Here is a 144,179-nt window from a genome sequence, read left to right as displayed (position 1 = left end):
CATGACCTTGTCCCTCTACCCCCAGCCACGGACCCTTAAAATACCACAACATCCCTAGGTGGGTCTAATAATGGATTTGATCACACTGTTCACATGCCAAAGGAATGATTCCATTTCATGTGGATATGTTTATAAACATGCTACTCCTCCCATTCTTTCTCCCCAATTCTACCAGATACTGTCTAACTTACTCCTCAGGGAAGGCTGGCCGCATGTCCTCCTACCATGCACAATGTCAGATTGGGGCTCTGAATTTGTGTCACAGCTCTGGGTGACCCTAGTTACCACTCTTATGGTTCAAGATTACCTAGCTTCCCAAATGGGGTACATAATCACACAATAGACCTTGACATCATTATTAAAACAGACTGTACACACACATATATAATACATATACATACATACATGTGTGCACATACACACACATATATGAACATACATACATACATACATGTGTGTGTGTGTGTGTGTGTGTGTAAAGAATGCCTATGATATGCAGTTGGATGAGGAGCTCATAGAGTTGACCAAACACTACAGATTTTTTAAAAAGCTGAGCCTAAGCTGCACAAGAGGAATAGGGTGGCCTAAATTTCCTTCAGCAAACTGTGCAGCATTTTTGATGACCCCAGCCCCATCCCTGAAATATTTTCCCATATTCTCAATACCCATATCCTTCTGGTGGTGTTAATGGCTATGAATCACAGAACATTACAATCTATGATACATTGAAGTGGTGGATCATCCAAAGGTCATCGGAGAAGCACATGGCAGATATAGACCATAACACTACACAAATAGGCAATCACTCAGAAGTGATATAAAGGCTGACAAAAGTATGATCATGAATTATTATCATTGTATTTGCTATTATTGTTTACATTTTATAGATGAATAAACAAGCTAAAAGTGGTTCAGAGACTTAACCAGTGTCAAACAGCTACAAAAAGATTCAAACTCAGACCTTCCTGACTTCCAAGTCCAGTGCTCTGTCTAGTGCTCCACCTAGCTGGTATATGCTGGACTAAATTACCTCTAAGTTGCTTTCCAACACTATCAGTCTATATGGTTCTGCCGTCTAAAGAAAGGACAAATTTTGGTCTCAGTATACCTAGGTTCTTGCTTTAGCTCCACCTCTCATTAGTTCTGCTCCAGATGGTGCTCCTGGCAAGACTCAAGGCCAACCTGGGCTGGAAAATTACTAGTGTGACTTTTTCTTGTATTCTATATCAGAACTCAGTCTGGTACATTTTGTAGAATTGTTTTGAGAAGTTTTTTTTGTTGGGGGTGGTGGTGGTGGTGGTGTTATTACGCTTCTTCCTGCTATTTGCCATCTTATGGAGCTTGTGATGACTTAGAGCATTCAATTTGAAATAGCCAAAGTTCAGTTGGAATTGCAAGAATTGGCCCCAGGAAAGAAACTGGACTGGATATACAGATTTGAAAATCATCTGCATGGAGATAATAAACAATAGTTAAATAAGTACAAAAGTATGTATGTAATATTTTTAATTTTGTAATACATTTTCTGCTGGGACAACCTAGATGAACTCAATAGTGCCACAATGTTATGTTGTTTATACATATACAGATGTTAATGTTCTGTTTGTATTGATGACATGTGAGCCTGATCCTTTCTCTGAGATCAATGGACCAACAGGCCCTGTTGTAGACATTCTTTTTTATGCAGCTAGGATGTGACACAAAAAGCTGGTGGGTGAATACATTTTCAATCAGTATAAATCTGCCTTCTCTCCATCCCCAACTCTTCTACAATTAAGAACAAAAGGAAAAGAAAAAGCCCTATTACAAACACGTATGGTCAAACAAAACAAAATTTTCACATTAGCTATTCCTATCCCCCCACCCCAAAATTGCATATCTCACTTTGCACTGAGTCTTTTACCTCTCTATCATGAGATGAGTAGGATGTTTCATCCCTTTTCCCCTCTCTTTCCAGTCTTCTTTTAAGATCATCGAGACATAAAAGGACTGCTGCCATACTGTGTCTAATTAGACTTTCTCTATGACTGCTGATGATAACAGGGTTCAGTGGCAAATAAATGTATCATTTTTCCATATTAGAACAGTTTATCCTTGTTTACTTGTTTTTCATTGTTCACGTTTACCTTTTTTATGTTTCTCTTAACTCCCGTGCTTGAACTTCAGTGTTTTTACACAACTGTTTTTTTTCCACTAGGAATGTTTGGAAGTGTTTTATTTCATTAAAGATCCATTTTCTTCCCTATAGGATTGTAATCAGTTTTTCCAGGTGAGTTGTTCTTGATTGTCAGCCTATATCATCTGCCATCCAAATGTCATAATCCAATCTCTCCATTCCTTCACGGTGGTGACTGCTAAGTCATGTGTGATCCTGGCTCCATCATGCTTTAATTTGTTTCCTTTTTGGCTGCTTGCTATATATACATATATGTGTATGTATGTGTATATATACATATATACACATACATATAGAAAATATATATGTTGTGTGTAGATGTACCATATATACACCATGTATTATATATGTATATACCATGCATATGTATTATATAAAATATACATATGTATATATAATGTGTGTGTGTGTGTGTGTGTGTGTGTGTGTGTGTGTGTGTGTACTCTGTGTGTGTGTATGCCAGAAGCTCTGGATTTAATTATAACATTCTTGGCAATTTTCACTTTGGGGTCTCCTTCAGTTAGTAACCAATGGATTCGATTTCTCCTTTGCTCTCTGGTTTTATGATATTTGGACAGTTTTATTTTAAGATTTCTTGAAATGTTATGTCTACACTCTTTTTTATCATGATTTCAGGTGGTTAAATTACTCTTAAATTATCTCTCATTATTGATGTTTTCTAGGTCAGTTTTTACTATGAGATACTTTACATTTTCTTTTATTTTTTCAGGCTTTTGATTTTGATTTAACATTTATTGTTCTCTCTTGAGCTTCTACTTGGGCCATTCTGATTTTCAGAGAGTCCATTGTTTTGGGAAAGGTTTAATACTTCTTATGCCAACCTGTTAATTTCCTTTCTGATTCTTTCTTCTATATAACTCTTTTCTTTTCCAATTATTTCTTTCTTGTGCTCTAACTTCAATGATAAAAAAGTTGAAAACTTTTGCTTCATCTCTTCCAGGAATTCTAGTTAAATTTTTCAAGCTGTCTTTTACCCCCAAAAGCATTACTCGTAGATGTTTTGGAATTATTCCCCTTTCTGAAATTATGTCTTGAGCATCACTATCACTGTAATAGCTTTTTGTGGTAGAATTCTTTTTTGTTCATTTGCCTACTCATTTTTTCCAGCCTGCTTCCTGACTTTAGACTTGATATTAGGATTTGACTTTGCACACTTCTGGAGGAAAGGTCTGAGCTCCTCATGTTGCTGCTTTTGAGAGATAATGAGTTGTTCCAAGAGCTCAGGGACAGCTGGGAACCTACCCAAGCATTGAGTTCTCCCAAACTGGTCTAATGCAGAGCAAAGTCTGATTGCTGTCCTTTTGATCTGAGCTCTATAAGTTCCTGACCTGGATTCAATAGACTGCTCCTGGACTCAGTCACTATAAGACAACTGATAATTTTGATGGGTCAGAGTGACAGAACAGCGAGCTGCCTTCTGGTCTGAGATTTCTGGCCTCGTTATTCTTTTGCCAACTTCAGACCAGGCTAGAAGCTAAAAGTGAGTCATTTCTCTGCTCCAGGGAACTGTGCCACATCACTGCTGCTTATTGTTGAACTGCTCCTATTTCAGATCCTGCCTAGGGCCTTCTTCAGGTATCTTTCTTAGCCCCAGAACTGTGAACTCTAACTGGTAGTGGGCAAAAAAAGCTGTTGTTTGACACCTGTTTCCATCGTGGGTCTGTGGTGGTGCCCTTTATTGGTCTGGGTCTGTGATCTCCTGTTGCCCTGGTGTTCTCCCTGTGCTAAAGTGCTCCTAACACTTTCCTAGCAAGATCCTGTCCTCAATGTCCGTACACCTCTCTGTCTGTCTCCCTAAGTTGAACCGAAATAGAAAAGTGACTCGCTGTGACTTTTTTCTTGGATTTCCTCATCAAGATCCAGTCGGTTGCACTTTCTAGATCTGTTTCGAGATTTTTTAAGGCAATGGAGCTCCCTCTATTTCTTTTGCCATCACAGATCCCCTTTCACTAGCCCTTTTGGAGGACATAAGGGGCCCATGACCCCTAGGAAAAATCTTAGTGAAAATAAATGAGAGTAAAAAAGTTCCATCCATTATGTTCTGTCTAAAGGATATCTTCATGCCAACTTAAATATTGCATAGATTTTCTATAATATTTATTTTGAGTCATCTTTTTTTAAATACTTGATGACTGGTTTAAATACAGACACAAGACAGGTACCTTTTAGGCTGTGGCATTCTGGAAGATGTTTAACAATCAGCTATCTAAAAATGTATGCAAAACATGCTCTTAAGTTTAACCTGCAAAATTTTCTCTGTCCCTTTTTTAAGTCTATACAAACAATAAAACAGTAAATAGATCCCTAATCTGTAGCATTTGCCAATTTCTGTGGTATAAATGCTCACACTGAAAATTTAACAATCAGCTTTCACAGGTTTGTCTAAGTTGGCTCTAACATACTCCTACTTACAGGTATTGCAATCTAATGTATTTAATTGGTTCCACCAAAACTTCATGTGAGACAATATTATAGAGGTAGAAATTGATAACATTGGTATGATAGATAATAAGAAGGGCTTCCAGTGTGTGCATTAGTGGTTACATAGTAACTGTCCTTTACAATGTGGAAAGAGAGCTTCATCAAAGTCAGAGAAGTTAATGCTGGGAAAGGGATCAGAGAGGCTGGGAAGTACATTGTCATAGGAGTTGCTACTGATACTCTTACCCATTGTATAATTACTGTGGTCTTCTTGTTATGCCTTGTGTTGGTGTGAAGTCCAATGAAACACAGAATTACAGAAACAGAACTAGAAAAGACCCTAGAGATCATAAAACCCAATCCCTTTGTTTTAAAGATGAGAAAAGTCAGGCCCAAAGTGTTTAAATGACTTGCCCAATTTCACACCAATAATAATATCAAAAGTATCATTTGAACATAAGTCTTGGTACTCCAGAGTTAGCATTTCTTCCACAGTACCAGGCTGCCTCCCTCTTGTATTAATATAGAGAACTACTTATGATGAAGTGAATTATATCAGATTCAGTCTATCATGGAGTATTTGAATTATCATAAAGTCATAGAGGATCATCTATTTAGAGCTGGAGAAAACCTTAGCCTCCACTGAATCCAACTGCCTCATTTTTCAGATGAGGAAAATGAGGCACAAAAAGATTAAGGGACTTGTCTAAGGGTCATACACCTAATCAGTGACTAAGGCAGCATTTGAACTCATGTTTTCCTGACTCCATCCAGTACCCTAAAAGTACACTTTGCTGCCTCTTCCATCTGAGTTTGCTCCCAGTCATCATCCCTGAACCAAAGTGCCAGGGCAACATAATTAAAGCAATTTAGTACCAGTTGCTATTCCTTCTATCTCTAGGATCTTCCATTCTACTCCTGACAATGACCAAGAGGAACATATAAGAACACATTCATAAGAACATAACTGAGTAACTCAGAAATTAGAGTGACTTACATAGATAGGAAGAGTCATATAATTCTAGGACTCAATGACATCATATTGAATAAAAGACTAATTATGATTTCAATTATAATGTAATAAGGGTGGTATTGGGGGAAATGACATTAGCCAAGAAAATATCATATGGAGTATACCTGTACCGCAAACACAGAAGAGTGAGAATTAAAATTAAAAATGTTTGCATGCCTGGTGGAAAAGTTTTATATTCCTCCCCATAAAAAAGATCTTTCCTGCCCTTTGAATAGGCCTCAGATGGGACCAACAAAAGGAGGCCTGATTAGAGACAGGCCCACACCCTTTCACTAACTAGATGTGAAGCCTCAGGCTAGTTAGCAAACTAGTTTGCTAGTTTGCTAGAGGTATGAAGCCCTCAGAGCCCTAAGGGGAGTTGCTGAGACTAGAGCCAATGGCATGTGCCCTGAGTTCTAGTCAATCAGATGATAGCTAGGACTCTGTAAAAAGAGAGCCCAGAACTGGGAGCAGCAGAACTGGGAGCAGTGGAGTGGAGAGTGGCAGGATTAAGAAGCAGAGAGCCACCATCAAGAGAAAGTGCAGAGTGGAGAGCGCTGAACAAGAGAGAGTTGCAGAGATAAAGGAACTTGGAGTCAGCAGAGCTGAAGGAGAGAGTGCTGAGTGGAGAGTTAGGATTCATGAGTGATCTTTTATAGGAAGGCCCTAGCAGCAGGAGGAGGCTACAGTATGTCTTGGTTCCTTGGTATAATATTTTGTTATAATTTCCTTGTTACTATAGGGAGGTGGGCTTACCGGTTTTTTAATATTATTGCTACCATATCAAATTGGGGGCATTGATCCTTGGATTTGATCCTCTGGAGTCTAAATAAATGTTATACTTCCTCTGTCTTCTACCTAGAGAATTCCTTATGCTTCACGATTCCAAACCACTCAGGCATGTCCATGGCCCTCTCTGAGGTCATGAATTTTCCCTTACTAGTGTACTCCTTCTTTTACAAATAAGAAAACATAGACAGTATGAGATTAAGGGTTTTGTCTCAAAGACTTAAAATTATCCTCATGTGTTAAATTTTTTTTCTATTTTTAATGTTTTAGAAAAGAAGTACATTTAAAAATGCATTTTATTGATGTCTTTTGTATTTATATCAGTCATTTCAACCTCAACTCTTCCTAGTGACAAAGAAAAATAATTCAACAAAAACAACAGAGCTGGTAAAAAATATCTAACAAAATCTAACAAAATATACACCCACCTTTCTATTTTATTCTATTCTATTATCTTTTGTCTAGCATCATCATGGTTTCTCAGTTGCTCAGAATTCGCCCTTCTTTGTTGATATTTTCATTTGAATTATTGTAGCTGTAAAAGAAGCATTTTAAGAAATACATCACATTAAGTAATACATTTTCATAGTCATATCAGAGCTCTATGACCTAAATGATGATAGTAATATATTGATATACTCCATGATATACTTCATGAATGAATCAATCAAGTATTTATTAAGAACTTCTTATGTCCAAGAATTTTTCCAGGTCCTGGGTATACAAAGACAAAAATTAAATAATCTTTCCCTTATATTCTATCAAGGGAAACAATATGTACATATATAAGTAAATATAAAATACATGTGAGGGTTTTTTTGGCAGGGAGGAGAAGGACTAGCAGTTGAGAGAAGTAGGAAAAACTCATCTAGGCTTTTAAACTGAACCTCAGGGAAAGTCAGGATTCTAAAAGGCAGATATGAAGAGAGAATTGAGTACAGGTATGGGGCACAGCTTGCGTATAAATAAATAAAGTTTTGTATTAAGAAGAGCAAGTGTGAATGACTGATTAAAAAAATGAATTATTAAGCACTCATGTGCAAAGCACTGGACTAGCAAAGTGCTGGTAGAAAAGCAAAATAGTCCCTGATGTCAACGAGCTCACATTCTTATAGAGGGAGGAACTATAGAGAGGTGGTTTCAGATAGAAAGGTCTTCTAGGTGTAGCAGCAGAGTAGATGATAATATACTTTCCTTTGTGTCAATTCCATTAATAAACTATTCTAGTTTCTGATACTGAACTATTTGATGGTGCCAAGGACTTTCGTAGCGATAATTTTCTTTACTGAGCTTACAGTAGCTATGGATGCTGAAGAGTCAAGGGCTGCAACATCTGTCAGACAATGACCAGGTCGCAACTCCATAAGAGTTGATTCTCCAGATGATGGCATGTTAAATGGGTCGAAAGTAGGCCAGTGCCCTATAAGGTACTGTTATTGCCAAGGGCTCTTGCACTTAACTAACCAGTTGTTTTATAACTAACCAGTTGTTTGAGATTCTAATGCTCAGTGAAAATGGTTCCTCAAGTTCGAATATTTCAAGATGTGACTAACAATTTTTTACTTTTATCTCAGTATACTTCATCAAAGCACTTCATCAACAAACAGCTCAGAACTCTAAAGAAAAAGATTGAAAAAAAATTTGGAAGTAATTCTCACTTTTAATACAGAAAAATGGAAACATAAAACAACTTCTGGTCATACAATGAATTATCAGTTCATAGTGGCTATAACAGAGGCCAGATCTACTTTTTAGCTTACGTTGTCCTTTCTTCTTCAACTAAATACATGGAATAAGAGGGGAAAGCAATCTTCGTACCAAATATCACTGATGATGGCTTGGTATCCAAAATACATGGACAACTAAGAGAAACATAAGATAAACACCCACTCCTCAGTATATAAGTGGTTAAAGGATGGGAAGAAACAGTGAAAAGAATTGCAAACTAATAACTACCTTACCAAAAATGATCCAGATTGCTAATAATAGGAAAAATATCTCAAAATTACTTGGAGGTTTCACCTCACATCTCAAATCATTGGCAAGGATGATAATAGGTGGAAATAGTCAATGTTGGAGAGGTTGCAGGAAGAAAGGCACACCAGTGCATTGCTGGTGGAGCTATAAATTGATTCAGTCATTTTGGAAAGCTAACTGAAATTATGCAAATAAAGTGATTAAAATATCCATACAGTTTGACCCAGATATTGTACTACTAGGCCTATACTACAAGGAAATCATCATTAATCAAATAATCAACTAGCATTTACGTGCTTAACAATAGTTATACAATGAAAGACAACACACCCCACCAAAAGTTCTTGCTTTCAAGAAGCTCATAATCTAACGAGACAACATACAAACAACTATGTACAAATAAGATAAATAAGAGTATATACACACATGTGTACGTGCATGTGTATATACATATATATGTATGTGTTTGTGTATAGTTTCAAATAGAAGGAACTAAGATTAAGGAAAACTGGTAAAGACTGCTTGAAGAAGTTAGCATTTTTGCTGAGACACGAAGGAAGTTAGGTGAGCTAGTACGTGGAGATAAAGAGAGACAGCATTCTGGGCATTTGCTAAAGTGCATTTCTATCTGTATTGGAGGGGGAGGAGGGAAAGCTCTAAATGACATGGTGATGGCCTGTTCTGCCTTACTTTGGAATAAAGAGGGGAACCCACAGCATGTATTCTGCCCATCACTTCTAAAACCAAGCCATAGTTTCACAGAATTAGAGTATAAAGTAACAGCCAATCCAGAAAAGTGAGGTGGAAAAAAAGGTGCAACCTAACCCAGATTCCACAAGTTGGGAGGAATAGAAAACATCCTTCAGGGGAAAGAAGCCTATACTCAGTCTGGCAGAGCAGAAGGAGGTGTGGGGGTATAGTAGTAAGGAAAAATTTATGACCTCAGAGAGGGCCATGGACATGCCTGAGTGGTTCAGAATCGTGAAGCATAAGGAATTCTCTAGGTAGAAGGCAGAGAAAGTATAACATTTATTTAGACTCCAGAGGATCAAATCCAAGGACCAATGCCCCCAATTCGATATGGTAGCAATAATATTAAAAAAAAACCTGGCAAGCCCGGCTCCCTGTGGTAACAAGGAAATTATAACAAAATATTATACCAAGGAACCAAGTCATACTGTAGCCTCCCCCTGCTGCTAGGGCCTTCCTATAAAAGATTACTCATGAATCCTAACTCTCCACTCAGCACTCTCCTTCAGCTCTGCTGACTCCAAGTTCCTTTATCTCTGCAACTCTCTCTTGTTCAGCACTCTCCACTCTGCTTCTGAATCCTGCCACTCTCCACTCCACTGCTCCCAGTTCTGCTGCTCCCAGTTCTGGGCTCTCTTTTTATACAGTCCTAGCTGTCATCTGATTAACTAGAACTCAGGGCACATGCCATTGGCTCTGGTCTCAGCAACTCCCCTCAGGGCACTGAGGGCTTCATACCTCTAGCAGCCTCAAATCTAGCTAGTGAAAGGGCGTGGTCCTGTCTCTAATCAGGCCTACCTTCATTATCCCTACCTGAGGCCTATTCAATGGAAAGATCTTTCACTTACTAATTGGCTTTACAGGGAGAAAAATAGAAAAATAGCCCCAGCCAGGATCTTTCTAGTCTTTCTTCATTGACATTCTCAGGTCTTCAGCCTTTGGTTGTCCAGATTGCTCCCTGCTGGAAACCTAGGCTGAGGCCATTTCTTCACTTCCAGGAAGTGAGTTTAGAGGAGATGCACTTAACTTGCAATAAACAATTTTAAGTCCTCAAAAAAAAAGATAGGGGGTGAACACACTCTCAGTTGGGAGATGGTGTGTTATATGCAAGGAACAGCAAGGAGGCTAGAATCACTAGACCATAGAGTTTGCAGAGTAAGAGAGTAAGGTGGAAGAAGACTAGTAAGGTAGGAAGGGAGTGGGATTGTGAAGGGCTTTAAAAGAGTAACAGAGGATTTTCTATTTGGTGCTGGACGTAATAAACCGAAATGTTTATAACAACAAAGAAATAGAAAAGGACTACGGAGAGGCTACCCAAATTTTGGTACGTGAAAGTAATGGACTATTATTGTGTGGTTAGAAGCAATGAACAGAACCACAGAAATACTTACATGAATTGATGTAACAAGAAGTAAGAAGTGCCAAGAAAACAACATATGCAACGAATGCAGCACTGTGAATGTAAAGAATAACAGCCACCAAACAGTCGAAATGAATTCTGCAAAATATAGAGAACAAACTTGGCCCAAAAATAGAAAGCCTTATGCTGATTCCTTACTGGAATGTGGATTGGAGTCCATGAGTGCAGAAGATGTCAAGACTTTTTTTCATTTTATTGATTGATTTTGCTGATTTTTTTAACTTTATCTTGACATAGTGTGAGATGTTAGTCTATGCCTAGTTTCTGCCAAACTGCTTTCCAAACTTCTGAGCAATTTTTGTCAAATAGTGAATTCTTACCCCAAAAGGTTGTGTCCTTGGGTTTATTAAACACTAGATTACTATGGTCATTTACTATTTTGTATTGGGTGCCTAATCTATTCCACTAATCCACTACTTTATTTGTTCACCAGTATCAGATTGTTTTGATGATTACCACTTTGTATTCCAGTCTGAGATGTGGTACTACCTTAACTACTTAAGTTCTATGCTGCCTTAAGTCACATTTTTTTTCACTGATTCCCTTGACCTTTTGTTCTTCCAGATGAATTTAGTTATTTTTTTCTAGCTCTGTTAAGTAATTTTAGGTAGTTTGGTATGGCACTAATGTAAGTAAATAAATTTAAGTAGAATGGTTATTTTTATTATATTGGCTTGACCTACCCATGAATAAATATTTTGTATCTAATTTCCAAAGACCAGCCTACATAAGCATGGAGAGATTGATTACTAATAGTGTTGTTACTTGTTCATGAGTTCTTTCAATGTGGAAAACCATTGAACACAAATTCGTCCTCAGTTCTATGTGATACTTCGTTCCCCTTATGATCCTTTTGTGATGGAGATCTGTGAAAGGGTAACAGGATGCTAAGAATCACAGTCTTTGGACTATCTATTTGGTACAATGCCTGGAGAATAATTAATGTGTGTTGACTGAAAAGATCAATGACACTCTTGATAATATAAATGTAATCCCCTTGTCCAATGATTAAGCAAACCTGTTGCCAAAGGACCTGAATTGTATCAATCAATATTTCTGTAATCAATTATGTGGAAGTCAGAAATAAGTTGTAATTAAATGAAAAGATAGCTAACAAGTACTCTTTGGAGAGAAAAATGAAAATGACAGTTTATTTTATCGTGCACCAAAAGGCAACAAGAAATATTATTTTATGGGGACTTCAGTGCTAATGATAATCATTTTCAAAAAAGGCTAACATGGAAATAAGTGTGGCTTACGTAGGAACATCTTTTGCAAAGGATGAAAAAGTAGAGAGATATTCTAAACTTGATAAGATCTTCAAATTAAATTCATACTATAAAACTTTATGATATCAATGTAAAGGAAAGAATAGTGGAAGACAGAATATTTTGGAAAAATATGGTTTAGGAGTATAGAGAAAGGACAAAGACTTTCAAAACATATGGAAGTTTTCCTGGTCTATACAGCATAAATATTTTCTTTAAAAAATCAGTAGGCACCAGCCGTGATAGCTGGATAAGCTTATGATAAATGAAATTGATTATATTTTTATATACAGGAAATGACTCATTGCTGATGTGGGAGTCATTCTTATATCAGCTATTTGTGTATAGTCTGATTACTGTCTTGTTAGATCAAAGATTAAAATTAATATGAATGAAAATGAGAAAGTATATGGTATATAATTAAACCAACTCCATCCTGACCTAGTTAAACAAGTTATTAATGCTGAATATTGGATAGTACAGGGTAGAAAAGATGTATATAGTGACTATAAATTTCCTATAGACACTTAACCAATGTACACCAATGGCCACAACATGGTAAGACCAAAAGATCCGTAAAATCTCTTTTAATAAATAAGTGCTTAACTAATTTGTCAAGCAGAGAGATATAGCATCCAAGTACAACATTGTCTTAGAATATAAATTCATTTATAAAACCTCATAGAAACATTTACTTCATCAAGCAATGAGAAAATACAGGGTAAAACCAATGTGTAGAAAGTTTAGCAAAAGATCCAACTAAGCAAAGTCACCCCAAAGGTAATTAACAAAACTGGAAAAGTGAGAATACAAAGATGATAGATGGAAAAGATCTGCAAAGAATTTTATTTTTAAAACCCTTTTTATCATCAAAGGCAATGAAGCTGCTACATTTGGACTCTAACATCCCAATTTGAGATGTTTCTAGAGATGTAAATGTCACTGAAGAGATAAAAAGGCAAAAATAAGTAGAATCGAACAAGTATACAGTAGGAACAAGTATACAGAAAGAAGTTTGAGGCCAGAGGCAACACAATTTTGACAGTGATTAGAGATAAATTCTCAAGGTTTCAGAAAGGAGAGATTCCAAAATTCTAAAAGAAACCTCAGACATCACAATTTAAAAAAGTAATTAAACAAAATCAATAACTACCAACCTATGTGGTCAGTTTCCTATCTGTACAAAAAATTGTTTGAATAATCTACATATGCATCAAGGGCATCCTTGATGAGAGGAATAAGCTTAGATTTCGTTGACAGTCATTATGATAATGGATATGTATATATTTCTAAACATACAGAGAAGCAACAGTTTTAGCAATCAGCAAGTTATTTAAGGTAAGAATGATGTTGCTATAGTATACCTTTATGCATTTACCATCTACAAAACTATAGTGACATGAGATTGCAAGCCCATGCCACTTGTTTACTAATCTAAAAGATTACATGTTGCTAGGGTTATTAATAAGAATAATTTTTAATAATTATCATCATTATTAAATAAAGCCTATTCCTAAGTTGTGGTATATCAGAAACATCACACAGACAATAAATATGTAGTGACAATATAATATATAATTGTATAAATATAGTATTATAAAATAGCATAATATAAAGCTGAACTTTCACATATATGTGCTATATTTCATTAAAATACTATTTATAGGATTCAGACACATTTCTCAGTAAGTATCTTGAATTTATGGAAAGTTAAAGCCATTATCACAGTAATGGAAGATGAGTTCATTTCTTCAGAGCTCTCATAATGTTCCTAGTGTTCTTAAGTGCTCCCTAAGCACAAATGAACTTGGGGGTTGCAGTAAGTCATGAAATTTCAAGCCTCAACACCAATTAGCATTGGATTTGATACATTTTAACATCAAGATAATTGTATCTTATAAACAATGCACATTAATTCAATTACTCCAAAAAATCACGTTAATCAGTAGTATTAATTTCTAAAAAACCGAAAGAATGAACTCATCGTAATAGAAGCAGAATGTTAAATAAATAAACTTACCCTTATATATGGATAGCTACTGCTCAACCAGAAATATATATATATGTATGTATATATACATACACACACATATATATAACATATATGTATATGTATATGTGTATGTGTGTGTGTGTGTGTATATATATATATATATGGTGGGAGGCACAGTGAGCTTATAAAAATTGTCTGGTGGTATGGTGGGGAGGGAAGTAGATTTTATATTAAGTAAGTATTCTTGGCCATTATCCCTTTATAATGTGAATGGGAGCATAAGGTAGTGTGCAATTTAGATGACAATGGATTGACAGTTTTTATATGAAGCTAATGAAATGTGATTGAGTCCTTCAAAAGATCCAAGAGCAGTTCAGTCACCTGGAATCACACAACTACATGAACAACTGCTCTGTGATAATAGAGATTGATCAGTGTCAGGTGCTGCCTATCACTTGCTGCCTATCTTTTCCCCACCTCCCATTGCTCAATCCCCAGATTATAGTTATGTACACCACTCCCTCGAGGGCACAAGTCATTCGTGTTTGGAGATGGTAGGAAAGCTTCCGGGATTGGGGCAGTAGTACTGGTTCAAAATAAAAGTTTTTGTTGCTACAGCAGCATGATACTTATTGCCCAGACCCTGGCAGAATTCTTGATACTTTCTGCCCATACTCTCTTCCTAGACTCCAGACTTATTGCACCTGCCTCTCCAATTGTTTAGGCTTTTTAATGGTACCAACTTCTCCCAGTCATCACCACTTGAAACTTTACAATCGTATTTGTAGTTTTCCTCTCCTGCATGTCCCAATATCCAAACAAATCACTGGATCCTGTTAATTCTTCCTTTAAAATGTTTCTCACATCCATCCTACCCCCTGCCCTTTTCCCATTCCCCCGGCTACTACTTTAGTTCAGGGACTCAATGTGTCATGTCAGAACTACTATTTGATCCTTCTAACTGGGATTCCACCATCTAGTATCTCTTTCTCCCAACTTAATCTGAAAACCAGAATTCTCCAGTACCCTCAAGGAAGTTTTGTAGGTGTCTCTACCACTGGCTTAAGCCCCCATTCATTATGTCCCCTCAGTATTAAGGGTCCTCTCTACCCAAGTTTCATTTAACCACTTAATAGTAGTATTGGGTTTTATAAGGGAAGATTTTCTTCAAAGACATACCAAAAATAAACATAAAAATATTCCCCTACTCCTTGAGGAGGTATAAGCTCTCCATTTCAGTCTTTGGGGAAGGCAGGGGACTAAGGGTCACAGCTTGACTTAGTTTCTATTTAGCATGGTCCCAGCGAGTTCAAAGTCCAAAGTACCCTTTGGCTCATGTCCTAGCACCTTGGCTTCTCAGGCTTCCTATATGGGCTGGCAACAATGTTTGGTTTAGAATGTCACCTCCAATGCCATAGAGGCTTGAGCTCGCCTGTCCAGGGACTCTACCACTCATGCCTGCAACTGAAGAGGACAAACAAAATAGATCAAACCCCCCAAGCCTGTTTCTTTTTTTTAAGCTTTTATAAAACATTTAATTATTGATAATATACTAAAGTTTCAGTATTCTAGTTGTTTCTGAGGGTAATGGTCTCCAGGTTACCCTGGCAAAGAAATGAATGAATAAAATGAAAAGAATTAGCAGTAAATGCATTGTCTTTTGTCCTATGAAGTTTTCTCTTAGTAGTATGGATGAATCTGTATTAGCTCACTGACATCCTAACCCAGTTCCTGTACCTTTTCCTTATAACTAATGACACGGTTTGCAAACCAGATAAAAAGTTATCTGGTCACTTTTAATTTTCATCCTTTCAACTATCTATTAAGTCAGGCTTTATATAAGGAAGAAAAATTATTATCAATTTGATTTGAACTAAGCTCTTGTTCTCCCTAATCATCCATTAATTTAGACTGACGTAACACCCTTTGTTAGTCTTTTTCTACCTGAGTGTCAGGTGGTCAGAAAAACATTTTGACAACTCGGAGACAAATAATGTACTACTTCTTGATCCTGAGAGCAGATTTCCAAGCCTGTTTCTTAAGGCCACAGTGACTAAAGAAGGGCAGAGGTGGCCCTTTCCCCAACTCATCTTATTTCATGGTGCCCATGCTGTTGGAGAACAGATCTTCACCCTTCCTGGGCACTGATGGAAGGAGAGAGTGACACTGTCCATATCTGATAGTTTAAAATATGCAGTCTATTCTGGCTATGCAGCCAATGGAAAGAGATGCCAACAGAAGATACCAAGGGGCATCTAGATGACACAGGGAGTAGAGCACCGGCCCTGGAGTCAGGAGGACTTGAGTTCAAATCTGGCCTCAGACACTTGGCACACTTACTAGCTGTGTGACCTTGGGTAAATCACTTAACCCCAATTGCCCTGCCTTCCCCCCTCCAAAAAAACCAACAACAAAACAAAACAAAAAGAAGACATCAAGGTGACAGATAGAAACATGGAACTGGAATTCTAGGAAGAGATTGGGGATAGAAATATTCATAATGTATCTGCATCAAAGTGATAATGAAACCAAAGGGAGTAGACAGTATAATTAATAAAAATGCAGAGAAAGAAGGTCAAGGGAAGAATACTGTAGCCTTTGAAGGAGGGGGATGGGAATGAGGAGCCAGCAAAAGAAATAAAGGAGTCATCAGATAAAAGCCATAATTGAAGTCAAAGTCAGAGAAGGTGTGAAGAGAGGGGTGATATCAAATGCCAAAAAGAGGAAAAGAAAAATGAGGACAGAAAAAGGCAATTGGTTTTGATGATAAGGAGGTTATTAGTAACATTGGAAATAAAGATAACACCTGCTTCACAGGGTTTTCCTCCTTAAGATAAATTAGATTGTATAGGTAACATGCTTTGCAAATCTTGAAATGCTACATAAATAATAAGCACAATGACAAGAGTTAGTATTTATATAGTGTTCTAAGGTTTGTAAAGGAAACCTTTACATGTATGGAAAACAAATACTCATAAAGTACATTTTTAAAGTGAACACTTTACGCAGATGTTTTCCTGTTTGCTCTCACAAAAAGCCCAAAAGGTAGGTGTCATTTTTATCCCATTGGGATAAGGAAATGGAAGATGAGATATATTGAGACTTGTGCAGGGTCACAAAATTAGTAAATCACTGAGGTGGGATTCCAAGGTCTTTCTGACTCTGAGTCTAGCACAATATGTGTTATAGCATTTATTACTATTATTATTGAGTAGTAGAAAAAGAAGCCAGATTATAAGATGCTAAGGAGTGAGCGGGTGACAAGGGAGGGGAGTCAGTGAATATAAACAAATATTTTTAGAAATTTGGCAGTGAAAAGAAGAGAGATGGGATACTAGCTTGAAGGGAATGGCAGGGTTCATGGAAAGTTTTCTTTTTAAGTTAGGGGAAACACGTGTATATTTGTAAGCTAAGCAGAAGGAAGCTGCATGTAGTGAACTTAGGGGGAAGACAGGAGAGGGCCAATTTAAAACTCGCAAGAAAATCAGTCTTCATATTTTACAGTCATACTTAAAAAAATCTGATTGACTCTCTACCTTTTTCTGTCAGATATGGCCTCTTTTGTGCACTTGTAACCACATCCATTTTTAAGATCAAAAATGAAGACCCTAATGCAATCTTGGTCTGCATTGTTAGTGAGATAATTTCTAAGAATAAAGAAGGGTTAGTCTCTCGGTGCTCTGCCCTAATCAGACTACATGTAGATTACTGTACTCAATTTTAAGTTCCATAATGTAAGATAGACAATGATAACCTGGAGAGTATCCAGAGTAGAGAACAAGTGAGGTAAAGGTCCTCCTGAGTCCATGTCATTATGGGAATAGGTTGAAAAAACTGGGGAAATTTATTTTGGAGAACAGAGAAGACTCAAGGACCAGACAATCAAAACACATTCCTTGAACGTTTGCTATTTGCCAGATACTATGATAAGTGCTGCAGGTACAAAAAAAAGGCAAAACAATCCCTGCCTTCAAGGACATTACATTCTAATTGGAGATGCAACGTATAAAGAAATAGGTACATTCAAGATGATAAATGTTTTCAAGTATTTGAAGAGTTGCCATATGGAAGAGGGACTAGACATTTTTGTGTCCCCAAAGAGTAGAATTGGGAATTATGAGCAGAAGTTGGAAAGAAGTCAACTGAAGCTTGATGTCAAGAAAGAATTCCTAGAAATTGGTAGCTGTCCAAAAGTGGAATGGGTTGCTTCTGGAACTTTGCCCTCATTGGAGGTCTTTAAGTGGATATAGGGTCATCACTTGCCTGGTATGCATGTATGGATTTCTTTCAGCTATGGCTTGGACTAGATGGCTGCTGAGGTCCCTTCCATCTCTAAATCAGTCTCTCTAATTTATAATGATACCTTCCATCATCAACAGCAATTCCATCTACCAGTTGGATACTTAAGCCAGCTAGGTGACCTAGTGGAAAATGTGCTAGACTTAGAGTCAGATATTTCTGAGCCTCGTATCCCTGGGCAAGTCACTGAACCTCTTTCAGCCTCAGTTTCCTAATTTGTAAAATGGAGATAATAATAACACCTATCTTGAAGGATTGTTGTGATCATCGTATAAAATGAGCTAAGATATGTAGAGTGCTTTGAAAACTTTATAGTACCATGTAAATGCTAACCATTATTACCATTTCCACTATGTAAACTGCAGACTGCAGGATTACAATCCATGCTAAAGTAGAATTACAAATTTAGATCATGTTGCATTAATCTATTTGGTTAGTATTTTTTTAAATGTAGCATATTAAATAAAAATTAAAAATAATTCAAATAATCATCAATGATCCCAAAACATAAAAAATTAGTGAGAGTTCTAAAAGTGGTTAAATATATTGCTGCTTTCTTCTAAATGGGGTGTGGGAAATGGGTCCAGTATAACATAACATATATGTATGGTGGGGGGGCATGAATTAGGTACTGCAATACTCCAAAGTAGCTGTGATGTGATGTGACTGGCACAAATCACCATCTTCCACAGAGCATCTCAATAGTGGAAGCCTTACTCTAGTTGTAGTATTTCACAGATACCATTGGAACTCTTGGATGATCCACCTGGTGTCCTACACTCCTACTACATAACTGGCCCCCTTTCTTTTTCAGGCCTATGTAACCTAGACAATGCTTTTTATGCCACTTTCTGACCACAAGTGAGAATCGATAATGTGCTACAGCTTAGTTACACCCACCACATATCTTTTCATTGCCTTATGGTCACTTTCAACTTTGATTTTTTCTAACATGACTCACAAAGTGTTACTACTTGAAAACTAGTGTCAATGAAAGGCAGCCTTTTGTAGCAAGGAAGAGTTTAGGCTCATTCAAAGCTCCGTACAATTTCCCAGATGTAACACAAGTAAACTGAATCCTCCATTTCATTCTGGACCCAGCTCATTATTCAGCTACAATGGGATTTTCTAACTACAATACTGGTAGGCAACTCTGCAGTTACTGAAAGTATCAAAGAGCTGCCTAGAGTTCTGGGAATTTAAGTAACTTTGCCCAGAGTCGCGTGTGGCTATTACTTGCTTCTAAATTTAATCCTTGCTTATTACATAGCCTAGGGCCCTCACTCTGGAATGTGGTCCCTACATTCAGGTTTCCTTCTCAGTCTAGCCGAGATCTATGACCAATAACTGGGTAGGGACCAATACAGCTAGCAGTTGACACCTGTTTCTACATTCTACACATCCCCTAATTGTTACTATTCTTTCCTCCCTCAAATTAGTCTATATTCAAATGTATGCAAATTGTTTATCATTACAATAGACTACTACTATTTACATAAATTGTGAATGAGGTAGACTGGTAGCCTAAAAGCTCTTATAGGGCAAGAATTGTTTTTATTTAGTCTTTGCATTCTCAGAACAAACACAGTGCATTGTGTACTTGAACAGAGTACTAACTTAATAAATGCAAGCCAAACTGAATTAGATTATAGAAAGGATTGATCTAAATGGACCTCTGTGGTGCTTCCCTACTCTTGAGTTCTGGTAATTCTGAGTTAACCTTCAGAGGGCAAATATTACAGTAATAGGCTGCATGCTAACTTTCACTATGATCTTAGAAAGTCTCAGCTCTTCAATTCACACTTCGTCCTGCCTGGACCCGATGAGACTTACTACTAAATGACTTCCTGCAGTCATTTTTAGAAATATTGTATGATTTCATCTAGCAGGTACTACACAAGAAAGAAGAATTGTTGGATAGGCACTGAAATAAACTAAATCTTATTTGTTTGTAGCACTAGGGGGAGACAAGACACATAATGGTGTGAAATACATGGTTGGAAAGAATTTGTTTATACTATGCCAAGAAGGTTTTTGAAAACAAATTATTTGAAAAAATATTGCTGAAACTTCTCCATTAAGTTGCCTACAATCCTATATTTTGCTCAAGGTAAACATTCTTGGATTCACCAGTTCCTAGGACAATGCAACAAGGTCAATGTGGTTTTCTTTGTGGTCAATTGTTCCTTTTAAAGCTTGCTTTTGGAAATCTTTATTGACCGATATGAAACAGTCAACAAGCTAGAAAGTAAAAGCACAAAGGCACAATTATTGCACATGTCTTCCAAATTTAATTTGGTGGGGCTGGGGGGAAGCTTATTCACTTGAAACACTATCAGAAGCTCTGAAGTCATGTAAATATATAAAAAGCCCCAGTAGGACAAAATTGTAATGCCAACAAAAGGATTTTGAAGATATGATGGATAAAGAAAGAATGTCATTGAATGTAAAGAAATAGACATTTGAGGAGTAGTAGTAGTAGTAGTAATAGTAGTAGTAGCAGTAGTAGTAGTAGTAGTAGCAGTAGTAGTAGCAGTAGTAGTTGCACTAGCAGTAGTAGTAGTAGTAGTAGTAGTAGTAGCAGTAGTAGTCGTAGTAGTAGTAGTAGCAGTAGTAGTAGTAGTAGTAGCAGTGGCAGTAGTAGCAGTAGTAGTAGCAGCAGTAGTAGTAGTAGTAGTAGTAGTAAATAATATTTATATAGCACTTTAAATTTGCAAGTTCTAAGTTGAAGGGTAAAATTTTAAAGTTATCTCATTTGAGCCTCAAACCCTATGAGGTAGGTGCTAGTATAATCTCCATTTTACAGGTGAGGAAAATGAGACTGAGAAAGGTCAAGAGAATTCTCCAAGTTAACACAGCTAGTAAGCAACTGAAGCAGGATCTAAACTAAGGTCTTCCTGACTCCAAGTCTAGCATATTATCAGCTACACCATCTTGTTACCTAAAATTCAACTGCTCAGTAAAATCAGAATTTTCTATTTTTTTTCTTCCAAGATGATTAATTCTGTATATTGGGGGTGAGAAGGGAGAGCAGTGTGAGACTATGAAAGAGCATTATACATTGAATAATTCAATCTTACTTGCTCCAAAGAAATCTTATTTGCTCCAATGAGAGAGATAAGTGGATAGGATATAATAGAGAGAGATGCAGAAGGGTCAGTAAAAGAGACAGAAATGTTTGAGACCCAAACCAAACAGCTAGTGGCACTATGAAACACCATGAGGACCATAAATAGTTCTACAATTAAATCATCATCATCATCATCATCATTATAGTACCATACATTTGCATAGCACTTTACAAATTTGAGAGCTTTTTTACATCAATTATCTTTTTTTGGACCGCTTAACAACGTTGTGTGGTACCTAGGCCCAAAATTAAATGAAAGAAAATAAAAAGAAAATCTGGCAAGGAAGTACTCAGAAAATAATGCCAATCAGGAAGAAGTCATCTTGACACATGGTTCTTGGCACTGAAAAATTTTTGTAGAGAATAAAGCTAACATTGACATTAGAGAAATGGAGGCAAGAACAGGAATAAGCTAAATCGGAGTAGTCAGAACTGGTGCATACCACAACGGAATGAAAAAGAAACAAAGGTTAGCAAGGTGAATTTGAGAATTCTGAGCAAGATACTGAGCAAGACTGAAAAAGGGCAATGACTTTTGGGAATAAACCTAGAATTAAAAAAGCTGGATTAGTAGGTGTTTTTGTTTAGTAATAAGAATAGCAACATATGGTGGCTATGATCCCTAAAGATGGACATTATTTTACTGAACTAATTAATCCAGGCAAAAAAAATCACCTAAAAATAAAGAGCCTCTGAGCCCTTTAGTGTGGAATTGTGAGGACAGATGCAACAGAACCAGAATAGTAACTTATCGTATATTCTCTAATACAATTAATATGTTTTTGGAATTCAATAAAAATAACTGTAAACCCAATATTACACTTGACTCACTGTGACCTTGGGTAGAGAACATAGCCCCTTTTACCTTGATTTTCTCATCTGCGAAGGAAAAATAATTATGTAATCCAAGCTTTCTAACAATTTATGAGTAATGCCATTATATTTTCAATGGTCTTATAAGTGCTAAGTTTTTTTTAAAAAGAGAGTGATAAAAAAAGTTACAATTCAGAGTGGCAAAGCAGTTTTCCTATCTTACTTTCAGGGCCTTTGGCTTTATATGGTTATTTCAGCCCTGATATTGTCAAGATTCTAAGACCTTGGCTTTCTAAATCCCCTCTAGTTTTCACATAGTTGCAATATTTAGTAAAGTCTTTCATTGTTTGAATTGGCAGTCCTGTTAGCGGCTGAAATCTGTAACTTTAACCACTAACAGGAAGACAGTAGTCCAGACTTGTTTCAGTGATTAAAATGAGTGGAGGGTTTTGAAACCACATTCTCTGCCTAAAGCTTCAGAAAAGTTTGTAGAAAACCCACTGAGAAAGATAGAGAACTGAACATTACAGTGTGCTGATTTATTTTCTGATTTATAGGCACATATGATACTTCGAACTTTAGTTATATTAACTCATCAAAGGGACGTCAGAGAAGCAGATCCAGCAAAGAATCTTGTGATTGAGTATTTGAAGATATGCAGATAGAATTTCAAATAATGATTTTATCCACATTTCCACATATTCATCCAACTGTGATGGAAGTCGGAACTCAATTTAAATGTTTATTTCATTTTAGTTTTTCAAATTTGGAAGATGAAAGGGAAATCTAATAGAAACTCGCTGCCTGAATGTTTGTCTAATCTTATTGGTCATCTTTTGCATATTTATTATCTTATTTCCATAAGAAATCAAGGGTATAGAGTATTTAGTTTACTTTGTACAGTAGTCTCAAAAACCAGTGAATAACAAAAATGCCAGTGGTACAACAGTTCAGTTTTATGAGCTTTTATCAGGCTTACATATACCATAATGTGGTTTCAAAAAAGAGTTTAAGAATATCTGTCATTTGGCCTCTGTTTAATCATATTCCATTGTAGATATCTGAAGGCTTTTGGATTTCATAGCTCCCAGGTTGGAGGTTGAGGTAATGGGCTATATGGCAAATTATGTGGTCAAATTTTTTGGACACTTTTGGGGTGATGGAAGAAGAATTATCATAAGCATCTCATTAAGCACTCATCTTTTCAATTAGTTTTTTTTGCCTCAATTTGTGTCATTGTTGCTAATTTTTTAAGGTAAAACTTTAAGTATTTTTGATCATTTACATCCATAGTGAATTGGCTTTCAAATCAATTAAGTTAAATGGACATTTACTAAGTACCTACTATGTGCAGGAAACTGGACCAGATATTGAGCATATAAAAATAAAGAATCTCTACTTTCATGGAGCAAACATTCTACTTTGAAATTTTGCTTTTTTAAGATAAGTTTTTTATTGGTATCTTTTATTTTTTATCACTATAATTTCCCCCACAGCAAGAGAGTCATCCCACATAATAAATAATATTTTTAAAGACAAAAAATAAGAATGAATGAGTGATCGAATAAAGCATTTATGAAGTGTTTACTATGTGTAAAGCTCTGGGTTTACAAAAGCAAAACTTTTTAATGGGGTCAGGGGAGGGCATTACATATATGGAAGGTCAGTCCTTAAAGTACAGTAGCAAAGAAGATGTTAATACATCTTTTTAATATCTTTTCCATTGATAAAATGATATTTCCTGATGTAAAACTGTTTAATAGTACAGACACCTTAGTGGCAAGAACTTTTCTTCTCTGGGTCTTCAATACTTGTGGCTGAAGCATCTGTAAGAGTAGCTGCCAGGCTGTATCTCCACCAGGGGTTACTTTCCAGGATGATGGCTGAGGCCACTGGGCTGGATGCTTTGTTATTCTCAAAGCTCTTGGGCTCAGAGTCCTGGGCTACCTCCAACAGGATCATAGGGCAGATGGTGGTCAAGGTGGTAGTGATGGTGGTGATCTGACTTGCCTGGCACATGCTGTCTCCTTTCTCTCCCTCATAGTGCCTTGCTACTTCAGCTAGGCTGGCTTGTCTGCTCTGTGCATGGCAGTTGATTGGTATTTGGATGGGATAGCTGGCCCTCCTCCACATAAAAAAAGAATTTTTAAAAAGTCAGCATGACTGATACATTGAAAAAGTCTGAAAATATATGCCATGTGCCAACTGATGGACCTCCTACCTTTTCATAATGAATTGTTTTCCAAAATGGTTATATGCAAAGTAATAGACTAATGACACAAAAATACACAAAATAATACACAAAACGTATATTTAAAATAATACACTAATGTGCCCATGTTCCCATAACCCCTACAACAGTACCTGTCCCTGTCTTTAGTGATCTTTGCCAATTTGTAGGGTTTGAGGCGAAACCTTAGAGATGTCTTGATTTTCATTCCTCTTATTATTAGTTACATGGAGCATTCTTTCTGGTAGTTGTTAGTAGTTTACAATTATTTTGAGAACTGTTTGTTCATATACTTCAAACACTTCTACTGAGAAATGACTTTTAGTTTTACATGCAAAGACATGCACATGCACAAGCACATATACATGTATGAATTAAACATATTATATCAGTAGTCATAGAGTTTTCCATTTGTGATTATTGCATTCTGAAGGAGCATGTATTCCTTCTCAACCCACAGTAATAAACTTAAGCATTTTGTAGAGATAATTGCTTAAAATGGAATAATTGCTATTTTAGCAAATCATCTACTTTATTAACTCAAAATTAAAAGCTTTATTAACTAAAAACTCTATGTAATGGTACAAAAATTAGGGATATGCTAGAAGTCAAATACAAGACCTGCACCATATCAGATACACTCCTCTGCAGAATGTATGTGTGTTGTGTGTATATGTGTATTTCGTGAATTGATTACTATTTTTGCTGCATCATAGGCAGGAAAGGATGTGTTTACTATTTCTGCCTTTTTACATTTGTTTGAAATATCTCTGTGCCCTAATACATGGTAAATTTTTGTAAAAGTTCAATGTAGTGTTGAAAAATATGTATATTCTTTGTCATCTAATTTCAAAGATACTATAGTATAGCATACTATAGTACAGTACTTATAAGTCCTTTAGCTCAAATTTCTTTAGCATTTTGTTTAATTCTGTTTTTCTCTTTTGATTATTTTTTGTTAGATTTGTCCAGAACTAAGAAAGGGACATTGAAATCTCCTATCACTATTTATTTTGGTTATGTGTTCTTATAATTCAGTTGACTTTTCTTTTGTATATTGAAATGTCAAAGCATTTGGAGTATATACATTTAAAATTATATGTCTGCATTCCTCCCCCCAATAATGTGAGTTTAAGGGAAATAATTTTAAGGTTCAAGCTATGCTTCTAGTCACTCTCTCATAAAGGGGAAAAAGTGTCCCAAACTATATATAGCCTCAAAGCTTGACTCTTTTCTGACCAAATGCCAGTTATACAAAGACCATACATGGTGAATAGAAAATAAGCTGACAGCAAACAGAAGTCAAGAAATTAAACAGAAGAGAATATATCACCATCTGTTCTATTTGGCTTTTTCTTTTGCCTTTGTTTAATTGTGTTCATTTAGAAAGAAATCTCTTTCTCTTATTTTCATCTTTGTCCTTGGCTGATGTATTTGTGTTTCTGTTGTCTAGGGAGTTTGAAAAGCATGTAATTTGTTCACAGCTGGTTTTCTTTCTAGAAATGCTTTAATCATTTCTTTTCTTTAATTATTGTACATTTTTTTCATTAGTGGTTACCCTCAAGTTTCCAGCAATTTCACCTTGGGTTGCATTTTGAGCTCATATTGTCTTTGGAAATTATTTCATTGTTCCATTCTCTCCTGTGGTTTCTAGTAAGCGAAGAACAATCTTGTGTTGTTTGAATTTTATTTCCTTTATTTGGAGCTGTTTCTCCTGATTGCTTGCAGACTTTGTTGTTTGCCATTGGAATTATTAAATTAACCACTGAGTATCTTGAAGTTTGTAGCTTTCCTTTTTTTTTTTAGAAAAATCTATGAATTATTTTGAGTGACACTTGTTTTATGCGTTCAGAAGTTCTGGACAGTTTTCTTGTAATATTTCTTGAATTATCATGTGTATAATATCTGTCTGCCTAGTTATCTAACTATCTACTATCTATTTATCTACTTCTTATTCTATTCTGGAAGACCTTTAATCCTTAAATTGTCTCTATGCATTCTGTCTTTGAGATACAGACATAATGGTGATATTGCTAGGTCAAAGAGTATGCATGGTTTTATACCCCCTTGAGTATATTTCCAAATTGCTTTACAGAATGATTGAATCAGTTCAGAGCTCCAGCAATAATGCATTAATATCTCATGTTCCCCACAACCCCTCAATCATCTGTCATTTTCCTTTTCTGTCCCATTAGCCAATCTAATGGGTATAAAGTATTACCTCAGAATTGTTTTAATTTGCATTTCTCCAATCAATATTGAGGTAAAGAATTTTTTAATATGGCTATAGATAACTTTAATTACTTCATCTGAAAACTGTTCATATCTTTTGCTCATTTATCAGTTGGGGAATGGCTCTTATTTTTATAAATTTGACTCAGTTCTCTATATGTTTGAGAAATGAGGCCTTTATCAGAGAAACTTGCTTCAAAATTTTTCCATAGTTACTATTGGGAACTGTATTTCCCTCCACTCTCTCTACCCTCTCTCGTTTATTCTGTTCTCTCTCTCCTTTTATCCTATCCGTACTCAAAAGTGTTTTGCTTCTGACTACCACTACCTACATCTGACCTCCCTTCTACCACCACTTCCCTTCTCTTTTTCCCCTTCCCCTCCTACCTTCTTGTAGGGCAAGATAGATTTCTATATCTAATTGAGTGTGTATGTTATTTCCTCTTTGAGCCAATTCTGCTGACAGTAAAATTCACCCACTCCTCCTCACCTCTACCCTCTTAAACCATTGTAAAGCTTTTTCTTGCTTTTATGTGAGATAATTTACTCCATTCTACCTCTCCCTTTTCCTTTCTCCCAGTACATTCCTCTCTCACCTCTTAATTTTATTTTTTAGATATTATCCTTTCATATTCAAGTTATATCTGTGCCCTTCATCTATATACATACACACACACACACATATATGTCTTTATATATATTCCTATCTGCCCAAATTATGAGAAAATTTCTATGAGTTACAAGTATAATAGGAATACAAACAGTTTAACTTTATTAAGTCCCTTATGATTTCCCTTTCTTGTTTACCTTTATGCTTCTCTTGAGTCTTGTATAGTATAGTCTAGTATAGTATAGTCAAATTTTCTAGTCAGCTCTGGTCTTTTCATCAAGAATGATTGAAAGTCTTCTATTTCATTGAATGTTCTTTTTCCCCCCTGAAGGATTATACTCACTCTTTCCGGGTAAGTGATTCTTGGTTGTAATCCAAGTTCTTTTGCCCTCCAGAATATCATATTCCAAATCCTCCAATCCTTTAATGTAGAAGTGGCTAAATCTTGTGTTATCCTGGCTCCATGATACTTGAATTGTTTCTTTCTGGTTGCTTGCAATATTTTCTCCTTGACCTAGGAGCTCTGGAATTTGGCTATAATATTCTTGTTAGTTTTCATTTTGGGATCTTTTCCAACAGATAATTGGTGAATTCTTCAATTTCTATTTTACCCTTTAATTCTACAATATCAGGGCAGTTTTCCCTGATAATTTCTTGAAAGATGATGTCTAGGCTCTTTTTTTGATCATGACTTTCAGGTAGTCCAATATTTTTAAAATTATCTCTCCTGGATCTATTTTCCAGGTAATCTATTTTTCCAATGAGATATTTCACACTGTCTTCTATTTTTTCATTCTTTTGGTTTTGTTTTATTGTTTCTTGATTTCTCATAATGTCATTAGCTTCCATTTGCTCTATTTTAATTTTTAAGGAATTATTTTTTCTATGAACTTTTGTACTTCCTTTTCCATTTGTCCAATTCTGCTTTTTAAGACATTCTTCTTATTGGCCTTTTGTACCTCTTTTACCATTTGGCCTAGTGTATTTTTAGGTGTTATGTTCTTTAGTATTTTTTGTGTCTATTTATCAAGTTGTTGACTCATTTTTTTCATTATTTTTTGAATCACCCTCATTTCTCTTTCCAAATTTTCCTCTACCTCTCTTACTTGATTTTCAAAATCTCTTTTTTAGCTGTTCCGTGGCCTGACACCAATTCATATTTTTCTTGGAGGCTTTGGATGTAGGGGCTTTGACTTTGTTATCTTCTTCTGAGTATGTGTTTTGATCTTCCTTGTCACCATAGTAACTTTCTATGGTTAGAATTTCTTTCTATTGTTTGCTCATTTTCCTAGCCTACTGCCTGATTTTAACTCTTTGTTAAAGTCGGGCTCTACTTCCAGGGCGGAGGGAGCACTCTCCCAGTTTCAGATGCTTTCTGCAGCTGTTTTCAGAGGTACTTCTAGGGACCTATAAGTTTTCAGTTCTTCCAAGGTGGTATGATCTAAGGAGAGCTGATACAACTCTCCTGGCCTGTGTTCTGGTTTGTGAGTGACCATAAGCACTCTTTTCTGTCCTGGAACTCCAAGGAGGGACCCAATCTATTGTGGCCACAAGCTCTGATGTGCTAGTGTTTCTCTTTGCCCTGGGACTGTTACCCAGGACTGCGAGCCAGACCCAAGTATGGACAAAGCAATAGATTCCTGCCTCAGTGCTACCAAAGGGACCTCTGTAATCTCCTTCTGACCAGTTGTTCAACCTCCTCACTGCCTGTGGGCTGAGAGCTCTGCAAGCAGCCACTGCTGCTGATTCAGTGGCTCCCAAGGCTTGCTCCTGGTTTGCTGGGGCCTGGGCTATGCTGCTGCAGCCTGTACTGGACTGTATTCCATTCTCAACCAGGTGAAACAGACCTTTCCTACAAAAACTTGAAGTTATCTTAGGCTGGAAAATTGTTTCACCCCATCTTTTTGTGGGTTCTGCTGCTCAAGAATTTGTTTAGAGTCACTATTGAAAGGTATTCAGAGGGGATTGGAGAAGAACTCAGGAGAGTCCCTTCCTTTACTCTGCCATCTTGGCTCCACTTCCTGTAACTCCTATTTCAGAGGGGTCTAAGGGGTTATGAGGAACAAAGAAAGTATCTAGTCCTCTATCTTGTTGGCCACGTGCTCTGGAACCGAAAATTTAATGTTAAATAGTATAGTAATTAGATGAAATTATAGAAAGTATAGACTGCAAGAATTGAAAAGCTCTCATGGCCAAAATTATTACATTACATTTTTACTAGCATCTTGAAAAACAAATTTTACTGTGACAGCAAGAGTGGAATAAAGTTTTCATTCCCATTTTTTTCTTTTTAAAATATCTTATTTTTTCAATCAGCAAAAGGCTGTATTTTCATGTTCCCATTTCAACTCCTCCCTATAATTGAGAATGACACACAGACATAGAGACACAGACACAGACACAGACACAGACACACACACAGACACCTATACAAACATGGTAAATCATACAAAGCAAATTTCTATATTGCCTCGCAGTAAAAAAAAAAAAAGTCTCACCCTGCACTCTGAGTCCTCCACGTTTCTGTCAGGAAATGTGTAGCATATTTTATCATTTTTTCTTAGAATTGCCATTGATCATTACAAAGATTGGAGCTCCTGATTCTTTCAAAGTGGTTTTTTTTTTTACCATATTATTGTTATTGTTTAAATTATTCTCTTGGATTTATTCATTTCACTCTGCATAAGTTCATACAAGTCTTCCCAGGTTTCTCTGAAACCATCCCCTTAATCATTTCTTATAGCGCAATAGTATTCCAGCATATTTATATTACCATAACTGGTTCTGCCATTTCCCAATTTAAAAGGACCTCCTTAGATTCCCATTCTTTGCCTTCTCAAGAAGAGACATAAACATTTTCTACATCCTTAGTTTGTTTTGCTTAAGACTAATCCCCCCTTTCATCTACCCTCCATCTAATTCTCTTTTCTTCCCTTTCTCTCCTATTTAGTTGTTGAATGAAATATATTTCTGAATCCAATGAGTGTTTGTGTGTGTGTATTCTTCCCTCCTTTGACCATTTCAGAGGAGAGTAGAATTCAAGTGTCAGTCACTGTACCTACCTACTCCCTCCTCCTTGTTTGTATAAACCTCTAATCGCTATATGAGATAATTTCCCCTAATTTTCCTTTCTCTTCTTGTTTTAGTAAGATTATCAAGGCATATCAGAACCATTCCTTTTGTTGTTCAGTCATTAAGTCTTGTCCAACTCATTGTGGCCCCACTTGAGGTTTTCTTGGCAATGATACTAAAGTAGTTTGTCATTTCCTTCTCTAGCAAATAGGGTTAAGTGACTTTACCAGGGCCATGTGGCTACTAAGTGTCTGAACCCAGATTTGAATATAGGTCTTCCTGACTCCCGACCCAGTACTGAATCTAATGTGCCATCTAGCTGTCCCAAGAACCACTCCTAGGCCTTGTCTAATTAAACTCCCTCTATGATACTGATATGATAGAGTTCAGAAGTGGCATATATGTCATCTCCCCATACTTAAGTTCAGGTAGTTTATCTTTGTTTAAGCCCTTGTGGCTATTCACTTGTGCTTACTTTTTTTCATGGTTATCCTGTGTTTAAACAGCAAAGTTTCTATGCAACTATTGTCTTCATCAGAAATACTTGGAAGTCTATTTTATTAAAGGTCTAATTTTCACATGTATAGTTATACTCAGTTTTTCTTCTGTGGGGCATGTAAGATATTTTTGACTATAAGCCTTTGCTTTCTGGAATACTGTATTCCAAGCTCTCCACTCCTTCATTGTTGTGGCTGCTAAATTATGTGTGATTGTGACTTTGGCTCCTTAGTACTTGAATTCTTTCTTTCCAGCTGCTTGCAGCATTTTTTCTTTGAACTGGGATCTCTTTATTTTGCCTATGATGTTCCTGGGAGTTTTCTTTTTGAAGTTTCTTTCAGGAGGTGACTGATGGATTCTTTCTATTTCCACTTTGCCCTAAGGTTCTAAGACATTTGAACAATATTCTTTTAAGAATTCTCAAAATAAAATAACTATAGATTATGTTTTGGTCATAACTTGCAAGTAGTTCAATTATTCTTATATTATCTCTCATTAATGTATTTCCAGGTCAATTGTCTTTGCTTTCATTTCTATAATCCTCTCATTTCTCTCTTTTTCTATATGACAGTGGCTAGTTTTTAATGGGCACACTAAGGTAGGGAGAGCCCAAGAGTCAATTTGTCACTCAATAAATATTAATTAGACACCTAGTATGTGCTAAGTAATAGGGATACAAAAAAGAGGCAAAAGAAAGACCCTGATTTTAAGGAGCTTACAACCTAATAATATATACAGGATAAATAGGAAGTAATTAAAAGAGGGAAGGGGTTGAGAAAGGTTTCTGAAGAAAATGGGATTTATTTGGGACTTAAAGGAAATCAGAGAAGTCAGTAAGCAGAGGAGGGAGAACATTCCAGGCCTGGGGGATAGCCAGAGAAAATGCCTGGAGAGAAGAGATGGAGCTTCTTCATGGAACAGCAAGGAGGCCAATGTCACAGAATCAGAGTATGTGGCAGGGAGTAAGGTATAAGACTGGAAAAATGGGACAAGACTATGTTATGAACAGCTTTGAACAACAAATAGAGAATTTTGCATTTGATTTTGGAGGCCATAGGGAGTCACTAGAGTTTATTGAGCAAGCAGGTAACAGGGTCAGACTTATGCTTCAGGTGGCTGAATGGAAGTTTGGATTGATATGGGAAGAAGCTTGAGGCAAACAGACCCACCACCAGGATACTACAATAGTCTGGGCATGTGGTGACAACTCTCATCAGAGTGGTGGTACTATCAGAGGAGGAAAAAAGGACATATTTGAGATATTTTGCAAAGGTGAAGTCAACTGGTCTTGGATTGGATATGAGAGCAGTGGTGAGGGAAAGGAGAAAAGGATGACATCTAGTTTCAGTCCTGAGGGACTGGGACGATGGTTTTGCCCCTCACCAATAATAGGGAAGGTAGGAGGTAGGGAAAATTTAGGGGGAAAGATAATGAGTTTTATGTTGGACATATTGAGTTGTCTACTGGACAGCCAGTTTAAGATGTTTGAAAGGCATTTGGAGATGTGAAATTGGAGGTTGTCGAGAGGGTGGGGAAGGATAGGTAGATCTGGGCTTCATCAGCATGGAGATGGTAATTAAATCCATGGGAGTTGTTGAGATCACCAAGTATAGTGTAGAGGGAAAAGAGAAGAGAGTCTAGGACAGAATGCTGTGGTATACCCATGGTTAGAAGATGTGATCTGGATGTGAATACTGCAAAGGAGACTGATAAGGAGTAGTTAGATAGGTAGGAGGAGAATGAGGAAAAAGTAGTGTCTCAAAAATGTAGATAGAAGAGGGTGATCAACAGTATCAAGAGGTTGAGGAGAATGAGGATTGAGGAAAAGGTCAATGGATGTAGCAATTAAGATCTCTTTGGTAACTTTGGAAAGAGCAGTTTTGTTGGAATGAGGAGGTTAGAATCTGGATTGGAAGGCGTAAGAAGAGAGTAAGAAGAAATAAAGCGGCAACATTATTGTAGATGGTCTTTTCAGGGAGTGTAAACACAAGGGGCCAACAAGACATAGGATAATAGTGGGGATGGAAGGATCAAATGAGGGTTTTTCATTTTTTGTTTTAGGATAGGCAGTAGGCAGTAGGAAATAAGCCAATAGACAGGTGGAAATTAAAAATAAATCATAGAGTGGGGATGACAGAGGGGGCAATCTGTTGAAGATGGGATGGAATGGGATCATTTGAAAAAAATAGAACAGTTAGCCTTGGTAAGCATGAAAGTATGACATGAGATTCTAGATCATAAGACCTGGATTTGAGTCCCAGTTCTGGTACCTGTGGAGAAACTTTGGACAAGCTGACAATTCTGTGGGACTCACTTTGCTCATCAATGAAGTAGATATTTACAATATTTACCATGCCTATATGAATCAACATTTATTAAGCACCTTCTATGTATCACAGGGTTGTTGTGAGTAAAGCGTTTTGTAAACATGAAAGCACTATTTGCGCCACCACAATTATTCCTATGAGACAGAGATTGGACCTGCAATTTCATTGCTATAGAGAACTCTAATGTGAGGAAACAATCTATCAATGAATGAAGGTTGGCACCTTTGCTGAAGCTTACAGTCTTAGAGAGATACCTAAAGTACTGAAAGGTTAGGTGCCTTAGGTAAGGTTACCTGTGCATCAGATGTACGTCTTCCACCCCCATGCTCACTGAAAGGAGCTGCATCATGGTGCACAGTCAATGACAGCCTGAATAGACCTACTACTGAGGACTGGGGCTTGTGCCAGCTGCCATTCCTGAGCTACAGAATTCAATCTTGGCACATTCCTGGGAGTGAAATATTGTGATGCCAGTGCCCTCATTCTTCCCCTGGTTCTGACCAGCAGACTACAAGCCATGGCATCAGCCAAGCGTGGCTGATGTAGTATCTACTCAGTAGGGCTAGGCCTGGAACTTGGTGGGCTAGCATTTGGAGCCAATCTAACTCAAAGCTCTACTGCCTGGTGATATGGCACAGAGGTAGGTGCCCTTGAGCTGGCTGCAGATCCCCACCAGCTCAGAATCAAGCCAATAGAGCAAATCTTGAATTTGTATATGCTCTGGTTATCTAGAGTTGCAGCTCACTGGGATCCTTCTGGATTTCACATGAAAGTCTGAGTTTTTGGTTTAATATCATCTTGTCAAAGCAAGATGAACCTCCATCAGATACGTGCAGGTGTTAGGTCCCTTCTGAAGTGAAAGGAGAGGTCATGCTGCTTGAGACTGTCTTCCCCCTTTCTTAGGAAAAGCCTTACAGGGCTGGATAGCCTATACCCAGGTACTCCCTTTGTGCTACTGTTGCACATGGGATATAAACCTGTGGGTTACCTAACCTCTTTAAGACCTCAGATACAGGACTGAATGGGTGCTCTTGAAACATATTTTTACTTTGTATAACAGATGAGTGTTTCTGAAACAATTCTTGAATATTAACCTGCATTTTAGTGTCCACCCAGGCTTATTGATCATATGTACATCAGTGTACATCACATGGAGATCATAGGCAAAACACACACGGGTTACATGAGTATCACATCCTGATCACTTGCACCTGTCAACGGGTGTATATCACATCTGATCAGTGTATACCATATGTTGCTCATGTGTCAATCACTGTTACTCACTATTGATCGATTATATACTATGCGAAGATATGTATGCCACATGCATACACAAGAGCAGAACATGTGTTCATCCCATATTGGTCCCTTACGGGACACAGCACATCCCATGTTGATTATTTGTCCATCATTATCTGAATAAGAGGACTAGTCTAGCCTCCTTCCTTGGGCGTGGGAGTGTCTAGGGTTGGGAGAGGACAATACTGTAAAAGGCTAGAAACTCTAGTAACCCGATCACTGTCACTGTCACATAAATCCTAGTCAGTGGGTTCAGCGGAGGACAGGAGGTCCTTTTCCATTGAAGTACAGGGAGAAAGGGCAAACAGGGGATTAACTGTCTCGGAGAGGGGCGGTTCTTGGACAAAAAGTGATCTGCCATGCACTCAGTCCTGTGATTAGTAACCTTCTCAGGCTCGGGATGCACTTTGGGGCTGAAATGCTCCGGGCTCGGTGATCTAGCGAGGTGAGTTGATCCGCCCTGGCTCTGAAACGCGATCTACTCGGAGACAATTATCCTACAACGCTCTTGTTCTAGAGGCGTTTATTTCCTCATTGCCTTCAGCCCCCAAAATACAAAGCAAATAAAAAAAAAACATTAAGCACCCCGGGGAGATTAACACCTGTTTCCCCCAGCCCTGGTTTACTCCAGAGCTCTCCACTAGTCTCCTAAACTTTCCTGAAAACTTATCTCGCTCCCAGCTTCCTCCTCCCACCCTCCCCGGCTCCCCGGTCACGTGATGAGGGCGCTCCAATGAGGGGAGGCGCTTGGAGGGGCCCCCGGTGGCCCTAGAGGCGGCCGCTGCCGAGGCTGGGAAGTGAGTTCGGAGACAGGCCGGAGTGGACCATGGTGGTGACAGCGCCCGCGCCGGCGGCCGCTGCTGCTGCGGTGGAGGCGGCGGCGGCGGCGGCAGGGGCGACAGAGGAAGAGCTGGGGGCCCGCGCCGCTTGGGCCCGCTGCCCCCAGGGCGCGCTGTGAGCCCCCCCCCCCATCCCACTGCCTGCAGCTCCCCAGCCGTCTCATCCCCTCCACGCCTCCTGCCTCCCTAGTCCCCCCTCAGCTCGCCGCAGGGCTCCCCCGCAGCCGCAGCGGCGGCTGCTGTAGCCAGCTCTCCCAGCAGGGCGGCGGGAAGGCCGAGCAAGAGAGACCGGGGGGACGATGCGCCTGCCGGGCGGCTGAGCCCGGTGCTCCTGCTCTCTCCTCTCGCCGTCCTCCTAGTCGTCCTAGTCCTCTCTTTCCCTTCACCCCCACCATGGCCTTCCCGGGTGCCGAGGGAGCGGCCGAGGGGCCTGCCGGCCCTGCCCGGGAGGCGCCTGCGGCGGGCGCGGGCGGCTCGTCCTCCTCTTCCTCCGCCTCCTCCTGCTGCTCGTCCTCGTCCTGGGTGGCCGGGGGCGGCCGGCTCTGGGCCGCCCTGTACGACTACGAGGCGAGCGGCGAGGACGAGCTGAGCCTGCGGCGGGGCCAGCTGGTGGAGGTGCTGTCGCAGGACGCCGCCGTGTCCGGCGACGAGGGCTGGTGGACCGGCCAGGTGCAGCGGCGCCTCGGCATCTTCCCCGCCAACTACGTGGCTCCCTGTTACCCGCCGCGGCCGCCCGAGGCCGCCCGCCCGCGGCCCCGCCAGCCCCCGCCTCCCCCGCCGCCGCCCGTGCCCCCGCCGCCGCAGCCTTCCCCTCCCGACGCCCCGCGGCCCGGCTCCCCGATGCAGATCGAGTTCGAGTGGCTGGAGCTGAAGGAGCTGATCGGCGCCGGCGGCTTCGGGCAGGTGTACCGGGCCACCTGGGGCGGCCAAGAGGTGGCGGTGAAGGCGGCGCGGCGGGACCCCGAGCAGGACCCCGCGGCTGCTGCCGAGAGCGTGCTCCGGGAGGCGAAGCTCTTCTCCATGCTGCGGCACCCCAACATCATCCAGCTGCTCGGCGTCTGCCTGCAGCAGCCCAACCTCTGCCTCGTCCTCGAGTTCGCCCGCGGAGGGGCTCTCAACCGGGCCTTGGCCGCCGCCGCTGCCGCAGCAGCCACCGGCGCTGCCGCCCCCTCCTCCTCCACCCCGCCCCCGGCGGCCGCCGCGGGGACCCCCGAGCCTTCGGCCCCCGCGCCCGGCCCGCGCCCAGCCCGCCGCATCCCCCCGCACATCCTGGTCAATTGGGCCGTGCAGATCGCTCGCGGGATGCTCTACCTGCACGAGGAGGCCATCGTGCCCATCCTGCACCGGGACCTCAAGTCCAGCAATAGTAAGTGGGGGTGGGGCGGGGGGCTGGGGTGGTCATGGCTCGGCTAGGGCGGGGAGGTCACTGGAGACATCTCAGGGTCAACCGGCCTGGGAGTTGTTATTCTTGGAATTGAGGGGTCTGCTTAACTTAGGATCTTAAGCCTGGGAATTAAGGAGTCTGTTTACCTAAGTTGCTTTGGGTCCACACAGCCTGGGAATTACTACTCCTGAAATCGAGGTCCCTGCTTACCTGAAAACACCTCGAATCCTTCCAGCCTCTTGTATTTCTTGGGTCCCTAGTAACCAGATTTGGAACATATAATACACTTCCTTTGACTTAGCTCGATGGCCCTGGGGTCCTAGGGGTACTCAGCCACTACATAGAATCCAAGGTGGGGAAGGAGGGTTGGGGGGTTGGGGTGGGGTGTTACAGTGGGGCTGGAGATCCTTTTCCATTCAAGCACAGGGAGAAAGAGCAACCAAGAGAAAAGTGGTTTTGTTGGGATGGGTCCTTGACATTCAAGGCCCTCTCCAAATATTAGTGAATCATGAAACTTGCGTGAAGATGGGGATTGACCTTGTCACTTCCCCTCCACCCATTAGTCCCCTTTACCAGTTTTGGTTGTGCTTCTTGACAGTTATCTTTTTCTTCACTTTTTGAAGATGATTTCTCGAAAGTTTCCTCTGCCTTTCCCCCCCTATTCTGTAAAGGCACCCTTCATCAAAAGGATAGTAAGTGGAGGCATCATTAGTTCTCTAGCTTAGGAGTGTACTTTGTACTAGTAGAGAAATTTTTTTTTGAGAGCTCATTCTGTGCATGGTGCACTCTTCATCAAAAGGATAACAACTGGTGGCATTATTAGTGCTTTAACTCAGGAATGTTCTTGGTATAAAGAACTTTTTTTGAGAGTTATTTCTGTGCATGGGCATTTCAGTGTCCTAAAGATTTGATCTGCATCATGAAGTTTAGTTGTTATAAATTATGATATATTTTCCAGGCCTGTCAGTAAAGTATGGAGAAAAAACCTAAATACAAATCTTATTAGCTATCATTGGCTAGGAAAAACAAATGCTACTCTAAGTTATTTTTTAATGGTTAAAAGTTTCATCTTTATTTTAAGAATTTCAAATTAAGCAATCTCGTTAAAGATTTATCAGGACTTAACACTAGCACTAGCCTACCTCAGCTTCATGCCTCTCAACATCGGACCACCTGCTAGAACAAGTGCTAACTCAAACTGGAACTTGTCCTTTTGTAAGTTTGTTAGAAGACTAGTGACAGGGCCATGTGTATATCTATATACATACATACATACATACATATACACATTTACATATATACATGCTTCTTTTTGGTTTAAAATTTTATATTGAAAACTATGCATTGTTAGGATTTTTTTAGAATAATTGGCTCAGTCATCATTGGAGCCAGATTTGACCTTTGAAAGCGTTTATTTAAACTTGAATAGTTTTATTACAAGAAGTTAATACTGAGTTTATTAACTTTATTTCAAGAGATAATTCCTTACTAAAAAATTAGCTGCTAATTCCTTTTGTCCAGTCTCTCATGCAGACATCCTGAAATCACAGAATCAGCGCGTCATAGCTAGAAGGGACCTAAGAGGCTGTGTAATTCAGTTCCGTTCTTCCTAATGAGTTAGCAGAGGTTCAGAAAGGTTAAGGGATTTGTCCTTAGTCACTGTCTGAGGCAGAATCTGAACCCAAGTCTTCTGAACCAAATCTAGCACTTGAAGCATAATCCCTACTAACTTTCCTCAAGCTGTGGTAGTATTATGAATTTGGGTTCTTGATTAAGTACTACATAAGGACACTAGTATTATTTACTCATGAAACGTGTGTGTGTGAAAAATACACTTATGCATATGTACCTATATGTATATGTATATACATACATATATATGTATATGTGTAGGTATGTGTATATATATATAGTAAAAAAATCAGCAGTACAAATTTTACCATTCTTTTTTGGAAGGAGAACCATTCAATCAGCTAGCAACTATTAAGTGCCTACTATGTGACAGATACTTTGTGAAGCACTGATGGGAAGGCATTGACATTAAGGCCTGGGAAAAGCTTCTTGCATAACGTGCAACTTTAATTGAAACTTGAAGGCAGCCAGGGAAGCTAGAAGATAAAGAGAGAAGGCTCTCCAGGCATAGGAAACACTCAGCCAATGAAAATGCTCATCATTGGGAGATGGAGTGTCTAGCAAGGAGGCCCTTGTGATTGTACTGCTGAAGTTATGGAAGGGAGTAAGGTGTAAGAACACTGGAAAGGAAGGAAGGGGCTAGGATAAGAAAGGCTTTGAAAACCAGAGGATTTTATATTTGATTCTGGAGGTACTGGGGAGCCCTTGGAGATTATTAACTGGCGGTGTGATATCATCATACCTGAATTTTAGGAAGGTCAGTTTGAAAGCTAAGTGGAAGATAGATTGGAGTGAGGAAAGACTTGGGGTAGGGTGACCTACCAGAACGCTATTTCAGTAGTACAGGGATGAGGTGATGAGCACCTGTACCAGGGTTGTGGCAGCGTCAGAGGAGAGAAGAAGGTGTATAGGAGAGATGTTACGAAGATAAAATTTACATACCTTGGCAACGGATTAGATGTAGGGAGTGAGCAAGAGAGGAGTTGAGGATGGCAACCAGGTTGTGAGCCTGGGTGACTGGGAAGATTGTAGTATCCTTGAGGAAGTTACAAAGAGTGGAAAGTTTCAGTAAAAGGAAACAAGTTCATTTTTTGTTTTTAGAAGTCTACGGAACATACAGTTTGAGCTATCTAATAGGCAGTTGGAGATGCAAGAGCTGAGGTCAGGGAATGAATGAATAGATCTGAGAGTCATGTGCATAAAAATGATGATTGAAACCATAGGTACGTGAGAACACTAAGTAAAATAGGATGGCAGAAAAAGAAAAGAAAAGAGACCCAGGAGTGAGCAGCAGGGAGGACTCCCAGTGTTTAAGGAAGTGATGTGGATGAAAATCCATTAAACAGAACTGAGAAGGAGCTGTCCTGTAGCTAGGAGGAAAGACAGGAAGTAGCATTGTCTTAAAAACCTAAAGAGAAGAGAGTGTGAAGGAGAAGAGGATAACTGTCAATGTCAGAGGCTACACAAGAAAGGTGAGGTTTGAGAAATGGCTATTGGATCATTGGTAATTTTGGAGTGAGCTGTTTGGGTTTAATGATGAAGTCAGAAACCAGATTGCAGAGAGTTAAGAGAGTGAGAGGAACAGAAGTGAAGGACCTTCTCAAGTGGTTTACCCATAAAAGAGAGGAAAGTTATAGATAGGATGATAGCAAGTGGGGATGGGCACTTCAAGTGAGTTTTTTGAGGATTAGGGAGACATGGGCATATTTGAAGGCACTGGGGAAGAGATAACAGACTGGGAGCAATTGAAGATTAGTGAGAGTGGGGATGACATAGGCGCAATCTGCTGGAGAAGACAGAATTGAATGGGATTACTTGTGCACATAGCAGGGTTTGTCTTTAAGAAGAAGGGCCACCTCTGTATGTGAAATGGGAACAGGAAATAGTGGTACAAAGCATCTGAGTGATATGAGATGAGGAACAGGGGAGAAGAGGGAACTCTCAGCAAATGTCTTCAGTTTTTTCAGTGAAACATGAGGCAAGGTTCCCAGCTAGGAGAGAGAACCGCTTGAGATTTGAGAAGGTGAATTGGGTTGGGGAAGGAAATATTTCCACCACCTGCAGTATGGGTTAGACTTGTGCTTTAGGAAAATTACTTTGGTGGTTGTGTGGTTGGAAGGGGGAGAAACATGAAGCTGGGAGACCTTATCAGCAGGTTATTTCCTGTACCAAAGCGGTGGCAGTGTCAGAGGAGACAAGGGGACATAGTTGAGAGATTTTGCAAAGATGAAATGGACAGACCTTAGCAAAAGATCTGATGTCAGGGAGATAGTGAGGAGTTGAGGATGACACATAGGTTTCAGGTCTAAAAGATGGGAGGGTGGTGCTGCCCTTTACAGTAATAGGGAAGTTAAGTGTTTAGGGTGAATGATCACTTCAGGTAAGGATTTAACAGAATCTGGATAAAGTCAGTAGAATTATATAATCTTGTGCTGGAAGGCACTTTAGAGGACATCTAATCCAACTCATAAATGAATAAAAGTGTCCATCAGCCACATATTCAACACTTAGAACAGTGCTTTGCACATTGTGAATACTCAAGAAATATTTTTTGATTCATTCCTTTATTCATCCAAAAGTGGTCATCTAGTGATTACTTGAAAACCTATAGTGAATGGGAAATCACTATGTGCTAATGTAGACCATTTCATTCTTTTTATAGTTTTCTTTGTTAGGAACTTTTCGTTCCATCAAGTCTCAATATGCCATTCTACAACTTTGGTCCCTTTTCCTAATTCTGGCCAATGAGGCCAAACAGAACAGATTTAACCATTCTTCTGCTTGATAGCCCCCTTACTTAAACATGGCTTGTGATGTCTTCCCTTTCCACTTAAGTTTTCTGTTCTCTAGTTCTTTCTACAGATCTACATAAACCATGATTTTAAGGCATTTCACCAATTTGTTTTTCTTTGCTGTACATTCTAGATCAGGGCTGTCCAGCATTAGGTTTTTATTGAAACAATAGACACTATATTTTTATTTGCCATTTTAGTGAGAGTTCTGTGGTAGCTTGGCTTCATTTACTAAAGCATTTATGTAAATTTCTATGCTTGTAGGTAGGCCACATTTTGGACAGTCCTGTTCTAGATTATCAGATCTCTTCCTAAAATGTGGTACCCAGATTTCAGAGCATTTATTGTATGACATTAAATAGTTGTGATTTTACTTTCAATTGTAAGTTTATAATTTACAACAAAGTATTTTAAAAATTAACATAAAATAATCAACAAGCACTTATTGAGCACCTACTATGTTCTAGGAGTGTGCTAGGCCCTAAGGACAAAAATGGAACAGCAGTAGTCCTCAAGGACATTCTGTGTGGCAAGACACCATATACATACGTATGTATATACACAAAATAAGTGTTAATTTTGTAAGAGAAGGCACTAGTAGGTGGGAGAGGAATCAGGAAAGGCTTCTTGTAGAAAGGGGTGCTTGAGATGAGTTTTGAAAGAAATGGGATCCCAAGAGGTGTAGGTCATGTGGGAGTGCACTCTAGGCATGGGTTCAGCTAGGAATGGAGACAGGAGGAGTGTTGTGTGAGAGGAACAAAAAGGCCAGTTTGGCTGGGCCATAGAGAGTGGGAGGGAGAATAATGTTTAACAAGGTTGGAAAGGTTGGGCCCAAGTTGTGAAGGACTATAAATAACAAATGAATTTATATTTGAACCTAAAGATAGTAGAAGCCTCTGGAGTTTGTTAGGGGAGTGACTTGGTTAGTTCTGAGCTTTAGGAAAATCATTTTAGCAGCCTCATGGTGAGTGAATTGGAGTGGAGGAGAGAAGACTTGGGGCAGGAGATCGATTTGGAGTCAGTAGTCAGGAGGGCCTGACTTGGGCTGGGCCAGGTGAGTAGAGAATGGAGTAGATGTGAGACGTAGTAGCTATGTGGAGGGAGAAAGAGTCAGAAATAACACACAGGTTTTGAACCTGTGTGACTGGTAAGGTGGTGGTGCCCTGCATAGAAATAGAGGAGTTAGATTAGACAGGTGGGTTTTGAAGAAAAGATAATGAGTTTTCTGTTTTAGATTTGTTGAGTTTGAGTTGTCTGTGGGACATCCATTTTGAAATATGCAATTGGCAGGAATTCAGGAGAGACTAGGAGTAAAAGTTAAAAAAAAATTCTTGGGTGTTATTTCTCCAAAGTCAGGTGATTCTTTTATTCTCTGATTTGCCAGTGGTATTCTGCCTATTTTCTTTCATGGGCCACACCTTTTGGCCAATAACATACAGTTCTGAAACATTTAGTCAATAAATATTTATTAGGTGACTACTCTACCAAGTGATGGGGACACAAAGAAAGGGAGAAGCCAATCCCTGCCCCCAGGAAGCTCACAATCCAATGGGGAGACAACATACAAACAACTCTACAAACAAGCTAGATAGAATATAAATTAGGAATAATAAATAGAAGGAAGGCAGTAGAATTAAGGGGATCAGGGAAAACTTCCTGTAGAACAGGGTCCTCTAAATAGGATAAAACTTTATTTAAAAATGTAAAATCCATGATTAGCTTCAGGCAGGATGTAAGGGATTTAGTTCATAGTCCTTAGTTTGTAGACCCTGCTGTAGAAAGTGGGATTTTAGCTGGGACTTGAAGAAAACCAGAGAAGTTAGGTGGTGGAGATGAAGAGGGAAATTCCACACGTTAGGACAACCACTGAAAATACTAGGAGACAGGAGAAGGAAAAGCTAAGTGATCAATCTACTGGAATGGGGAAAGAATATGGCAGGGAGACCAACAGACTATTGCAATAGCCCAGGTGTGAAGTGATAAGACCCTGCACCAGGGTGGTGGTAGTGTCAGTGAAGCATACTCTTTGAAGCTACTCTTTACCATTTCTCACTCCTAACCCTGTTTTTAGTAGTAAACCCATTCTACAAATCATAGACACAGATTCTAGTCATAATAGTAATGAACATTTCACTTTAAACAGCTGGTTAAAATCTTCAGGTCACTTGGGCTTTGAAGGATTTTACTAGGTGAGTATTTGGGTGGGGGAGTGGGAAGAGAACATTTCAAAATGTAGGAAAGAACACAGAGTCTTGAATGGGAACATGAAATTGTGTCTGAGCAGCATCAAGGTAAACCAAAGTAGCGTTTCCTTAGAGCAGCTGAAAAACTGCAACCTGGAAGCTAGGTGAGGGGTAATGGAAGGGAATCAGAACTAGTAAGACCAATAGGACCCAAAGAGAGGGGACTAATGATATCTATTGGGAGCTTTCTATTAATGTGTCTCAGGGCTCTCTGTCTTTGACCCTGTTCTGTTCAATGTTTTTATCAATGACATGGCTAAACGTATGATGTTTATATAGTACTTTAAATTTTTGGAAGTGCTTTGCTTATATTATCCCTTTTGATTCTTGCGACAAACTTGTGAAGTAGCTGGAATAGGTATAAGTATCCTCATTCTAACCATGGCCGGAGTGAAGGTGAGATATCAAAGGGGTTAAATGGCCAGTCATTTAGCTAATCAACTAGGCATGCTCATCAAACTTTCAGATGATTGGAGTCCTGGAAGAATTGGTATTGGGAAAGATCTAAACCAACTGAGAGGAGATAGTAAATCTGATGTTTAATTTTTGGGGGTGGGGTGGGAGATCTGAACCTATGGCTTCTTCTGAGTAGGCTTAATCTGATGGAGAAAACTCCCTCCATTGATGCAAATTGTCTCATTGTCTTAAAGAGTTGCCTGCAGATAACTGAGAGACTGGTATAAGGCCCCCACACATCAAAGGTGGGATTTAGGTTCAACCATTCCTAACTCCAAGGCCAACAGGCTATTGACCAACCAGCTCAAGAGGATACATCAGCCATCTTCTCAAGATGAAATTTAATGGGGATAATTTAAAGTCTTACATTTTGGTTCAAAATAATTCACCTTTTAACTATATTTGATGAAAGGCAATGTTTCTAGAATGACAGTATCTTTGAGTTGTTAGAACCAGTGTCCTGTGTCAGCCAGAAAAGCTAGCCCAATGCTCAGATGCCTTAGTAGAAGTATAATGTCCAGTACAAGGGAGATGCTAGTTCCAATGTATTCTCCCCTAGTCAGTCAATATATGAAGCCCATTTCTGGGTGCCACATTTCAGGAAGGACTAATTAACCTTGAGGGCCTCTAGGGGAAAATGATCAGGTTGGTGAGAGGACTCATAGCCATGCCATATGAGCATTGTGAAGTAAAGGTGAGAAGAGATGATTTTTTGGTCGGGGAGGAGAAGAAAGTCATTATTTCTTATGCTAAAATTTTTGAAGAGTTGGCATGTAGAAACAAAAGCTAGACTTATTCTGCTTGGCCCTGGAGAAGGGAAATAGAATTGATAGGTGAAGGTTTAGAGAAGTTGATTTGACTTGGGGAAAGAGCCTGCTCTAAATCCATGATCATATGAAATTAGCTACCTCAGGATGGAATGAGACAATTTTCACTGGAAGTCTTAAGGCAGAGACTGGGCATACTATAAAAGGGAATTTAGGCTTAAGTTGAGATGTGAGCTAGGTGGCCTCTGAGATCTTTGAAACCTAAAAAATTTGTGATTCATTTTAGGCTCTTTACCTTTTCTCCTTGCTCCTTCTGACCACTTTAGTACCTAGGGAGAAGGAAGGGTACCTATTGAGAATGAAAAGAAGTGTGAAATTCAAATCATTCCTGAGTGAGTGAGCTTCATAAATAAAAAAAAAAACTCTTCTCTGTATGTTACCCCACCTCCCCTTATAAAGGGTTTGTTGTTGTTGTTGTTTGTTTGTTGTTTTATAATTTCTCAGGAATTGTTTTTATATTGTGCAGAAATAAGAAAGAATTTTAAAGTTTTCATCGTTTCTTTTTGCCAAACTTTGGAACTCATTTCCTTGAAGTCTTTAGTGAAAAATATAATACTAATAACCCTTTCAAATATAGTCTTCCTCTTATCATATATACACTTAACCTTCTACCACCCTTACTCTGCAGTCTCCTTATAAAAGGACTGCTTTTGATTAAAGATCATAGCTGGGGTTGATTCGGTCCAGCCAGGATTGTTAGCAGCACAGTCTTGTGCTTTGTTCTTTTCATGGCTGCTGGGATCTGTGTGCTTTGGCAGGTTTACTTTTAACTTTAGACTGATAAGTTGGGGGGAAGGGGAATACATTCTAAATTGCTTTGGTAACTGTTTCACTGCTGCAGTTCATTTTTAGATATGCTTTAAAAAAGATTATTGGTAAAAGACCTCATTTACTGGTTTTTTAAATTTAATTTCTATTTTTAATAATTTAAGTTGTATAGCTCATTACTTCTGAAGATTTTGCTAGATCATCAGGTTCAATGCTGTGTTAAAGCTTTTGGTGATTAATCATTGTAGGAGACTTCTACCCTTCAACTCAGTGATCTATTGGGTAGAGAATTGTAGAAGAATTCCTTTATACTTGTACTTTAATGTGTGAATCTTAAAATACTGAATTGTCTTAGGGAGGCAGATCTGGACTTTGTCATGAAAACTAAGCAATGCAATGTTCAACTTATTTCTATAATTCTTTATATTCTATTTAGATCCACATGTGTCACTACCTTTACCTTTCATTTCCAGAAGCTTTTCCTCTTGTATGAAATTAAAGTAATACTTTAAATAAATATAGTTAGTAATACCCCTGTTCTCCATAAGCTTTTCAAACTATTTGTTCATTAATTCCACAAATATTTACAAAGCACTGCATATGCATATTCATAGCATATGAATAATATATGTATGACACATATAAAGCATATGCCATATATTACATGTTTTATATATGGCCAGATGTATTACACATATGCATATATGATGTGTATATATTATATAATATGTGATGTGTAATATGTACATACTAGAATACATACATGACACAGCTTGTTAGATTTTATATATCTGTACATGCATCTGTATGATATATGACATATATAATATGTGTGTATAAGTTTAAGTGAGTATATATGTATAGGATGCATGTGTGTATACACACACACACACAGACACACACAGAGACATACACATATATATGGCATTGTTAGGTACTGCTTGGAATAAAGAGTTAAAGAAAGATCTGATCCCTACCCTCAGGTCTGTATATCATAGTAGAGAAGAAACTTGTACCCAAATGTCTAGGAAAATGGACAATATGTGATAAATACTATATGAAAAGTTTTACAGGCAGCTAGTTGGTGTACTGGATAGAGCATAGGACCTGGAGCAGAAGATCTGACTTCAAATCTAATCTCAAGTGCTTTAGTTATGTGACCCTAGGCTAGTCACTTAACTTCTGTCTTAGTTTCCTCAACTGTAAAATGATGGTTGAAGTGGGAGTAGTTAGGAAAGAATAGAAAGAATACATTCTGTATCTTTGGATAAAATTAGAAAATTTAAGTTCTCTTTGTGTGGAGAGATGGCATAATAATCACTGGATCATATGGTTTATTTTAGAAGTTGAGACAGCCCTGGACAAGGATGGTCTTGGTTACTGTATTTGTTCTTGTGTATTGTCGCTTTTCTTGAAATTGTTGTTCTGCATTTTTCTTAAGATTTTTAGGTAAGATTATGCTAGTTAATTATTAATTCGTACAAAACCAATTTTATTTTTTTAATGAAAAAGGTTCTTAGATGTTAATAAAGTGATCTGTGATAAGCTAAAATCTTTTCATGCAGCATTATGTACCTACTGCAAATTATTTGGCTTCTTTTACATTTCCAGACTTCTAAAAGAATAAAAATACTTAGTAACCAGTGGTTGAATAAATAGGCTAAGTACAAGGTTGTAAAGGCCAATTGTTAAAGAATGAAGCTAATGAGGGTTAAATATCTTAGCAGAAGTTAGCACAAAAGGATGGTCAAGCAGGAGTTGCTAGGTTACTAACTCACAAGAATTTCCAATCTCTGGGAGCAACAAACTCATTTTAACTAGTTTGTACATTATAGTTTTGGTGGGTAACTAATATTCGGTCATTCTTCTTGCTTTAATGACGGGAAGTGGAAGTCTGCTGTAACCTAATGTCCTTTCACAGAATGAAACCTGGAAGGGTGCCCAATTACATTACCTGTTGTAAGACTGGCTATTTTTTGGTTTCAGTCACATGACCCAAAAGATAAGGAATGTCAGGAATTTTCAACACATTTACAACAGAATCCAAAACAATAGGCCTTTCATACTATTCTAGAGGCATAACTTTTAATTTGTTATTTTAACTTTTCAGAGGAACAGGGTTAGTATAAAGTATTGAAGCCCAGCCTGTATGGAAACTTTGTATCTCAGAGAAAAGAAGGTATATTTTAAAACAACGGGTCATTCAAAGATGTTTAAAAAACACATTTGCTTCTGCTTTGACTCTATGCTGTTCTAGCAATTTTTGCTGGGGAATAAAATTTGCTTTTAATGTTCAAGTATCAGTGCTTCTCAGTTTTTTGCTTGTTTTCTTTCCAATCTCTAATTCTCCTATGGTTTTTATGCTGTCTAACATTGCCAGATCTATTTCACAGAAGAAGGTGGGAAGTAATACTGCAGAGTTTTCAGTAATGTAAAATCCTCATTGGATTTTGAGGTGAGGGGATAATGTAGTATTTAAAAGACCATCTGGTTCAAGATCCAGCACCACACAGGTAGTATTCATATTTTCTGATCCCAAATTCAGTGGGCTTTCATTTATATTGTACTAGTTTTAGTGTCTTATTTGATAATATTCCCTACATGCTTTTGTACTGGCTTTTCCCCATACCTGGAATGAATGTTTTTCCTCCTCACTTTTACCTCTTAGTTTCACTGGCTTCCTTCACAGTGCAGTTCACATCTGACCTTCTGCACCCTTTCCTTTACATTATATCTTGGATATACATAGTTATTTGTACATTTGCTGTTGTTCAGTCATTGCAGTTGGTACTTGGCAAAGGTGCTGGAGTGGTTTGCCATTTACTTCTCCAGCTTATTTTACAGATGAGGAACTGAGACAGACAGGGTTAAGTGACTTGCCCAGGATTACCCAGCTAGTAAGTATCAGAGGCCACATTTAAATTTAGGTCTTCCTGACTCCAGGCCTTGTGCTCTATCCAATGCTCCACCAAGCTACCCCTGTTTGCACGTTGTCTCCCCCACTGGGATGTGAGCTCTTTGTGGGCTGGAGGAAGATGGCTGAAATGTACTCTGTGCCAAGGGGCAAGTATAATGGGCCAGTGTTTGATTTGACCACCACTCCCAAAGGAGGCACCCCTGCAGGCTCCACCAGGGGGTTGCCCACTCACCAGACTCCCCCAGTGAGAAATCTTCATCAGTCAGGGCAGGATCTGTTTTTTAACCTTTTTTTTTTTATCTCCTCACTGCTTAGCTCTGTGCCTGGCACATAATCAGTACTTAAGAAGTGCTTGTTGACTGAGAATTAGATGAGATAATGGTTTGGAAAATGTAAGAATCCTATGTGAAAAGATACCAGTTCGGATTTAATTTTGTTTGGTGGGGAAAAAAAACGTTTATTAAAAAGTAATATTGCATATTGGATGCTGGTTGTTATTTGTCCTTCATTCTCAAAGAGGACCATGGCACTAGGAAGGTGATGCCATGACTTACAATGGGTAGGCCTGGACGAGGTAGATTGTCAAGATTCAGCAATACTACATCAGCTGGACTTGAATGGAGTATTTGTGTTGCTGGATTAGTGGGAGATGAAGTTGCAAAGGTTGGTGGCTATGAAAATGGCAGAAGAAATGAATGTAAGAGAAACTTTTGAGGAGCTGATAGAACTAGATGGCTGGATAGGAGGAAGCAAGGGAATAGTCAAGACAACTTTCATATCTGAATAACTGGGAAGAATTGTGTCATTAGTAAGAATGGGAAAGTGATAGAGGGCTGGTTTTATAGGTAAAATGATTTCAGTTTTAGACCTATTTAGTTTAATGTCTTGGTGGGATTTATAAGTGGAAATACTTGGTAGAGATATGTTGGAGACTTGGGACTGAAACTTGGGGAGAGAGGTTAGGGTTGGCCACTTAAACTTCAGTCATTTACTGAGCCAGTAGTTTAAAACCACAAGAAGTGTAGTCTCTGAGTAAAAAGAATGAGAGAGGAAAGCAACTGGCAGAGGAATGAGGCTTTAGGAACATCTACATTTATAGGCAAGGAAGAAATGCTGCCAAGATAGTCAGAGAGAATTATCTCTCTATTAATAGTTCCATTAATAGAAGAAGCAGGATAGTCTAATATCACAGAAGGTAGGGATAAAGAATTTCATGAAGGTAAAGCAACAGTGTCAAGATACGGAGAGCAATTACAAAAAGAACCGAAATAAAGACCTTTCAACTTAGTGATTGAAACTTTATGATGGTGAGAGAATACTGATTGTGAAAATTTATAAGTGAGGAGGTGTTGAACAAAGGGGGAGAATGTGTGTAGTTCACTCATTTGACATGTTGCCAATGAAAACATTCTCTCCACTCCATTCCCATTATTTTCCCTTTTACGTAAGCAGTTCCTCAGACTTTTTCAATAACTTCCTGCCTAGTCTTTCCTCTTCTATTCCAATCTTGTCCCTTAGAGAAAAAAGAACCATTAAGGTAGATCATTAGCAGTAGCTCCCCCCTGCCCATATCCTGCTGCCAAGGTAACAAAATGCACAAGAATAAGTTTAGTGGGCTTGTGTGTATGGTTTAGAAGATAGATTCTCAAAAGGCAGTTTTGTGTATTTCCATTCTCAAAGGATGTGGTAATATCTCCCTATATTGCTCCCCTTTATGCACTCTAAATTCTAGACACAGTGGTCTGTTTGTTGTTCCTTGATTTTGACATTTTATTTTCTCCCTCTGTGCCATTGCATAGCCTGTCACCCATACCTGGATAGCACTCCTTCCTTACCTCTAATTTTAAGGATCCTTGGTGCTACTTCAAACTCAGAACTTTTATTGATTCCCGGATTTGTTAGTGTTCAGTCCTTCCTCAAATTATCTTATAATTTATTCATCCCTCCCAATAGAATGTAAGGTCCTTGGGGCAGGAATTTTTTTTAAACTTTTGTCTTTGTATCTCTGGTGCTTAATATTTGTTAATTTGTTTTAATTGTTCAGTTGAGTGGAATGTCAGTCCATTGCTTACAGCTTTTCATTAGTTTTCTCTTTGCCTGTGATTCATGACTTCCACAGTATGATCCACTCTATCTTTGTAGCCTTATTATTACATACCACTTGTATCTATGCATTCTTTGCTTGGCCTATACTAGACATCCCTTGTCTCCTGAATAAATCTTATTTTTTCCTACATCCATTCCTTTATTTGTGTTGTTCTCTAAGTCTGGAATGTCATCCTTTCCTCTTTTTTACCCATTGAAGTTCTTCTCATCCTTTAAAGCCCAAATCAAATGATTGTGGTGTACTTGCGCATCTGTCACTTTGGCAGCAGGGTAAAAATGGTGGTAAGGGTCTGGTGTTACTGGCTTATTTCAGTGATGCCTTTTTCACCAAAGTTTTATTTTTGCCATGTCTTATGCCATAGTCAAGTAAAGCCACCATTTTGTGCGACATTGGGATAGTGTTGGGGGAAATTGGTGGGAAAAGCAGGAGGCTTTTGAAATAATTTGGGTAGCTACTGATGAGGACCAGTACTAGATTGATAGTAGCAGTAGGAGTAAAAGGAAGAGAAATGGATATTATAAGCCTTAACAACTGATTATATGTGGAGCATGAAGGAAGAAAATTAAACATAACACCAATGTTTAGAACATAGATGATCAGGTAAATGGTGCTGTTATTGGCAAATAGAGAAGTCTGTAAGGGTGAACAGACGGATACAAATGTGGTAAATTCTGTATTGGCCATGTTTGTAAGTAGTTTCAGATTGGGTTTTTAAAGCTTAGAAGAAAAGTCAGGCCTAATGGTATAGATTTTATATTTTTCTGTTTGGAAATGATAATTGATCCCATGGGAACAACTTTATAGCTAAGGTAAATTTAGAGAGAAAAAGAAGTTTGATGTCAGAACCTTGGGTAGTAGCATATTAAGTGGTCAGGAGAAGAGTGATTAAAGAGTTAAGAAGAGAACTAAGAGAGGATAGTGTGTATACTCTGGGAAAAGAGATTATACTCAGAAAAAAAGGGAATAATCTGCAGCAATGTTAAACTCAAACAGAAACAGATCCCTGCAGGTTGCATATTAACTTAGAAAACCATACATGAACGTTATTTTTGTTTTGTTATAGTTCAAAAAATTTTGTTAAGCATTGCCCAATTACATTTCAGTCTTGCTTGTGGCCCATGGGGAGTTTGACACCTCTAGTCTACAGTATCGAAAATGGCAGAGATGTTAAATAGATGGAATACTAAGCAAAGGCCTTTGTGTTTGGCAATAAGGCAATTATTAGACATCCCTTAAGAGAGTACATTTAGTAGAGTTGGGGGTGGGGGGAGAATGTAAGCCAGGTGATAGAATATTGTGGCATGAATAGAAGTATCAAGTATAGATTACTTTCTCAAGTCAGTTCAACAGATATTTATTACTTATTTGCTATGTTCCAGGCATTGTCAGGTACAAGGATACAAAGACCAGCAATGAAATGGTCCTTGACCTGAAGGAGCTTACATTTACCTTGAAGAGGGAGAAGCATAACATATACATTGATAAGTAAATACAATATGTATTACAGAATAATTAGGGAGGAGGTAGCTCTAACAACTGGAAAGATTAGGAAAGGTCTGATGAAGAAGGTAGCACTTGAGCTGAGCTTAGAATGGAGCTCACTATGGCCAATGGTGGAGTTGAAGAGGAATGACATTCCTGGCATGGGGAACCACTTGTGCAAAGGTACAGAAGTGGGAGGTGGCAGGTTATATATGGGTAATAGCAAGCAGGCCAGTTTGACTGGAACCTAATACATGCAAAGGGAGATAATGTGAATACAGTCTAGAAATAGAAAGCTAGCTCTTCATAATTTGGCTCCAAAAGAGTAGTTTCTGTTTTATTTTGGAGATATAAGGGAACCATTGGGGCTGGGAGTCGGGAAGGAGTAATGTGCTCTGATCTGGTTTTTAGGAGTATGAATTTAGGAGCTGGTGGCTGGATTGGGGGTTGGGAAAGAGGCTGGGGGCAGAAAGGCTGGTTAGGTGGCATTTGGTAGCAGTAAAGTTGAAAGATGATGAAGACTTTCCTGATCTTGTTTGTGATAAAGAAGAGGATAAATATGTGTGGAGGTAAACTTAATTAAACTTGGTGATGGGAGAAGAAAGAATCAAGGGTGGTTGCAAGGCTGTGGACCCAGAGGACTAGAAGAATGGTGATGCCCTTGACAGAAATAAATTAGTACGAGGGGCAGATTTTGGAAAAAGGATAAAGCACTCTGTTTTGGATATCTTGAGATGGAAATGTCCAGCAGTTAGTTGGAGATGAAGGACTGGAACACAAGAGAGGGTTTAGGTCTGGATAAATAGATTTGGGAGTCACCTGCATAGAAATAATTGAACTCATGAGTGCTTATGATGTAAGAAAGGGTGTACTTGAGGTAAAGTGGACATGGATATTGAAACCCCTTAAGTATAATGGCAAGGGTTGAGATGTTTTTAAAAAAGGAGAAAATAGGGCCCAGAACAGAGCCCTGGAGTATACCTCCATAAAGGAGTTGGAAGATGGGTGATAATCCAGCCCAGACACTGAGGAGGAGCAACCAGCTATATAGGAAGAGAAGTAGGAGAAAGCAGTGTCAGGAAAATCCAGTATTCAGGAGGAGGGTGTGTGCTCTACATTGTCAGAAGCTACAGAAAAGTCAAGAAAGATGAGAGTTGAGAAATGGCCATTGGATTTAGCAATTGAGATATCTTTTTAACCTTGGACAGAACAGTTTTAATTGAGTAGAATAGTCAAAAGTCAAATTGCAAAGGGTTGAGAAGTGAATGAGCAGTGAAGAATTGGAGCCAATAAATAGAAGGAGCTTTTTTATAGGAGTTTAGTTGTGAAAAGGAGGAGAGCTGTAGGTGATAGCTTAAGTAGATGGCATGATCAAATGAATATTTTTAGGGGGAGTGTGGGCATCTTTGTAGTAAGTAGAGAAGAAGCCAGTAGGGAAATAGAGACTGAAAATTAGGGAGAAGGGGTGATTAAGGAGACAAGCTTTCACAGGACACAGACATAGACAAGAAGAGATAGAATCAAGTGCAAAGGTAGAGTGATTGACTTTCTCTTTGTAAGACTTGGGCAAAGAATTGAATGAATGAAAAGGCATTTATTAAGCATTGACTACATACCAGGTAGTGTGCTAGTGCTAGGAATACAAATACAAACGTGAGACCTGAATTCTGTCCTTAAGGAGCTTACATTCTAATAACTGAAGAAAACACATCGGGGAGTGGTGGCAAAGAAGGGAGGTGTGGCATGGGAATCATAGAGATGATGATTTGATCTATAGAGCAATTAATTGACTCCCCCTTCCTGGAGCAATGGTAGTACTGAATTTATTAATTACTGTTCCCAAAGCAAGAAGTGGAAAAAAGAGGAGAGAGGAATGGGCTCAAGTGGCAGTTGGGCTTATGGCAAGATGGTTCAAGTGAATGTCTGGATGGGATGTGAATGGTTTAGTCTGGGACCAGCTAGATAGAGAGCTTTAGTTGAGTTAGCAAGTTCCAATCAAGACTGCTCAGCCTCAGGGTGAGAGTTTCAAAGGTGAGTACTTTAATTCATCAGAGAATGGGGGCTTGGTTACTGGAAGTCCAAATCTAGAGGATGCTCTTCCAAATGGTGAAAAGTTAAATAGTGATAGAGAAGATGACAGGAGGGCTGGATGAGATGTGAAATATGTTTTATTCTAAAGCCACTTGGAAATTGTGGGTTGGGTAAGTTTACACTCTTTAATGTATCTCGGTCCCATGGCAGGAGAGTGGGGGGTGTTGAGAGTATTTGAAGTATAGAATATTTGGGTAGAAAAGGTTGCTTGTGACAGATGCCCTAATTTTCCAGTAAGGCAGCGGAGAACCTCTTCTATTGAGAATGCTAAGTGGATTGTGAGTCAATCAGGACTATATAATAAAAGCATTGCTATGCAGCTCTGAAGGCTCAGTTGATATTAGATAACATAAGTTTGTAGTGGATTTAGTCAACATGGTTATGTGATTTTCTCCTCCTTGAGTTCAGCAACAACACCCAAATAGGTGAGAAGATATAGAAGTTAGGAAAGGGGGCGAATGGATATAAGACTAGGGGAAAGAGATTCAAGGGTAGAGATTGCTACTGGAGGAGAGCGAGATTGAAGGATTTTAAGGCTGGGTCAGAGATGTAGATTGGGAAAGCAGGAAGAGGTAAAGTGACTAATTTGTATTTAGGAGATAGTTTTAGGAGGGGCGAGGTACAGGGAGAGGCAGAATAATAGGTTGTGGTCAGATATAGGAATGTCAGAGTTTGGGATCATGGAAGAAATCAAAGGCATTGCCACCCCTGTGTATGGCTAAGTTGAAGTGAAGGTATAAGTTATAAGAGTTGAGGCTGGTGAACTGAGAAGCTAGTGTAGTTGAGGTAACATGGACATGGATATTGAAATCCGTCAGCATGAGGGCAAGGGTTGAGATGTTTAAAAAAAAACAAAACAAAAAGTCACAATGACCTGAGTGCGTAGATAACCACCACTAGCATTTTTGCTGCCTTTGATCCTGAGCAGGAGGGAAGCCAGAAGGCAGAATGGGAGCACAGTAGCGGTAGATTTCATGGTAATAGTTTTTGGAGGCGAAGGAAAGAAAACCTAGGAATGGGGTGGTGCTGTGCGAGAATTTTTGACACCCTCAGTGGTGACTCGTAATAGTACCCATTTTCTAGGCCTGGTGGGCTGTTTTGTGGAAGATTGCTTAGGGGGCTGCGTCTTATTAACTTGTTCTAGGGTGTTATTGGGGGAGAGGTACCCAAAGGATGTTTGTCTTTGAAAGGAAGAGTAGAAATGAGGTAGATAGTAGCTTCACGAGGTGGAGGAACCAAGGAAATTTATACACACACAGATACACACACACACACACACACACACATAAATTTATGATTTGTGAACGCTAAGCAAATGTGAAGTAGCTAATAGAGAGGGAGATTTAAAATGTCAAAGCGTATTTGATAATTTTATTGGCATATTGAAATCTCCCCATTTTTGTGTGCTCTTTGCAGTTTTACTGCTTGAGAAGATAGAGCATGACGACATCTGCAATAAAACGTTGAAGATTACAGATTTTGGTCTGGCTAGGGAATGGCATAGAACAACCAAAATGAGTGCGGCTGGTACGTATGCGTGGATGGCACCCGAAGTCATCAAGTCATCCTTGTTCTCTAAAGGAAGTGATATCTGGAGGTAAGTACCCGTATACATTTGGCTTTTGCAAACAGCTCTGTGAAAGTTAGTTGCTGTGCTTTTATGGAAGGAAGATGTTAATGTATCCAGTAGCTTTAAGCACACACAAAAAAGTTCTTTTCTGAGAATGCTTTCTGTTTATGATGTTTCTATGTAAACTTTTAAGCCAATTTAAAAATAGACCAGAATAAATAACTTGAGGTTTTTATTTTCAGAAAATCTCTACTTGTTGGTTCAGTCTTATTGTTTAGTGCATGTGGTGTTTTTCCAAATTGTAGGTTTGCTCATGATGAATGAGACTCTGTCTTGAGTGTCTCATCATCATAAAGTGCAAGTTCCCAAATTGAATTTGGTTTAGTTCAATAAATTCAAATAAATAAAAGCATCTACTATGTACAAAACTCTGTGTTGAGGAAGATGCAAAGTTTAGATGAAACATTATCTGTATCTTATGGAGGTTTATGATCTTTACAAGGAAATATGATCTTTACAAATAACTATAACACCTATATACCTTAAAGAGATAGAATTTTCTGAGAAATCCAAGGAAGAAGGCCATTACTGACTAGGAGAATGAGTTAAGATTTTCTCAAAGGAGTTGTCTTTGAATTAATCTTAAACTCTATTTTTACAAGCATCATTTAGAAATATTTGCGTGGTCAAAAGCAAATGAGCAAGTGTGTGGTATATAGGATTGGGGCAAAAAGTCCATTTAGCCAGAAAACAGAGTATATGGAAAGGAGTACATGAGTAGCATACTCTAAAGCTTATATGGTAGGATGGGGCCATTTATAGGAGAGCCTTAAATGTCAGGCAACAGAAGGAACCATTGGAGACTTTTAAGCAGAGAGGAATTAATGAATGAATTAAGCACTTATTATATGCAAAGCACTGGGGATGCAAATAGAAAAGGAAGGCAATCCATGCTCTCAAGGTTCATATTCTAATGGGGGAGACTACCCATATGGAAGGTTTCAGCGGTAAGTCAGATGGAAAAGTCTTGGCAGTCTTTGGGGTTTGCGGCAGAGCAGGCAGTAATACGTTATGGCTAGTCACAAGGAATATTAATCTGGTAGCTGTATAAAATATAAGGGCAGCATGGTATAATGAATGGAGTCCTTGAGTAGGATTAAAATGTTCCAGAGTTTGTGTTTTGTTTGACTCACTAGCCCTGTGATGATGGGCAAGTCAATTTCTTAGAGCCTCAGTTTCCTTATCTGTAAAATGGATATATACTACTTAAATCACATGGTTAATAAAATGCTTTGCAGACCTTAAAATGCATATAAATGCCAGGTGCTTATCCTTGGAGATGGGAGAGTAGAATGAAAAGACCTAATAATAGGCTATTGCAGTAGTGTGGGATGCTGGTAATGAGAGTTTGTACAAGGATAATAGCCATGAGAATAGAGAAGGGGAAATGGATAGAGGAGAGTCCACATCTTGAGATGATTCCTGAGTCTGAAGACAGTGCTCTATCAGCATGAATTTGTAATGGATTAGATAAGAGGTTTAGAGGAAAAGAGTCAGAGGTTTTGAATTTGAAAGAAAGAGGAAATGGTACCACAGACAAAAATAGTGACCTTGAAAGGGAGTGTAGATTTAGGAATAAGAGCATGAGCTCAGTTTCATACATTTGGAACTTGATATTCTGTTGGGACATCTTGAAAGAGAGTAGCAGTACACTTCACTTTAAGTTAGTTAGAATTTACAAGAGAATGAATATTCACTTCACAAAAGGTTTTTCATGACTCTTTTAAGTGGCAAATGCATAAAATGCATATAGCTTTTAAGAACTGCCTTGGACTTCTGGGAGCCAAGATAGTCAGCTGGAAATCACCTGAACTCTACCAAAGTCACCTCCAACGATAGCGCCTTCAAACAAATTCAGGAAAGACAGGATGAAACAATTTTCCAGCCCATCTTGGACTGGAAACTTGGAACTTGGAAGGTTGGCAGGAAAGGTCTCACTCAGGTAAAGGAGGAGCGCAATGCAAGGCAGTCATTGTCCCAGAATGCCAGCAGCAGGCCCTGCCTCCTCAAGCCAGCAGAAGACCCTCAGCCCCAGCTCAGGTCAGTGAATTAAGGCCCTGTGGCCCCATTGCAGCAGTAGACAAGAGGCCAACCCCCGCCCCTGGAGCAGCACCAGGGTCCACCCTCTTCCTTACTCCCACAGGTCTGGCAGAGCCCCAGGGTGCCTCCCCTCCCCTTAAGTCTCAGTACAGCACCAGGCACCCTGCTTACCCTAGCACAGCATCAGGCATCACCTGCATAACACCAGACTAACCGCTAGGGCCTGCAGCCCCTGGCACAAGAAGCTTGGGACAGTACCACCCTCCACCCTAGGAGCAGAGTACAACTTTAAAAGTAACAAAATGGGCTGGGAAAAATGAGCAAAAACTAACCAAACAAAAAAGAACCTGACCACAAAAAGTTATGGTAACAGGAAAGATCAAAACACAAACTTAGAAAAGGACAATTTTGTTAAAATGCCTAAATTCAAAGCCTCCAGGAAAAATGAGAATTGGTCTCAGGCCCAAAGAGAACTTTTGGAAGAGCTCAAAAAGGACTTTAAAAATAAGAGAGGTGGAAGAAAAATTGGAGAAAGAGAATGATGCAAGAGTGAAAAAAGAGTCAACAGTTTGATAAAGAAAGCACAAAAAATGGAGAAAAGATGTTAAAAAATTATTGAAGAAAATAACTCCTTAAAAGGCAGAGTTAGACAAGTGGAAGCTAATGACTCCATGAGACATCAAAAAAAATCAAAAGAATGAAAAAATAGAAGAAAATGTGAAATATCTCATTGGAAAAACTGCTTAGAAAATAGATCAGGAGAGATAATTTAAAAATTGTTGGACTGCTTGAAAGCCATGATCAAAAAAAGGACCTGGACGTCAAGAAATTATCTTTTGTGGTGGTGGTGAAATACTGGATATCGAAGAGATGCCCATCAATTGGGAAATTTCTAAAAAAAAGCTGTGGTATATGGCTGTAATGGAATACTATTGTACAATAAGAAATGATGAGCAGGCAGATTTCAGAAATACCTGGAAAGATTTGTTTGAATTGATACAAAATGAAATGAGCAGAACCAGGAAAACGATGTACATCATATCAGCAACACTGTGCGATCAACTATGAATGACAGCTCTTCTCAGCAACAAAATGATCCAAGACAATTCTAAAAGACTCCTGATAGAAAATGCTGTCCACATCCAGATAGAGAACTGACGGACTATGAGTGCAGATCGAAGCATACTTTTTTCACTTACTTTATTCTTTTTCATGTTTTTTTTCCTTTTGATCTATTTCTTCTTTTACAACTATGATTAATATGGAAATATGTTTTACATGATAGCACATGTATTAACCTATATCAAATTGCCTACCATTTTAGGAAGAGGAGAGAGGAGGGAGAAAAATTTGGAACTCGTAATCTTGTAAACATGAATGCTAAAAATTGCCTTGACATGTAATTGGGGGAAAAATAAAATACTGTTTTTAAAAAAATGATCTTCAAATACAGGACTCAATAGAAGTATAAAAGGTAATTCAATATGGCTAAAAATATGTACATCCCTACATGGGAAGAGGATACTTGCTACTCTTAAGAACTGTGTAACTGTTTGCAGTTGGGAGTATACATAGATTGAGGGTGTACCAATAAGGTGACTTTGATTGGATGGTATTCTCTGCCCCGCCCCCCCCCATAAGGGGTAAGAAAGAGAACTACACTGGAGCAGAAGGAAGGTAGAGGTAGAATGGGGTATTATGAAAGTCCTGTTACGATGGAGGGAGGGGAAAGTGGGAGGTGGGGCAAGGGGCATTGCTTGAACGTTACTCTCATCAGAACTGGCTGAAAGAGGAAATAACATACATGTTCGGTTAGGTATAGAAATCTATCTTGCCCTGTTGGGGAAGAGGGGATAGGATAGTGGCTGATAGGATGGAACGCAGATTGGGGGAAGCTATGGTCAGAAGGAAAACACTGGTTTAGAGGGAAAGGGTGAAAGGAGAGAGAAGGATAAACAGGAGGAAAAATAGGATGGAGGGAAATATGCAGTAATCATGTCTACGAATGTCAATGGGATGAACTCACTCATGGAAACAAAGCAGATAACAGAGTGGATTAAAAACCAGAATCCAACAATACCTTGTTTACAAGAAACACACTTGAGGCCGAGGGACACACAGAGTAAAGTTAAAGGCCTGGAGCAGAATCTGTTCTGCTTCGGCTGGAAAAAAAAAAACAAAAAACAAAAACAAACCAGGGTAGCAATCATGATTTCAGACAAAGCAAAAGCAGAAACACATCTAATTGAAAGAGATAAGGAGGGAAACTACATCTTGCTAAAAGTTACCATAGACAATGAAATAATATCAATGTTAAACATAGATTTACCAAGTGCTGTAGCATCCAGATTCTTAAAGAAGAAGTTAAGTGAGTTACAAGAGGACAGTAAAATTATACTAGTGGGGGACCTCAACTTTCCCCTCTCAGACCTAGGTAAATGTAACCACAAAATAAACAAGTAGAAAGTTAGGGAGGTGAATGGAATTTTGAAGAAGTTAGATATGATAGACCCCTGGAGAAAATTGAATGGAGATGGAAAAGAATATACCTTTTTCTTAGTGGTACATGTTACATCCACAAAATTTGACTATGTATTAGGGCAGAAAAACCCCACAATAAGATGTAGAAAGGCAGAAATATTAAATGCATCCTTTTCATATCGCGATGCAATATAAATTACATGTAACAATGGGCCATGGAAAGAGAGGCTAAAAATTGATTGGAAACTAAGTAATCCTAAAGAATGAGTGGGTCAAAGAACAAATTATAGAAACAATCAATAATTTCATAAAAGAGAACAACGAGACAGCGTACCAAAACTTGTGAGATGCAGCCAGAGCGGTACTTAGGGCAAAATTTATATCTCTAAACTGTTATAGCAATAAAACAGAAAAAAAGCAGATCAATGAATTGAGCATGCAACTAAAAGAAACTAGAAAAAGAACAAATTAAAAATCTCCAATTAAACACTAAATTGGAAATCCTGAAAACCAAAAATAAGATTAATAAAATTGAAAGTAAGAAAATTGTTGAGTTAATAAATATGACTAGGAGTTGCTTTTAAGGGAAAAAAAAACCAAACCAATAAGAAGAGCATTGGTTAATGTTATTTTAAAAATTAAGAAGAAAACCAAATTACCAGTATCAAAAATAAAGTGGGAAAATTTACCACCAAAGAAGATGAAATCAAAACAATTATTAGGAGCTATTTTGCCCAATTATATGCCAATAAATCTGACAGTCTTAAGCGAAGTCAGTGAATATTTACAAAAATATAAATTGCCTAGATTAATAGGAGAGGAAACATAATACTTAAATAACCCCCTTTTAGAAAAAGAATTTGAACAAGCTATCAATGAACTCCCTAAGAAAAAAATCCCCAGGGCCAGATGGTTCCCAAGTAAATGCTACCAGACCTTTAAAGAACAATTAATTCTGATACAATATAAATTGTTTGGGAAAAATTGGCAAAGAAGGAGTCCTACCAAATTCCTTTTACAGTGCAAATATGCTGCTATTACCTAAACTAAAGAGCTAAAACAGAGAAAATAAACTACAGACCAATTTTCCTAATGAATATTGAAGCAAAAATTTTAAATAAAATACCAGTAAGATTATAGCAATATATTACAAGGATCATATGCTGCGAGTAGGAGGAATTTATACCAGGAGTGCAGTACTTGTTCAATATTAGGAAAACTATCTGCATAATTGACTATCAATAACAAAACTAACAGAAAATCATATGATCATCTTAATAGATTCAGAAAAAGCTTTTGACAAAATACAGCACTAATTCCTATTAAAAATACTACAAAGCATAAGAATAAGTGGAGTTTTCCTTGAAATGATAAGCACTATCTAAAACCATCAGCAAGCATTTTATATAATGGGGATAAGGTAGAAGCATTCCTAGTAAGATTAGTGGTGAAGCAAGGATGTCCATTATCACCACTATTATTCAATATTGTATTAGAAATGCTAGCTTTAGCAATAAGAGAAGAAAAAGAAATTGAAGGAATTAGAATAGACAATGAGGAAACAAAACTTAGCATTCTTCGTAGATGATAGGATGTATCACAGTGAATCAACTAAAACACTACTTGAAACAATGAAGGACTTTAGCAAAGTTGCAGAATATAAAATAAACCCACATAAATCATTAGCATTCTACACATTACAAACAAAGCCCAGTAGCAAGAGATAACTGTAGACAATATAAAATGTTTGGGAGTCTACCTGCAAAGACAAACCCAGGAACTGTATGAACACAGTTACAAAATACTTTTCACGTAAATAAAGTCAGATCTAAACAATTGGAAAAATACATACTGTTCAGGGGTAGGCCAAGCCAGTATAATAATTACATTTCTACCTAAATTAATTTATTCTTTCAGTGCCATACCAATCAAACTACCAAAAAATTATAGAAGTAAAAAAATAGTAAGTCATTTGGAAAAATAAAAGGTCCAGAATGTCAAAGGAATTAATGAAAAAAAAATGTGAAGGAAGGTGGACTAGCCATACCAGATCTAAAACTATATTATTAAGTGGTAGTCATCAAAATTATCTGGTACTGGCTCAGAAATAGAGTTGTGGATTAGGGGAATAGATTAGTTACAGTACAAAGTAGTAAACGACCATAGTAATCTAGTGTTAGATAAACCCACAGACCCCAACTTCTGGGACAGGAACTCAGTATTTGACAAAAACTTCTGGGAAGCAGCATGGCAGAAACTAGATATAGACCAACATTCCCCATATACCAAGATAAAGTCAAAACGGGTACATGATTTAGACATAAAGGGTGATACCATAAGCAAATTAGAAGAGCAAGAAATAGTTTTTCTATCAGATCTATGTAGAAGGGAAGAATTTTTGACCAAACAAGAGATAGCATTAGTAAATGTAAAATGGATAATTTCGATTAAATTAAATTAAAAAGGTTTTGCATAAACAAAACCAATGCTCCCAAGATTAGAAGGAAAGTAGAAAGCTGGAAATGATGCCTCTGATAAAGGCATCATTTCTCAAATATATAAAGAACTGAGTCAAATTTGTAAGAATACAAGTCATTCTCCAATTGATAAAATGGTCAAAGCACATGAACAGGCAGTTTTCAGATGAAGAAATCAAAGCTATCTATAGTTATATGAAAAAATGCTTTAAATCACTTGTCTAGAGAAATGCAAATTAGAACAACTCGACTGTAGAGGGCCAGCTCTGAGAAAGTCCATTCTGGGATAAGATACAGTCCAGGTTTTTACTGAAGCCTGTTCTTGCCTCTCCAAAACCCCTCGGCACACGTGCTAAACACCACCTGTGGGCTGTTAACACAATATTGTTACTGCAAAAAGGGAACAGAGCATGAGGAAATCACGCAATGTAACAAATGTTTCGCACTAGAACTTGTTGATCTGCTTGCCTAAAAAGTATATAAGCCCTTTCCCTCAGCTTAATAAATGGAGTTGTGCTGTATTCTTCCGCCTGGCCCATGTCTTCTTTTCACTCTCTGCAGCATCCTTTTTCCCTCTGGTGGCCTGGCCCCACGGCCGTTGGCGGCAAGGTACCATATAGCACTTATCGGGTGGGTTGATATGACAGAAAAGGAAATTGATAACTGTTGCAGGGGATGTGGCAAAATTGGGACACTAATGCATTGTTGCTGGAGTTGTAGACTAACCATTCTGGGTCACTTCTGGAGATCAGTTTGGAACTATGCCTAAAAGGCAATCACACTGTTCATACCTCTTGATCCAGCAATGCAACTACCTAGGTCTGTATTCCAAAGAAATTTTAGAAAAAAAGGCAAGGTGGAGAGGACCTATTTGTACAAAAGATATTTACAGCAGCCTTTTTGTGGTGGCAAGGATTTGGAAATTGAGGGGATGCCCATCATTTGGGGAATGGCTGAACAAGTTTTTGTTTATGAATGTAACAGAATAGTATTGTGCTATAAGAAATGACAAGCAGGATGATAGACTTAAATGAACTGATGCAAAGTAAATTGAGCAGAACCAGGAGGACATTTTACACAGTAGCAACAACGTTGTATTATATGATCAACTATGAATGATTTAGCTATTCTCAGCAATACAGTGTTCTGAGACAAGTTCCAAAGGACTCAAGAGGAAAAATACTATTCACATCCAGAAAAAGAACTGATGGAGTCTGAATGCAGATTGAAACATACGATTTTCACTTTATTTTTTTTCATGATTTTTTTTCTTCATGGTCTGTTTCTTCTTTCTCACATGACTAATGTGGAAATATGTCTTACATGATTGCACATATGTAACCTATATCAAATTGGTTACTGTCTTAAGGAAAGGGGAAGGGAGGAAGGAAAGGAGAAAATTTGGAACTCAAAATTAAAAAAAAAAACAAATGTTATAATTTGTCTTTATGTGTAATTGAAAAAAAAAACAAATGCCTGATTTGTTAAACAACGTCTACCTGCAAAGTATCTTCAGACAGCACTTCACTTTGCAGAATTAGATATTCTCAGGTATAGATCCACTGTAATTGGTACAAATTCAGTTTTGAAGAGTAATTTTAAAGAATAATGAAACAATCTATTATCTAATTTTAAGTTAATTGTGTAGTTATGAAGGCCATAATACCAGAATACATACAGAAGTTTTAGATTCAAGAGGACTATTTAAGGGAGAATATAAATGAGGTTGTTCAGAATCATAATGGACTATTTAAAGCAGGAATCTCAAAAGTTGGTCTGTATTGGGCTGCTTTGTAGCTTCAATGTAGGTTATGGCTTTATTCAAAGGAATATAAAATCAGATTAATACTTTTGTGTATGAGAAACAAAGATTTAGATGGCACTCATCTGTTTAGATGAGTATAAATTTGAAAACAAATATGCAGTTTGTGTGAACCCATTGGAACAGAAATACAGACTGAGATAAGTAAACCTAACCCTACTAAAGTTTTGTGACTGATGCAGTTAGTAATGAATTTCATATATAAAATGTGGTTAGTAATGTATATGTATTAATCCTTGTAGCTGTGTCTCACCCATCAGGAGTACAGTGAGGAACGATAGGTAATTAGTTAATAATTTTATAGTGCTGTAATATTTCTAATTCAAAACCATTTAATAAAGTTTTAATTAAATATTTTACTAGCTTTGTAGTAATGCCTGATGCCTAAGTAAAATGTTAGTCTTTTAAGCAGTTTAATAAATTGAGATTATAAAAACTAGAAAAAACATATATAAATAACTTTGATCCTGCTAGGGATTTAATAATTCTGTTCTCTGTGCCTGTTAGTGTGGAAATGTTGGAAGCATCTATATAACAGATTATATGTCTGGAACTTGATTATCTTGTAGATTGATCAAAGAAGCAACAATTAGGAAATAAGCAAAAAAGCCTCTGAGTAACCAAAATAGGTTTCCCAAAGTACATGTCTTATAGTCCACGTTCTCCCCAAGCCTGTACTCAGACTACCTACTTATCTTAGAAACCATTCTAATACATATCAGTTTATTTTATTTTCAAACGCAGCAGTTGAAAAGTAACAAATTAGAACAAGGGAGAGGGCCTACAATATGGGTAAACATAGTGATAGCAGAGAGCAATGTTTCTTGGTAGCCTTAACTGCATGGGAGTTGAGGAAAAACTACTGTAGAAAGCAGATTGGTTCCCCTCTCTGGCTGTGCAGAGCCCGCATGATGCTCGGAGTCACGGTGAAGGATGAGAATCAGCAGGAGTTCGTCCAGGCTCTGGCTGCCTTCCTGAAAAAGTCAGGGAAGCTGAAAATCCCTGAATGGGTGGACGCGGTCAAGATGACCTAACATGAGGAGCTGGCACCCTGCGACGAGAACTGGTTGTACACCTGGGCTGCCTTCTCTGCCCAGCATCTGTACCTCTGAGGTGGGGCCAGCATGGGATTCATGACCAAGATCTACGGCAGGCGCCAGCGCAATGGGGTCATGCCTGGTCACTTCAGCAGGGGCTCAAAGAGCATGGTGCAGAGGGTCCTGAAAGCCTTGGAGGGCCTCAAGATGGTGGAGAAGGACTAGGATGGGGGCCAGAAGCTGAACCCTCAAGGACAGAGAGACCTGGACAGAATTGCCAGACAAGTGGCAGCTGCCAACAAGAAACATTGGGACAAACCACGCCAGATTCGTTAATAAATTGCCTTGTTCTTTAAAAAAAAAAAACAGATGAAAGAGTCTGAAAAGGACAGCAGCCTGGAACCTTTTCTCATAGCAGCATCCAATCGTATACATCCCAACAAGCTGTGTATTACAACATGGCACAGTTATTGTTCTTGAAGGAGTCATTGTGGCCCCATATACTAGATGAGGAATCAGGGAGACCTGGGTTCAAATGTGACCTGTGATTTCATTAAAATGTCAAGTCATCTCTCAGCATCAGGAAACTCCCTTACCTATGAAGTAATAGTTACAATCTGCCTTGATAGAAAGAATGGTTATACTTAAAAAAATCCTAGAACAGTGATGTATTGACAGTCATTCATGGTACCTACTGATGTATTACCTAATGAAGTATGTTAAGTATAGGTGGTTTTAAAATTCAAGGATGTGTGTAATATATTTTACAAAAAAATTCATCATTGTTCAAATTTTAAAAATTATTTAAGGGGGAACTTTTCTATCTCAGGGAAAACTCTCCATTTAGAATTATTTTTTTTTTCTTTAAGGATTCTACATAATTAAAGTTTTATTGTACTCACTAATTGGAATAAAGTTTTGGTGTCTTTTTCAATGTAGAAATTCTCTTATTCGTAAAACCATGTTAGAGCTAGGAAATGAGTTTTGAAATCATTTAATACAAGCCCCCCATTTTACAGATAGATAAATTAAAACCAAGAGAAATTAATGTGTTGCCTAAGATCATACAACTATTTTAGCACAGAGATTCACAAAGTCAATTACAGAACTTTAGAGTTAGAAGGGACCTGAGCAACCAATATCTGAAAAAAAATAACGCAAATCCTGAATAACACATATCTAACATGTGGTCATCTGACATTTGCTTGAAGAACTCCAGTGAAAGGGGAACTCGCCAGTTCTTAAAACAGCCCATTCTACTTTTGAGCATCTCTGATCATAGGAATTTTTTAAATATGTTCATGCCTCATCACACTTCATACAGTGGTTGTTGCAACCTTATCTTCTCTCCTCAAGTCCCCTATACCACTATGCTCCTTGCCTTTCAGTAAAGAACCTCGCTTCCTCCTTTGCCAAGAAAATCAAAAGCATTCATCATGAACTCTGACTTTGTCTCATTCTACAACTCTCTATCATTTCCCATTTGCCTCTCCTTTGTTTTAGTCACGGAAGAAGTGACACTTGTCCTTGCTAAGGACAAATCCTGTACCCTTGATCTTTCTCTTCCCATCTCTAGGGGCTGCCCCCTTCAATCATTTTCAGTCTCTCTCTCTGTGGTAGTTTCCCATGTGTATATCTTATATACTGTCTTCTTCACTGCTGCCTACAAACACAGCCAGGTCTTTCTCATCCATAAAAAAATCTTCACTATCATCCTCTTTCCACTCTTACACAGTCAAACTTCAAGGGGAAAAAAATCTACAGTAGTTGTTGCCCATTCCATATCTCCTCTTCTCTACTCCTTCAATCTTATTCTTAATCTGTAGGGCCTACAGAATCTCAGAGGTTTAAGGGCACTCTTAAGTCATCTAATACAACCTGTATTAGAGAATCTTGGCATATCTAGCATATCTTTTGCCTGAGCAAGATTTTCACTTGTGGTCAGTGCCCTTTACTGTCCTTATTTGTTACAAAAGAGGGGTTCTGGAGGAAAGGGGAAGGGTAAAGTAATTAGAAAAAGCAGGGGGGAAAAAGAAGACAAAAGCGTCAAGTATTATAAAATATACAGGAAAAAAAAAGAAATTCAGGAGACACAAACAGCAATTTTTTTGCTACCTTGTTCAATTTTATATACACTTAAGACTTTCTAACAGAAGTCAGTGGTATCATAGATAGCTCTTTTGGTTGTTATTTTTTGTTTATTGAAATGATTGTTCATTGATGATTAAATTCATAATAAAATAAAGTTTTTTTAAAAAAAAAACCTCCTGTGTTAGGGAATTCATCTCCTCATAAGAAAGCCCATTCTTCTTTTATATAGATCCACTTGAAAAAAAGGACATTTGATCAACTATCAGACTTTCAGGACATTGTTAAAAAAAAAAACAACCAAAAACCTGGACTTAATAGAAGATTGGACATACAAGAGCCAAGAGAAACATAAAGTATATGCCAAAGACTGATTACAAGGGATTCAGTATGGATAAACCATTCACCTTTTCTGTATGTAAAATGTAAAACATATGTGTAAGATGGTCATTAGTAATTGGGTAGTTCATAAGAAAAATTGAGGTAGACCTGACTGTGATATGACTTTAAAAAGTAAAACTGTTTATACAAATGAGGTGCAAGAGGAAGAATCGACACAGGGGAATTAGATGGGGGAGAAGGGCTGGTAGTGCTGGTAACCCACTTTCATTGGGAATGGGTTTAAGAGGGAACAATACATATATATCTAGAAGAGTATATAAAAGTCTTTTAAATTCAGAAGAAATAAAACAATAAGGGAATAGGGAGGGGGTAGAGGACAAGGGAGGTATCTCTAGAGGGGAGGGTGAGGGAATAGGTTAAAGGGGGTTATAGAAGGGTGTTTAGATTTGTGGGAATGGGAGGATAGGGGAGAGATCCTTGGTGGGGATAGGTTAAGTAATAGGAGGGCAAGGTAAGTGGATAGACGTAAAGTAGAGGAGTTAGGGATAGAAAATAAGAGATACACACAAACATAAAGACAAATATCAGGAGTAGAATTTGTTAGGGAAAGCATATGTCTATATATGTATGTATGTATGTGTATATATGTATATGTGTATGTATATATCAGTATCAATATATAAATACATCCGCATTTGTTGTAACTTTTTGGAGGGCAAGGAGGAAAGAGGAAAAAAGAACAAAGTAAAAAGTGCACAGCAGAGAATAAAAGAAAACTTAGAAAGAAGCAAAGATGGACAGCTCTCAACGCAATGTGTAGTATTTATCATCCAAGCTTTCTTTTTTTGCTATATATTTTGAATCCTCTCATGTTCTGCTATGCATGTGATATGCTTTTTTTTCTCTTCTTTGTATTTAAGTTTCGATATTTAAGTTTATGGTGTTTCTTTTTCTTTTCTGTATTATGTATTTGAGTTCTGGTGTCTGAGTCTAAAATTTAAAAAAAAAGAGCCATTTGTTAGGAAGATTTTTTTCCATATAACTAGCCTAAATTTGCTTATTTGCAACTTCTACTCATTGCCCCTGGTTTTGTCCACTATAGCCAGACAGAACAAGTACAATCTCCTTTCCTCATGACAACCCTTTAGATACTTGAAAATAGCTAACATTGCCTGAATTTCATTTTCTCTAGGATAAGAATCAATAATGCTTGTATAGTATGAGCTTGAGGCCCTTTACTTTCCCCCTTGCCCTCCTTTAGACATTCTTCAGATGATCAATATCCTTCCTAAAATATTGCGCACAGAACTGAACACATAGCATTCCAGATATGATCTGACTGGAGCAGGATCCAGCATACAGGATTCCCTTCTTGCAAACTGTGCTGCTCATAATAAAGTTTGGTTGGGTCAGTTTTCTTGGCTGCCATATCATATTATTGACTCATTGATCTTGTGACATACTATAACCCCCATCTTATGCTTGTGAAGGTGGTTAAAAAATACAAGTGTAAGTCTTTGTACATTTATCCCTGTTAAATACCTACCTTTAATCAAGGCTTCACTTTTAGATGCTGCTTTCTGTGGCTTTCTACATGAAACCTTTCAGGTTCCCCTCAGTTGCTAGTTCCTTTTCCATAAAATTATCTTATATCAGAGTGAGAGAGAGAGAGAGAGAGAGAGAGAGAGAGAACGTGTGTGCGTGCTTTCTCCCCTCACTAGATTATGAGTTCCCTGAGGGCAAGGACTGTTTCATTTTTGTATTTCTATCCCTAACATTTAACAAGTATTATGCACTTAATAATTGCTTTTTGATGGGTTGATTTACTAACCTTTTGAGGCTTTTTTGGATCCTATCATCTAACCTGTTAGCTCCAAGATTTGTGTCATCTTCAGATTTGATAGCATGGTGTCAATGTCTTTATCTAACTCATTGTTAAAAATTGTTAAAACAGTAGAGGGCCAAGCACAGATCCCTTCATCTTGTTGCCAAAGTCCTCCTTCCAAGTTGATATTGAACCATTAATAATATCTCCTTGAGTTTGCCCATTCAGCTGCTTCTGAACCTACCCAGTTAAACAGTCAGCCTGCATTCCTTCTTTCTAGTGTAGGAGATATTGTTAAATATTTTTCTAAAATCTAGGTAAACTATATTTGCATCATGTCCATGATCTGCCAGTTTAGTAACCTTGTCAAAAAAGGAAATTAAGTTAGTTTGTTCTCGATGAAGTCATTCTGCCTCTTTGTGATCATTTCTTTCTTTACCATCTCTTAAATAATATATTCTAGAATTTTGTTAGAAATCAAGGCAGCGCTTTCTGGCTTATCAATTGCATATTCTTTTCCTTAAAAAAAAAAGACATTTGAATTCACTCGAGCCTGTTCTGTTCAGCCTCTTTTTCTAAAAATTTTGTTGTGTTTGTTTTTACATTACAAACATTTCTAGATTATCCCCTCAGTGAGAACTCTCTGGCATCAAAGTAAAACCACTAAGCAAAACTAGCAATGGTGATTTCATCTAAAAGTGCATGCAACAACATTCCATAGCTGTAGCATCTTCCCTAACCTCTCTTATTTTTAAAAGTTTTTTAAATAAAAATACTTGCAGAAATTTGTTTTCTTTGACTTCCACCTGCACTCCACTCTTTTTAAGATCGTCGAGTGTCTGAGTAATCAGAAAAAAGGTATGTGAATCTGAGAGTTGTTTTATTACTCTCAGACCACTTGGACTCGAACTCTTCCAAGGCAGCTAAGATCTTCTCTTATTCTGTCTTTACTTGTCTTTAGCATCACTTTTCTCTTAGCCATCTAGTCTGTTTTCTAAAAAAAAAAGTGGTCTTGGCAGAGAAAACAGAGGCAGTTTCATAGCTTTGTCTTTCTTTCCAGTTTTACTTGTCCTCCCATGTGTCCCCGAGTTAAAGTCCTACCCCTTCTTTTGTCCTGTTTTTTCCAGTTTAGCTGTGGAACAAAAAATAAACCTCTTTTGTTCTCCTTAGCTTTCTTCACCAACCTCATTTTATTCTGAGCTTTAACTTTGTTGCCACTATTCTTATAAGACCTTTTCGTGATCATATTCAGATTCTCATGAGTATCTTCCATACATGATCTTTTAAAACACAAGTTAGTTGATGCATTTCCTGTTGATATGCACCACATCAGTTTCTTTAGACAACTTCCCCTTCTCCTTTTCATTGAAATTATTTCTCTTTGTGTCTTCATTTCATTCTTGAAGCCTTCCCATCCCTCCTTGTACTGTTTTAGTCCATGCTACAACATGCGACTTATCCTTTCTATGAACCTTTTTGGTCTCTTTGATTGCTAAATCAAATCTGATGGTCTCTTGTCACTCCTCATCCTTCTTGATCTTTCTTCAGTTTTTAAAAAGGTTGTCTGATTTTCTTCACTTGGTTTTCTTCCTTTCTGTATGACTGCCGCGTTCCCCCTAGGCCTCTTCCTGGGCCGGGGGTCGCGGGCAGTCCTCCCCGGGGGACCTCTTCTGCTCCTACACCGAGCCTTCGGTCGTCACCGGCCGGCCTGGCCTCCACCCAGACCGGAATTCACCAGACAGAACGCCAGAGGATCTCGCTCACGGTCTTTATTGGTACATCTTCCACGGCGACTGCTCGACTCGACTCTGCTCTCTTCCCCTATCCCCGTACATTATATAACCTATTGCAGCCAATCCAGTGGCGAGAGCTATAACATTGCCTTATATGGACGGGCTTCATCCTAAGCCGGCACCGCCCAGCGATATACCCAGAAAAGCGTTATACCCGGAAAGCTGTAGTCCCTGCCCCACCCTCCACCCAGCCCTAAGCGGCGTCCCACCCCCACCCAAATCCCAACAATTCACCCCTTAAACTAAAATTAAAAGGAAGAAGGGGAAACATAGGGCAGTGCTCACAAAGCGGAATCAAGATCCAACCAACCTGAGGGGTCCTCCCCCACACCTACGGCCCGCAGGGCGCGGTAACCAACCCGCTGGCGGCGAGAAAGCAGGGAGATGCGGGCCCAAAGAACGCGGACCGCAATAAGCAGGGCGAGGAAGGCCGCCGCAGCAGCCAGGTAGGGCCACCAGGAGAACCACGGACCTGAAAGCCAAGAAGGCCACCAGGAGGAGAGGTTGGGCGGGACCCATGGGGAGACCCTAGTGCCATTGATGGCCTGGTACTCCCGCCGAAGGTTGTGCAGCGTGTCCCAAAAATCCTCATCCCAGGTCCCGGTCAGGGCCCGGGAAAGGTTGCGGCTGAGCTCGGCCGCGATAGAGGAGTTAGAATAAGGGGCATTCGTCACACATAGGCCTTCGCCCACGCGACGATGACAAGAGTGATCTACAAAGGAGTCCAACCGCTCCACGACCAGATCGAGGCGCGTGTTCAGGGTGAGCAGTCCTCCCCGAAGATGGAGGAGGGATGTCTCTACAGTCTGCAGGGCCTGCGCTGTCTGGGCGGTGGCGTTGTTGAGGGCCTCGGCCGTGACCGCAGAGCCAGCCATGGCCGTCGCGGTAAGGCCAAGGGAGGCGAGAGAAGCCACTAAGCTGATAAGGAGTCCCACCACGAGGAGAATCACCCCCACCGCCCGCGGCTTACGCTGTTTTCTCCTCCCTGGCGGTAACGGGGAACGGGGGGGCGCAGCCGGATTCTGAGAGGACAGAGGGATGGGGACGAATTCGGGGGCGCGGACCACCACCGCAGTCGGCGCAAAGGAGCCATTCCAGAACAGTTGAGAAGGGGGTCGGAGAGAGATGCGTTGATGAGGAGCCAGAAGAAAGGGGGTTGGACGCAAACGTCCTGGGGGGGAACAGTCTGAGGAGTCAAGGTCCAATTTTCTCCCTCTTTCTCCCAAGAGAGAACCGCCGCTCCCGGTGAACGATGAGGATCATCCATATAATGAAGAAGGAGAGCTGAAGGGTGGTCCCGACGGACCGGTTCCAGCACCCCGTCCACATGTCTCTGGCACAGCGTAGGGCTGTTGGCCATTCCCTGCGGGAGAACCTTGAACTCGAACCGCCTGTGGGGACGAGAAACATTAGTAGATGGCAGAGAGAACGCAAACTTGGGGGTGTCTTTCGGGTGGAGGGGAATGGAGAAAAAGCAGTCCTTTATGTCCACCACGGCCAAAGGCCATCCAGCCGGAATGGCCGTGGGAGAAGGAAGCCCGGGCTGGAGCTTCCCCATTGGTAACATAATACGGTTGATGGCCCGCAAGTCCACCAGGAGTCTCCAGCGGCCTTTTCCACCGCGTTTTTTAATGACAAAGGCAGGAGAATTGTAAGGGCTAGTGGAGGGCCTAATTTGGCCCTGAAGGAGCAGACCCTGGACAATCTCCTCCATTACGACGAGCTTTTGCAACGGGAGGGGCCACTGGTCTACCCACACTGGCGTGGTAGATGTCCAAGTGATTCGGGGTGTGGGGGTGCCCGTGTCACGATCAGTGGCCCTCAAGAGTTTAAAGTATCCGGGCCGGACAAGGTAACCTCGAGCTGTGCAAGGATGTCACGACCCCATAGTGCATAGGTGAGACCGGGAACGCACAAAGGGCTAAACTGGCCCTCAAGCGCGTCCCGTCTCCAAGTCATAGGCCTGGCGGCCTCCCATGCCTCCACTTCTCCTCCCACTCCCTTTACTGGCTTGCCAGCTCGTCGGCGTGGAATTTGAGGAGGCCACTGGTTGCGGGGCAGCGCGGAGCGATCGGCTCCCGTGTCTACGAGACCCCGCACTGGCTGTCCCTCCACCAGGAGTATCATCATGGGGCGGTCCATTGTGATCTTCTCCATCCAAAGGCAAGAATCAGCCTCTGTGTCCTGGAACGGCACTGCCTGAGCGAGGACCTCACCTGGGAAAATATCAACTAGAATAGGGTGTGGGTTAACTACCAGTAACGGGTCACCGGGGGCCAGCACCTGGGTGGGAACGGTATAGCGAGACTGAAAAGGGTTCCCCGTGGCCAGGAGCACTCCTGCTGGCCCTTGGATCGGGATTTCTATTGCCCCCCACGAGGGAAGGGTGGTTGAGTCTCGGGCCGTAAGGACTGGACCCGGGGGGGGGCGAGTTGCCCGCTTTCTCGGCCCCCCGTGCTCGTTTCCCGACTCCTGGGTGGGGTTCCTTTGGTCGGAGCGGCAAAATTTCGCCATATGGCCAGGCTTTCCGCAGCGGAAGCAATTTGGGGTGCCTCGTCCCGACCCGCAGCTTTGTGGACACTGGGCCCGAAAGTGACCCAGCTGACCACATTTAAAGCACCGACGGTCGGATCCGGAGTCCCGGGAGACCGCGAGGCGGTTCAAAGCCTCTACCAGGGCGTCATTTCTCGCGGCCTCCTCTTTCAAGCGATCCCTCCGGTCCCGTTCTATGGCCGTCGCCAAGACTTCCATGGGACAGGGAGGAGCGAGGGACATCACCTTTTCTATCATTTGGTCCGGGGTGGCGTCGGGGGGCAAGGCCGCCAGAGCTGTCTTCGCCTCCCCCCGGAACCCCTCTCGGAGGATCTGCTTAATGATGAGTTCCCGGCCCGGCCCTGCAAACGTGCTGTCCACGTATCTCCGCACTCGCGTGGCAAACTCAAGTGCGCTCTCCCCTGGCTTCTGGCGCATATCGGCCAGGCCAGCTGGGGTTCCTGCAGAGGTACGCCCCAGCCTTTGCCATGCCTGTTGATGCACTACCCGCACATCCTCCAGCTCCTGGTTACTAAAAGTGGCCTGTACCCGGGGATCACTGTATTGTCCCCGGCCCAACAACAGGTCTACCCGCCCCGGGGGCCCCCCGGTGCGCGCTTGGAGCGCTCTAGCCTCCGATTCTTTGATAGCCTGGAACGCCGTGTAGTCCACAGGGCTCAGGACCCCCAACGCGAGGTCATCGAAATCACGCGGGGTCCAGACTGTGGAGACAGTCATATTAGAAAGAAGGCGCTGCGCCAACGGGGAAGCGGGGCCATTCTCCTGCACCGCCTGCTTAAATTCCCTAATGGTCTTCAGCGGCAGGGGCTGAAAAACTCGGTTACCATTATCCAGAAATAATGGAAATGCCTCAGAGATTTCTGAGTCCACCACCTCTCCGGACCGCATAGCTTCGCGGATCGCGCGAGGTATCAGAGGAAGGTACCCGCCTGATCTATCCCCCGGGCTGAGCCGCTCATAGCGGCTTTCGCTTTCGCCGTCAGAGTGGGGAAAAGAGGAAGTAGATCTGCGTTCCTGTTCTGGAGGGCGGGGCAGTGGGCGGCCCTCTGGCACACCACCCCTCCCTCGCGCCTCCCCTTCCCCGCAGGAGGGAGCCGCCCGCGACTCCTCCCTCGGCCGGAAACCGGCGCCATCTTTGCTGGGTGCGCCCACCGCTCCAAAAAGTCGAACTGCGCCTGAAGCGTGGTAGCAGTTCTCCGAGACTAGTCTTTTCGTCTCTAAAAGGGGCCATTGTCCTGTATGTTCCGCCTGAGGCCGCTCATTTCCCGCCTCCCGCATATCCTCCCAAGGGTACAACGGGGGAGCAGAGGCCGCGGGCCTTGGCCCAGTTACCACCACCTCAGTCAGATCAGTCTCCCCTCCCGGGCCCCCACCGAGCGGCCGGGTCTCCGTCTGAGTCTCTGCCGTGCTGGTGTCCGGAGGAGGCCTGGGGTCGAGCAACCCCTTAATGGCGGCCATCAAGCCAAAGTCCTCCGGAAGAAGAAAACCCGGGCACTGTTTTTGATAAGACAGCATTTGCTGCTGTAAGACCGGAAAACGGTCCGGCTGAAACCCCGAGTGTATGAGCCACGGAGCCACCACCAGCAACTTTTCCACGAGCCGCTTTAGCTGCTCCGTGGAGGCGGACAACCCCCGTTTAGACAAAGCAGTTCTGACCTGTAAAGTTAATAAGTCCCGATCCTCTGGCCGCAGCAAAGGGAGGCTGCGCGCTTGCCCCATCTCCGGGCCTTTCCCCCGTTACCTGCACGGAGAAGCTGTCTGGTCCGCCCTAGTCGGGCTAGTCCCCCCTATCACCGGGGCTCTTCCGGAACTCTGCAACGGTCCAGCCGTCCTAGGCCGGTCCCTGTTCGGGCGCCAACCTGCCGCGTTCCCCCTAGGCCTCTTCCTGGGCCGGGGGTCGCGGGCAGTCCTCCCCGGGGGACCTCTTCTGCTCCTACACCGAGCCTTCGGTCGTCACCGGCCGGCCTGGCCTCCACCCAGACCGGAATTCACCAGACAGAACGCCAGAGGATCTCGCTCACGGTCTTTATTGGTACATCTTCCACGGCGACTGCTCGACTCGACTCTGCTCTCTTCCCCTATCCCCGTACATTATATAACCTATTGCAGCCAATCCAGTGGCGAGAGCTATAACATTGCCTTATATGGACGGGCTTCATCCTAAGCCGGCACCGCCCAGCGATATACCCGGAAAAGCGTTATACCCGGAAAGCTGTAGTCCCTGCCCCACCCTCCACCCAGCCCTAAGCGGCGTCCCACCCCCACCCAAATCCCAACATATGACTATTCTTTCGCATTCTCCTTTGCTGGATCATCATCTATCATCCTGCCCTTAACTTTGTGTGTGTCTCCAAGGTTGTGTCCTGAGCATTCTTTTCTCATTTCAGCTTCTTTCATGGTAATCTTGGTGTTTGTGGGGATAGTCACTGTCTTAATGCAGATGGCTTCCAAATCTTTATCTCTAATATCTCTGCTGAACTCTAAGCCTACATTGCCAACTTTCTGCTAGACAACTCATCCTAAATGTTCTGTCAGATTCTCAGAACTCATGTTCTGTCAGATTCTCAGATGGAACTCATTTCCCTCCCCTAAACTTACCCTTCCTTTAAACGTCCCAATTTCTCATCTAGCTTTGCAGTTTACTCTTACAGCCAGTCATTTGCTATATCTTAACCATTCTCTCTAATCAATCAGTTAATAAGTATTAAGTGCTTACTCTAGGCCAGGCACCATGTTAGGTGTTGGGGAATACAAAGACAAAAATGAAATGGCCCCTTCCTTTGAGGAACTTATTTTCCATCAGAGGAAAAATGCCTACATATTTAAGTAAATACAAAATATAGGGACTGACCCTGTGATTTCATTTGTATAGACACTCCCAGGTAAAGAAATTCTCTCTACCAATTAAGGTCAGCAATACCTTATACTCTTAGAGAGTTGCCTAGACCAGAAGTATCAGACACATGGCCCGTGGGTGACGTGTGACCCACAACACTCCCAGACATTTCCCAAACCAGATTAGAATGTAGTTCCTAACTGATTTTAACATCTTAGAGTAGTGACAATAATATGTCAATTTTTTACATATGTATATATAAACACATGTGGTTTTCTAAGTCAGTATGAGACCTATAGGGAGCCTTTTGTACAGTTTAGTGGCCCATATTTCCATCTGAGTTTGATACCACTAGCCTAGACTACTGAGAGGTTTATGTTACTTAGCTATGATTTCACAGCCAGTGTATGTCAGATTTGAGCTCAGGTCTTTTGTTTCTAAGGCCAGCTCTATTCATGATGCCATATAGCTTTTTACTTTGTATACAAAATATATACAAAGTTACTAAAAATTAATTTTTGGAAGGCAGGGATTAGTTGCTGAAGGAATCGGGAAAGGCTTCATCTAGGAGGTGGCACTTGAGCTAAATTCTGAGAGGAGCTCATTCTGAGAGGTACAAGTTTGAAAGAAATGAGAGACGTGAGAGACAGCCTGTACGAAGGCACAGAGAGGGGGTGCACTATTTTGTATGAATGGAGGAACATGAAGTAGTCGAAGTACAGTTTGTGAAGGGCAGTAATTTATAACCAGCTTGGAAAAGTAGGCCAGACTCAGATGATTAAGGACTTTAAATGCCAAGCAAAGCAGTTTGTATTAGTCCCAGAGCCAATAGGGAGCCACAAAAGCTTTTTGAAGAGACCTGTTATAGAAGATTGTAATTCAGATTAAAAGGGGCTGAGATTTGAGTGAGAAGCTCAGAAATGGAGCTAAGAAGTATGGATGGGTGTTTTTTTTTAGAAATTTGACTGTGAAAAGTTAGAGACATCTTGGATGATAGCTTAAGAGAATGGTAGGATTAAAGAAAGGTTTGGAAGGTTTTGTTTGTTCTAAGATACAGGAAACCTGAACATGTTTATAAGCAGCAATGATAAAGCCAATGTATAAGAAGAGATCGGAGATTAGACAAAGAAAGGGGATGACTGCTGATTTTGTATGAGTATTGGGAAGACACCATCTAATTCTTTGATTTAACTATTTTAATTTAAGTGTTGAAATTTGCTTTGTAGTTACGGAGTGTTGCTGTGGGAACTACTTACAGGAGAAGTTCCCTATCGTGGGATTGATGGCCTTGCTGTGGCGTATGGAGTAGCTGTCAATAAGCTCACTTTACCCATTCCGTCTACCTGTCCTGAGCCATTTGCTAAGCTAATGAAAGGTATCTCTTTGTAGCTTCCGTGTCTTGTGCATTTGTGGGGAAAATGGAAATAGGTCATTAGATTTATGTTGTTAGGGAAATTAAGCTTGTGATTTAGATTTATCTTAATGGTAATAAGTAAGTAGCTATTATTTATCCTAGTTTAATGCAGTTCCTACTCTTTGATACGAGATATAATGTCTTTAGGGAACTATGCCTTTAAAAAAATCTAGCCACATCATTGATTCAGTTACATAAGAATATTCTATTGGCAAATCTAGGTAAATTATCCATGAATTATAATAGAATTCTAACACAATATTGATATACTCCTACTCTATCATTTTAAATTTCTCCGAAGGATAAAAAAGCTGCTTTAAAATCTCAACAGACATCCCTCAGCACTGTGTAGGTTATTTGATCAATTACCTAACAGTTCTTAGCCAGGGATCTGTTAGGTAATTTATTTCCTAAAGATTCCTTTTATGGTTGTAGAACTTCCATTTCTTTTATTTGGGTTCATACAACATTATTTGGGTCATGGTGACTTAGATGGTCAAATTCCAGAAATTCATTTTATGGCATGAAAGTCCTGTATATTCTGGTTAAATAAATTATTTATAATAACATCACTGTCAAATAATAATTAAGTATGGCACTGCTTGGGCACTGTGCAAAATAAATTGTTTTAGAGAGGAAATAGTCAACATGGGTTAGTACTGATCGCAGACATTAAACTGAAAACATTTTAGTTAGATCAGTAACGTAAGACTTCTATTCCAAAATAGGGCAGTAACCTTGTAAGTAAACTGAATTTTGCCAAGCTATGGAATTTATGTGATTCTGATTTATTATAGAATGCTGGGAGCAAGATCCTCATATTCGACCATCATTTGCTTTAATTCTTGAACAGCTGACTGCCATTGAAGGGGCAGTTATGACTGAAATGCCTCAAGAGTCCTTCCATTCTATGCAAGATGACTGGAAACTAGAGATTCAGCAAATGTTTGATGAATTGAGAACTAAGGAAAAGGTAAGTAGAATCAGTTTTCTGATTATGCTATGTATATTTTAAATCTCTAGGAAAATATGAGCTGATAACTTTTGTCAATTTTAACCTACATTAATCCTCAACAGCTTTGATCACTGCTTTCATGCCAAACCTCTTTGCCTAGAACGTGGAAATTTTGAAATAGAGTATGTTGGTAAATTCATCAACATGTGTGGAATAAAAATTTGGAGGCTATTAAGAGTTGGTGTCATAAAATACAAAAGGAGATAGATAAGAATGCAAAGGACAAAGGAAAGCTACTGGGGAAATTAGCTTTGTTTACATAGCCTGATTTCTCAGTCAGAATAGATATCCGAGTGGGAAAGGTATAAATGCTAACTTGTTTTATTGTTTATTTAAAAATTTTTTAAATTTTGGTTGATTCTTTTTTTTTGGTTATCGCCTTCATGTCCTGACATATTTCTCTCTCTTTTCCCTCACTTCTGCAAAGAAAGATGCAGAGTGGGATGCTTATTCTTTTCGAGACTATATTAAACATTCTAGGTATAGATTTTTAAAAGCAAGAAAATGAACTAGATGTTTTCACAATATTTATCCATTACATGGATCAATATTTATTTGTTCTGCCCCTAGTTAAGTGAATCCAAAGCTCTATTTAAGCCAGGCATAGTGGCACATATCTGTGGTCCCTGCTACTGGGAAGCTAAGACTGGTGGATCTCTTGATCTTGGGAGCTCTGAGCTTCAGTGGGCTAAGATGATTGGATGTCTGCACTAAGTTTGGCGCTAATATAGCTAACCCACAGGAGAGGAGGTGGTGTGGAGGGAGGTTGGAAACAGAGTAGGTCAAAGCTCCCATAACAGTCACAATGTGACTAGGCCCATGAGTGGCCCTTGCACTTCCATCTTGGGTCAAATGGAGAGATCCAGTCTTTAAAAAAAAAAAAAAACTAGTATATTAAGAAGTCAGTGGTCTGTCCTAGTACAATAAATATTTAGGCTGCTCAGTCAAACTGTGATCTATTAAAGACCTTAGCTTAAAAAGGCCAAGGTCTCCCATTGCATCCAGGGCCATCTCCAGGCATCCTGATCTGTATTTTGCCATTGGATCCGTTTGGCTCTGGGGGAGAGAGTGAGGCTGGTGACTTTGCACAGCCCTCCCTCACTTAAATCCAATTCACTTGCATGTCATGGCATCCCCTCCCTGATGTCATAGTCCTCTTTGAGAATGAAAGACAAACAACAACAACAAATACTAGGCAATGGACAAGTAGGAAATTTATTTCATCTTGTGATTTTAAAAACCTTTTTTCTTTCTTTCTTTTTTTGTTTTTGGTCCAGACCTGTGACTTCTTCACTGTAGGGAATTCCTGGGGAGGAAACTTCTTTCACTTATGTATATTTGCAACTGTTATGCAACTAACAGTCTTAAAGAATTGTTCCTTATTTACCCATATTATATCTTCTTAAACCCTGACTCCTAACGGGCCGTCCTCCTTCTCACACCTGCTCCAAGCTGAGTATTAGAAGACATAGTAGAATAGGATATTCTGCAATGTTCTTTGAAACCCCTGCTCTATTCTTAACAAACTTCCTTATATCCCTTAACTTTTCAACTAACATTCCTTTTACTTGTTCTCTTTAACTAAAACCACATTCTGTTTTAAGGACGTCATCTCTTAGGCTTCATTTCACTGGGTCCCTAAATCCTTCCACCCACCCTGAACCTTAGGGGCAAGGAGGGAGGGATTGGACTACTCTTTGTGCTCCACTGCTGCTTCCAGGACATGCCAGCATCCTTCAATGATCTTTCTTCTTTTTGAGTTCCATGAAATTTGTTTATACCTCCTCTTCCCATGCTTGTTGATGGCCATTTACTGAACTCCAGCTAGTTCTTCTAATTACATTAGCATATTAGTTCTTTGCTCACCTATTCTTCTCTACCCATGCCCTATCATCCTCCTTGGAGGATACAGTGTTCATGTTGCTTATCCCTTGCCTGAGCACACAATTCTTTAGTCTCTTGTGTGTCTTGTTTCAGTTGAGTGTTGATCCAGTGACACTGAGAGCCAACTACTAGTTCCATTAAGGAAGAAGTAAGGAAGATAGAAGAGTCAGATGTGGGGACCGGCTGGGTGATGGTATCTTAAGGAGAAATGGAGGAGTTGGGAGGAGATGGTTTAAGGGACATATGATGAATTTAGCTTTAGATATGTTGAGCTTCAGATGCTCATGGGCGTCTAGATTAAGAGAGATCTCCATCAGTCACTTGGAGATTTAAGATGGAAGCTCAGGAGAGAGATGAGGGCTGAATATGTAGATTTGAGAGTTGTCTTTACAACAATGATGTTGAATCCAGTTATTTGGTGGTGTGATCATAGAGACAATGGAAAGAGAGCAAAGGAAGAGGGCCTGGGATCAAGCCCTAAGTTTTACATACAAGCATTAGGGGCAGGATATGGATGATAATCCTTGAAGAGAAAATGAGAAAGAGTGGCTAGACAGGCAGGAGAACTGGGAGAAGGGAGTGTCACAAAACCCCAGGGAGAATAAAGTATCCAGAAAAGGGTGATCAGTGGTATCAAAAGCTATAGATTGGTCAAGAAATAATGAGAACTTATTAAAAAAAAGTCATTGGATTTATCAATAAAGACATCATTTGTAACATTGGAGAGATTGGTTTCAATTGTGATGGTGTCAAAAGCCAGACTGCAGGTGGTTTAGAAGTTAGTGGTGGATGAGAAAGTAGAGACAAAGTATATAGATGGTTTTTCCTAAGAATTTGGCTGTGAAAATAGAAAAAAGTGTCTGGACATATATTTTGAGAAAAAAATTAAAACAGGCAAATTTAGATATCTGCCTTCTGTTTATTTTTTAGATTTTTGATAATGTATTTTTCCTTTTACTTCATTTTTGAGCTGAATTATATGAAATGAAAATGTAGCTTTTTGCAAGCTTCTGAATTTTTTGTAGTTAAGAATTTACAGTACTTCTTTTCCAGTCTGTAAATTTTATATTTTGGGGGGATGTATAAAAGTATTATGTATGTGCTGTATCTCCTTTTCTTGTTCATCTGTTTGTTAAGGTAGGATATATAAGACTTTGAATTAATGGTCAGTAACTTGGCTCTTGTCTTTGTGTTACTCAGTAAACTGTAGGCCTCCATAGATACTGGTTCCTCCTGGGATTCTTGGCTTCTTATCTGTGTATGTCTGTCTTTGTACATGCGGGCATGCACCTGTCTTTGAAGCACTGTGAGAAATAATGTTACTGTTAATGATTAATATCTGTTGCCAGGAACCTGGATTTTCCATTACTAGAATGACCAGTGCCAAGCAGTTAAATAAATATTACTACTGGTAATCTGACCAACTAAAAGAATTAATTCTCTGTGTGCTTTGTAATTTGAAAGTATTCAAAAAGGCCCTAATATGGGTTTTTTTATTTCTTTTTGAATGTTTAAAATCCCCTTAGAGGAAAGATTTTTCCCTCCTTGTTTTGACTTTTGATTTTCTATTTTCTCTTAAACAGAGTTTTTAAAAAGCAACTTTTCCCCACAGAGCCTTTCATTTCAGAGAAAAGCTAAACTTGTTCTGCTTCCTCTTACCTATCTAGCCTTTCTCATAACAGAGACCCACATTTTTGAGAGATATTTCCTCTGCTCAGGATTTTAAAAAATTTTTACTCTTTCAGTTACCAAGTATGACCAAAAAAAGAATCAAAATTTAGTCCTTTCTCTAAGTAGTTCCATTATACTACATCTAATTTAACACCAACATAATGATAAAAAACATTGTTAGTCGATAACTATGGGAGAGATAGTAGGGACTGGACATGTTATTTCATTGGTATAGGGAACTCTTCCAGATGGCGAAACTCCTTCTACCAATATAGGTTGGAACCTTCTCTGCAATCTATAATCTTAGTTGCTTAAGAGCCCTGAAGAGGTTATAAGTGATTTGCTTCTGAATCACACACCATTATGTGTTAGAGGCAGGCTTGGAATTCACATCTTCCTGGCTCCAGGGCCAGTTTTCTGTCCCCTAATAAGATACTGCCTGTTAAGGAGATATAATGCTGAATTAAATTAGGAAACCGAATAAAAACCATCAAACTCTAACTAAGCTAGAGTAAAACTAACTTGCAATAACTGAGGGATGTCCAGATTGAAAAAAATGAACAGGTTGAATTATGGAATATTTTATAGAAATAAATTTAATTCATAAACAGATTAACATTTACAAAAATGTTCTTAAGTAGAGATCTTAACTTGAACTAATAAATTGCTAAAGGTGAATTACTGGTATTTTGTACCCAGAAGTCATTTGAATAAAGCTAGAGTGCTTCAAAGCATTTTAAGTAAATTTGCCCTTCTGTCTTGCAATCTTATTTATATTGTCTGTGGAGAAATCCCCTTCCCCACATTTTCTCCTTTGATTTTGAAAAAGTAAACTTCTAGTTAAGGTAGAGTTATAGTTGGATCTAAATTAGGGAAATTGTTTTGTGTTGACCTGCTATCATACTATAGTAGTGTTTATTTTTTGTGGGAGCAGGGTTTTTTGGGGTTGTTTTCAGTGAAGATTTGGAATTAGATTTCCATTTCAGTATGTCTGCAGATAGTCTGTGGACAAGGGATTTAGGGAACATTGATGTCGTTTGAATTCTCCCAGCCTCAGTTTCTTTTGTGAATCTATCTCATGTGATATGGTTCTCCATAAATTGCATTCCTTAATGTGACCTGCTTGTATGGTATGAGAAACTTCAATACAAAGTGCATAGCTACATTTATGACTAACATTTCATCTGAAAACATAGCTGTGGTTTCTAACAAAGACACTCTTAATAGACTGTTCTAAGAAGAAATATGGCTGGAGCTTTGTAAATGGAAGCTTATAAATTTCCTGCCTTCTCTGCCAATGCTTGATTTATTAGTGGGGTAATCTAGAAAAGAAAGTAAAATGGTATAGCACTAATGGGAGTATTAATGTCCTAGCTATAGACAAAAATGCAGTGCAAAAGTTTATAGAAAGAATAATGTTTAAAATTATAGAATTGCTTAGGTATAATGTTGAATTAGTAATTAATAAGGTGAAATACTCTGGATTTTCTTTAGTTCACACATTGTCCTTTTTTAAAAAGAGATTATTAATTTTAATAAAGAGTAGATGACAAAGTATTTTTTTTGTTGTTTTTTTGGCAGGGCAATTGGGGTTAAGTGACTTGCCCAAGGTCACACAGCTAGTACATGTGTCATGTGTCTGAGGCTGTATTTGAACTCAGGTCCTCCTGACTCCAGGGCCAGTGCTCTACACTCTGTGCCACCTAGCTGCCCCCACAAAGTATTTTAATAGAATTTTATTGTTATCTACTGTTTTAACCCATAAAGATTTGGAAACAAAGGTGAACTTTGCACATGTGTCCCTTTCTCTTAGACTTATATATGAAATTCTGATGTGATGTACTATAATGCTTGATTGATCAGGTTTACCATATTTTAATTTTAAGTTTCCTTTCTCTGTGAGCAGTTCTGTGAACATTAAGTTGCTTACAATTTAGAAAGTCTTGTTGAGTCTGGTTTGTCTGTAAGGAATCCTTTTGTAATATGAATAATTTCTTAAATGTATCTGTTTTGTAAGTTTGGATTTTTCTTATTGGGTTTATTTTAAATGGAACCTATTGAACTATGTCAGTATTTATCACTTTCATGAGAGGGGCCAGGTCAAGAGAGTTTATAGATATTAGAGAAATGCAAAGAGCAAGACTGAGCCTGTGCGGAGGCATTTGAGTTTAGCCTAAGTTAATAATTATGTACTGAAAAAGTCTTAGCACTGACTTTTTTACCTACAAAGACATCTGCCCTTTGAAGACTGGAATTACTGTATAGTTGAAGGGGGAGGGAAGAGATATTTCAACATTTCACTTTTGCATGGGGTAAGGCTTCTTGGTAGAAATAGTGACTTATTTGGATAAATAAAAGATCAGAAATGGGATTTTTTATAGCTTAATCCAATTTATTATATATGCATATACATATCTACATACACACATTTTTTTATCTTGTTTTAGGAACTACGATCCCGTGAAGAGGAGCTAACTAGAGCAGCTCTTCAGCAGAAGTCTCAGGAAGAATTGTTAAAGAGGCGTGAGCAACAACTAGCAGAACGAGAGATTGACGTTTTAGAGAGAGAACTTAATATTTTGATATTCCAATTAAATCAAGAGAAGCCTAATGTAAAAAAGAGGAAAGGAAAATTTAAGAGAAGCCGTTTAAAACTGAAAGATGGACATCGGATTAGTTTACCTTCAGGTGTGATTTTGATTTGAATTTTTATGTGTATTTGAAGAGGAAAGACAAGTCTGTCTGAAATGTGTCATGTGTTGGCACAAAAATGCCCTTGATCTTTGGCCCAAGTTGTTTGTTTCTTTTGGGCCCAGTTCTAACGTATTCAAGTCATTTAAACAATTTTATGAATCAACTTTTTTAAAAATCTCATTAGATAGATGAGAAAGGGGAAAAGATAGTTTTAAATCCTAAAGCTGAATGTATTTCCTTACCTCTTCCATGTGATCATAATGAACCATTTATATGCTCATAAGAAACAACATAAAGATAGAATTATAATTTATTTCTTTTTGTGTAGTTGACTAGTACCTATGTGTGATATGTCAGAACTATTGAATTCCAGAGTTGGAAAAGATCTCAGGGGCCATCTAGTCCAATTTATATCTGTTCAGCATCCCAGCAAATAATTCTTCAGCTTGTTGGTTGATTGCTGCCTTTAAAATTATTAAAATACCACAGAAATGCCATAGTATTTTAAGGTGAGTTCTTTTGGCAGGTGGCACTGTGTGGTACAGCAGGTTGATGGATTTGGGAGTCGGAGGACCTAGATTTGAATATTGGATCCCCCACTCTTGCCAGCTTCTGGCCGTTAGCAACAGGCACACCAGTTGCCTGAACTTTCTCTTGTTTCATAATGAGGGTTGACAAGACTGTTCAGATGAATGATTGGCCCAGGATACCCTTTGGACAAGCACTTTTCCATCTCCTGTTCTGCAGAACCTTCCCCAGGATGCAACGAGGCAAGCAAGGCACTCTGACCTCCACCTGCTCCTGACTGCTTTGAGAATGGCCTTCTTGAGTCTTACAGAGCACATTTTCATTTGCCAGGAGGCTAAACCTCAAGGGAAGATCTTGAACATTCTCTTCTCCTGTCTCACTCAAAAACTTACATATAATGACTAACTTTATCTGTGGGCTCATGGCTCACTTTTTAGAAGAGTCTCCCCATCCTAGTGATCCTGAACTCTTAGTGGCAGATATGCAAACCCTATTCTTTATCCTCATCTTGCTGCTGCATCAGGCCTTTCAACCCTAGCCTTCCATTGTCCCACTCCAGATCTGCCTGTCCTTTCCACTGTACCCTCTGGAATTCCTGTTGCATAGGTAAAAATTTCCTTTCATCTTAAACTTCTTTCTTTCTCACCCCTTCAGCTTTCTAGCCCTCACAGGAACATAGCTCCCTTCCAAAGACGTATCTTCACTCATCACTCTTTCCAGTACTGGCCACATTTTTTCTCATACTCCTAACTCTGGTCATAGTGGAAGAGTGAAAGTACTGTTTGCTCTCCATTACTTCTTCTAGACCCTCTGTCTCCTACCAAGGAACCTCCCCTCCTTTAAGGTTCATACTATCCAAATGTATTACTGAGTCTGCATCCAGGTAGCTGAATGATAATTATTTATCAACATCTAGGATATTTTCCTTTCTTCCTCAACAAGTTCAGTGCATCTCTCATAGTCTTTTTCTCCTCCCCAGCTCCTGCAATTATGTTAGTAGATTTAAAGTATATATTGATGCTCCCTCAAATACCCTGACTTACCAGTTCAAATTCCCTTGACTCCTCCACCATACCTTAGCTATACACAAAGATGGTCATACCATTAATATTACCATCTCCCACCAATGTTGTGTGTCTTTGTTCATGAACCGTGAAATTCCGTTACCTGATCATAGTCTTTTATCACTCTATATTTCCCTATACCTTATGACCCCACTTTTTCATCCTCTCTGTGACCTCCACTCTCTCCACCCCTCTTATCTTTTCCAGGGTATCACTGCTGCATTTGCTGTACCCTACTCCCTTCTCTTTGTCTGCCCCTTGTTGAACCAACTCCACTCTGCTACCCATACTCTTGCATTTCTTGTCCCTTTGTCTTGTCATCAGTCATACTTTGCCAGATCCCATCCCTGAATTACTCTAACCACTTCCGTCCTTCACTCTTATTTTTCTCCTTTACTCTTATTCACTTGCTCCTGAATGGAGCTGGAGAGAATCAAGAAACTGTGCTGACTGGGTCTTCTACAGATTTATGTTATCTAATGGGACCTTTATTTCAGCAAACGGGTTTCTGTTCTTCCATAGTCACTTCACTATCCCACTCTTCACAACACCTATTCTAGACATTCTTGTCTCTTGAGTTTTTCAGGCATTCTCTTTCACAGCCTCGTTACCCCTTTCACTCCTTTACAAGGTTTTACAAACCCTCTATAATCTGGCTTCTGACCTCATCATCTAGCAGTAGCTGCCCTCTTCAAAGTCATTAATAATTTTGTAACCTCCAAGTCTAAGGGTCTTTTCTCAATTTATCATTCTTGATTTCTCCATAACATATGACACTCATAATCACCTTCTCTATATACACTTTCTTTTCAATATTCCATCCTCTTAGTTCTTTTTCCATCTGTCTGACTGCTTCTTCTGAATTTTTTTTTGCCTTTCCTTCATCAATGTTACATACCCTACCCGAGGCTCTACTCTGGGCCCTCTTGCCTTTCCGTGTAGTCTAACTCACTTGATGATCTCAGCTCCTGTGGGTTCATTTATTATCTCTGCTCAGGTGATTCCTCTACCTGTATACGTAGCCTTTCTCTTGAGTCCCGCATAGCCAACTGCCTTTTTGACGTCTTGAACTGGATGTCATATCAGTCAATCAGTCTGTTCTATGGGCATAGCAGCAAACACAATACATCCAAATCAGAACACATTCTCTTTTCCCAAAAATCCTCCCATCTTCCCAACTAGCAATTACTGTCAAAGAAGCCATCATCCTCCCAGTCACCCAGACTTGTAACCTTGATATCATCCTCAGCTGTTAACTCACTCATGCCCCATATGTCCAATTGCCAAATCTTGACACTTGTATCTTAACAACTCCTCTCATATATGTCCATTTTTTTCCATGCACAGAGCCACCTCTCAGTTTAGGCCTCATCACCTCTCCTGGAATACTGCAAAAACCTTCTAGTTGGTCTCACTGCCTCAAATCTCTTCCTGCTCTAATCTATCCTTCACTCAGCTGCCAAGATGATTTTTCTAATGCAAAGGTCTGACCCTGTCATTTGCCAGCTCAATAGATTGGTGGTGATTCTCTGTTACTTCCAGTATCAAATATGAAGTCCTTTGCTTAGTATTTAAAGCTCTTCATAGCCTGGCTCCTTCCTGCCTCTCCAGTCTTCTTAGGCCCTACTCCCCTTCACGTACTCAGTGGTCCAACTCCCCTGGCCTAATATGCCATTTTTTCAGACATAACACTTCACCTGTAGGCACTACAGTTTTGTACTTGGCTATTCCCTCAACCATAGGATGCTCTGCCCTCTTAGTTCTGCTTCTTAGTTTCACTGGCTTCCTACAAGATACAGCTCAAACCCCACCTTCTGCAGGAGGCCTTGCCTGGTCCCCCTTGCTTCTAGTGATTTCCTCTTTCAAATGACCTGTCATTTACTTATATATATCTGGTATGTATGTAGTTATTTACATGCTATTTTCCTCCTTAGAAATGTAAACTGTTCTTATCTTTCTTTGTATTCTCAGTGCTTGGCACATAATAAGTGCATAATCAATATTTGTTGGCTGACTGACTGACAAGAGAGATCTTTTACCTTCTCATCTTCAGGGTCTTCTTCTTCAGTGAATCTGAAAACATATATTAGGAGTATCTCAACCAAGCAAATATGTTGTCTTTGCCACTTACTACCCTGGTAACCTTGAACAAATTGTCTGACCTCTTGTAAAATGAGGGAATTGAACCTCCGAGGTCTCTTTGAATTCTAAATTTATCTATCTACCTACCTATCTACTTATTAATATTGAACTCTAAATCTATAATCCAGTTCTTCCCTTTTGGGAATATTTGAGAAACATGTATTTTAAAAGGTATTTTATAGAAAAGGTGAAAATGTACCAGCACAAGTCTGTGATCTTCACTTCATAGAATAATGATATATAACTCAGTATACTTGCTTTCTTCTTAAAGTGTACCTTGGCTTACATCCAGAGAAGATAGACTTAAGTTCACAGTAGATTTATTTCATTCCAGGATCATACTTCACGGGTCTTTTTCTTTATCAAAGGAAAGGAGGAAACATTTTTTGGTCAAAAAATAAATTAGCATGTCAACTTTTAACTGGCAGATTGGCTCTTGAAAATAGAGTTCTAATTGAACTGTAACCAAAATTCTAAAGCAACTCTAGCAAGGTGTAGTGGAGAGTAAATTTGGAGTCAGAGGACCTGGGTTCAAATGCTGCCTGACTTCCCATGTGATCACGAGCAAGTGATTTTCCCTGTCTGGGTTTCAGTTTCTGTATTTGTAAATGGAGAAGGATGGACTGGATGATCTCCATGGTACCTTCTGGCTTTTGATCTGTGCTCCCTTTTTTTCCTCTGAAAAGGAGAGTAAATTTTTAATTCTGTGTTATATAAAATCCAGCATTGCTATTTACTTGTCAGTCCACAAGATGGTGCTGGGTTGTTTTAAAACCCACCATCCATATCTGTCTTGATCTCTTCCCTGCTCTCCTATTCCCTGAGGAATATAATAGGTGATGACAGTTTGTAAGGTATGCCTAAAAAGCATAATAGGTAAATACTAAGATGATTTTTCTTTTTTGAAGGTTTAAATGTCTTTAAAACTAAAGAGAAGATGGAGGCAAATCTTTAAAGTAAAAAAGCCCTCACATTTTTTAAGATAGTCAAATTATTTATAGAAAAGATCAATATTTTAGTCCTATTGGTAATAAATAGCAAGATAATATTTATGCTTCAAAAGATCCATAATTTTGTCATTTGGGATACTCTCTCCCTCTGATGTGGATCACCATAACAGTAAACATTAGTAAATATTCTTCAAAGGTTTGCTATCAAAGTGTAGCATCACTTGGTGGCAAGGTGATGGTAATGAGCCATTGTGAACTTGGGCTGGTCCTTAGCAAATTTAAAAGTCAGTAAGCATGTAATAAGTGCCTATTCCGTGCTAATGTTAGGCGCTGAGGTTGCAAAGACAAAGGTGAAACAGTTCTTACCTTCCAGGATCTTCCAGTCTCTCTAGGGAAAGAGTAGCATCGCACATTGGTAAGCACCCTAAATTCGCAGTCAGATGACCTGGATTTGAATCCCAACTCTGTACTTAGTATCTGTGTGACCTGTGGCAAGTTATTTAATCTCTCTATGCCTCAGTTCCTTATCTTGACTTGAATGGACTTCAGTTAGACTACCTCTGAAATCCTTGTAAGCTCTAAATCTATGAGTCTATGTTCCTGTATATAAAATAAATAGTGGTTAATTACAGAGGGATAGCACTAGCAACCAGGGTGGGGTGGGGGAATCAGGAGAGACTTCTTATGTAGGAGGTGGCATTTGAACTGGAAAATGAATGAATCGAGGGATACTAAGAGGCAGAAACCATCCTTGGACCTTCACTGAAAGCCTTTACATTTTTGTGTAGGATTCACCTTTTTAAGGAGGAAGTTATTAGAATTATTATGGTAATAGAGCTTTTTACCAGGCACTAATGTAGCATTGTTTTTTAAAAAATAAAATATTTATTATTACTTTGCTTCTGAAATATAAGCATATATATTCTTAGTATAGGTCATAAATCTAGAGCTAGAAGGAGTGTTGGAGGCCTTTGAGTCCAATTCCCTCAATACAGATGGAGAAACTGAGGCATAGAGTTTGAGTGACTTGCCTGAGGTCACACAAATATTTAATGACAGGCATGATATGAATCCAGGCACTCAAACTCTAGAACACCAGTGCATACTTTATCATAAAAGGCCAATCTATATGCCATCTGAAAGGATGAACTTTGATCCATAGTTTTACATTCTGCTTCTAGAAAATAGAACACTCGAGAGGTTATAATTTTAAGCAAAAGTGGTATTGTGGTTTGTTTGCTTGTTTTTCAACAAAAGTACTTGCAACTCCTTGGAGGAAGGTACTCTGCTTTTACTAGAAATCAACCGGTGTCTTCTCATTAACTTTGTCATTGCAGTTTGCCTGACCTATATTTAATACTTCCAAATAGCCATATTCTCTTGCTCATGCAATAGAATGCAATCTTCTGTTGAAGAAAGAACTTAAGGCTGTTTTCTTCTCATTGTATCCTGTTGTACACTATTTATACCAGCATACTACTGGGCCAGTTCTCTTATATATTGGTTTTATCAATTCCCACATTCTACTTACAACTAATATATAGGCAAGACTCCAGTGCTATAAATTAAGTTCAGAAGATGTGTTCTTTTAAGGAAGAAGCTATGGGTTATGTTATTTGCTATTTCCTGTAATGTCCTTTTTTTTAACTTGATTTATAGGCCAAAAAAATAGGTGTACAAGTCTTAATTTATATACCTGCGGTGGAAATTCATTATTATTTACGTTTTTATCCAACAGATTTCCAGCACAAAATAACAGTGCAGGCTTCCCCAAATTTGGACAAACGAAGAAGTTTAAACAGTAACAGTTCTAGCCCACCAAGTAGTCCAACAATAATTCCTCGGCTTCGAGCTATACAGCGTAAGTTGTAGATTTCTCCTCCCTTCAGTCTCACTATTCTTCTCACTATTACATAAGTCTAATCTATTATAATGATTATTTTGAACCAATAAGAATAAAAATGTTTAGTGAATTTTGAGCAAATATATATGTTCTTTAGCTGTTTTGGAAAATAAAAGTTGGTCTTGGGTTTCTGAGAAATCACAGTATCTCAAAGTGGGCAGGGTTCTCAGAGGTCATTTAGTCTCCAACCCATATCTGAATAGGATCTTCTTTATGTCGCCCCCAACAAGTGTCCATCTGGCCTGTACTTGAAGACCTCTAGTGAAGGCAATCCACTACTACCTTAGGAAACTGTCCTTTTTTGGGATAACTGTCACGTTTCTTGGATTCAAAGTTATTATTTTCAGATTCAATGTAGTTCCTTAAATACCAAAAAGAGAAAAAAATCTAAACAGCTTTAGATATTTAGATGAATATTACAAAATTATAGTAGTCTTACTGGGAAGATGAAGATTTTGAAGTAGAATGAAGAGTTTGAGAAATTATTTTATAATTTTATCATTATCTTGTAAGATAGGATATTTAACTCTCTCACTGAGCACTGAGCTTAACAAACATATCTAAGTAGTAGTATTTAGATTCTCCCCTCTGTTTTCCCCTACTTGCCTCTTTCTACTCCCATTCCCCCTTTTTATCTTTCTTCTTCTTTCCTTTTTCTCTCCTCAGAAATATTTGTGATTCTTGCAGAAAAAAAAACTATTTATCTGACAAGAAATAACATTCATCCAATTTTCCTGTTGCCTGTGCTAATCTGAGTTTAAAATTAGGTGCAAAATGAAAACCTACTAGAATTGTTTTAAAAAGCTGGTTTTTTTCTAAAGGTGATTGACTTCAAACAAGAAAAATAATTTAAAACCTGTTAAAATTTATTTCATGTGTGTGCCTGTTGATGCATCTAGTAGTTATCATTTGTATAATAAAGTAAGACATTTTAGGGCAGTGATTTGTATTCCCACATCCATTTTTGACAGGAAGAGTATTTCTCCTAAATAATTACCAAATGTACTGTGCTTAATTGAGGGTCATATTCATTGGCCTAGATTGGACAAGTAAGCAAGACTAACATCAAAAATTCCTCGGAGGATTTGAGCAATTGAGTAATTTCCACAGAAGGCAACTTGGCATACTAGACTTTGGATTCAGGTGTTGGGTTCCAGTCCCGTTGCTGATGCCTAATAGACATGTAACTATAGAAAAATCACATAATCCTAAAAAAATAATAAATTAGAACTCAGAGAACTAAGTTATGGAGGGATTTTAAAAAGATGACAAGAGGGTTCAACTATTCAAGGGCTATGTGTGACAAAACTTTTTTGAGGTGCCCCTAATCAGAAAGCTCGTTGCATTCCACCTCTAACAACATCTGCGGTAAGGTTTTAACAAGTTGGGGCTTTGCCTCCAAAGAGCATAATTAGATCTTGGTCATTAGTACAACCCTTCTATAATCTTTCCCCTTTTCTCTATACTCTCGCCCATTCCTGTCTAAGGTAGAGCCTTTCTACTGACCTCTTGCACATTGAAAAAGTAGAATCCTAATGGGCTTGTTTTCTTTTTTCATTATTTTTTTTCAAATAATGTGTTTATTTTCTCTCCCTTTCCCCTCCATTCATTCCACATTTGAGGAAATAATAAAGAACAGCAAAACCGTTGTAATAATTATGCATATTTGGGCAAAACAAATTCTTTTGGCCAACAATATTTATCTTATTCTACATATTTAGTCCCTCACCTCTTTATCATCGGTTCTCCATAATCATGGATTTTTCAGAAACATCCTTTCCTGATTGTAGATCCAAACTCTATTCCTTCACACTGGGTCACTCACTCCTAACTCCTTGGATGCCTAGTACCTGTAACTTCCTTGACTTATCTCTCTTTCTGTTACAAGTCCTTGGGCAGTGTCCAAGAGAAATATCTCTCCCGTTTTGGCTTCATTCTCTTGTGTTGGCATATAGTCTCCTCAAGTCCCAGAAGCTCCTGTTCTTGCTGTGCCACCATAGGCCCTCTGCTAGGATAGATTCTATTTAGCAGCTGCTCTCTACTTTTAAGCCTCTGGTTAATGTGCTCCCTTCTTACTACCCATTTGAGTCTTCCTATAGCTTTTTCTCACTCTTCATTGTTGAGTCTTTGTCCATGTCACACCCCCTATCAAGGTGAGCCACAAGGCTCCCTCTTGGGTCTTGTTTTTACCTTCTTTGCTCTCTCACTTGGTGACCTCATTAATTCCCATGGGTTCAGTTATCACCTGTATGAAAAGGATTGCTAGATCTATATATCCAGCTATAGTCTCTATCCTGGGCTCAGTCCCACATTACTGGCTTGGATATCTCAAATTGGAAGTCTCATAGGCATTTCAGTCTCAGCTTGTCCATTATCTTTCACCCCGTGCTTTCACTTCTTCCATATTTTCCTGTTGCTTGTCAGTGGTACTGCCATATTTCTAGTCACCCACGTCCACATCCTCAATGTGTCGTCTTTGACTCCTCCCTCCCATAATACTCCAAATCCTATTTTAAACTCTGGGCTTGATAAACTCCCCAGGTTTTGCCAGCAAAGCATGCCACACCAGTCTGATTTATCTTGTACTAGCTCCTCATCAATTTGCTGTTTAGCTACTTAAGGAGTGTTCATCCTTAGGCCCATTTCATGTTGGTCTGCCATTTTCCCAATCTTTCTACGACGCCTTTTGCATCTCCAACCCCTTTCCTAACAAATGCTTCTACCTCTTTAGACTTTACAGCTAACATTTCTTCCTTCTCCCTGCTTTAACCAAAATAGAATTCTTCCCTAAAGTTGTAATAAATAAGAAAGTATGGCATAGTAGAAAGAGTACTGAATTTGGATTTCAGATATTTAGCTTCAGATTCCGACTCTGCCATTTTTTTCAAGAAATATTTATCTATTTATTTATTTTTAAATTTATTTAATATATTTAGTTTTCAGCATTGATTTTCACAAAAGTTTGAATTACAATTTTTTCCCCATTTCTACCCTCCCCCCACTCCAAGATGACGTATATTCTGGTTGCCCCGTTCCCCTGTCACCCCACTCCCCTCCCATCCCCCTTTCCCTTCTTCTCTTGTAGGGCAAGATAAATTTCTATGCCCCATTGCCTGTGTATCTTATTTCCTATTGCATACAAAAACTTTTTTTGTTGTTGTTTTTGAACGTCTCTTTTTAAAACTTTGAGTTCCAAATTCTCTCTCCTCTTCCCTCCCCACCCACCCTCCCTAAGAAGGCAAGCAATTCAACATAGGCCACATGAGTATCATTATATAAAACCCTTCCACAATACTCATGTTGTGAAAGATTAACTATGTTTTGCTCCTTCCTAACCTATCCCCCTTTATTGAATTTTCTCCCTTGACCCTGTCCCTTTTCGAAAGTGTTTGTTTTTGATTACCTCCTCCCCCTGTCTGCCCTCCCTTCTATCATCCCCCCTTTTTTATCTTCTTCCTCCTTCTTTCCTGTGGGGTAAGATACCCAATTGAGTGTGTATGGTATTTCCTCCTCAGGTCAAATCCAATGAGAGCAAGATTTACTCATTACCCCTCACCTGTCACCTCTTCCCTTCCTACAGAACCACTTTTTCTTGCCACTTTTATGCGAGATAATTTACCCTATTCTATGTCTCCATTTCTCCCTCTCTCCATATATTCCTCTCTTATCCCTTAAATTGATTTTATTTTTTTAGATATCATCCCTTCATATTCAACTCACCCTGTGCCCTTTGTGTGTGTGTATATATATATATATATACCTACATATATACATAGACACACACATATGTATATATATATATATGCATATTCCTTTCAGCTACTATGATATTGAGTTCTCATGAATCATACACATCATCTTTCTACGTAGGAATGTAAACAAAACAGTTCAACTTTAGTAAGTGTCTTATGCTGACTCTGCCATTCTTACCACCTGTTTCCATTACCACCACCCTAGTATATAGGCCCTCATTTATACCTGCCTGGACTAGTGCAATATCCACCGAAATTTTCTTCCTACTTCTACTCCAATGTCTTTGCTTTGCACTTAATCCTTTATGCTGCTTCCAGAATAATCTTTCTTATGGCTGGATTCTTTGTTTCAGTATGTATCGACCTGGATATCACAGTATTACTATCTGTTGTTTGTTTTATATGCTTTAAAGTCTTAATCAACTCTAAAGGGTGAGTTATCAAAGGCTTTTTTCTACTTATCGTGATTTGACTTTTCTTGTGATCTTGCTATAATTTGCCCCTGACATGGAAGAGCTGTGCTTCTGTCTAGACTTTCTTTAATGTTGGTAGTTTAAATGACCATTATAATTTTGTGTTGCCTGTCGAACTTACATATTAACATGAGTCTATGTAGATTTGCCCTTAAAACTGGCACTACTGCATCATCCTTGTTATTTCCTCAAAATTAGGCATCAGACACACCATTACCAATTTGAATAGCCATCATCAACAAGCATTTATTAAGCATCTCCTATGTGGGGCATACAGAGAGAAAAAAGGCAGCCTGTGCCCTGATGGACCTTACGTTCTACCAGGGCCAGGGATGAGGAGGGTCAGAGAGGATACGATAAGTACACAGATGTATAAATTCAGGATGTGTGTGTGTATGTGGCTTTAATAAGTTTAAACTGCACTAGACTTTTGGAACAACCTTTATAGATACATAAATGTAAAAATACAAAATGATCTGGGGAAGTACTATCAGTAGGGAGCACCAGAGGCTTTCTTATTGATTTTAGCTTCACATATTAATATGAATATAAATTTGAATTTGTGAAGACTCTTTGGTTGCTCTAAGATTCATTAAGAGTTTTTTGTTTAAATAATAGGTTGCTAGTTATTTGTTAAAGAAGGGAAAAAAAAATTAGGTGCCATGTAGCTTGCTGGACTTTGTGGGTTTAGTTCATATAGCCTTTGACTTGAAACGCCAGCAGTATGCTCCATAATCTTCAGTAGTTCCTGAATGAAATACCTCTTCCTTTGTTTGGCATAGAAGGGCCTCCACAGTATGACATCACTGTACATTTGCAGCTTCATCTTTCACATGTTATACTTCAGTCAAACTGGAGTGCCTACCCCCAAGCATCCTCTGAGCCTTTCTATCTCAGTACATGTTGTTCTTTGTGTCTGACATATTCTTTCCATTCTTCCCCTGTGGAATTTCCTGCCTGCCCTTCAGACCTAACCCAGATGTCATGTTCTTCATGAAATTTTCCTGATTTTCTTGGCACCCAATTCCAATTACATATTTTCCCATAGACCTCATGAAATACATGGATATAGCTCTTTAAAATGATTTTATATACCTCCTCTCATTAGATTCTTGTAATGGCCTTATGATGCAAAAACTCCTGGTATTATTATCCCCATTTTCATGTGAGAAAATCGAAGTTCTTAGAGGTTAAATGATTTGCCCACAGTTACATATTAGGTATCAGAGATGAGATTCAAACTTCCATTTCTCTCACTTCCAGTTCCAGCACTTGGTGTTCAACAGTAATATGGTGATTTTGTTTTATTTATGAAGCTATATGTTTCATGAGGCCAGAAGTCACTTTCCTAGCAGTTAACAGTGGTCTAAACATAGTAAGAGTTCAATCTGTTCTTATTGTTTGTACATTTTATACTCATGGGAAATGTTTTGGTGGAAGCCAGAAGTTCTCTATATATTTAGGGAAAAAATAGTAATAGGATGAAAATTAAATGAGGTGGTTTGGCAAGTTTGAATTTTGTCTCTGAAACTTTTCTTCCTTCCCTCAGAGCAGTCCAGAATTCCAAAAGTTCCAGGTATACCTATATACATATGTACATATGTAATTTAATGTATACTTATGTGTATGAACACACGTATATGTGTATTATGCATGTATGTATCAAAAAAGTATTTATTAAGCACTTACTATGTGCCAGGAACTAAGCCAAGCACTTGAGATATAAAAGGGAGGAAAAAGTAATTCTTGCCCCTAAGGACATTACAGTCTAATGAGGGGAGACATCATAAGTAGGCACATCTGAGATGCATGTGGAGATCTGTTTAGTAAGTTCCAAACTGAATCTCATGCATTTATTGGTTAAGTTAAAATTCAAAAAATTGGGATAAAAGTTTGTCAGAAGTACAACATGAAAGTTAGGTCTTTTATTTACACACACACACACACACACACTCTCTCTCTCTCTAAGAAGGGTAAAGTTGAAGATTAACTCTTCAAGGATGGATTTGTGGTATATAAGTTCATTTGCTAAGAATGTGGTTGACCTTGAAACAAAATTCAGATGTATATTTTTTAATTTCCTTATCCTCTTCAAATGCAATATTTTTAAAAAGTGAAGAACCCAGTCCTTTATTTTATCTTATAACTCTCTCAATAATAGGGTATGTTGTGTCACATAGAAATGGATTCCTACCAGCTGCATATTGACTTAGAAAATTCACAAATTAACATTAGACTATGTTTTCTTGTATTTTCATTTTTTAAAAAATATTTCCCAGTTACATTTTAACGTGGTTCTGGCCTCAGGCAATGCTGGCCTGAGTTTGACACATTTATGCTTATCAAAGATCATGACTAATCCTGTAACTTTTTTTTGCATCCTTTAGCTTATAGATGGTATATTTACTAAGTTTATAGTAACAATAACAATTTTTCCCCAGTGATTTCAAAATCAGATGTAAGTACTTCTCATGACCGGAGAAACAGTATTTATGTGTACCAGCAAGATGTAGATATCACAAGTGAATATGTACTTCCCGGTGAGGGGATGAAAAAAGGCAAGACACAATTAAATTGTAAAGTGTTTGGGGGTTTTTGTAACTGATTTTTTAAGTCGTAATTAAACTATTGGTTGCAGACTGAGCATTTAAGTATAAAACATTAATCTGAAGTTCTCTAATTCAACTCCTGAAGAAATTTAATGCCGCAAATTGGACGTCCCAGTTGTTTCATTGAAATTATTCTACTGAATAAAATTAAATGCTCAGTTGGGTTTTCTTTCTTCAAATAAAAATGGAAAATCATGACTGTCACAGCATGTGAAAATAAGAACAGAGCCTTTCTGCTACCTTCTTCTTACTTGGCATCTTTCCTAATTATTTTGGCCATTCTCTTGCTGCTTTTTTTGATTGAAAAAGGCAATTTGTGGTAGCTTTGGGTGAAATAAATCATTTCTTCATCAGTTATTTAAGCCCTTTTAATAGGTAGCTAAGTAAGAAGGTGCTCCTGCTGATTTGATTACTGTAACAAAGTAGTGAATGGATCCCTGATTGATTTTTTTTTCTGTATATAGTCACCTCAGATGAAAGCAATAGAACCTGGGGCAAAAGCACCACCTGTCGCCAAGAAGAATTTGAAGATGTGAAGAGAAACTTCAAAAAGAAAGGTTGTACATGGGGACCAAGTTCAATTCAAACAAAAGAACGTACTGACTGCAAAGAAAGGTATAGTAGTTTACTACTGATTTTTATATCCTGTGATATGACTAGTATCATTGCTGTTAGCACTTACTGTATCTGATCACACAGCTGGCCTTGCCTTTAAGAAATTTTAAATTATGAGGCTTTATTTTCACCTTTATTTTTGCTTGCTTATCTTGACATCATATGCATTATTACTCTGATCATTCTTTATTAGCCATTTTAAAAATTGGTAATCTAATAAGATTTTGTTATTTTACTCTTCAAAATTAAAACTTACCATTCTTTAATCACTTTCCCCATGACTTAACTTACTCTGCCACTAAGCTGTAATTTGTATGATTCTGTCATGTCAGAAAAACATATTTCTTTTTCAGAATAAGACCCCTTTCAGATGGCAGTAATCCTTGGTCAACTATCTTAATGAAAAATCAGAAAACTGTGCCTTTGGCTTCATTATTTGTGGACCAACAAGGTAATGTGCTTGTGATAGTATAGACTCAGAACTTGGGATTTGTTTGTGGTAGACTTTGAACTTTTTAATGCTTTTTAATTTTTGTGTTGGGGAGATTATTTGGGTGTGGGGGGTTAAAGGTAGTATAATCTCTTCTATCTTTAGAGAGTAAATAAAAGCTGTCAGCTTTCCCATTGAAATCTGAACTTTTTAATGCTTTTAATTTTTGTGTTGGGGAGAATATATTTGGGTGGGGTGATAAAAGGTAGTATTATGTAATCTCTTCTATCTTTAGAGAGTAAATAAAAGCTGTCAGCTTTCCCATTGTTAGTCTTCTTGAGAAGACATTCTCTTCATACTCTGTATTATAATTCATTGTTTATAAGATTCATTACTTCAGCTAGAATATCTGTAATTTTACATTATTTTGTTGTGGACATTTTTTGAGCTTGTAGCTTTGAATTTTCCAAGATAACTCAGAACCAACTTTTTTTTAATGAAATTATTTTAAAAGGTATTAGAAGAGAATTAGAGTAAAAGGTATTGAGGCATTAAATTGGGAAAATATTGGTGATGTAAAATCAAAAGATCATGACATTTTATTTCTTTTTAAAGAAAGGTGCTACTACATTTGAACCTATGCCTTTGATTTAGGTATCTCTCCAGACCAGAAACTTTTTCCTGATGGACTGGACAACAAAAGACCAAAGCAAATGAAAGTGACGAATCAGGCCTATGTTGATCTACCTCTTTGGAAAGATGATCAGGGAGATAACACTGTAGAACCTGAAAGCTTTGAAGAGGGTACCTCTGCAAGTTCTGCAGCCAGCACTCCCCAAATGACTCCTACAAATAGTCTTAGCAGAACACCCCCCAAAAAGAAAACTGAATCTGCATTATATGGGTGTGCTGCATTATTGGCTTCTGTAGCTTTGGGATTAGATATTAGGGAACTAAATAAGACACAGCCTCCTGATGAATTGTTGCCCAAAGAGGATAAGAAGAAACGTGAGGGAATATTTCAGCGTGCTTCTAAATTACGAAGAAGCTCCAGCCCTCCTACCAGATTGCAGTCTAAAAGAGAAGATGTTAACCTCTCAACATTAAGCCCATCATCAAACACTGTGAACCTTCTGTCCATGCCTTCCATTTCCACAAAATGTTTGCTACACTCAGACAGTGAAGATACATTTGTGGGTACTTGTGATACAGACATTCCCATTATAGGAGTTTCCCCTGTAATTCAGGGAAGTAACTGTGAGCCTTCTGCAATTTCAGGACTTGTGACTGATCACAGCTTGTCAAAGAATGTGCCTTCCTCTCCTTTCACAAAGCAGGTGTCTGGAAATGTGCCAAATAATGCTTCATCAAAAATGAGGGTATCATGTCATAGACGCACTGTATCTGATGGAAATGCTTTTCAGACTACAGGTAGGTTGTTTAAAATATGTAAAAATATAAAACTGAATCTACATTATGTGGTAAAAATAAGTTATTCAGGGATACCCTTCTTTCTTACCTAGAGTTTTTTTTTTTACCCCTGGTCCAGTTCCTTTTCTTTCTAAAATATACTTCCACTGTTATTTATAGCGAGAGCTGATTTAGTCATCTGATGATGAGAGGCTGGGGAGTGAATAGAGTACTGGTTGTGGAGTCAGGAATTCCTGGGTTCAAATACCACTAGGTAGCTTCGAAAGACTAAAGACTCACAGAGCAGCTGCCAGTCTCAATTAACAAAGCCAATTCCCTTGCCAGGAGTTCCCCATACATACCACATCTATCGATATATCTGACAGCTAGCGATTCAACAGGACATATGGCCAAAGCTAGCCCCCCACATGTCAATTTTATCAAATTAATTTCATTAAGACACAATATGTAAGATAATAGTGGTGCCCTTTTTTGTTATTGATTGGTATGGTGATCCTCTGAAAATTAGACTTGTGTAGTTAAGATTGGTAGCTCAGCACTATTAAGAACTAAGACTCTCCTCCCCTCCCTGCTACCAGCAAGTGTTCTGATTTCCATGTTGACTTTTTATCAGAACATATTCAGGTTCATGTTCAGGTTCTTTTGAAAAGTTAGTAAAACTCTTAGAGCATTCATTAATAGAATAGTAAATATATTTTATATGTTTGAGTGAAAGACCATTCCTGAAAACATTCATTTCAACAAAGTACCTGTTTGCAAGTTATATAGAAGCATCTGACTAAATCTATAAGGAACTACATTATTTTTCTTTTATTTGTAAGATAATCAGCTTTTGCTAGTCAAGAGTCAAGCAATGAAAAAAAATATTAAGCTCCGGTGATGCCAGTGTTTGAAATCTACCACTGTCTCAGAATCCTTCATAGAGAAAGAAAATTTGTGTAATCTTAGCTGCTTTTAAAAATTGATTTCACAGTAATTTTAAACAAATATACTTTTAATAATTGTTTCTAAAAGACACTAACCAACCTTCATTCCAATCTGAATTTTTAAAATTTATTTTCAAAAATTATAATTAATAATGGTGCTGATATTTTGAAATATGTTTGGTCAAGTATTACTACATTTTCCAGTCATGTGCAGCAAATGAAACAGCTGTCACCAACATGGTCTTCAAGCAAATACTCAGTGTCCCAGTGTTTATGATATGATAGCTCTCTGGTTTTTGCCCACCATTTTTCCATTAGATTCTCACTTCCAAATGAATACTTAGTTGACCTTGTCATTATGGCTGTTTTGCACAGTGACTTTTTTTTATAGAAGCTAAAATTCCTCTAATTACATCTTGTCTTTCCATTCTCATAGTTACTTGCTCAACCAATGGAGTCTCTGAACTGCCAATTCTTCAAGTTTCTGGGATGTCGCACTTCCCATCTGCTCATCAGAGAAATCTGCCAAGTGAGGTCCCATTCGAAAAACAAAATGCTGTCAGTATCATACCTAGACCTCGCCCTTCTTCTCTGAGAAGTCGATTAAATCCTCAGCATGTTCTTCCAGAAAGTGCAAAACCTAGTACTGCTCAGACAGACTGTTTAAAAGGTAACCCAGGACCAAATACTGACTGTCTACTTAGTACCGAGGAAAGAACTAAATTCCATGTACCCTCACTGCTGGACATCGATGTGGAAGGTCAGAACAGGGACTACACTGTGCCTCTATGCAGAATGAAGAGCAAAACTAGCCGGCCATCTATATATGAACTGGAGAAAGAATTTCTGTCTTAATTTTAAGTGCCTTATGCTTTTAAAAGCATGTCTGTTTTTAATGAGAACTTAAAATTATGTGTCTACCTTCTAATGTTTCATGCTGCTGTATTTTCAAAAGCTGTGGCCATGTTACCAAAACAGTAGTAGATGTCTTAACTTTTGAAAAAAGTGTAACGTTGTTGTTAGCTAGCCTATGTTGTCTTTTCACTGGAACCACACCTAGTAACTTGAAGTACACAAAAGTGTAAACCTAGAAATACACAGTAACGTAAAGCTATATGCTGGATAGAGTCTTGATCAGTCTTTGCTTTTAGGATTGTTTTTCTCTTTCTCCCTCTTTACCCCTAGTCACAAAAAGAAAGACAAACTTCCTAAAAATGGTGATGCTTTGAACCACTTTTCCCCTTTCTTCAAAAAAGAAGAAAATGCTATAAATTTGTTAATTGTGAGAGATAGGCATTAGAAGCTCTCAGATGAGGAAGTTCCCTCTAAGTCAGCCCCTTTTCAGCAACTTCCAGACTTAGTGAGTTGCCTAGAGCACTGAGAGGTTAGGTGATTGACGTAGAGTCACACAACCAGTATATATCAGAAGTGGGATTTGAACCCAGGTGTTCTAGGCTCTGAAGTTGGCTATCTATAACTGCACGCTGCTTTGCTGTTTCCTAATTTTGAAGATAAGTGACTGAAATCAATGTGGTATTCTATTAAACTACCTAACCTTGACATTAGGATTATCAGGCAGATTATGTAGTGACTTAACCCTTTTTGAGTAAATCTCACTGAATATGCCTTATGAATACTGCCTTCATTAGAATTTATGAGGAACCTAATATATCTGAATGATGTTTGAATGACTTATCTGGTACCCACTGAAGAAAGCTTTTACAATTGGCTCTTCTCTTGGTGAGAGAGAATTCTAAAATTCACTCCTAAACTAAAAGTAACCATCTTATTTTGTACCTGAAAATGCATAACTCTTATTCTCTAGAAATGTTTTTGGTAACAAGTAAACTGAATTTAAATGAAGCTTTGTTATATCAAAGGTAATATGATTTTAGTGATGGCAAAATTACCTAGCACCTTAAACCAAATAGAATTTATTACCTAAACAAACACATTTCAAGACCAGATATCAACTTTTGAGAATTAAATATTTTACAAAATTTTTTGACATTTCAGGTAATCTTGAACAGTTGTTAAAAGTCAAAGGCGAATAGAAATTACTCAGGAATGGGAATATAGAATATATCCCTGAGTACAGCTAAGAATTTCATACTGAGTTGTTAAAAATTGTAATTCTATTTGGATGATGGTGCTCTCATTAAATTATGTGGATTTCTTTCTAGAAAAATCTATTTTGTGAACTGTCACCTTGTTTACTGTTATCAGTTTGGAAGCACACTTATTTTTTTAATTGCCATAAATTTTTAAAAGTAATATTGCTTAATTTTTCCTTTAAATTTCTACTCAAGTTAAATAGGCACATTTTACTAAATTGAAATTTTAGTGTTTGAAAATCAAAATTTCAGGTTTGAAGTGCATAGTAAACAATTTTTCAGAAAGAATAATGGTAGCTTAAATTATATCTTTTGAGTACATTTTGTAATATTTTTGGTACTATGATCAGAACATGAAAGAATTAATGGTATGTACATCTTATCCTGAGGGAAACAATCTCTAGGTTGCAGTAAAATCTCAGGTACTTCATTCATTATTAAATCATTGTTCACGGTATACTTAAGTTTCAGTTTTTGATAATTTGTTGAATTATGAGTGCTAGATTTTGATCTTTATGAATACATCACACCAACATTGTTGACCACTAAATTTTCAGCTACTAGTGTATGCAATCTACAGACAAAATTGCCTAAAATAATGAATTTGTGCAAAAACAAAACAAAAACAAAAACCTAAGTTACCTATAATTTTATTTCTACAGAAACAACATGTTTGCATTGTACTGCCTTAGAATACTTCCTTTCGTAAACATACATCTTTTAGACCCTTTAGTAGCTTCTCTAGGCCAGTTTGCATTCTGATGAACTGAGATATGAAAATACATTATAAATAAAGACAATTATCTATCAAACTATGGATTCAATCTTACACACCACTGCAGATATTGGGGAAGGGAAGTGGGGGAGATGATCAAGATTTGTTGTAAATTTGTGATTTCTTTTAATGTGTTGCTGTCTGTAGCATAATACAAGTGTATTTATTTTCATGTAGATTGAATAGTCTTACTAGGATAAATTAAGGCGATCACTGTTAGTAAACAATTTAAGGTGCTTATACTGCAGAAATTTAAGGTATCTACTTGATAATGCTGTTTTACAAAGCCTTATGACTGAAAGATGTTTACATATGTTGTATTTTTTTAAAAAAAATAAACTTTTTTAAATAGCCAGCCTGCTGCTCGGTGGCTTTCTGCAAATGCTTAGCTCAAGAACTCTGTGATACTTTATTTTGTAGCCAGTGATAAAAAGAATTTCTAAGGGATAAATATCACTGATGTTTGACAAGCAAAATGCATATATAAATAGGACAAATGTTGTAACTTTCAGCCTAGCATGTATTTGGTGCTTGATAAATTCTTGTTGATTGACCATTCTTTAAGGTCAGTTGGTGACCTCAAAAAGCTCTGGTAAGTTCTACCAAGCTAAAGTTCTTAAGAGTCCAGACCCAGGCACTTCCTGGATCATGTATCTGCTGTCTGAGAACCAGCTGAGCCAGATTCAGAAAGGAGAAGGTTGGCCACTGGGTGGGTATTTTTGTTTGTGTTTTTTGCTTTTGGCCACAACAACTCATTTAAGCTGTACTTCACCCTGGACTATTTGGAATCGTTAGATTTTGCTTAAATGTGTTTTAAATAGCTTTATGTTCTGATATAGGACAAAATTGTTGTATCTTTGAGCTCTCCTGGAAGAGAGTTTACAACAAAAAGCAGCTTTTCTCGCTGGGCCAAGTTGGAGCCAATAAAGTGTCTATTTAATTGAGTGCATTTAATCATTGTTGAATTATCAACACTTTTCAAGCAATATCCAGTAACTACTGATCCTTGGTGAGAAAGTGAAGCATGAAGCAGCTAAATAAGTGCCTGATAGAGTTCTTATATGTTTGGGGAGATAAGGGAGCATTTACAGAGTAATTTATGAATTAAGAGATTCAGAAAGTTTTTGTTTTACTGCTATTTGGGCATAGCTAGTTGGATTATTGGTACCAAATTGTACCTTAAATTTAATTCACCTTTCTCTTTAGACCACATGCTTCGTTATTCAATATTTATGCTTATCTGAAAGGATTTTTTGTTTCCATTTGGTTTTTTTTTGGTAATTTCATTCACAGTAGAATAGAAAATTGTGCTAAATGTCATTAACCATTCCTAAGGAAAATCTTAGGATGGATGTAAAGACCAAGCCCTCATCACATGCCTGGTAGTTTAATTAATAATTAAAGTCAGAGAAACCAAAAGGAAATAAACAGCTTCTTAACAAATGGCCTTGCAAACACTGTTCATATAATTATCTAGTATATTAGGTTGCTTCATATTCTATAAATTTAAAAAAATGTTAGAATGCCCTATGCTAAGTATACAGGCAAGGATGGCATGGATAGCAATCTCTACTTGCTGAAAGGTGGTGTACATAAGATTATAGATTTAGGGCTTGACAGAATTTTAGCAATAATCTAGTCCAACCCTCTCTTTATAGATGAGGAAACAGGCCCTGAATGTATGTGACCTGTCCATGTTCACACAAATAGCATCATGTGAAAGGGAAGTAGCAAACTTTCTCTGTAGCCTTAAGTATCAGGATTATGAGTGTATGCTTTAATTGGTAAATCATGGAAAGTCACTGGGTATTTAGGTATAAGAGTGACATGGGGACTATTTGGGAGCCAAGACTGGAATTATGAATGATCAACTGGGAGATCATTATAATAGTTTCAGTGAACAGAGATAGGAATTCTTATTGGAGTATTTGTATCTGAAAGGGAAAGGATATCTCAAGGGCTTCCAGTTAAAATAATCTTGTGCAATGTCTTAAAAGAAGCCAAGCTCCCTTCTATGCATTCCAGCAAAGATCTGTAAAGGCACCAATTTGAATAATGATTAAAAAAAAAAGGTTGCCACCAGGGAAGCCAACATAAGCTTAAGTAAACAGGTAGGAAGGCTGTCGGCATACTGACCAGAGACATTACAAGGCCATCTGAGGCCTTCAGCACTTTAATACAGAAGCTCCAAGAAGTCCAGAAGCCAGCCACTGACTAGGATGTTACAGAGGGGACCGAAAAAGGACTCTACAAGGGAAATTTTAGATTATGTAGTTTTTACAACTAGTGTGCAGAAAGTGTACATGCATTTCTGCAGAGGCACAATGTTACCTAAAGACAACCAGGAGCTTTTGGTGTGGTTAACAGTGAACATTATCTTCAATTGTGATTTTACAAAAGAATACAGAAATTTTTGTCCTGGCCCTTTCAGAACTTGGGTAGATTGGTCCTCAGCATATCCTCTTGTTAAATCAGAAGCATTTCCAGTATTGCAGATCTTAACAATTTTTCTGCTTTCCACTAGTATAGCCCTAGAGACCTTGGGATGGCTGAGTGAAAAGTTATATATAAGTCCAATACCATTCCCCCTTCCCCATCACCGCAAAACAGAAAGGTGCCAAATAAATTAAAAGGCCAATAATAATGACAAATGGGATGCAAACCAATCTTCTGTTGTATACATTGGGAAAACAGACAAGCAAACAAAAAGCAACCTATTAGGGACAGAGGAAATGAGCCACGCTTCTCTAAAAATGGTAATACCAGAGGAAAATCCATGTGAAATATATAATTCTACAATATCTACATCCCTTAAAAAAAGAATGGAATGGCCACAAGGTCCTAATCAAAGGCCCAGTAAAGTCGAAAGAGATAGAATGAAATTAGAAAGCTCTTAATTAAAAACTTGAGATATATGGCTTAGAACAGAAACTGGAAAACTTAAGCAGATATATATATATATATATATATATATATATATATATATATATATATATTTCATTTGGCGCCTTGAGTCTCTTACCTTTCTGCCAGGTGATGGACAGAGTGTTTCTTCCTCATGATGTGGAGATTGGCCATTGCATTGAATCAGTTCTTAAGTCTTTAAAAATTGCTTGTCTTTACTGAGATTTTATTGAATCCCCTTGAGGCTCTGCTCACTCCAGTTTGAATAATTTCATACAAATTTTCCCAGGTTTCTCTGAAACCATTCTCTTCAACATTTCTAATAAAGCAATAATATTCCATTACATTCATATCCTACAACTTGTTTGACCATTCTCCAGTTGATGGGCACCCTCTTGTTTCAGTCACGTCTGACTCTTCATGACCCCATTTGGGGGTTTCTTGGCAAAGATAATGGAATGGTTTTCCATTTCCTTCTCCATCTCACTTTACAGATGAGGAACTAAGGCAAACAGGGTTAAGTGACTTGCCCAGGGTCACACAGTTAGTAACTGTCTAAGGCCAGATTTGAACTCAGGAAGATGACTCTTCCTGACCCCAGGCCAGCACTCTATCCATTGTGGCACCAAATATCCCTCAAATGCCTCAGGCTCATGCATTTACCAAGCAGGAGCAGTGTTTTCTGTTTTAGCACACCTTTAAGTTTAATCTGTTTTATTAACATTTTCTCCATCACTTTCTTAAATCTGGACAATCAACACAATAATAAATCAAGCCTTAATCTGTAGCATTTGCAGATTTGTGGCTCCAGTACCCCTCTGAACCCAAGCCATCAGACTCAAAAGCAAGCCCTCTTTTCCCTGAGCTACACTGCACCTCTTAAGAGAATACTGATAGTAGGTGGCCACGAAAAAAGGACAAATTTAAGAGACAGAATGAGCATATTCTCCCAACTCTAGCCCTATGTGGGCTGGCTTTTATATTACCTTCTATACTGCTTTTATATTGCCTTTTTTCTTTGTCCCGCCCCTCACCTCTATATCTAGGAAGGCCCTGTGATATCAAAGATGTTTTGTTCAAATGTGATGAATCTCACCCTTCTCAAAATAGAAGTCAAATTTTTGAAATTAAAATAAAATGTAGATATAGGGGAAAGGCTATGAAATGGCCTTCTTAGTTACACTGTGACATCCTTGCCTCTTTAAGAGAAACAAAACATAGCCAACTTTCAGGTGTCAGGTAATCAGCTGATAATTTTTGCTAAACCAGAGCTGAATCTCAAGGAGCTATGTGCTAGCATTGTTTCATAGTGCTTACTTGACTTCCATCTTGAAGTCTCTTGAAAAAGAAAAAGTATCCTATTTTGTGGCTTCTGAGTTGGATGGAAGACTCCTCAGCCTCTCTACCCAAATAGAAATCTCTGAGTAGACAAGCTCACACAGGTTTTTCCTTTGTCAGTTGGCAATATTCTTCTTCCCTCTGTCTTAAATTTCAGACTGTAGGAGGAAAAAAAAAAGCTGTTAAGTCACCAAAACTATACATCCTGTCTAAGGATGAATAGCAGCCTTTCAACCTAATCTGGAGAGGCCATTGCCTTTGCAAGCTGACAGGAATGAACATGGCAGGTGGGCACCTTTTGTTTGCCATTCTCTCCCATCCAGGAACAAGGCAGGGACCCCACAACTCCATCACAGTTGTGAAAGAGACTTCTGGAGGTTTCACTTCATCACTATGTCAAAACAAACCTGGCCCAGATGTAGAGGTAGTGGCACTATCCCCAGGTTATGTTGGGAAAGAGATCATGAAGAAGAATTCAGATGATAATATTATAATATTATAAATTATTATAATTCATATTATAAAATATTATGAATATATTATCAGACTATATATTCTATATAATATATTAATATAAAATTAATAATTTTGAAAGACTTAAGAACTCTGATCAAATCAATAGTTAACTATGATTCTAGAGGACTAATAAAGCATATGTCTAGCCTCGTGATAAATGTTGATAGATGCAGAATCAGAAATGCATTTTTTGTTTGACCAATATACAAATCTGTTTTGCAAGATTGTATTTACATGATATAGGTGTTCTGTGTTTATTTCTTCTCAAGGAGTGGGAGAAAAAATATATCTGATTGTGATTTTTTAAGAATGGCAGTGGAGTGTGGTAGAGAGATATCAGACACAGACAACATGCAACCTGCAACACTCTCAAGTCCAGCTGAAACCATATTTTAATGTAATTGAGAGAAAAATACATTCTGGGGAAGAGTTAAGATGGCAGAGTAAAGGCAGGAATTCACCTGAATTCTCCCAAATTCACCTCCAAACAATGTTAAAATAATATCTCAAAATTAATTCTGGAGGGGCAGAACCAATAAAAAGATGAGGGGAAATAGTTTTCCAGTCCAAGACAAGTCCAAGAAGGCTGGGCAGGAAGGTTCTGTCTCCCTGGGGTGAGAGTGGACCTCAGGCCAGCCCAAGCCACAGTATAGGCCACACCCAGTAAGCAAGCAGCAGGCCTTGGGAATGACTGAATCAGTAGCAATGGCTTCTGGAGCTCTGAGCCCACAGAGGGGTTAGACAACTGGTCGGAAGGAGATTACAGAAGATACTTAGCTAGTACTAGGAGCAGGGCTCTGTTGCATTGCCCATAAACAGTTCCCACTCCCAGTCCCAGGGCAAGAAGGAACATTAGCACAACAGAGTGTGTGACTTCAGGGGAACAGGGAACCTGGGCACAGTTCCAGGAGAGAAAAGAGTGCCTGTGGTTACTTACAAAATAGAGTACAGGCCAGGAGAACAGTGACCACAACTCTCTTTAGATCATGCTGCCTTGGAAGAACAACTTATAGTCCCGCAGTTCAGTTATTTTTCAGTTGTGTCTGACTCTTCTTGACCACAATTGGGGCTTTCTTAGGAAAGATACTGGAGTGATTAACCATTTCCTTCTCCAAGTCATTTTATAGATAAGGAGACTGAAACAAAAAGGGATAAATGATTTTCCCAGGGTCACACAGATAGTAAGTGTCTGAGGCTGGATTTGAACTCATATCCTCCTGATTCCAGGGCAGGCACTCTATCTATTGTGCTACCCAACTGCCAATAAGCCCCAAGAACTAGCTCTAAAAATAGTAATGCGAAAATTCCGAAGCTTGGGACTATGCCTGCTTCATCCTAGGAAGAGGGCCCAACTTTAAAATAAAGTTAAAAGTCAAGAAATGGGCTGGAAAAAGATCAAATGACAAAAGAAGAACCAGACTATAAAAATTTACTTTGATGACAGGGAAGACCAATACACAAACTCAAAAGAAGACATCAATGTCAAAATAACTACAAGTAAAGCCTCAAAGAAAATTTTAAATTGGATATAAGCCCAACAAGAATTCTGGGGAAAATCTCAAAAAGGGAAAATCTCAAAAATCAAATAACAGAGATAGAGGAAAAATTGAGAGTATGAATGAGAGTGATGCAAGAAAACTATGAAAAAAGAATCAACAGCATGGTAAAGGAGGCATAAAAATACTGAAGAAAATAATACCTTAAAAACAAAATAGGCCAAATGGTAAAAGAGGCACAAAAATCCAGTGAAGAGAATATCTTAAAAAGCAGAATTGGCCAAATGGAAAACAATGTACAAAAATTCACTGAGGAAAAGAACTCCTTAAAATGTAGAATTGACCAAATGGAAGAAAAGCGATACAAAAAGCTCAATGGAGAAAATAATTCCTTAAAAATTAGAATTGAAAAATTCCATGAGACATCAAGAAGCAGTAAAACAAAATTAAAAGAATGAAAAAAGAGAAGAAAATGTGAACTATCTCCTTGGAAAAACAACTGACCTAGGTAGAAAAGTTGATAAATGAGAGATAATTTTAAAATTATTTGACTACTTGAAAACTATGAGAAAAGAGCCTAAACATTGTCATTCAAGAAATTATCAAGGAAAACTGCCCTGATATTCTAGAACCAAAGAGTAAAATAGAAATGAAAAAAAAATCCACCAAACACCTCCTCAAAAAGATTCCAAAATGAAAACACCCAGGAATATTATAGCCAAATTCCAGAGTTCCCAGGTCAAGGAGAAATTATTGCAAGCAACCAGAAGGAAACAATTTAAATATCATGGAGACACAGTCAGGATAACAACAGTTAGCTACTTCAGGATTAAAGGAGTGGGGCGGGGCTTGGAAATGATATTTCAGAGGGCAAAGGAGCTAGGATTACAACTAAGAATCATCTACCCAGAAAAATTAATATAATCTTTTAGGGGGAAATGGATATATATTGAAATGGAGGACTTTAAAGCACTCTCGATGAAAAGACTAGAGCTGAATGGACAATTTGGCTTTTAAACATAAGACTAAAGAGAAGCACAAAAAGGTAGACATGTAAAAGAGATCAAAAGGGACCTGATATAGATAAACTCTTTACATTCGTATATAGAAAGATATCTGTAACTCCTAAGAACTTTATCATTTTAAGGGGAATTAGGAAGAGCATATATAGACAGAGGGCATAGGCACAAGTAAACTATGATGAGATGATATCCAAAACAATAAAATTAAGAGGTGAGAAAGCAATGCACTGGGAGAAGAGGTAAGGGAGAGTAAATGGGGTAAATTATCTAACATGAAAGATACACAAGATAGCTTTTACAGTGGAAGGAAAGATGAGGTGGGTGGCAGGAATTCTTGAACCTTACTCTCACCAGAATTGGTTCAAAGAGGGAATAACATACAAACACGGTTAGGTACAGAAATCTGTCTTACCTGAAAGGGAAATAGGAGGGGAGGGGAATAAAAGAAGCTGGGAGGGGGACTGACAAAAAGGAAGGCAATTTGTGGGAGGTGGTGGTCAGAAGAAAAACACTTTTGAGGATGAATAGGGTGGAAGGAGAAAGAGAGAAAAATAAACGAGGGTAACACAGGATGGAGGGAAGTACACAGTAATCATAACTGTGAATATGAATAGGATGAACTCACCCATAAAATAGAAGCAGATATTAGAGTGGATTAAAAACTGGAATCCTACAATATGTTGATTACAAGAAATACACCTGAAGCAGAAAGATATAAGCAAAGTAGAAATAAGGGGCTGGAGTAGAATCTACTAAGCTTCAGCTTCAGTTAAAAAAAAGCAAGAATAGTAATCATGATCTCAGAGAAAACAAAAGCAAAAATAAATAGATATAATTAAAAGCAATAAGCAGGGAAATTATATTTTGCTAAAAGGTACAACAGACAATGAAATAATATCAATACTAAATACACACACACACCAAATAGCATAGGATGCGAATTCTTAAAGGAAAAGTTAAATAAGTTAGAGGAAGATATAATAAAACTATGCTAGTAGGGAACCTCAACTTTCCCCTCAGAACTAGAAAACTCTAACCAAAAAATAAACAAGAAAGAAATTAAGGAGAAGAATAGAATTTTAGACAAGCTAGATATGATGCGCCTCTGGAGAAAACTGAATGGGAATAGAAAGAAAGATACCTTTTTTCTTAGCTGTAAATGATATCTACACAAAAACTGACCGTGTATTAGGGCACAACCAAATGCAGAAAAGCAGAAATATTAAATGCATTATTTTTAAACCAATATGCAATAAAATTACATCTAATGTATGTCATGGAAGCATAGATCAAAAGTTAATTAGAAACTAAATAACCTAATCCTTTATGATAACTGGGTCAAACAACAAATTATAGAGTCAATAATTTCACTGAAGAGAAAGACAATAAATAGACAACATCCCCAAATTTATGATATGGCCAAAGCATTACTTAGGGGAAAATTTATATCTCTATATGCTTATGTCAGTAAAATAGGGAAAGAGCAGAACAATGAATTGGCTATGCAACTAAAAAAATACCAGAAAAAAATTAAAATCTCCAATGGAACACCAAATTGAAAATCCTGGAAGTGAAAGGAGACATAATAAAACTGAAAGTAAGAAAAAAACTGAAATAATAAAACTTGGAAGTGGTTTTTATGAAGAAAATAATAAAATGGATAAGGTATTGGTTAATTTGATTTAAAAAAGAAAACCAAATTACCATGATCAAATGTGAAAAGGTGAGTTTACCACCAATGAAAATGAAATTAGAGCAATTATTAGAAGCTATTTTGCCCTATTACATGCCAATAAATCTAACAACATAAAATGAATTAATATTTACAAAAAAATTATCCAGATTAACAAAAAAGGAAATAGAATGCTTAAAATAACCCTCTCTTAGAAAAAGAAATTGAACAAGGCATTAGTGAGCCCCCTAAGAAAAAATCCTCAGGATCATATAGATTCACAAATTAATTCTAATAAACATTTAAAGAATAATTAATCCTAATAATGTGTACACTATTTGGAAAAATATTTTGTCAAAAATTTTTTCTGTACCGATTGAGAAAATCATATTATTTCTGTTGGTTTTGCTACTGATATGGTCAATTATGCTGATAGTTTTTCTAATATTGAACCAGTTGGGCATTCCTTGTAAGAATCTCACTTGGGCTCTTCCTGGTATATGTATCAGCACCATATTTATGTTACAAATGGGACTGTTTTGGAGAATCCTTGAGAATGAACCAAAAAAACTAGTTGAAATAATTAACAACTTTAGCAATGTTGTAGTATATAAAATAAACCCACATAAATCATCAGCATTTCTACATATTAGCAACAAAACTCATCATCAAGAGATAGGAAAGGAAATTCCATTTAAAATAACTGTAGACAATATAAAATACCTGATAATCTATCTGCCACCTATCAGATTGGATAATATGACAAAATGGAAAATGACTAATGTTGCAGGGGAAGTTGGAAAATTGGAACATTAATACACTATTGGTGAAGTTGTGAACTGATTCAGCTATTCTGGCGAGCAATATGGAACTCTGCCCAAAGGGCTATAAAACTTTACGTATCTTCTGACTCAGCAATAGCACTACTAGGTTGGTATCCCAAAGAGGGGAAGGGAGGGGAAAGAAGGGGAGGGAAAAAGAAAAGAAAAAGGACATATATGTACAAAATATTTACAGCAGCTTTTTTAGTGCTGACAAAGAACTAGAAATTGAGGGGAGGTCCATCATTTGGGAAATGGCTTAACAAGTTGTGGTATATGATTATAATGGAATAGTATTGTGCTATAAGAAATGAGAAGGAAGATCTGAGAAAAACCTGGAAAGGTTTACAATGAACTGATGCAAAGTGAAGTGAGCAGAACCAGGAGAATGTTGCACACAATGACGGCAATATTGTGTGATTATCAACTGTGAATGTCTTAGCTATTTCCTGCCCTACAATGATTTAAAACAATTCTGAAAAGTGTTATCTATTTCCAGAGAAAGAACTGATGGAGTCTGAATGCAGGCCAAAACACACTTTTTAAAACTTTGTTTCTTTTTCTTGTTTTGTTTTGGTCTGTGTTTTTTTTTCACATCATGACTTACATCAGAATAAGTTTTATATGACTGCACATATATAATCTGTATCAAATTGCTTGCCTTCTCAATTGGTGGAAGGGGGAGGGGAGAAATAGAAGGGAGAGAGGGAAAGAATTTGCAATTCACAATTTTAAAAAACAAATGTTAAAAACTCTGTACATGTAATTAGAAAACAATCAAATATTTGAAAGAAAAATGTAATTGAGAAATATTTAACAAAATAAATAAAAATACAATAAAACATTTATAATATTATGATTTAAAAATCAATTATTATGTGGCCAACACGGATCCTTATATAGCGATCAATGCTCCCCTGTTTCTATCTGAGTTTGACCCTGCTGGTGTAGTAGATAGAACACTAACCTGGGAGTCAGCAAGACATGGCTGTGAATCTCAGCTCAAACGCTAGGTATGAAACCCTGAGCAAGTCACTTAGGTCTCAGTTTCTTCATCTGTAAAATGTAGATAATAATAGCACCTACTGCACAGTGTTGTCATGGGGATTAAATGAAGGAACATTATAAAAGCATTATATAAATGCTTACTGCTATAGCTATTAAGTGTATCCTACCTCCCTCGGCAATCCTGAGCCACTGAGACAAAAGAAAATGCAGATCCAGCTTGCTTGCTTTGCTTTTCCCAGGCTGCCTCTTTGATAACTCCACCTCACTTCTTGGGAAGTTGGCAGGGTCAGGTCTAATAGAATAACAATCTGAATAGAAGATGATCATTCTTAACTCCAGCATCCAATGGGATTTTCCAGAGCAGTCACCAATGTGGCTGCATACTGATCTGATTTATTAGTTAACTTTAAATCATCATGCAGATAATGTCTGAAGGTAGAGAGTCCTAGCAGTTTGGCCCCTGGCAACATGGGGTATGAAACTGAACATCCCAAAAGCAAGGATCACACTTTGATCCAGGTCTACTGGTTCAGAAGAATACCTGGTATCACATCTCCCCAGCATTCTCATCCTTTGAGGATAAGGATTATCAAGGTCACTGAGGCAATATTGTACAAGTGACACTGCCTCTTGACTTTGCATTTAACTTATTTTCTCAGAGAGAGGCATACCCCAATGAAGTAACAATGCAAACCTACAAAGGACTTCAAAGACTGTTTGGCAAAACCTCCTTCTTTTGACAGAGTAGCCAAGTGGTGCAGTGGATAGAGCACTGAGTCTAGAAACAGGGAGACTTCTCTTTATGAGTTCAAATCAAGCCTTACTAGCTGTGTGACCCTGAGCAAGTCACTTAACCCTATTTACTTCAGTTTCCTCAATTGTAAAAAATGAACCAGAGAAGGAAATGACAAAGCACTCCAAGTATCTTTGCCAAGAAAACCCCAAATGAGCTCAGTCATTTACATCCACTAAAGATGGTGGCTGGAAAGCAGGAACTTGCATGAGCTCCCTCCCAGGTCCCTCCAAAAACCTATAAAAATGGCTCTGAACAAATGCTAGAACTGCAGAACTGACGAAATAGCAGAGGGAAGCAGGGCTCCAGCCCAGGACAGACTGCATGGTCGCTGGGTGAGGTCTATCGCCAACGGAACTGGGAGCGGAGGGGAGCAGAGCCCAGTGTGGGCAGCAGCAGGACCAACCAGACAGGGAATGGGCTGGATCAGGCCCTAGCGCCCTGAATCAGTGAGCTGTGGCAGTTACCAGACTTCTCAACTCACAAACAATAAAGACAACAGAGAAGGTTAGTGGGAAAAGCTGCGGGGGACTGAGTGAAAGTTTTCAGTTCAGCCACCCCAGGGGCAGCAGGGTGGGGGGGTGGCATGGGGGTGCAGGGTGCAGCTACAGAACCACAGCTGCAGTTGCTTCTGGCCCTAGGCCCACCTGGTGGGAGGAATTAAGTGGCAGACCAGAGCAGAAGTGCAGAGCCTGCTTAAGATCTGAGTCAGGTCCAGGTTGGTGGTTCTTGGGGGAGGAAGAGTGCTGGTGTGTCAAAGCTGGCTGTATAGAAATAGCTCTGAAAACAACAGCACATCCCCTCAAGCTTGGAACAATACTCACTATTCTACAAGCAGTCATACCCCGCTGAAAAACTCAAGGGTCAAGTAAGTTGGCTGGGAACATGGCCAGGCAGCGAAAACGCACTCAGATTCAGTCTCAGACTTTGGAATCTTTCTTTGGTGACAAAGAAGACCAAAACATACAGCCAGAAGAAGTCAACAAAGTCAAAGAGACTACATCAAAAGCCTCCAAGAAAAACATGAACTGGTCTCAGGCCATGGAAGAGCTCAAAAAAGATTTGGAAAAGCAAGTTAGAAAAGTAGAGGAAAAATTGGGAAGAGAAAACCATGAAAAAAAAGTCAATAACTTGCTAAAGGAGACCAAAAAAATACTGAAAAAAATACTAAAGAAAACAAAACATTAAAAAATAGACTAACTCAAATGGCAAAGGAACTCCAAAAAGCCAATGAGGAGAACAATGCCTTGAAAGGCAGAATTAACCAAATGGAAAAGGAGGTCCAAAAGACCACTGAAGAAAGTACTACCTTAAAAATTAGATTGGAGCAAGTGGAAGCTAGTGACTTTATGAGAAATCAAGATATTATAAAACAGAACCAAAGGAATGAAAATGTGGAAGACAATGTGAAATATCTCATTGGAAAAACCACTGACCTGGAAAATAGATCCAGGAGAGATAATTTAAAAATTATTGGACTACCTGAAAGCCATGATCAACAAAAGAGCCTAGATATCATCTTTCAAGAAATTATCAAGGAGAACTGCCCCAATATTCTAGAGCCAGAGGGTAAAATAGAAATTGAAAGAATCCACAGATTGCCTCCTCAAAAAGATCCCCAAAAGAAAACTCCTAGGAATATTGTCACCAAATTCCGGAGGTCCCAGATCGAGGAGAAAATACTTCAAGCAGCCAGAAAGAAACAATTTGAGTATTGTGGAAACACAATCAGAATAATACAAGATCTAGTAGCTTCTATATTAAGGGACTGAAGGTCTTGGAATATGATATTCTGGAGGTCAGTGGAGGTAGGATTAAAACCAAGAATCACCTACCCAGCAAAACTGAGTATCATGCTGCAAGGCAAAATATGGATTTTCAAGAAAATAGAGGACTTTCAAGCTTTCTCAGTGAAAGGATCAGGGCTGAATAGAAAATCTGACTTTCAAATACAAGAATCAAGAGAAGCATGAGAAGGTAAACAAGAAAGAGAAATTGCAAGGGACTTACTAATGTTGAACTGTTTTGTTTACATTCCTACATGGAAAGATGATGTGTATGATTCAGGAGACTTCAGTATTAGGGTAGCTGAATATGTGTGTGTGTGTGTGTGTGTGTGTGTGTGTGTGTGTGTACGTCTGTGTATGTGTGTATATATATATATATACACACACATATATATATATATATATACATATATATATATATGAGAGAGAGAGAGAGAGAGAGAGAGAGAGAGAGAGAGAGAGAGAGAGAGAGAGAGAGAGAGAGAGCGGGCACAGGGTGAGTTGAATGTGAAAGGATGATATCTAAAAAAATAAAATCAAATTAAGAGATGAGAGAGGGAGAAAGGGAGAGATATAGTGGGGTAAATTATCTCACATAAAAGTGGCAAGAAAAAGCAGTTCTGTAGGAAGGGAAGAGGGGGCAGGTGAGGGGGAATGAGTGAATCTTGCTCTCATCGGATTTGACCTGAGGATGGAATACCATACACACTCAATTGGGTATCTTACCCCACAGGAAAGAAGGAAGAAGAAGATAAAAAAGAATGGAGGGCAAATAGGAGGAGGAGGTAATCAAAAACAAACACTTTTGAAAAGGGACAGGGTCAAGGGAGAAAATTCAATAAAGAGGGATAGGTTAGGAAGGAGCAAAATATAGTTAGTCTTTCACAACATGAATATTGTGGAAGGGTATGCATGTGGCCTATGTTGAATTGCTTGCCTTCTTAGAGAGGGTGGGTGGGGAGGGAAGAGGGGAGAGAATTTGGAACTCAAAGTTGTAAAAAGAGATGTTCAAAAACAACAACAAAAAAAAGTTTTGTATGCAACTAGGAAATAAGATACACAGGCAATGGGGCATAGAAATTTATCTTGCCCTACAAGAAAGTAAAGGAAAAGGGGATGGAATGGGAGTGGGGTGACAGAAGGGAGGGCTGACTGGGGAATGGGGCAACCAGAATATATGCCATCTTGGAGTGGGTGGGAGGGTAGAAATGGGGAGAAAATTTGTAATTCAAACTCTTGTGAAAATCAATGCTGAAAACTATATATATTAAATAAATTAAATAAATAAAAACAAAACCTTTACATCCACTAAAAAAAAAAAAAAGAAAATCCCAAATGGGATCACAAAGGGTCCGATAGGACTTAAAATAAACAACAACCACAATGACCTTCATTTAACATGAGGAATTTAGGCCTTCTGGAGGTTAAGTGATTTGTCCAAGGTCATAAGACTGTAAAGCATAAGAAGTTAGATTGGAACTTGGGTCCTCTATTCTAGCATGGAAGTTCTTGACCTTTTTTTGCGTGACAGAATTCCTTTTTTGCAGGCCAGTGAAGCCTATGGACTCCTCAGAATATTTTAAATGTATAATAAAATGCACAGGATAACAAAGGAAACCAATGTTCTTTCTGTGTGCCACGGAGGCACCCTTCTTTACGGCTTTTCATTAACATGATAAATAACATCTACTTGAAACCAAAATAATATTATACATAACAGGAAAACATCGGAGGTGTTCCCAGTAAAATCAGTTAAAAGCCCCATGTCTCTACTTTCACTTCTATTCGACATTGTTTAAAAAGTGCTTGAAGTCCAAATAAACAGAATAAAGGGATTACTTTGGTTATGAAGAGGTCAAAACCTCTTTCCATGCAGATGTGATATTGTATAAATAGAAAAACCAAGGACTCAACAAAAATTGAGACAGCTCCTGTAATATAATAGGATAAATAAGACCATCAAAGTCATTAATATTCTTTTATGGAGGCAACAAAAATAACGAACTGACAATAAGGAAATGTCATCCATAATAAAGACAAAAATAGGATGTTTGGTTATTAATTTATTCAGAAAAACACTAAATCTTTGTAAAAATAATTATACAAAATTATTAAGACAAAACCAAAAGAAATAACAAATTGGAGGGAACTACTTTGTACGTGGATGGGATGAATAAAGAGAAAAATGTTCATATTTCAATATTTAATCTATTACTAATTTATAAACAGATTTAATTTACAAATTTAATACAATATCTATACATCAAAGGGTTCCTTTCTAGGACTAGAAAAATAACAATGAAATTTATATGAATAAACAAATTGGCAAAAATATGAGATAACTTGTAAAGGAACCCTGTTAGATACTGTTAGATAAAGTGATAACTTATTTTGCCATATCTTGAAATATGAAAAAAAAATTCCTTTGAATTTAGGATATAGTTATACCCAACTTTCAGCAGTAAGTATTCTCTTGGAAAGAGGTACAAACTCTACCTTCTCTCCTCTTTGGCCATGATCTCTCTAGGCTACACTCATGGGAGAGGACAGAAGTACGTGGGAAAGGGACTGGAGGAGAGAACCCACTCCTTCTGGATCATTACTTGGTTGTCTACAATACAATTTAACAAAAGATATTATCAAGTGCCTATGGTTTGCAAGGCACTATACTCAATGACCTGGATACAAAGACAAAATAAACACATTTTACCCTCACGGAAGGATATAAGACCTCAGCCTTGAAGGGAGCTGATGATCCAGAGAAGGGAAGGGGAAAAGGGAGTGAATTCCAGGCATAGGGAGAACGTATGCAAAGACAGAAATGGGAAACAGAACGCTGAATTCAAGTAACAGTAAGTGTGTCAATTTTGGCTGGAGCCTAGTATGTGAAGGGAAACCATATAAAAAAAGCTTAGAAAGGTGATATGAATTAGGTAGTCAAGAGTTTTAGGTACTAAGACAAAGAGTTTGTATATTATTCTAGAGGAAATAGGAAGCCATTGAGGAGGTTTCTTGCACAGAATTGTGACCTGGTCAGACTTGTATTTTAAGAAAATCATTTTGGCAGCTCTGCAAAGAGTGGATTGGAGAGAGGAGGTATTAGAAGCTTAGTCAGTCATTGCAATAGTCCGGGTGAGAGGTCATGAGGGCTTGAACTAAGGTGGTGGCTATGTGAATGGAGAGAAGGGATGGATGCAAAAGATTTTGAATTAGGATTGAAAAGACGTGGCTACTGATTCATTAAGGGAGTGATAGATGAGAGGGAAGAGTTAACAAAGATACTGAGGGTGGGAAGAGGGGTGAGTGGTTATGGGAGAAAGCTAGAGAGCAAGGTTTTTGTTTGCTTGTTTGTTTTACTAAGTTCAAAATGCCTATCATATGTCCCGCTGGAAATATACAGCAGGCCACCTTCACTCTCCACCTTGAACTTATTTGTATGTATGTTGTGTTTTCCCTAGCAGAATATAAAAACTCCTTGAAGGCAAAGGCAGTTGTATTTTTGTTGTATCCTCAGGACCTAGAGCAATGTCATACGTATTGGGCATTTAGTGTATACTTATCCAATGAATGAATGTTTAATCTTTGCCTCCTGGGCTCTCCCCTTGAAGAGCATTGGTATGGAGGCATCACACTTGGGAAGTAGAGAATGGCTGCTTTCCCAGCGTTCACACTTTTCCTTTCTATTCCATTCCAAGAAGGATGATACTGAAAAACGACTGCCCCATTTTTCAATTAAAAGATATATATTGGATTTTTAGAAATTTTAGTGGAATGATGAGGTCAAAAGCTAGATGCCAAATGATTGAAGACTTAGAGAAAAAGTGGAAGCAGAGTGTAGATAGTTTTATTGCTAGTTTGGTTATGAAAGGAAGGCAAACTAATAGCAAAAATACTTGAAGGATTGGTGGAGACTTTTTGTTGTTCAGTTGTGTCCAAGTATTTAGACCCCATTTGAGGTTTTCTTGGCAAAGATAATGGAGTGATTTGCCATTTCCTTCTACAGTTTATTTTACAGATGAGGAAACTGAGGCAAAAAGGGCTAAGTGACTTGCCCAGGGTCACACAGCTAGTAAGTATCTGAGGCCAGATTTGAACTCATAAAGATGAGTCTTCCTGACTTAAGTCCTGGTATGCTAATTATTGTACCACTGTACGTGCTCCTATGGTAGAGACTAGTGAAGGTTCTTTTTTTTAGATTAATTTGCTTATTTTTAATTTTTACCATTCATTTCCACACGATTTTGAGTTGCAAATTTTCTCCTCATCTCTCCCCCACCCCAAGATGGCATGTATGGTGATTGCCCCTTTCTCCCCAGTCTGCCCTCCCTTCTATCACCCCACTCCACCCCCACTCCCCTTCCCCCTTACTTTCTTGTAGGGCAAGATAAATTTCTATACCCCATTGCCTGTATATCTTATTTCCCAGTTACATGAAAAAACAACTTTTTTTAAACATTTGTTTTTAGAACTTTGAGTTCCAAATTCTCTCTCTTCTTCCATCCCCACTCCCCTTCCCTGAGAAGGCAAGCAATTCAATATAGGTTATACATGAATCATTATGCAAAACACTTCCATAATGGTCAGGTTATGAAAGGCTAACTATATTTCCCTCTGTCCCATCCTGAAGGTTCTTTTTTTTTCAGGTTGGAGGAGATGGTCATGTTTGAAGGTAGTATAAAAGAAACCAGTAGATAGGTAGAGTTTGAAGATTAAGAGGGCAACCTGCTAGATTAGACAGGCTATAAATGAAATCTCCATGATACGGATAAGGAAATGGATCAAAAGTGACTTACCTGAGATCATATAACTAATAAATGGTAGACATAGAACTCAAATTTTTCATACTCTTACATCTGCTGTATTTTCTACTACATGGCAGCTGTGTTGGGAATGGCATGCAAGCCTTCTTTAGGTTCGTAAAGGGTTTTTCTTGTTAGCTCTACAAGGAAAATAACAAACAAGGGTGAAATTTACAATAAAAATTGCCTGAGTTGCTTCATCTTTTGAGTTCCTCCCTCTAGCTCTTGTCCTTAGAACTGTATGGCTAGGGGACACATTACTGGAAGCAATTCGTATCTCTAAGAGTGCATGTCTGCCTATGTGGTCTCTGCTTGTATTTCAGAGAAAGCCACTTTTCTCTTATAGGGGGAAGTAGAATCCAGATCTCTTTCTTATTGTTCCCACATGCCTCAGAACATAACAGACCTCAAGGATAAACAACTGAAATTAATTGGACCTCTTCCAAGCAAAGTTCATTTATACTCAGAGGGACTTTCAGACTGTCAGGCTCTTTATTACCTCACTCTCGTCCTCTTTCAGGCACTAATTTCATCTTAGGTCATTTTTTCTCCTTAGTCATTATTTAGGAAAAAATGTATGAATCTTTTGTAATATGAGAGTTCCTATTTCAGGGTTCTTAAATCAAGGTGCACCTATATCCATATTTATATATATATATATATATATATATATATATATATATATATATATTTACTATGTCTATAATATTACCTTACATTAAAGTCTTATTCCAATGTCTTCTCATGGGTTGTCAAAGACTATTCCAGAAAAGCACAGAGATCTGAAAAGTCCTATCAAGCTGAAAGTGTGTGTATGGCCCAAGCCCATTATCAGGAATTTTCAGCCACGGCAACTCATGAAACAGGAAGGGTTTACATTACAAACTGATGAAGTCACAGATCTTCCAAAGTACCAAAAATCTGAATATATATATGTATACTTTTTTCATTCATAGCTATCTTAGCCACAGCTTGGAGTAGTGGAGAAGACACAGGATTTGTAGTTAGGAGACCAGAATTTAATCCTGATTCTGCCATGTATTACCTGAGTTACTTTGGTCAAATTATTTTTCTTCTCTGGCTTTTGATTTCCTATAAAATAAAAGCATTGAGCTAGATTAGAGGTTTCAAATATGCAGGGCAAATGTTATTGGAAAATGTTTGGCAAAACAAATCAAAATGCCATAGAGCACAGATAATGGTAATATGAGTTTTTCTAAGTCAGTATGTGGCCCACAGGGCTCTTTATGTGCTGTTTAGTGGTTCTCATTTCTATTCCAGTTTGACATCACTGAGCCAGATGACCCTCTCAGGTGTTTTTCAACTCAAAATCTTTGAGCCTATGACCAGAAGGTGGTAGCAAAGAGCAGTTCAGCAGAGGCTGCCTGCAGGAAGATTAGTTCATCAGAAATACTTAGCAAAGGGCAGTCAATATTCATCACTCGTGAACATTGACAACTGTGTTGTGGACGGTGTAATTTGCCCCTGTCCTTCGGTATTCCTAGCCACATCCTTCTTGCATGCTCTCTCTCCCAGCGATCATGGTGACCTATGGAGCCTGAACTTTTCTGTGTAGGAGAGTATCTCTTTTATCACTTATTTTTCTATGCTGTTTGATTGAATGTCTTTTGAATTGAACAGTTCCTTGGTGAAGTAAAAGAAATACATCAGTGGGAACTCATGAGATATAGTTTTGAGTGGATGCTGACCCACAAAGTACGTTAATGAGGAGTAATTTTTATGGACTCTATATGTGAGGTTAAGCCCTGGGTGCTACAGATACCTCTGGAAGAAGGAGCAGAATGGTATCACTAGCAGAATGCCACTGGACATTTTTAGTGGACCTGTGTTGGTAGTAAAGAAGTAATAACCGTAGGGGCCTGGAAAAATCTTCACTGGGGAGTGAGGTAATCAAATAATTTTTAGAATGCTGACTTTTTGGATCATGGAGTACAAGAAGAGAAAAGTATAAGATGGCTGGAAAGGTAGGAAGGACCCAAGAGGTGAACGGCTTGAAAGGGTTGCTGTCTCATTTCATGACACGTGAATGACCTACTTCAACACCAGAAGCTGATATTGTGCCAAGGATGATTTCCAGGAAACTGTGTTACCCAAACATCTTGGTGTCCCCAAAGGAATCTGTAGTCATTCAGTACTTCCCTATAGTTGTTGTGTCTCATGAAGAGTATACCATGTGTCCCAGTGGTAGCAGCAGCAGACCCTCCTTGGAAGATTCTATGCTGCTGGCTCTGAACTCCAGAGGGGGAGGAGACATCCGTGTCTGTGGCAGTGATGTCAAACTCAAACAGAAATGGGGGCCACTAATCTGTACATAAGGATCCCTGTGGATTGCATATTGACTTAGTTTTGGAATATGGTACTATCTATATTTTGCTATATTTTTATTTTATTAAACATTTCCCAAATACTTTTTGTCCTACTTTGGGCCACAGTCCCTGTGTTTGACACCTCCAGTAGATGGCACAGAGTGAGCCCTTCCACCTGAAATCCCCCTATAGCCACTCACTGCTATATCATCTCTTTCTAACAAACATCCCTGACCATTGCCTATGAGTGTGACCCTCTAGTATGGGATCATAAAAGAACCCAGTGTCTTCATTTTAAAGTCCTTATCATTAAACTAGTGTCCTCACCACTGTCCTCCTTTCCATAAATATTCTGAGGATACACAAGTTACAGATTCTTCTCCTCTTTGATGCTTTCCAGATGGGAAACATACATGGGATAACCAGTGAAAAGATAGTCATTGCCAGCAAGTGTTACAGAAATAAAAGAATAAAACAATAACATAATGAGGTATACAATTGGGTTGATTTCAAATTGACCTAAGTAAATCAAGCTGTTAGGGCAGCTAGGTGGCACAGTAGATAGAGCACTGGGCCTGGAGCCAGGAAGACTCATATTCCTGAGTTCAAATCTGGCTTCAGACACTTACTAGCTGTGTGACCCTGGGCAAACCACTTAACCTTACTTGGCAGTTTCTTCATGTATAATACACTAGAGAAGGAAATGGCAAACCACTCCAGTGTCTTTGCCAAGAAAACCCCAAATAGGGTCATGAAGAGTTGGACATGACTGAAAAATGACTGAACAACAACAGCAACAAAATGAATCTGTAAATAAATGGAAAATGAGGGATGGATAAAATAATAGACAGTCTGTCACAACTATTACCATTTTCTAAGGAAATTTAACTGGTACAAATTAATTGTCACAATGAACAGATAAAAATACCTTGAAATTGCCTCAGTCAATAAATATTTGATCCCTTTGCTAGAGAAATATGGCAGCCAAGAGCAATACTAGTTCACAATATAGTTATTTGTAAAATTTTATGAAGATGATGGAAGATTATGAGTAATGTCACCTCATAAAATAGCAAGAATCACTAGAGGGAACGAAAGGTTTATAGAAAGCCTGCTGACAGACAAAAAACAAGTCAAATGATCCTTAGAGTACTTGAGGATGAAGTTAGGGGAAAAAACAGACAAGAAAATTGAAAATGTCTATAAATATTTCAATAACAAGCTCTTTTCTCCATCAATTACAGTGAAGCCACAACATTTGGGCTCTCAGATCATAGTCCCTGGTGTGCTCAATGAGGAAGTAAAATGACACTAAAGAAAATAAATATGGAAGAAACAGCTGGACTGGGGCAATGAGGAGACAATTCTCAAGACATCAGAAAGAACAGAGAACGCAACACTTGGAAGAAAATCTCAGATCTTTTTATTACAAAAAATGTGTCCAAGAAAATATCAATACCTACTGATCCATGTGCCTAATTTCTCATATAATAATAATAGAAATAAATACCTTTATGTAATGTTTCAAAATTTGCGAAGCATTTTACATCCATTATCTCATGGGTTCCTCACAATAATCACATGAGGGAGGTGATATTATTGTGACCACATTACAGATGATGAGACTGTGGCCTGGAGGTTAAGGGTCACACAGCTAAAATGAGGTTCTAAGGAGGATTTTACTTCCAATCTTCCTGACCCCAAGTCTAGTGCTCTATCCACATGTCACCTTGCTGTCTTTTAACACAATCATTATGAGAATAACCTATACATACGTTTTACAGGTCTACTTGATGAAATTTTGGGAAGGAAATAAGCTTTCACAAATGATATTTCTAGGTACACTGCATTTTTACAGTAATAGCGTGACAAGGTAGAGAGAACAATAGATCCCATCATGCTTATTCATTATTGCCTAATTTTTTTTTTATTATTTGGCAGAGCAAAATACTGCCTTACTGGCTCTCCCCCAATAATGTCTCCTATGCATGTCTTAAAAATGTTGTTGTTCAGTCATTTCAGTTGTGTCCAACTTTTCATGATCCCACTTGGTATTTTTCTTGGCAAAGATACTGGAGCAGTTTTCCATTTTCTTCTCCAGCTAATCAGGGTCAAGTGACTTGTCCAGGGTCACATAGATACTAAGTGTCTGAGGCCAAATTTGAAGTCAGGAAGATGAGTTTACCTAATTCCAGGCCTGAAGGTCTATCTGTTGTGCTATTTGTATCTTAAAAGATGCATGGAGATAATTTTATTTTATGACCTTATGATCAGTATCACACCAGATCAAATGAAAAGCAGACACATAGCTACCTAAGGTGCATAATGGCCTGGGGAGGTTGGAATATATTGCTAAAGAGTAAGCACATAATAGCAGTATAAAGGATGGAATCAGATATGTAGGAGGTCAGTAATGAAGTGAGAGTGAAGGGCAGCCTGCATCCTTCATTGGTAGCATGCAACAATGAGAGATCTAAGGGCAGATGTCCAGCATGCTGTGAAGACTCCAAATAGAAGATTTATGGGAGAATGCAGACAAAGGTTCAATAAGAGGAGAAGGCAAGAATGTGTGGCAATCTTTCCCACTGGAGGAAGTACCTATAGATGAACTCACATTAATGGTTCTAGGAACAACAAATTTCAAGCTTAAGAGGATCTTAAAAACCATCTATGTAATAGATGAGGGTAGTGAGGTTAACATTAGTGAAATAACTTGTGAAAAGTCCTAAAGCTGGTTAGTGATGGACACAAGATTTAAAAAAAAAGGTTCTCCTGACTTCCAGAATTCAGGGCCCTGAACTCTGCATTTTAGGGCCAGGGAGAATCAACCATTGGTTTAAAACAAAGCGCTTGAAAAAACCCCACAATTTCTCATTCTCATGTTGACTGAAAGTGAGAGAATTCATCAAATAATATGCTGATAACAAGGATTGATAACTGATTCAAAGTAAGGTGATTTAAATGTAGACATGATAATAATAATTAATGTTTCTCATTCATGGAAATCAGCCCAAGAGGCTCAGTACACCTGCTTCTAAAATGAAGTTGGACTTTCTACTATGCTTATTTGGATGAGCTTTTTTCCTGGTGTTCTGAACACTAGATGTCATCACATACATGTTATTCTTTAGGTGGAAAAAGAAAAAAAAACAGCATGAATATATCTGGAGTTGCAGCCACAATTTTACCCTTAGGAGAGGAAAGAACAGTGATTTTTTTTTGATCTGGGAAAGTGTTGGAAAGGTAGGACAAGAAAAATAATAGTTGAAAAGTGGCTTCAGAGGATATAAAGGGTTTTTTTAGAAAAATAAACTTTCCTTCGACATTCCCCTGTCCTCATTTACAAATATTATCATGGAAACTTAGAGGTAAAAAAATGATTGGGAGAAAATAAACCAGAATATCTTAGGCTATAGGTGATGCCCTCATTATTAGGGAATGAAAAGGGGATTTCCCAATTTTACTCATCAACCCATTTAGTTACTCCATTTGTATAATTATCCATCCATCCATCTATTCAAAAACATGGGAGAGAATGATATAATTCCTTCCATTTCCACCTCATCTCAGATAATGACCTTGATTCATATTTTATTCAGAAGATTGAGGTCACCTGATGAGAACATCCTTATAGTTTCTCAATACTCACTATCCTCCCCTATCCACACCTCCTTCCTCCCAGGCTCAGAAGAAGTGATCATCTTCCTTACCAAAGCTGAACTTTCTACCTGTGGACTGCTTCTCCCTCCTTTCTTCTCTATCAATCACCCCCTCTCTCATGCATATTTATTCTTTCTCTAATGGATCCTTCCACCAAGGGTACAAACACTCAGGTCTCTCACATTCTAAAAATGAAACAACACACCCATCAATCCTTTTCCATTACTTGATAATATTTGCTCTTTCTACCTCACAGAATTGTTTTGAGGCTCAATTGAGATAATCTATGGAAACTTCTTTATAAACTAATTGTATAAATATGAGTTAGTATTTTTATTGCTCTCCTACCTCTTTCATATAAATCCTTCTGCCTCCTTTGCAGGTTCCTCATCTTTTTCCTACTCCTTAAACATGAATATGTTGATAAACAAAATTATATCCTTTTTACTCTTCTTCTCCCACTAAACTCTCTTCCTTAGGGATCTTATCCACTCATAGGAATTCAACTACCACCTTTATGCAAATGACTTCCAGATACATTCTTCTACACCCAAGTGCTTCCTAAAATTAAAGCCTTGTATCTCCAAAAGCCTTCTTGTTATTGCCTTCTTTTATCCCCACCTCACATTAAATTCATCATGTCCTAAACTTATCTTAGCCCCCAAGCCTGACCTCTCTCCTAACTTCTTTATTGCTGTTGAGGGCACCGTGTCCCCTCAGTCACCAGAGTTTAAGGGTTATCTTTGTCTCTTACCTTTTCTTATCTCTACACATTGAGTTACCAAGTCATTTTAATTCTTTTGTTGTTGTTTAATTACTTTTCAGTCATGTATGACTTTTTGTGATGCACTAGGGGTTTTCTTGGCAAAGATACTGGAGTGGTTTGCCATTTCTTTCTCTAGCTCATTTTACAAATGAGGAACTGAGATAAACAGGGTTAAGTGACTTGCCCAGGGTCACACAATGTGTCTGAGGCCACATTTGGACTCGTTAAGATGAGTCTTCCTGACTCCAGGCCCAGTGCTCTAGTCACTAAACTGCCCTATTTTAATTCTACCTCCACAATTACTCTCAAATCAATCCATCTTTTCCATCCCCACAATATTCACTCTAAGTCGAGCATTCATGTCTTTTCTCCCTAAAAGACTCTTTAGAATAATAGGATTTTGAGCTGGAAAGAAACTTAGAGATAATCTAGTCTAGTTCTGTCATTTTACAGAACCTGAGGCCTAGAAATATAGTTTCCCAAGGTCACATAATCAGTTAAAAAGCAAAGTGGAGATTTGAGCCCAGATTTCTGACTCCAAATCTAGTGCTCCTTCTACTACAGTATACTATACCATACTATACTATACTATATTGACATTCTATATGATGCTATCTTCCAAACTCCTATCTATCCTTCATATTGTTGTCCAATTCATTTTTCTTTTGCATCATTCTTATCATGTCACTCTTCCACTCAAAAGCCTTCAGTGGCTCTCCATTGCCTGTGAAATAGGCTGTAATGTTAAGAGCCCGAGGTCCTCCTCAAGATTCAACCTCTTGTTCTAGTACTGTTTCATAATCCCTTTCATGGCCTCTAGCCAAACTTGAATGCTCTGTTTTTGTAACACCCTTTAGCATTATACCCAATGCCTGGAATGGACTCTTTTCTTTCGCAGCTGTTGAAGACTTTCTCTTCCTTCAAAGCCCCAGTCAGATGGGACCAAATCCTTGAAACTTCCCCTGACTTCCTCAGCTGAAAGAGCTCTGCCCTCATCTAATTTCTTGTAACCCTTTGTAATGGCAAGTAAAATGGGAATTTTTGTTTTGGAGTGCTTCTCAGCACTAAGGCAATCAAGTGTCTTTGAGTCTTGCCTTTGTCTCAATCAAGAGTCTTTGATTGAATTGGGAATCTTTGATGACCTGCTTAAGTCACAGGAAGGCTTAGGTCGCATGGGTTTGAGTCATTGTTGTAACGCCCTTTGACCCTGAAGAAGTATACACACACACACACACACACACACACACACACACACACACACATATATATATATATATGTATATATGTTAATCTCAGAGTACATATATATGTACTCTGAGGTTAGCATTTTGCTTGGGGTTCACTCACTGGAAGAGTGTCATGTGATTTGACCAGATGAGACTCTGGGTAGCCATTAAGGAGCCCCTGGCTTTGAAAAACCAAAATGTTGGTTCTTCTCTCTGGTAACTATGTATGTAATGTCTTGGTCAGATTGCTAGAAGGCTGTCTGTTGATTTGTGTTATTTTGCTCTGTTTATATAATTTTGGCTTGTAATTTCTGTTTGTCTTTTCTCTGAAGTTCAGGCTGCAGACTTTTCCCCCTGAACTAATTGAATGATATATGTATGTTTAATTAAAGTAAGATTGTCAACTCCTTAAAGTTGCTTTCCTTAGAAAAGCAGACCAAAGAACCTGTGCTAGCAGCCCTCCTGTGTGCTGGTGTTATTGGCCTTACACAGTCATAGTAGAAGCAAGTAGCATTGTTGTTAGACCCTTTGCCAGGACACTTGCATTTATTAGTTTCTTCTTTATCCCATTGTTATCTGTGTCAACTCTACTCTGGATTAGTTTGCAAGCTCTTTGAGAGCAGGGTCTATAGAAGGAACCTGTGGCCTAGAGGCCACATGTGGCTCTTTTGCTCTTCAAGTATGGCCCTTTGACTGAATTCAAACTTCACAAAACAAATCCCTTTAATAAAAAGATTTGCTCTTTAAAACTTGGACTCAGTCAGAAGGCTGTATTCAAGGATCTAGAAGGCCACATGTGGCCTACAGGCCGCAGGTTTTCCACCCCTGTCGATAGTTTACCTACCTTTCTATCCCAGCCCCTATCATTAGTGATTTGCATACTGTAAACACTTAAATGAATCCATCAATAAACATTTACCATGCTTCTGTTATGTGCCACTCACTGTGCTAAGAACCGGGGATATAAAGAAAGGACAAAGACACTCCCTGATCTCAAGGAACTCATAGTCTAATGGGGAAGACCACATGCAAACAACTATGTACAAACACACTACATACAGGATAAATAGGTAATAATTAACAGAAGGAAGGCACTAGAATTAAGGGGGACTGGGAAAAGCTTCTTGGAGAAAAATGAGATTTTACCTGGGAAGTGAAGGAAGCCATGGAAGCCAGTAAGCATAGATGAGGAGGGGGAGCATTCCAGGCATGGGAGACAGGAAAACAACTCCTGGAACTAGGAGATCATCTTGTGTGAGCAACAACAAGGGATAGCGGTGTAAGCTGTAAGAAAACTGGAATGCTTGGTGAAATGAAATACATGGACCCCTGCCTTCAAGGAATTTTCCATCTGATCAATAGAATCATGGGATAACAGATTTAAAGTTGGAAGTGACCTTGGATTTCATCCAGTCCTTCATCTTACAGATTAAGACTCAGGAAGACCAACTGTTTTGTGAGCTGTGTATAGCAATCAGAGCTAGTTTGAACTCAAGTCATAGAATCATAGGATTAAAGCCAGAAGGTGTCTCTCCCTCACCCACCTACCTTCATTCTACAGATGAACTGAAGTGCAGAAAGGTAAAGAATTGCCCAAGTGAAGGTAACAAGTAGCAACAAAAGGCAGAATAGAGATTTAAACCTAAGTGCTTTGACTCCAGACCCAGGGCACTTTCAACTGCACTATGTAAATTACATAACAAATATAGGAGTTAGTACATAATAACCATACACAGTGAGGGTCATACTGTAACAAGAATGAAGGATAACAGATGGAGAACCTGCCTATTACCTTGGCACCCATGCAATATCAATGAGCAGTAGCATGCCTACTATCTGGTACACATGCAATAAGTTATTAAGTGACAAATAACTCACACATAGTAAGCGTTGAGTGCTCGAAGGACAAAGTAATGACTGTGGCCTAAAGTTTTCAGGGAAGAATTTACGGAAGAGCTGAGGCTTTTGTTGAGCATAAGACAATGAATATGCTCTGGATAGGTAGAAAAAGTGTGTGTGTGTGTGTGTGTGTGTGTGTGTGTGTGTGTGTGTGTTTGTGTTCTAGGTATGGAGAATAATATATCTAACCTAAATACTTTAGCCTTATCTTAGCCATATATCTTTGTCTCCAGTCTTCAACAGAGGCATAGAATAGTTAGTTACTATCCTCTACTTGCTAATCCTTCGTATTTTGCATTAGCTAGTAAATTATACCTTAGTCTTCTCTTCCCAGGAATACATAATCCTATATATCCTGTAAAGTTTCACATCCCCTAATTAATACCATGGTGCTTTCCTGGACTCTTTCTCATAGTCTGCACATCACTCTTTAAAACATGGATTTCCAGTAACTCGCAGTAAGGGCCTGGTCCCTGCCAACTCTTTGGGAGCGACTCAGTGCAGTTATATTTTTCTACTTAGTGGTTACTACCATAATATTAACTATTCTTTACATCTGCCTTTTAGAATCCCTAATTTCCTTCAAGCACAGCTGAAACAGCCCTACTCCATGAGGCTTTTCTTGTTCTTCTCCTTACACAGCTGTTAGTTCCTCCTCCCCCAAAACAAATTACCCTATATTTATCCTGTATAGATGTGTTTATATGCATATTAGCTCCTCAGTTATGATATCTGAAAGAAAAAAAAACTCTGAGACACAAAAATCTATTGCTAGCCAATAGGTTTTTTTTTTCTTTCAGTGCAAGGGAGATGCACACACACGCATGTGCGCGCGCACACACACACACGCAGATGTCTTTGACTGTAAACTCAATTAGATTTTACTATATGTAAGGCCTTTATACAAAAAAAGCAACAAATTCAATGGTAATCCTTATTCTATTCTGATTGGCCACACTAAGAAGGAACAGGAACACATGGGAGTAAAAATATTCTCATCATTAAGAAACATCTGTCCTAACAAGATATGATCCAGACAATTAAAGCAGAATGCAGTTGATGTATGGAAAAGCAATTAGCTATAATTAAGAAACATCTGTCAGGATACAGTGTATAAGAAGATGTTTCATAGATAAAGCATTGTTATACTTTTTGTTTACCTGGCAAACTACATGAATCCTGTGATTGCTTAAAACCAAGATGGAGTTAACTAAATTCAACGTCAGTTAACCTCTATTGGACCTTAAATGAAATGGAAGCTCCTTGAAGACAGGGCAGTTCATTTTTGTCTTTGTACCCACAGTCCTAGCACCAAGGAGCTTCATAGATGCTTGTCAATTCAGTGAAATCATAGAAGGACCACAAGACTAAAGGCTTAAAGAGCAGCTTCTAATCATAGCTTTGTCACGGCCTTGCTTATGAAATTGGGAAAATTGCTTATGTAGGGATGTTTCTGAGGGCATGTTGTGTTGTTTTGCCCGTATCGGTTATGCATGTACCAATGGGTCTGTTTAGATGTGACTCATAGGGAGGCAAGAACAGATATTTCTAGAGTCTCCACTCCCACACTTTTCAAAAAGAGCCTGATTCATGTCAAGAAGTGAGACAGAAGGTTGAGGCCAGAGTCTGGCCAGGCTGCTCTCATCAGAGAGAGGCAACATAGGGCTAGAATTATAGCTGTCTGCTTCCCTTAAGTGTGGTTAATGTAGAGGAAATAACTTTTAGGCTCAAGCTGTGCTCCAGACCACTATCAATTAATGGGGAAGGAGTGCTCCAAGGTATATATCCAAAACTTGACTTCTTTCCCACCAGATGCCACTTCTACAATGAATATACATCTTGAATAGAGAATAAACTAATTTATCCAGGTCAACGGAAATAAAAACCAGAGAAAGTATACATAGGAGAAAATATCAGTCAATATACAAAGTAAATGTAGCGTCCCAGTGTTAGCAAGATAACAGCTCAACCAAGAGATAGTCTTGGGTCTCACCCAAGGGGAAATTCTCTATAGTAAGTATAGTATAGTATAGTATAGTATAGTATAGTATAGTATAGTATAGTATAGTATAGTATAGTATAGTATAGTATAGTAAGCTGTGGGTAGGGATGTGATTGAGATTTTTGGCTCCTCTGCATGTTAATGTCTTCCTAGAGTCTTTCTCTCCCTTTGAGGACATAAAGAGAGTCTGGAATGCAATGTTTTCCTTCTTAAAGATGGAATCCAGAAGACCAGGACCTCTCTTTTCTCTAGTCTTCATCAGCTTTAACGGCACAGAGAACTAAGCAATCTCTAACAATGAGAAAAGTCATGTGCAAATAGTTTTGAGCCAAGGGTGATACTTAATCACTGTTTCAGTTTTCTCTCCTCTTAACTGTGGGTGTTAGGTGGATCCTTTACCAGAAGGAACTTCACCTACCATTTACTAGCTATGAGAGCCTGAGAAGGTCACAACTTTTGTCCAGGATAATAATAGCACCTGCCTCCCAGGGAGGTTGTGAAGGGAAAAAATGAGCTAATGTGTGAAAAGTGCTTAGCAAGTTCCTGGCACACAGTAGGTGTCAATCCTTCCTTTACTGGTTCAACTTAGGAAGTGGGAGTGTGTAACCTATTGACACAGTAGCAGAGGTTGTGTATGTCAAGGAGAATTCAGATGAGGCTCTTAAGCATTAACAAGTACTGCTCAGGCAGGAAGCAGATCAAGCAAGCAGGTTGACAAGGAAACAGAGTAGAGTTTTGGCTATATGGGGGCCTTGGATAGAGGCTAGAATTGGATTTAGCTGATCTGTTCTTTCCCTGACCCTTTGTCTTTTTAGTCTGGGGGCTTAGGCATCGGTCAGGGCCTGATACCAAATCAATCCCAATGACATAGAAATGAAGGAGAAACCAGGGGTTGATGAAAAGGCAGTATGGGGCTTAGGTTCAGGCAGAACACAGAGTTTCCCAAGTTAAGAAGAAGAAATTAGGAGTTTCAACTAGGATAGATAATGGTAGCAGAAGGAAGCAGGAGAGGTAGGAAAAGATAACAAGAAGATAAAAAGGAAAGACATAGGATATTAGTGTGAGTTAGAGGAAGGAGCACTGGATCTGGATCCAGTCAGAAGGCCTGCCTATGTTAAATCCCTGCTCTGACAGGGCAGGGTGGGCAAGTTATTTAACCCTTAATTCTTGCATTACCTACCTCATTGGAGTGCTGTAGGGAATAGGACTTTTAAACCCTACAATGCTATATACATACATATACACATGAGCTATTATCATTATCTTTCATCCCACTCCTTTACTGATGGTAAATTCCATTGATGTGAACCCAAGAGGGCATATTTTCTAGGATTGAGATGGGTACAAATAATCTGATATGGGAGATATGGAAGGGAATTGGACTTACTTTGAATACTGTATCATGAAAGGCAGGTTGGCATAGTGGATGGAGACCTATTCTCAAAGCCAGGAAATAGTTTCAAGTCTAGTCTTTGATACATATTACCTATGTAACAGCCCTAGGCTATTTCCTAGGGCTACACATTGCAGAGAAAATGCCAATCTGCATTGCTGAAAGGAAATTCTTCACCAGAACTCCTTACCCTGATGAAATCACAGGTCTCATTTAAAAAAAATTCATAAGGAAAAAAAGACCGGGAGCTCTGAAGACTCTGTAGAGACTCCATTGAGCAGATCAAGGTAAAAGATTTTGTTCTTTCTTTTCCTTGGGGTTATTTAGGAACACAGTACCCTTCACTGTACTTAATGGTTGCTTTCTTAAGTCTCTACTTTTCTCCCTCCTTTATTGTTGAATCCAGATTGTTTGAGAGAATGGTGTGGCGGTGGGGGGGTGGAGAAGAGACAGGCCTCAGGAAGATAACAGGAACTACTTAACTCCCTGGAGAATGAGTTACAGCCTAAGCTTCACTCCCACCAAGGGAGGAAAACATCCACTGCAGCTTTCGTCCCCAGCCCTCCACAGATAAAGGCTAGTTCCAGAATCCTCCTTGGCCTAGCCTGCTAAGATAAGGGAAACCTTGAGGCCTTAGACAAAGGTTCATTTGAACTAGTTAAGAAACCAATCAAGTGGGTTTGCTTATTTGTAATGTTAATGATGTAATATGACCATAAGCTAGATTGCAAATGCTGGGGCTGTGGATTGTGTTTGTAATCTACCATCTTTGAAGATCCCTGCTCATGCCTAGGGGAGTAGGGGGTGGACAATTAATACGTGCTGCAGGCAGCCTGGTAGTATTCTGTATAGAGTGCTGGATTGAGGGTTGGCACAGACATAACTTCGAATTCTGCCTCACACATTTGCTTCCTGTGGGATTTGGGGAAGTCATTACACTCTTCATTTTCCTCATCTGTAAAATGGGCGATTATAATAGCACTTAAAATGAAATTATATATGTAAAGTATTTTCAACCCTTAAAGTGCCGTAGAAAAGTTGTTGCTATTGTCATTATTATTAGTTCCCTGTCTCCGTGTCTTTCCTATATTGACTTTTCAGCACTGAAAAGATAGCTATGGAAGACAGTGTGACTGGGTTAAAAAGACATAATGAGCTAAGAGGTTTCTGGCTGGTCAGAAATTTGCATTGATGATTGTGAGATAGACCTGGCAAGGGATCAAACTTTGCATTTAGTGAAATGGAGGGTTTCAATTGGCATAGAGCTCAGGCAAAGGCCTACTACATTCAATTCTACAAATATTTCTTAAATACTGATTAGAAACAAGATGGAGTGTTTTTTGCTAGGGACAACAATTTAGAAAATTATAGTCCATCCCTCAAATAAAATCCTTTTATTAAGGGAATTTGTTCTGTGAAATTTGTATTCAGTCAAAGGGCCACACTTGAGGACCTAGAGGTCCACATGTGGACTCAAGGCCACAGGTTCCCCACCCCTGACTTGGGATTCCTCTGCCTTGCTTTCCCATCACCACCATCCCATTTCCTTCTTTGTTTAATTTCTTAGGGCCTCCATTGATGGAGGTGCTATTGTGATCACCCCAATACTAATTCAGAAGGAACAAGCAGAAAACTGTAGGTGGTGGGACAGAGTGTGAGGAAATAGATTTCTTTGGGCCATGGGAAGAAGTTTCAAAACACACCTAACAAAATATGGTGCAGCATACCATTTGAGAATATCCTGTAGCTTGAGATGAAACTGAATAGGATTGTGAAGGGTTTTTTAATTCAAGGGAATAATCAATGAGGAGCCACTGATAAGTTTTGAAAAAAAGACCCCAGCTACTTTAGTGTGGTAGAAGAACTGGAGAGGATGTTCTTGTTCATTCATTATTTTCAAAGAGAACCAATAATTTCATGGGTGATGGCTTGATTTGTGCATGAATTAGATATAAGTGGGGCAGAGTTGCACAAAGTCAACTCTCTCTTCCAGACTCATTGAAGTCTAGTGGCAAGACAATGGTCAGGACAACTGGTGATGGCCCAGGGTGCTGTGGATGACCATGGCATCTTTGATGTCTGATGAAGCTTTAAACACTCCACAGAGCCTGCTTCAGCCACCTTTAGCTGCCACCACAAAAGGAGCTGCTGTAAATATCTTTGCATATATAGGTCTTTCCCCCATCTCACACACTTTTTTATCTCTTTGGGCTATAGACCTAGTAGTGGTATTGCTGAATCAAAGGGTATGCATAGTTTTATAGGCTTTGGGGCCTATAAAGTTCCTCCCGACACTTTTGGCATTTATAGTGTATTTGAATAGGTGAGGCTAGAGATTACCTTAATTGCAAGCCCTGTCTATCTCGTTTTGATTCTTTCTGGTTTTGTATCATTTTTTTTATATTTGATCTAATGAATTGTTCTATCTAAATAAATCTGAATAAGACATGACTACTCCATTAGTATTTGTTTCCTATTTATTTAAGAATATTATCAATTTTACTTTTAATGTTACTTAGTGTTGGCCATGCCCAACACTTTCCAGTTATTTCCTAAAAGAAAGTATAATGATCTAAGGACATGAGGTTTCTGAGTTGTTTACAAGTCCCTGGACTCTGATTCCAAACTACTAAATAATTAGTTCCAGCATTTTTCAGCAAAGTGGCCTATTTCCTCCTACATTTGCATTGAAGTAACACTGTACATGATGTTTTAATTTGAAGGGTCTTATTAAGTTCTTCAGAAGGTTTCTTTGTCTCTTCTTCCTCTGCAACAGTTGTTGGCTAATAAGCTGCATTTATTTTCATGGTAATCTTTTTGCAGAGGAACAAATGTTCCCAGGAATTATGTTTCTTGGTGTCTTAGAATTCATGAAAAAATACAACTCTTTTCAAAGAAAATCTATGAGCTGTCCTCCCTGTTAAGTCTAACTTACTTTTGTCTTTTGTTTTATTTATAATAAGGATGTCAAGACTAATATAATTTAGTTTCTCCAGTAGAATGTCTAATCACATATAGAGGCGTATCTATTTTAAAGTTGCTTAATTGGTGTGTTATTGGAAAATGTCTGTAAAAATTATGACACATTACTCATATGTCTCAAGGAATTTCTTTATATTCAAAAGTGGCACAATTGTCTGGATTACAAATAAGTTCTGTATTTATATCCTCTGAAAGACTGTAAGAATAAAGGTTTTTTCCCCACTAACTCTGTTCAGATGTCTCTGAGAATTTCCCTGGATTCTGGCCCCAGATTTCTTCCTAGGAGTGTGACAATGCTCATAGGCTGATACTCACAATCTCCCTGGGTAGCCGAGGGCTCTATCATCTGGACTTAGACTCAAGTGGCCTTTACTAACCAAGCCCTTGTGTTCCAGAAAATGGTACCCTGCCTCCCACCCGAAGATAAGTGACATTAGTGCTTTGCCTTGAGTTCTACAGGTGTGAGGAGTAGGCCTTTCTCAGGAAGATTAAGTCTTGCTAGTCAATGAAAGAATGTGACCTATTATTTGGAGGACTGTTCTCAGAGAGGCTGTAGCATCCAATCAGTATTCAATCAGAGTATGTACCTTCTCTAATGTGACCTCAAAATTTATTGAAGTTTGTGCCAGGTCACAGGCAAATGGGAAAAACTATCAGTTCAAGTATAGCTTTATATCAGAAAGAGTGACATAAAGGGACCCTGGAAGCAAAACACATTTTACTCTTAAGTTTTCCTGAAGTATGTCTGTGCATAAAAGAATGGCCAACATGTCATTTGCAAGAAATAAATCTAGAAGTTGGAATTTGTTCTGTCACCATTTTACTGGAAATATTAACACCTTTTCTTAGTTTGACATATAGGGTACAACCTGTCTAAGCCTTGTCATCCTGTGTAATTCTCATCCAGTTTTCCCCACAAATTCTCTACTGCACTGGCTCCCAAACTTTTTAAGAACATCTTTTTAAAATAAGAAAAAAATGTTGTGGGTTCACATGTGACAATATTGGCACGAGTATCTACAAACTGAGAAACTACGTAATATATAATACCCAAAAGCTACTATGAATTTAGTGATGTCCTTAATTCGGTCTGAATTTTATTAGAAACTATAGCTAGAAGCCTTTCCCCAGTAGATAAGTGGTCAAAAATATGAACAAAGTTTTCAAAAGAATTGTAAACTGTTAACAAACGCATGAAAAAATGATCCAAGTCAATAATAAGAGAAATGCAATCCTGAAGTTTAATCTCAACCTCTGCAAACTGACAAAGATATAAAATATAGGAATAGTTAATGTTGGAAGGATTGTGGAAAGATAGACACCTACCTAGGGCATTGTTGGTGGGGCTGTGAATCAATGCCAACATTTTGGAAAGCAATTTGGAATTTTCCAAATAAAAGGACTAAGATGTCCACATCCTTTGACCTAGACATTCCACTATTAGGCTTATATCTCAGGGAGCCCATTGATAAGAAGAAACTCTCCATATACATAAAGTATTAATAATAACACATTTTATGATAGCAAAGAATTGGAAACAAAGTAAATGCCCAAATGATTGGAGCATGGCTAAACCAACTGTGGTTTACAAATATTACCATTACTGGGTTGTAAGAACTGATGGATATGATGAAAAGAGAGAAATATGAAAAGATTTCCATAACCTGATGCAGAACGAAGTAAGCAGAGCCAAGAAAACAATGTATACAATGAGAACGGTATAATCAGAAAGAACACTGTGAAATAATAAAAAGGGAATGTTGCAAAATTACAAAGAAAAAGTATGGCTCCATAGAAAAAGTAAGAGCAGACACTCCTACCTCACCCCTTTCAGAGATGAGAGGTCCGTAAGTGTGATATATTACACAAACTCTCAGACTTTTTTGATTTATTGATTAGTTTTTGCTGATTTTAAAAATCTTTTCCTTTTTTACCTTTAAAATATTATTTGCTATATGAGATGACTCTCTTAAGAGGAAGGTGGAATGATATTTGGGGAAATTTTGGCGGTGCAGAAAAACAAGAAAGCAATAAAATTATTTAAAAAATAACAATATCTGGCATAAGTATAGATACAATATATATTGCATTACACTTAAAGGTTTTTCAATGCTTTCTGTATGTTAGCTTGAGTTTTATGGCCTCCTGATTTAGGTATTACTATTATTCCTGTTTTACAGATGAGGAAACTGAGGCTCAGTAAATTGTCCTTGGCTTAATAGCTGGGAAATCTTTGTAGCAAGAATGGAATCCTGGGGTTTCTATCTCCAAATCTGTAGCCTTCTTCATTACACCATACTTCCTCTCATCACAATAACATTTAAGTACATTTGAAATAAAAGACATTGTTATGTGTGAGACATTTATTTAGTCTATAAAAGGCATGTTTTTTATAGTGTGCCATGCTGATGACTTTGTACACAAGTAAAGCCTAAAATGTAGATTCAAAGACCCATTGCAAAAATTCAGGCCCCCACCCACAGGAGTCCTTGGCCTACAGGTTGGGAACCAGAGTTCTTTTCATTTCTTTTTACTATTAATATACCTCTTGCATAGTCTATATTTTGTCTTTCATTTGTGGTACAGTATATCTCCTTTTTGGTTATATTTGTCCTTATTAATGGCTTTTATACCATTTCTCACCAGTGACAAGAAGATACAGCCCATCTTGCATCATTCTACTTCTATTTAGAAATAGTCTGATTCTTCCTAGGTTGTAATGTTTCATGAATCATAGCAATAAATCATTACTGGGAGAATATTGGAATTAAAGATGAGTTTTTGTGGCACTGAGCTTCATTGAGAGCACAGTACAGTTTCCCAAATACAATTTAAGTCAATCTCTTCTTCCTGCTCAATTGCAAAACCAGCTCATTGTCCACCTATCATGACCATCCAAGATACAATAACAAATAATAAGTACAAACAACTATCCTCAAAGTCCAATCCATGTGTGGGGTGGGGAGTGAGAGGACAAGTCAATGGCAAATAGAGAAATGACAACCAACATGATGTATAGAGAGAACTTCATGTGCTCTGAAAAAAATTATACTTATGAAAGCATGACAAGAACTCTGGAACTCTTAATTAATTGGGCTCTGGTGAGAACCACTGATTGGTTAACCCAGTGTTCCAGTCAATGTATTGCAACTGCTCCTCAGAGTCAATCAAATTGATAGAATAACACAGGATTGCGAACTGATCCCACTTGAAATTGTTTTAACAATAGGTATGCTGTGTAGGATAGAGGGGCAAGTGGTCTTCTCTTGTGTCCTAGAACTGCAAAAAGTCAAGAGACACTAGAACAAATCAGCAATACCAATTCCCCGCTTGCTGGAAATTCTCTAGGACAGATGGGGCTGATCACTAAGGCAGATAAACTACAAGTGGCATGAAATGGACTTAATAGATGAATACTTTCTTATGTACTGGTATGACAACAAAAATTGGACTAGATCTTACCAGCTAATAGGCGAAGACTTGATACTAATTTTTTTTGGAAATGATACCCTCTGCTCCAAGGCAAAGAATTATGTCTTGTTAACTTCATAAGAAACAGCATCATCCCTAAGTCTAGATTATATGAAATAAAAGATCGAATCAAGCAGTTAGAAAAATATAAAGAGGGAAATATTGAAGAACCCGTGGTTATTGAAAATCTTCACCTAAGAAAAACCACATAAATAATACATAATAGTGAAATGGATGACAAAACAGGGTTATTGTCTCCAATGATTTTGTAATAGAGGGGGACATACTTAGATGAACTTTTTCAAATACTTTTTTGAGAATTACGGCATGAATCTAACTAGCACATCACATGTCAAAAACAACAATTTTAAAAAGCTGGCATTTGTTTTCATCATGAATTGATGCATTTTCTCAAATATTTGAAAGTATAAAAACATTTCAGAACATACAGTGAGAGTATATGTGGCAGCTGTTGTCACAATAAGAATCACACAGGAAAACTGAAACTTTTAAGGGATACATCTCAGAACACAGATATCAGATACCACTATGGCAAAAGAGATTTAGGAAAGCTATTGAAGATCTATGGAGTGACATTATCAGGTTATACAAATCCCCAGCTGGAATATGTGGTAGGAAGCTTGAGCACAATTAAAAGTAACAAGAAAGAAACATGTGGAAAACAAAAATATCACAAATTCCATATTCCTTTAATAAACAATTGATTGAAAGAGCCAAAATGTTAGGGCGAAGGCTCAAAGTAGCACAATAAGTAAAATTAACATTCAACATTGATCAAAAACTTTACTAAAGAAGCTTGAGAAGCAAAGGAAATCAGAGGGGACAGAGGAATTTTGAAGTGGGAGGATGTGGAAAATTTCTGGTCATCTGTTTGCTAATAAGAAGTCCAAAACAATTAAAACTCAAGTTGGATCAAATGAGAAACAGAAGACTCTTGCACTGTTAACATGATGAAAGACAGAATAATTATGGTCTCTATTTAAAACATATGAACTACTTAATAATGTCAAGAAAAATTAATATGAAATGTGACATTTTTTTCAGGGAGGCAATTTAAGCCCATTATGGTTCTGCCTAATCTTAACTC

At 38.5% G+C, this 144,179-nt stretch overlaps 1 protein-coding gene across 2 annotated transcripts; it reads left to right on the top strand.

Moving 5' to 3' along the window:
- The first annotated feature begins 35,336 nt into the window (after window positions 1-35,336).
- MAP3K21 (mitogen-activated protein kinase kinase kinase 21) lies at window positions 35,337-105,537 on the top strand. 2 transcript variants are annotated; one of them, XM_036754735.1, is made up of 11 exons: window positions 35,337-36,322; window positions 36,392-36,542; window positions 55,292-55,472; window positions 78,026-78,174; window positions 79,011-79,186; window positions 85,231-85,471; window positions 91,900-92,022; window positions 99,363-99,513; window positions 99,867-99,964; window positions 100,598-101,374; window positions 102,737-105,537. In XM_036754735.1, exons 1-11 carry the CDS (start codon window positions 35,570-35,572, stop codon window positions 103,153-103,155), a joined length of 3,219 nt encoding a protein of 1,072 aa, XP_036610630.1. In that variant the 5' UTR covers window positions 35,337-35,569; the 3' UTR covers window positions 103,156-105,537. The 2 variants fall into 2 exon arrangements, with proteins under 2 accessions (XP_036610630.1, XP_036610629.1); XM_036754734.1 differs by adding an exon at window positions 98,731-98,847 and having other exon boundaries at window positions 35,521-36,542.
- Window positions 105,538-144,179: the final 38,642 nt, after the last annotated feature.

This window comes from Trichosurus vulpecula, chromosome 4 (genome assembly GCF_011100635.1).
Source record: "Trichosurus vulpecula isolate mTriVul1 chromosome 4, mTriVul1.pri, whole genome shotgun sequence".
In the NCBI taxonomy this organism is placed as follows: Eukaryota; Metazoa; Chordata; class Mammalia; order Diprotodontia; family Phalangeridae; genus Trichosurus; species Trichosurus vulpecula.
This window is presented reverse-complemented; position numbering and strand designations above follow the sequence as displayed.

Excerpts from the sequence above, each read along its gene's own strand:
- MAP3K21 (XM_036754734.1), top strand. The coding sequence starts at position 35,570 with ATGGCCTTCCCGGGTGCCGAGGGAGCGGCCGAGGGGCCTGCCGGCCCT. Across the intron at positions 55,473-78,025 it reads AAAGGAAGTGATATCTGGAG|TTACGGAGTGTTGCTGTGGG; the intron begins GTAAGTACCCGT and ends TTTGCTTTGTAG. Across the intron at positions 98,848-99,362 it reads CGGTGAGGGGATGAAAAAAG|TCACCTCAGATGAAAGCAAT; the intron begins GCAAGACACAAT and ends TTCTGTATATAG.